General features: G+C 42.8%; 1 protein-coding gene across 5 annotated transcripts; it reads left to right on the forward strand.

The window, feature by feature from the left end:
- Nucleotides 1-4,164: 4,164 nt before the first annotated feature.
- LOC115475541 (core histone macro-H2A.1) lies at nucleotides 4,165-67,628 on the forward strand. 5 transcript variants are annotated; one of them, XM_030211329.1, is made up of 9 exons: nucleotides 4,165-4,264; nucleotides 19,255-19,455; nucleotides 25,595-25,701; nucleotides 28,449-28,649; nucleotides 29,796-29,906; nucleotides 46,067-46,166; nucleotides 58,098-58,187; nucleotides 62,110-62,284; nucleotides 66,952-67,628. In XM_030211329.1, the coding sequence occupies exons 2-9, from the start codon at nucleotides 19,284-19,286 to the stop codon at nucleotides 67,115-67,117; spliced, it is 1,122 nt and encodes a 373-aa protein (XP_030067189.1). In that variant the 5' UTR covers nucleotides 4,165-4,264; nucleotides 19,255-19,283; the 3' UTR covers nucleotides 67,118-67,628. The 5 variants fall into 5 exon arrangements, with proteins under 5 accessions (XP_030067189.1, XP_030067193.1, XP_030067191.1 ...); XM_030211333.1 differs by lacking the exon at nucleotides 46,067-46,166 and adding an exon at nucleotides 48,493-48,583; XM_030211331.1 differs by having other exon boundaries at nucleotides 29,799-29,906.
- Nucleotides 67,629-144,179: the final 76,551 nt, after the last annotated feature.

Raw genomic sequence — 144,179 nt, forward strand, 5'->3', positions numbered from 1 at the left:
AAATTTCAATCTTTTAATAAGAGGTGTTTTATGCTGACCATTTGGAAGGTTTTTCTTGCTATAGATCTGTTCAATGCCTCCTTATCAAACATATAAATGGCAAGTGATCGACTCACCTGCAAATGCGCAGTAGAGACTTCCCTCTCTGTCCCGCCCTCGCGTCAAGACGTGATGACGTCAGAGGGCGGAACAGAGAGGGAAACGGAGTCGGATGCTGCTGCCTGGAAACGAACATCGCGCACACCAACCTCCCCCCCATCCCCGCCGCTGCTCCTGCCCCCCTCCGTATCGGGCCCCCTGCACTGACCTGACAGCGCCTCTGACCTCCGTGTGGAAGCGCAGCAGCAGCACGGAGGGGGGAGGGAGTGGCGGCGAAGAGGGTTGCTGGAAATCTCGCCCGTTTTAACGGGCTTAACGGCTAGTAAGGTATATTACCAAAAGTACCCATGGGGACTTTACTAAGTGCTTCTTGTAATAAAAGTACTTTTTAAAATCATTTTGGGATTTGTGAAGAGGAGGGGAAGGTTCTATATAATATCTCCTCCACAGTGACCTTTATATATAATGACCTGTATAGCCAGCACCCTTGTTTAACCCGGAATAAGTATTCACCGTATGTAAAAACTTGTAAAACCCACGGGTTACATTCATGAAACTACACATTTAAAAACAAAGAAACAGGGGAGTTTAGGGTTTATAGTTTCTAGAAAGGGTTTCTCAGGGCGAAGGTTCATTACAAGGGAGGACAGGGGTTTTATGAAAAGGTTTTGACTATGGAAAAATTTCATAATCACCTTTTTCTCACATTTCATAAATGTTTTGCATTGTGTTATGACTTCGGAGCCCTTTTACTAAAGCTTAGCATACGCTAACAGAATTAGTGTGTGCAAAATGTTAAGAAGCTTCTTATCACCTAGCACATGCTAATTCTGTTAGCGTATGCTAAGCTTTAGTAAAAGGGTCCCTTAATAAAAATATTTAAACATAAAAGCATATAAAATAGACATTTATTCACATCAGAGATATACACTGTCTACATGAATTAGATTACTGAACAATTTGTAGAGAAATCTGAAATAGCAAACAACTGCATTAACGTAGCCTGTACCGTTTTCTTTCCTTTTGTTTCCATGATTGCTGCCACTAATGTCTTTTTTTTTCAAATATTTCTCATTAAATTATCTTAATATTACATTTGCTGGCTACATACTCAATTTGCCCTCTGAAAGTGGCATATCATCCCACTGAGGAAAAATATTTAATCGCAGATTTGAACACATTGAAATGCATTTTTGAGTTGCCGAGCAACAGGATGGGGAGGGGGTGAGCGCACTGCTGTTTCTTGAACACTGATGTGAAACTCGGGCTGTGAAACAGGCACAACATATTCCTGCATCAACCAGTGAAGGAATTGTTACTGTGAACAGAAAAGTATAACATGAAAAAATGTAGACACAGCGCTTTTTGACTCCCTCAATCTTCTAAACAACATCTCAGGTACTCTCTTTGAGGGGGGGGGGGGGGGGGGAATTCATCAAGCAGCGTTAGGGCCTTAACACACATTAAGGGAGTTAACCGGAACTAAATGATAAGAAGCCCATTTTATGTCTATGGGTTTCTTAGTATTTAGTTTGTGTTGAGGCCTTAACGCTGTTTGACAAATTCACCTCTAAGAGCCCAATGCTCAAAACTCATGCGCTGTACTTAACAGTGCTGGATAAATACCACCGGAACAGCACGGCAAAACAACTCCCTAATGCTCAATGCTAATGGTTAGCACGGTTAGCGCTGAGCATTAGGAAGTTAGGAAGGAGGATTGTAAGAGTTGTGCATTGAGCACAGCTCTTGTGTACATGCTCAGTCAAACTGAGAAAGTCAGACGGGGGGTGGGAGGAGAAAGAGCAGTCGGTTGCCTGTGTCACCACCTGCGTCAAAGGCTCTGGACATTTCCAGTGATACGTATGTATTCTGGATTGCGCTCACAGAGGGATCGGGAGTGCAAATGTAGAGAGAGAGAGAGAAGGGGGAGGGAAGGAAACAGAAGAGGGACTGAGCAGGAGAAGGAAAGGAAATGCCAAAGCATTTAATTTCAAAAAAATTGCAAAATTTTAAAGCGGCAGCTGTGTGCGCACTGAACAGCAGCAGAGAAACAGGGCAAAGGCCAGCTGTGCTGCTTCACAAACACCCTAACGCCAGCTCCAAGCTTGCAGCTGCAAGTTTGCAGCTGTGAGGGCACCCTTGTTCTGCGTGCTGTTCTTCAAGCATCGGAGAGGAATAGGAAACGTCCTCATTTGCACGCTTTTGACTACATTAGCATGCTACTTGCGCTGACCGTAGGCGAGCTCATTTCCCGTGGAAAGGGCTTTAGCAAATGCGAGTGCTAGTCCAGCGCTAATGGCCTCTACCATCCACGTTTACTTCTGAGCGTTGGATCCTAAATGTGCTTCTTTCTTAGCTCCTCCTGTCTATCCTACTCCCCTAGACAATCACAATCCCATTCAAATCTATTTCCTGCTTGGCATTTGAATTTCCTTAAAAACTTACAGTGGAATGCTGTGTGTGAGGTGAGCAAATTTAAGATGTACTCTCACTTTTGAAAGGGAGTTCTGCATAATTTTTAAAACAACTGAATTTAACATAATAAAAAACTTCTAAGTACATAAGTATAGCCATACTGGGTCAGACCAAAGGTCCATCAAGCCCAGCATCCTGTTTCCAACAGTAGTCAATCCAGGTCACAAATACCTGGCAAGATTCCAAAAAAATACAAAACATTTTATGCTGCTTATCCCAGAAATAAGCAGTGGATTTTCCCCAAATCCATTTTATTATTATTATTTATTGCATTTGTATCCCACATTTTCCCACCTCTTTGCGGGCTCAGTGTGGCTTACAATAAGATATGAATAATGGAAATACAATATGGTACAACTTGGTTATGGATTACATTGTGCACAGTTGTGCAAGACAATCGAAGTGTCATTAGGAATATAACAATGGGACATAAACAATGAAACATTGGAAGGAGACAGTGGGAAGCTTAAAGGGCAGAGTTAAGACACAATGACGTATGGTGTACATATTTCTGTGAGTAGGTGTGTGAGTGATGTGAGATTATGGGGGATGAGAGATTAGAAGTGGATGTATGGTGTATTGAAGAACAGTGAGTGTGGACTCTATGTGTTTTGGCTCTTTCCGTAGATTTTTTCAAAAAGATGGGTCTTCAGTAATAATGGTCTATGGACTTTTCCTTTTGGAAGCCGTTCAAACCTTTTTTAAACGCCTTTACCACATTTGTGTATCTAAAAGGTACAGTTCTACAAAACTGATGAAGATGTGATTACATGTGCCACAATAAAAGGAGAGTTTAATTTTAATTCCATTTCAATATATTCCATCATCTTTATAACACCATGCTTCCCAATGCAGCTTACAACAACATTTAAGATGAACCCATCAGGAAACAGGATGTCCTCACTGAAATTTGGCCATCCGTATTGTATACAGTGTATTTATTTAGTTTTTAGTGTAGAAAAATGAGCACAAAATACAGAGTATAAAATTGCTGTTTCTACCAGCTATAATAATTTTTAAGCTGTTTTAGTGATATTCAATTGTTATTTCGTGATATTTATATCTACATATGGGAAGCTTTCAAATAAATTAAAACGCTGTCCAATAAGTGGGAAAAAAAACTTTTGTCCTCCACCTTTTAAGGTACTGCCCATCCAATTGAAACAGCTTTAGACTGGTTACAGATGGACCAACAAAAAAAAAAAAAAAAAAAAAAAAAAACCCGACAATGTGCATGCAGCAGCGCATAGGTTTGCTTGCTTTGGTTTGAGTAAACGGGGATGACGGCTGCGCAGGGAAGGGGAAACTCACACTCTCCTAATTGTCTTCCTTGCTTACATAGGCTCACTTCCACTTCTGTCTATTAAACGTCCTTGGGAGTTCCTCGCGAATTACGTCCATCCCCGCGGGATCCCCGCAAACCCCGTCCTCGCGCAGCTCCCTTGTTCCAACTTGTCTCTAAGATCACACACACCCAGGCTCCACAGCAACTGCCTTCTCCGACGCAACGTCCACCACCCACCAGCACAGCAGTGCAGCGTCCTCCAACTGCTGCTCTCCTCTCTGACGTAACTTCCTGTTTCCGGCAAGGCGGGACGCATCCGAGAGGGAGAGTGAGGGAAGTTGTGTCAGAGAGGGGGACAGGGCACCGGAGAAGGAAAGCTGCTGGACTGCCGGTGGGTGACCTCAGGTATGAATTTGAGAGGGGGAGACCTGTTCGGCCGGGGAGAGTGAAAGGCAGAGGGAGACATGGCGGACCGGTCCCAGAATGCGGGTGAAGCGGGTGCTCGGTGTGTGAGGGCAGCTGAATACGTGTGGTCTCGGTGTCTCCGCGCTTCTTTCCCTTCCCTGTTTTCAGCTTTGTGATAGGCGTAGAGACAGGCAGAAGTCGGGGGCAGTCGAGTTGCAGCGGTCACTGGCTTTCTGTTGAACTGGACAGGTGTCTGTGCGCGCCTGTTTACAGGCTTGAATCAGATTGCGGCAAATGCGTTTTACCCTAGGGACAAACACCTACCAGCGCTTTCCTTTTTCGTTTTTAAACTTGTAGGCACCCACTTTCTAACTAATTGTACAGGCTGGTAATTTAATTGCCCAGCATCATAAAGTGTTGGATACTCAATAGCCGTTTTATTATCAGCTTGCAGTGTGTGCCCGAGAATAAGGTGCACATCTGTCCTCTTTATTTTACATCCGGACGATTCAAAGGGGATGAGGGAGATTGTGTTAATTGATGTAAGCCGATGATTATATGTTTGAGGAGGTTGTTGTTTTCTCTCCTTTTCCCTCTTCTCCCAAGAGGATAGAAAGCAAAAAAAGAAAATGCTGTTCAGTGCGCGAAATTTTCAGGTCCTTGGCACAAAATAAAGATCTACATTTGTAGATCGCTTGAAAGCACTTAAGTGGATTTTCAGCCCTCTAAAACCAGGGATAGACTGACAGTGGTTGCCCCCCCCCCCCCAGGCAGTAAAGGTCATTGCCTGCTGCCCCCCTCCCGCACACTAGAGCCCCCCCCCCCCCCCACACACCCCCTGAGTTAAAGTGGGCCCTCCCTGGTCCTACCTTGAAGGATCCTGGTGGTCTTGTGGCTTTTTGTGGGGGGCAGGAAAGAACTGGGGTTCTTTCCTGCCCACTATCGCTACTGTGTCCAGTGCCCAGAGTTGCCAGATTGTGAAAATTTTGCCAGCCCAATTCATGCCCAAAATTACCCCAACAATTTTGACAAAAAGAGCTCTATATGTGTGTGTGTGTGTGTGGGGGGGGTGGGGGGGGGGTTCTTCCAGTCAAGATACTATGACCTAGAGATAAGTATTTGTTTATGATAAAAGGCTTTCAACCAGACATTTAGTAAACAATCTACAAACAGTGGATGGTAAATATACAAAAGGCCACCATTCTATTTACAAATAGCCAGGAAAAAGAGCCACCAAGAGAGAAAATATAAATTTACAAACTCAGCAAAGGGCTGATGACAAACTAGGCTTGATTTCTGTTGCAAACAGGTGCTCAAAAACTACAGCACTGCTTGTTTACTATAAGATACCATAAAGAATGATGAACACAGAGCATAAATTAAATTCTTTCATTGATAGGTGACCAATGTAGATTCTTAAGAAGACGAGATGCTTTAACGTAATGTGGCAGTCTATGTATAAGGCAGGCAGCCGTGTTTTGTGCGGTTTTGTAGTTTTCTTAATACCTGCATAAATTGAATTGCAATAATCAAATAATTGCAAAGTAAGGTCCCCTTGTATCAAGCCGTGCTAGTAATGCTGACACAGCCCATTGACTTTGCTGTGTTGGTATTGCCGTGCAGCAGCCGCTAGCAAGACTTAAAAAGGGGAACTAATTTTGATACGTATTTAAGTATTGCAAGTCATAACCTAATATACTGATTTCAATAATGATAAATATTGGGAGTTTGATTCCAACCCTAGTACCTTTCTCCCTAGAACATGAAAGATCAGAAATGGCCAGATTGGTTGGTCAGATTAATTCCATTTTTTGGTAATTTTGACTTTGTTTTTGCTTTATGCTTTCTGTTAGGGATGGCACCTTTGGATTTGAATTGAGCATTTTATCATTTTACATTATTGGATTTCATGAAATAATGGAAAGTAAGCTCTACATGGGTTTTTAGCAAGATCTAGAAAACGTGTGTCTTACCAAAATCATTCCAGGAGCCAAGTTACTGGGGTACCTACAATTCAGAAAAGCAACATAAATTAAATATATAATGCTAAAAAATAACAAAAGAAGAGAAAAAAATAAGGTAAACACGCCAAACAAAATAAGCAGAATAGCAACTAGAAAATGAAGAAAACAATTTCCATAGCCTAAGTTTTCTAATTGTATTTTCACCTTGTCATTGAATAAAAAGAATTAGATTTGATTACATCGTTTAGCAAAACAGTGCTTTAAGCATAGTTGCCAAGGGCCATGTACAAATATATAACATGAATAGGGAATCTCCATGTCTGTATCTTTACTCTGGAAATTGTAGTAGGTTTTGTTGTCAAACTTGTTTCCTACTTTTGGGGTCACAGTGAATCTTGAAGTAATCCCATCAGATTCAAGAATGTAAGTAAGATTGTTGTGTGCTTGGTGCTTAGCAACAGGTAAGGAAGGAATTAGGTTTTATATCTTGGTCCCCTTCCATTGCATTGCTAAAGAGTTTGAGGAAGGAAAAGGTCAGAGTAGCAGAAGGGCAGCAGTTGGGCACCCTGGGTGATCATTGCCAATATTATCTGTCACAGATCATGAACAGAATACAGTAAAACAATTTTATATTAAAAAATTGAATTTCAATTCTTCAAGGTAACATTTACTTTTGAAGCCATGAGACTAATTTAATTTCATGAAGTACAGAACAGGTGCTGGAGGCAAAATTTATGCAGCCTTTTTAATATCCCTGAATAAACCTTTGGTGTTTGGCCTTTCCAATAAAAATGATTTTTGACCAAAGACAGTATTTTGTAATGAGCTCATATGAAGGAATTGAGATGCTGAAGCCACACTTCCGAGTACCATTGGTGGATTGTTTCACAAGTTTTTGATGAATTTGTGAGCATGTTGCAACAGAAGTCACAAAAGTGTGTGGCGCTGGTCAAACGAAAGGCACATAAAAGTCAATTCTGTAAGCTGGTGCCTAAATTTAAGCAATCAGTAAACGGCTCAGCACTGTGGGACCTCAGAAACCCAACACAGTGCCATGTTTTTTATGCAGCCTGTCACAAGCTGTATCCAGCCCCCACCAAATAGTGATCAAGAGTGATTTGTTCCAAAAAAGTAGCCCTTGATAAACTTGGGTCCCGTCAGGTTTGGGATTCTGAAAGCTAAGACAAACTTCTTGTGTTTGAGTTTTTGGCTGCTTGTTAAGTTTGATGAAGTGTTAAAACCAAAAAAAGAATTTGAGTGAGGGTCAATGTCCCTGTTTGATAGTGTTGATACACTGTATACCTTTAAATTTATAAGTATTGTGGAGGTTTTTGTAGGAATGAGGAATAATACCTGGAACCAGAAACCACAGATTAATAAACTGGAAACTTAATTGGCACCACTGATTGGCAGTTAAACACATAAGTGCAAGGTACTGTTCCATAAACAGTGCACATATACTGCTTAGCGAGCAGCTGTCGGGGGGTGGGGACATAAACATGAGCATATCATGGATGTGTCACCAAGTAACGCGCACATTGTATGACACACTTAGGTATGCCCATTTACAGCAGCCATTGACCTGACCTAAGTAGGCATGCAGTGTAGATGAAACCTCAGAGTTGTGCATTACTATGGTGTGTTTGTTAAACAAATAGAGGATTTTGTGCAGGGCTACTGCTGAAAGATCAATGTAATGTGCATGAGATACCTTAAGTGGCTGGGTTTTATTTCCATACTTCAGCATGCATATATTTGATGAAATTACAAGAAAATACTTTTAAAACAAATAGGTGGAAATATTTTTTCACTCGAAGAATTTAAGCTCTGGAACTTGCTGCTGGAGGATGTGGTAACAGCAGTTAACGTATCTGGGTTTAAAATAATGTTTGGATAAGTTCCTGGAGGAAAAGCCCATAGTCTGTTATTGAGATAGACATGGGGGAAGCCACTGCTGTCCCAGGATTGGTAGCATGGAATGCTGTTTCTAATTTGAGTTTCTGTCAAGTACTTGTGGCCTGGATTGGCCACTGTTGGAAGCAGGTTACTGAGCTAGATGGAAAATAAAAAAAAATGGACCATTAGTCTGACCCAGTAGGGCTATTCTTATTACAAAGGAGGTAGGAAAGACTTATATGCATGCTGAAGTATGGAAAAAAAAACCCAACCACTTAAGGTATCTCATGCACATTACATTGATCTCTCAGCAGTAGCCCTGCACAAAATGCGCTATTTGTTTAATAAACACACTATAGCAGTGCACAACTCTGAGGTTTCATCTACACTGCATGCCTACTTAGGTCAATGGCTGCTGTAAGTGGGCATGCCTAAGTGTGTATTTGTTATGCTATTTATTTAGCTGTTGCCTTTTTCCAAGGTGAGTTACATTTAGGTAAGTAGGTGTTTTCCTATCCCAAGAGGGAGTTTGTACCTGATTCAACAGAAAGTTAAGTGATTTGTTAAAGGTCACAAGGAGCCACAGTGGAATTTGAATTGCACACCCCTAGTTCTCAACCTGCTGCTGTAAACATTAGATGACAGCTTGACTAAGAAAGAGTAATCTAATAGTTAGAGCTAAAGAGGAAAAAAAATTGGGATGACCTGGTGACAGAGCTATACCCTGGAACATGGAAGATCTGGGTCTGGTTCCAAGATCATCTCTTCTGTTCACAAGGTCAGTTGAGACTGAGGGTGGTCTGACGTCAATGTTCGCAGCCCATATGGTGGAGGAAATCCATCATTTCACAGACGCATCACCTAGTGGCCAGACTTAAGGTTTGCATTAACTGGTTTCAAAGGAAGCCACAGTTTGTGGAGTGTCGTGGAAGACTGTCATTGCAGTGGATGGGCAGAGCTGGGGGGAGGTGGGATTAAGATGAGTGTTTTGCCAAGGGTTCTTTATTATTTCCAGGTATTACCATTGAGATTGTCCAGGTTGGTACTATATCAATTTCAGAAGGCTATTTATGGGTTTGTGTGGATAGGTAAGTGACATAGAAGTTAATGAGAAGACTGTGGAAAAGGAGGAGTGGGGGGGGGGGGAGGTTCCTTACCAAATTTTACTTTGTATTATTTGGAAGGAGGATCAGGATTAATGTGGTGCAGGCAGAGTGTTACTGGAGGTATTATGGAGTGGTAGTCATGCATAATAAGGAGGACTTGTGAGAATCTGTTCATAAAGCATTACCTTACAATGTGGGAGGAGTTGTTAGCGCAGATACATTTAAAATGTAAAATGTTTGGTAGGGTGTTCAGTTTGGAGCAGGAGTTACTGGGTTCAGATTATTATACTGCTACAAATCATTTCTATAGCGCTACCAGTCGTACGCAGCGCTTCACATTATAAGGTGGTTAGTAGATAGGCCAAGAAGGGACTAGTTAGGTTTCAACAGCTAGTGTGTGTGTGTGTGTGGGGGGGGGGGGGTTAGATTCTTTAGTGTCTTGTAGGCCCAGTATGGGTTGAATTTTGTGATACGATAGGGCTGTTCCTGATTCAGTTGATGATAAAGAGGGGATAGTATGCTGAGTGAGGATGAGGTGGTTAAGAGTTTTCCAGCATGGTGGGATATATTAGCATCGAGGAAAGGGGCAATCACACTTTCTCCGAGGACAAGCAGGCTGCTTGTTCTCACTGATGGGTGTCGTCCATGGCAGCCCCTCCAATCGGAAACTTCACTAGCAAAGGCCTTTGCTAGCTCTCGCGCGCCCATGCGCACCGCGCATGCGCGGCCGTCTTCCCGCCCGAACCGGCTCGTGTTCGTCAGTCTTCTTTTGTCCGCGCTCGGGACGGTCGTGTTTTGCCGCAGTTTCGAGTGTTCACGAAGTGCCTAGCTGTGGTAGCAGCAGCGCTTCGCAGGCTCGGAGTGCACGTGTTCCCTTATCTCGACGATTGGCTGGTGAAGAACACTTCCGAGGCAGGAGCTCTACAGTCCATGCAGATGACTATTCGACTCCTGGAGCTACTAGGGTTTGTAATAAATTACCCAAAGTCCCACCTTCTCCCAGTACAGAGACTCGAATTCATAGGAGCTCTGCTGGATTCTCGGACAGCTCGTGCCTATCTCCCAGAGACGAGGGCCAACAATCTGCTGTTCCTCGTCTCCCGGGTACGAGCGTCCCAGCAGATCACAGCTTGGCAGATGTTGAGATTGCTTGGCCACATGGCCTCCACAGTCCATGTGACTCCCATGGCTCGTCTTCACATGCGATCTGCTCAATGGACCCTAGCTTCCCAGTGGTGTCAGGCTGCAGGGGATCTAGAGGACGTGATCCACCTGTCCACGAGTTTTCTCAAATCCCTGTACTGGTGGACGATTTGGGCCAATTTGACTCTGGGACGCCCCTTCCAAATTCCTCAGCAACAAAAGGTGCTGACCACGGATGCGTCTCTCCTGGGGTGGGGAGCTCATGTCGATGGACTTCACACCCAAGGAAGCTGGTCCCTCCAGGAACGCGATCTGCAGATCAATCTTCTGGAGTTACGAGCGGTCTGGAACGCTCTGAAGGCTTTCAGAGATCGGCTGTCCCATTAAATTATCCAAATTCAGACAGACAACCAGGTTGCCATGTATTACATCAACAAGCAGGGGGGCACCGGATCTCGCCCCCTGTGTCAGGAAGCCGTCAGCATGTGGCTCTGGGCTCGCCGTTACGGCATGTGGTTCCAAGCCACATATCTGGCAGGCATAAACAACAGTCTAGCCGACAGGTTGAGCAGGATTATGTAACCTCACGAGTGGTCGCTCAATTCCGGAGTAGTGCGCCAGATCTTCCAAGTGTGGGGCACCCCCTTGGTAGATCTCTTCGCATCTCGAGCCAACCACAAGGTCCCTCAGTTCTGTTCCAGACTTCAGGCCCACGGTCGACTAGCATCGGATGCCTTCCTCCTGGATTGGGGGGAAGGTCTGCTGTATGCTTATCCTCCCATACCTCTGGTGGGGAAGACTTTGTTGAAACTCAAGCAAGACCGGGGCACCATGATTCTGATTGCTCCCTTTTGGCCGTGTCAGATCTGGTTCCCTCTTCTTCTGGAGTTGTCCTCCGAAGAACCATGGAGATTGGAGTGTTTTCCGACCCTCATCACACAGGACGAAGGGGTGCTTCTGCATCCCAACCTCCAGTCTCTGGCTCTCAGGGCCTGGATGTTGAGAGCGTAGACTTTGCCTCTTTGGGTCTGTCAGAGGGTGTCTCCCGTGTCTTGCTTGCTTCCACTAAGAGGAGTTACTTCTTTTTATGGAGGAGGTTTGCCATCTGGTGTGACAGCAAGGCCTTAGATCCTCGCTCTTGTCCTACACAGACCCTGCTTGACTACCTTCTGCACTTGTCTGAGTCTGGTCTCAAGACCAACTCTGTAAGGGTTCACCTTAGCGCAATTAGTGCACACCATTACCGTGTGGAAGGTAAGCCGATCTCAGGACAGCCTTTAGTTGTTCGCTTCATGAGAGGTTTGCTTTTGTCAAAGCCCCCCGTCAAACCTCCTACAGTGTCATGGGATCTCAATGTCGTTCTCACCCAGCTGATGAAACCTCCTTTTGAGCCACTGAACTCCTGCCATCTGAAGTACTTGACCTGGAAGGTCATTTTCTTGGTGGCAGTTACTTCAGCTTGTAGAGTCAGTGAGCTTCAGGCCCTGGTAGCCCAGGCCCCTTACACCAAATTTCATCATAACAGAGTAGTCCTCCGCACTCACCCTAAGTTCTTGCCGAAGGTAGTGTCGGAGTTCCATCTGAACCAGTCAATTGTCTTGCCAACATTTTTTCCCCGTCCTCATTCCTGCCCTGCTGAACGTCAGCTGCACACATTGGACTGCAAAAGAGCATTGGCCTTCTATCTGGAGCGGACACAGCCCAACAGACAGTCCGCCCAATTGTTTGTTTCTTTTGATCCCAACAGGAGGGGAGTGGCTGTGGGGAAACGCACCATATCCAATTGGCTAGCAGATTGCATTTCCTTCACTTACGCCCAGGCTGGGCTGGCTCTTGAGGGTCATGTCACGGCTCACAATGTCAGAGCCATGGCTGCGTCAGTGGCCCACTTGAAGTCAGCCACTATTGAAGAGATCTGCAAAGCTGCGACGTGGTCATCTGTCCACACATTCACATCTCATTACTGCCTGCAGCAGGATACCCGACGCGACAGTCGGTTCGGGCAGTCAGTTCGGGGTTTAGAATCCAACTCCACCCCCCTAGGCCCATGTTTTATTCTGTTCCAGGCTACACTCTCTGTTAGTTGGATAAGTTTTTAGGTCAATCTCAGTTATGTCCTCGCCGTTGCGAGGCCCAATTGACCATGTTTTTTGTTTTGAGTGAGCCTGGGGGCTAGGGATACCCCATCAGTGAGAACAGGCAGCCTGCTTGTCCTCGGAGAAAGCGAATGCTACATACCTGTAGAAGGTATTCTCCAAGGACAGCAGGCTGATTGTTCTCACAAACCTGCCCGCCTCCCCTTTGGAGTTGTGTCTTCCCTTGTCTTTGTCTTGCTACTTACGGGACTGACGAACATGAGCCGGTTCGGGCGGGAAGACGGCCGCGCATGCGTGGTGCGCATGGGCGCGCGAGAGCTAGCAAAGGCCTTTGCTAGTGAAGTTTCCGATTGGAGGGGCTGCCGTGGACGTCACCCATCAGTGAGAACAATCAGCCTGCTGTCCTCGGAGAATACCTTCTACAGGTATGTAGCATTCGCTTTATTTATAGGTTTCTCAGGGATGAGTGTAAAATATCTGCAAAGGTTGAGTGTATGGGAGAGAAATTTGGGAAGGATCTTTGAACAGTAGTGAATGGAAAAGGATATTTTAAAGAAGTAAGTAAAACTTCTATTTGTGCCTCCTTAACCGAGAATGCATATAAGATCTTTGTATCATAGGTATTTGACACCAGTGCAGCTTTGTAGGTAGTATCCGTTGGGGCTGGATACTTGTTGGAAGAGGCGTAGACAGATTGGCATTTTCTGGCATCTCTGGTGGGAGTGCAGTAAGGTTCAAACTTTCTGGGGGGCAGATACTTCAGAGCTGAAGGGTCTTTTACAGGTTCCACTTGTCTTGATTCCTGAATTATTGTTGTTGGGGATGGTGTCAACTCAAATGTCAAAGGGAGCAAGAAAGGTTTTGAAAATAGATTTATCTGCAGCTTGATGTGCATACTTTGCCCGGTATCGAAAGCAAGATTTTGAGCCTGATCTTCCTTATTGGAAAATAAAGTTTCAGTATATTTGGATTATAGAAAAGTTGACTGATGCTGCAGAGGAGTGGAGAATTACTTCATTGTTTTTAAAAGTTTGAAATTTGTTTCTGGTGTATTTGGTGAAAAGTTACAATAAAGACTGAAATTAAAAAAAAAAAAAAAAATCTTGTGCTGTGATTTGCTGGGTCTAGCATTTCCTCTGTTTGCTGGTTGTGGAGGTGACATTCATAGGCCCTGTGGTAAGGGGATGGTCCCAGTCATTGCTCTGTGGTAACACCTGACTGGGACAAGAGTACATATATACTGGGTTCCAGAGAGAATCATCTTCTGTGGCTCTCCTCCAACGGCTTAGTTAGGGAAGACTTTAAAAATAAGAAAAAGGACCTTTGATAGTTGTGAATGAAGACCTGTGATGCCAAAGCCCAACAATTCTCGAAACTCAAAGCAGCAGGAGAAAACGCAGACAAACATTTCAGCTAAGGAGTATTTACCAAAATATGGTGTTGCATGTTGTCCCTATCGAGATTGAGGTCTAATTACTAATAATTCATGGCAACTCTAGTTAGCACATTTTGAAAGTGAGATCCCAGCAGAGTATTGTTCTTTTTATGAGCTTTATTTTCGCTGTGCAAAGAAAAAATGGAAAATAAGGGACACTGGGCTAGATGAACTAAGCTTTCAGATCTTAAAATGTGGGAAGCGATCTGCTGTTGCCTGCTGCAGCGCCTTCACTCGGAGGTGAGAGGCACTGTGAGGGCCTGGTGGCAGACGGGGGGGGGGGGGGGTGAGTGGATGGGGGGAGCGGCGACGACCTCAACCTCGGGGGGGGGGCCCAGGACGTGGAGGATGGCGGGGAGGCCGGGGCTGTGGGAAGCTGTGCTTTCAATGTAGGGAGGAGCAGCGACGATGACCTTGGGGGGGGGGGGGGGGGGGGCGGCGGAAGGGAAAAAAAAAGCCAAGTGCTCGTCAGAGACGTCCATAAAGAACCCCTCCCCCAATAATAAAAACGTCCTTTTTGGATGTCCTTCACTCAGCTGAGAAACCTGGGAGCCAATCACAGCACGTTTAGCTCAGCTAAACGCGTTGTGATTGGCTCAAAGACTTCAAAGTCTCTTAGCTGAGTGAAGTACATCCAAAAAGGACTTTATTATTGGGGGGGGGGGGGGGCATCCGAAAAGGACGTCTTTTTGGATGGACGTCCTCAACTGCACTCCTGCTGCGATCGAGCCGCATCACAGAGGAGTATTTGGCATGCGCAGAGCAGCCAGCATAACGCTTGGCTGCTCTGCGCATGCTCGACCGGCCAACTGTTTACCGATGGAATAGAGAATGCAAGTGAGCTACAATGAGCATCTCATTTGCATTCCTTTTCCTTGATGCATGCCCGTTCCTTACCGATTCGGTAAGGGAAGGGCTTTACTGATTTTTTAGTGCATATTGGCCACTGTTCTAAAACTTCTCTGCTTTAATTTACTGGCAGAAGTCGCTGTGGGAATGTAAACCATTGATCAGAGTCAGCACTGTGCTATAGAGAACCTGATTAGCGAGTGTGAACTGCTTGACTTAACAGCGCATTAGTTTTTAAATCCACTACTGGATAATTATGTTGAAGTCAGTTAATGACTCAACCTTGTTATACAATATAATGAAACAACATTAGCTGTTGAGAATGCAGGTAGACAAGGAGTTCTCTCAGCATCTCGAAATGGAAATCACACAGTTGTAAAAAAACATATTACAGAATAAAGATGACTGAGGAAGACAATGGCAAACCACCCTACTAATAATCTGCAAAGAAACCTTCATGGAAGTGGCAGCCCCCATAAGTCATTCATGACTAGTTACTTGCATGCAGGGTATATTGCCTTTACTTAAGTATGCATTTTATTCAGATGAACATTGCCACAGTGTTATAAGGCTGCCGTTCTGTAGAATATACCAAATAACAATATAGAGCTCAGTGAGGTGCCCTTTTACTAAGCCACGGGAGGGCCTACGCGTGTGCAGTGTGTGTAAAACGGGACTACCGCCAGGCTAGAATCCCCCCCCCCCCCCCCCCCCCCGTTGGTATTTTTGGATTTGGCGCTCACTCATTCTGGCAGTAGAAATAATTTTTGTATTTTCTACTGCGTGCGGTGTTTCTGTCGGTAATCAGTAGTTGGCGCACGCTGAACGGTTACCATGAGTGTAACGCGTGAGCCCTTACCGCTAGATCAGTGGGTGGTGGTAAGGGTTCATGCAGTAAATAGGTGTACGCTAGTTTTATTTTTAGTGCATGCCCTTTCCCCGACCCATTTAAAAAGAAATGCCCTTTTTCCCAGACATGGTAAAAAAATGGCCCGCTGTGCACCAAAAAATAGTCTCCCACACTACCATAGGCCACATTTTACCGCTGCTTAGTAAAAGGACCCCTTATTGAACAGTGAACTGTGCACTTTATAAAAAATGAGGAAAAGACCTCAAATGCCCAGATGGTAATATTTCACAGCGTCTTTATTGGAGCTATGAATTTTATCATCGGTCAAAAACTTTTTTATAGTTTTAATGATTTTTACTCATTTTTAGATATATTTAGTCATGTAAAAATAAATCTTTTTCTTTCACAACTGCAATCAATATTTGCAACTTTAAAACCACTTGAACTAACTTGCACCCAGTGGTGGCCTGTCCGTTTCACATTAGGCTTCATCAGGGGTATGCTTGAGAGATGACATATATTATGGCTATCACAGTCTCTCGCAGAACGGACATTTGAAGAAGCTGTCCTGATACTTTTCTTATTGTTTCTGAACCCACTGTTGAAGCTCTTTAGCATTATTAGTTTTTGGCCATTGACCAAGTTTTAATTTTTTTCACAGTGTCCTTTTTTTTTTTTAATCCTGCCCTGTGTTTGGGAGTCTTCCACCCTGAAGACCTGCAAACATTCTGCTTTGGCTATAAGGATCCCAGTCACGATCTGGAAAATTGTGTGTTCTTTATGATTGTTGACAGCTTGACAAAATGACAAGATTGACACTACTGGGACCACTTTCATGGCTTTCTGTCTGCGGTGGTAGTGTACTAGGCTATCCAAGTCATGAGGAAAAATCCTCCATGATTGTTGACAGCTTTACAAAATGACAAGATTGAATGACATTGCTGGGACCACCTTCATGACTTTCCGTCTGCAGTGGTAGTGTACTAGGCTATCCAAGTCATGAGGAAAATGCCTCCATGATTGTTGACAGCTTGACAAAATGACAAGATTGAATGAACCTACTGGGACCACCACCTTCATGGCTTTCTGTCTGTGGTGGTAGTGTACTAGGCTATCCAAGTCATGAGGAAAATGCCTCCATCTTTTATTCAGCTATGAATGTCACATCAGGTAAATACCTCCCACCTGCGTAGAGGCCCAAGAGATCCAGGCACAGAGGAGTATTATATGGAGTTTATTCCTCAGTCTGCTTTTCTGGAGGTTCTAAATTCAGTCAAAGCTTCCCTTGCACAGGGCGTACAGTACTTTAGTGTATGCCTGCTTCTGTGCAGTCAGTGCACTTATCCCCCACATATTCTTAGCACAGTGGTATTGCTCACAACCAGTAAAGCCTTTCAGGTGAAAATGGATCTGGAGAGACCTTATGATGAATCACTGCCGACTTTCACTGGGCAGTCATCAGACCAGACCATTACTTCTTTCTCTGCACAGTGCCAGCAGTTTTCAACATTCCCATTTTGTAGAGATGCTGCCAATTTATCTCTTCTTATGGAATATGCTCCAGAAAGGCTCCCTAAGGCAGAATCTCCTTTTTTGGTTGTGAGTGAGATCATTACTTGCATAGTAGAAATGTGAATTCTGTCTTCAAACTCAGACATTATAGTATTGTCCTGTTATACAGTTCATTTCAGCATTCTACTGTATGTGTTCATTCATTATTCTGTGCCTGGTGATAGTGGTGCTGGCTAACAGGCAAAGTACTACTAAAAGGCTTTAACATGTTCTGCAGTAGCCTGTTTTTCAAATTCTAAGCAAATGGTAGGGTTTAGTGCCATTTAGAGAAAGGGCCCCAAAATCTGTGGGGACGTGAAGGAGTTAATGGATTTTCCAAACGAACTCAGGCAAACTTTTCCATCAGATTCAATCAGACTGAAATTCAGCTGATTCAAGTTTGATATATAATCACCATAAGGACTAAGTGACAAGTAAAAGGACATATGTGTAAATGACATTTTCAGTGAGTCAGCAAAACTAACATAACTGTGCAGGTAAAACTGAGAATTTAATTAGTTTGGTTATATTTAGTATATCTGTCTTCAGCCAGACAGAGTTCTATCACTGGAGTTCATTAATTTTTCACATACAGGTGTAATTGACTGGTGGGTGTTTGGTGTATTCAGACTGAAATGAGTACACTGTCAAAAAAACATGCAGGAATAATGTTTGGAAATATGTATTTTCTTGCATGTAATTTATCTTGCATAATTTTGTTGTGTGACTGGGTTTTATGGAATCTAAAGAATGCCAAACCACATAACATTTTGGAAAATACTGTAAAAAAAGAAACCATTTCTGAGGTCAACCAAATGAGATTCTGCTTTGTTTTCATCGTCCTGTTAATGCAAACAGATTTGGGGCCCTGTTTACTAAGCCGCATTGCAGGCCCGCTGGTGTTTTCAGCGCACGCTAATGCTAAAGACACCCATATATTCCTATGGATGTCTCTAGCTTTAGCGCATACTAAAAATGCTAGCACACCTTAGTAAACAGGGCCCTTGGTTTTATGTAACATTCCTTTGAGGATTCCCAAGTTTGAGAGTAACAGATACATTTTTATTGACCCTGATCAGTTAGGATTATTTCTTCAAAGAAAAATGCAATAATGTCATTGTTTTCTGTTGGTTAGTGCAACTTAGAATTAGGTGACATATTGTTTTAGGCTGCAGTGCTTTTCTGCCTTTGGACCTACCTCCACTGTTGTGAACTGGAAGAAACACAACAACTTGTACTGCAGCATTTTCTATTGCAGGTTCTCTTCTACAGAACAAGGTGCCAGGGAGTTTGCACCTAGTCTTGGACATTGCCAGGTTTCAGAGGCAGCTAAAATTGTACCTGTTTTTACATGCTTTAATTTTGAGACTGAGCTTGAAGGCAGTGCAATATGTGAAATATAGAGTAGGTTGTTTGTTGATGTTTTTTAAGCTATATAGGTAAGGGATTAAGGGTAATGCATTTGATATACCACCCTTCTGTGGTACAACCAAAAGCAGATACTTTCTCCGTCCCTCGTGGGCTCACAGTTAGTTTTTGTACCTGGGGCAGTAGAGGGTTAAGTGGCTTGCTTTTATTTTAACCCACCTAGTTAATAGGCTAGAAATGAGAAAAATAAATATTAATCCAATAAATAGAATCTTTAAAATGTAAACACACATGCCACGAAGGATGGGGAATATTCACATTTAAAGACATTCAAATACCTCAAAAGTAGACATCTCTGCCATACCAAAAGGTGACTGTATCCCTTCAGAATGACACTATTTGCTATTGTCATGCTGTTCCTGCCTTATGAGAGATCACCAGTGAGAGAGGATCCTGGTAAGGATTAGGGCAGAGCCTGTAAGAGCTTATAGTTTTTATTTGCTTGTTTTACAGTGGGTGTCAGCCTAATTTTCGGAATTGAAATTACATTTTTATTTTTATTTCTTTTAATTTTAAAATCCAATTGAAACAAAGACATTTTCATTAAAATGTGCTGTTTCGGTTCAATCAAAAGTACATCCTTATGCTAACTGCTAGTCATTCTGATTTCTTGTGAATGACATAGGAAAGGGTGACTGCTGTGTGTTGATTTGCCTTTTCTTTGCTTTGCAGTGTGCCATTCGTAACCTATAGCAGAAAAGATGTCAAGTAGAGGTGGGAAAAAGAAAATGACCAAGACCTCCCGGTCTTCAAAGGCTGGGGTTATCTTCCCAGTGGGAAGAATGCTACGTTACATTAAAAAAGGGCACCCAAAATACAGAATTGGTGTTGGTGCACCGGTGTACATGGCTGCCGTTTTGGAATACTTGACTGGTAAGTATAGAGCAGTATGAGAGTGCAGATCAACATTTTTAGCAGTAATGCATGTGACAAGCACAGAGGAATCTTATCAGTGGGTAAAGTTGGACTTGCAGTATTGCAATAAGTAGGGGAGATGGGGATGGTAGATGGGCCTCACTGGCATGTTTCTTTATTTCTCTCAAATAAGAGTGAATAAGATGTTCCTAATACAGATTTCTCTAAGTAAACACAGAGACACACACCTTGTATTGTGCTCTTAAAAAATGGTGGCAGCACTGCAAAATATATAGTCATTAATGCTGAATACCCTTGTTTGGTGGCTGTCCTGCAGGCCTAAACAACATTTATTACCCCCAATATGTGTGTGTGTATGTAATGTGTGTGTGTGTGTGTATATATATATATATATATATACTAGTAAAAAAGCCCGTTTCTGAGACGAATGAAGCGGGCGCTAGCAAGGTTTTCCTCGGAGTGTGTATGTTTGAGAGGGAGTGATATCTACACTGACTACATAGTTTGTAACCTTTAGATTGTAAGCTCTTTTGAGCAGGGACGGTCCTTCCCCATGTTAAACTTGTACAGTGCTGCGTAACCCTGGTTTCAGGACCCCCTCCCCCTCCCTCTCCCCTGCCCCCCCCTCCTCCTCCAGCCATGCATGTCCACCGGCCGTCCTCTTCCCCTTTTACTTCCTTTTCTCATCTGTCTTCCCCCCGCCCCTCCCCTTTGGTTTAACTTTTTTTTTCATTTTGATGATTTTTGTTATCCTTTTTTCATTCTTGTTAACCCTTGCCGCCTTCCCCCTTCCCCTACCCCTCCCCTCATCCTTATCGTTCTTCTCTTAGCTACAAAAAAGAGAAAAAAACTTAAATGTGTTTTAACCTGAAATGGTGCACCGTAGACAGCCATTAGGCATTGGCTGTGGGCGTTGCAGCCGCTCCTCCTCTCGCCAGTGACTTCGGTGCGCTCCTGGGTCTTCCTCCAGGGGCAGTGATATTGAGGCGAGAGGAGGAGCAGCTGCAGCGCCCACAGCCAATGCCTGATAGCTGTCTACGGTGCGCGTTTCAGGTTAAAACCCCTTTTTTTGCAGCAGCCGGTCAGCGAGGGAAGGGTGGCGAGGGGGTTGATGTTCCTCGGGGGGGGGGGGGGGGGGCCAGCGGCGATTTGACAGCGGGGTGCGTCGTGGGGTTTGCGGCGGGAGGGTCATTAGCAGGGAGGTGGTGGAGGGCGTTGTTCCCAAGTTGTTGAAGAGAGGGAGGGAGGAGGTGGAGGGCGGTGTTCCTAGGTCGGAGGTAGGTTTGCAGGTGCGTTTTGGGAAGGAGGGTGTGTGAGGATGGCTGTGGCTGGTTGTTGTGGTCCTCTGTTGACTTTGGGTGTGCGATGGTTTTTCTGGGGGGGGGGGGGGTTGTCGCGCGCGTGTGTGTGTGTGTGTGTGTGGTTTAATCTGTTGTTACCGGCAGTATTGATGGTCCTTTCCTTTCTTCGTTTGAAGAAGTTTTTGAGCCTTTGGCGGGGGGGTTTTTTTTTTTTTTACTGTGTTGGAGTTTGCTGGTGCTATTATGCTTTGATTGGGCGCTGACGCTGCTGGAATTTGGAGACGTCATCGTGTTAGCAGAGATACAGAAGCACGAATGCTTCAATGTTTTTGTCCACGCTGCCAGCTTCAGAACGTTGGAGGTGGTTTTTTTTATATATGGGAATTACTCATTGGGTAGCTTTGCCCAGAAGAGTTATTCATCTATAAATGCTTACATCCTCAACCTCTCTCTCTCTACCGCAACTGTCCCTGACACCTTCAAGTATGCTGTTGTCACACCTCTCCTCAAAAAACCTTCACTTGACCCTACCTGTCCCTCCAACTACCGCCCCATCTCCCTCCTACCCTTCCTCTCCAAAATACTTGAACGCGCCGTTCACAGCCGTTGCCTTGATTTTCTCGCCTCTCATACCATCCTCGATCCGCTTCAATCTGGCTTTCGCCCACTTTACTCAACAGAAACAGCATTATCCAAAGTCTGTAATGACCTGTTCCTCGCCAAATCCAAAGGTCATTACTCCATCCTCATTCTCCTCGACCTATCCGCTGCTTTTGACACTGTCAATCACAACTTACTTCTTGACACACTGTCCTCTTTTGGGTTCCAGGGCTCTGTCCTCTCCTGGTTCTCCTCTTATCTCTCCCATCGTACCTTCAGAGTACACTCTCATGGTTCTTCCTCCACCCCTATCCCGCTCTCTGTTGGAGTCCCCCAGGGTTCTGTCCTTGGACCCCTTCTTTTCTCTATCTACACCTCTTCCCTGGGCTCCCTGATCTCGTCTCATGGTTTCCAGTATCATCTTTATGCTGATGACACCCAGCTTTATCTCTCTACACCTGACATCACTGCGGAAACCCAGGCCAAAGTATCGGCCTGCTTATCCGACATTGCTACCTGGATGTCCAACCGCCACCTAAAACTGAACATGGCCAAGACCGAACTTCTTGTCTTCCCACCCAAACCCACTTCTCCTCTACCTCCTCTCTCTATTTGGGTTGATAACACCCTCATCATCCCCGTCTCATCTGCCCACAACCTCGGTGTCATCTTCGACTCCTCCCTCTCCTTCTCTGCGCATATCCAGCAGACAGCCAAGACCTGTCGCTTCTTCCTCTATAACATTAGCAAAATCCGCCCTTTCCTCTCTGAGCACACCACCCGAACTCTCATCCACTCTCTCGTTACCTCTCGCCTTGACTACTGCAACCTACTCCTCACTGGTCTCCCACTTAGCCACCTATCCCCCCTTCAGTCCGTTCAGAACTCTGCTGCACGTCTTATCTTCCGCCTGAACCGATACACTCGTATCACCCCTCTCCTCAAGTCACTTCATTGGCTTCCGATCAGGTACCGCATTCAATTCAAGCTTCTGCTACTAACCTACAAATGTACTCGATCTGCAGCCCCTCCTTACCTCTCAACCCTCATCTCCCCTTACGTTCCTACCCGTAACCTCCGCTCTCAAGACAAATCCCTCCTTTCAGTACCCTTCTCCACCACCGCCAACTCCAGGCTCCGCCCTTTCTACCTCGCCTCAACCCACGCGTGGAACAAACTCCCCGAGCCCATACGCCAGGCCCCCTCCCTGCCCATCTTCAAATCTCTGCTTAAAGCCCACCTCTTCAATGTCGCCTTCGGCACCTAACCTCTACACCTCTACCCAGGAAATCTAGACTGCCCAACTTGACATTTCGTTCTTTAGATTGTAAGCTCCTTTGAGCAGGGACCGTCCTTCTTTGTTTATTTTGTACAGCGCTGCGTAACCCTAGTAGCGCTCTAGAAATGTTAAGTAGTAGTAGTAATATACACTTGTAGATGGCTTTTTATACATGTGCAAACCTTGTAACATGACCTAAATTATTCTACAGAATCTCTGTTCATGGCACATACCTTGACTAAGCATTTTCAGTGAAAAAAAAAAAAGCTGTAAATGTGTTTTTTATTCCAAACCTTTACACACACACTATACGTAATTTTTAATGGCTTGTTCCAGATGGCTTAACTCATATCTGCTACAAACTGCAGATCTGACAGCCTGAGAGTTGACTTGCCAGTTGTATAAACTGTTCCTGATCTGACTCAGAGGAGAAATAATTAAACTCTTCAGGTTTTTAATTAAATGAAAATTGCCTCATAAAATCATTGAGCAAATGTTTGATGCTGTAGAAATAAAAGTCATTCAAGAAAGAGACGGGCAAAAACTCTTTATCCAGGTAGCCACACTGGTCCAAAGTTTCATTCTCTTCATTTTCTAAAATGATAAAAGCATGGCGCCTGCATCTTTTTCAGGCATGAGGCACATGACTGCATCAGACAATAAGAAGTTAACAAACTAAGGGACCCTTTTACTAAAGGGCATTTATCCCCTTAATGCGCAGTTAACACATGGAAACAGCATTAAGTGATTTTGCAGTCATTTGCCTGTTTCTGTGCATTAAATTGCATGTTACAACGTTTTCAGAGTTACTCCCTCAGGAGGCGTAGAAGCGTTAGCCGACTACCACGTTACACTTATCGCACGCAAACTTCGGATTCTATATATGGCGCTCAAAATTGCATGCGCGGATTTTAAGCGTGTACAGTTATGATTAGTGAGCCAATGCCAATATTTAGGAGCTAATAATTATTGGCATTAGCAACAGTTTGGATTTACATGTACATCTTGCTAAGCGCTATTCTGTAAAGATGCTTATGTAAATCTTTTAGCATGCAGCTGAACAGGGGGCGTGGCCATGGGAGGAGCATCAGTGGGTCTGGACGTTCACTAAAAATGTGTGCACTGTTATAGAATTGGGGGACCTGTTTCTAATTTACACACAAGGATTTACACCAGCTTTGAGTTGGTTTGAATTCTCCAACACAGATCCTCATTGCTACACGCTATTCTATAAAGGGTGCCCAACTCGCAGCGCCATTTATAGATTTTTGCTCGGCACTCCTTTTTTTCAGCACCCAAATTTGGGCACCATTTACAGAATCTAGTCGTAACTGGCTAATTAAGAGTTAATGTAGGACCATTTACCGCATCTTAGATAGGAGGTGGTAATTGGTCTTATATTAGCTCTCAGTAGGTACTAGGAATGTTTGAATATTAAAACATGACCTGCAGTAAAAATAGTGGGAATGTCCCCAAATGATGCTGTATAAAACTTTGCAGCTACCGCATGACACATTTACATGCATTTACTACTACTACTACTTAACATTTCTAATGCACTACTAGACATACGCAGCGCTGTACACTTGAACATGAAGAGACAGTCCCTGCTCGACAGAGCTTACAATCTAATTAGCAAGCCTTTAATAAAATACCCAGTAAATTTTGAACATCCCAACATGGATGTTCCTTTTCTGATCTAGATGTTGTGTGCAAATTGGAGCTTCACATGTGCTGTAGACCTGGAGCGCTGTTAACAGTAACTGAGAGGAAAGTAAACAGGTCATAACTGATGAACATCTTGAAACCCCAAATGAAGGGGCCCTTTTATTAAAGTGTGCTGAAATCTGGGCTTCACACGTTCTAAAGCGGGACTTTCTCGCGTGCTCAGCCCAGATTTTTTAAATTTCAGGTTATGCACTAATGTTGCATTAGCACATGCTGTCTGTAAAAAAAGTTAACGTGGGAGCTCCTGCATTAACTCTGCATTAGCCGGTTAGTGTGCAGTAGTGCGAACGTGCTAGCTAGTTAATACTTCAATGCCAAAATAATATTTGGAAAAATAGCTAAGGCACAATGTAGTGCATGCAAACAGGAAAAACACTGGGAAATGCTTCAACTTGCTAAGCAAGTTAGGCCTAACATCTTTTAGTAGGAGGGTCCCTAAAAATTGTGTACTGTAATTCTATTAGAACGTCATTGTAATCAAGTAACAGTACTGTATATTAGAGAATGACACGGGGACAAAGTTTGGCCCCGTCCCCGTGGGTTCTGTCTCCATCCCCGCTCCATCCCCACAGGTTCTGTCCCATCCCCATCCCCATCCCCATGGACTCTGTCCTTATCTACTGAAGCCTTGAGCACATGCAACTGTTGTGTATAAATTGCAAATAGAAAGCAATAATAACAATGAGCAGCTATAACCCTCCTTCCCACCACCACCCTCTACCCTTTCAACTAGAAAATGACACGGGGACAAAGTTTGTCCCCGTCCCTGTAGGCTCTGTTCTCATCCCCACCCCGCCCCCATGGGATCTGTCCCCGCCCCATCCTCGTGAGCTCTGTCCCCGTCCCTGCGGTTCCCCGTCCCCGTGTCATTCTCTACTATATATGCGCTGATAAAATATTTCTCCATATTTGAGTTTATATTTATACATTTTCTTTAACTGCATTACTTCGACCAAGAAAAGACTTCTTGATATTATTTCAATTCATCTATTGCCGTTTATATACTGCTCTTATCCAGAGCAGAGCACAAACATAACACAACTAATAAAACCACATCAATCACAAACATACATATAAAAAAAATACAACCAGACTCATCCCAGTGCTCTGTTCTCGTTATACTGAGATCAAATCCTAGCCTGCAACAAAAAATGCTGTTTTAACTGTTTCATAAACAGAACCAAGTTCTCCTACCTCCTGAGGTAACTGGTAATATTATTATTCCTAGCGGAAATTCTGGAATTGGCTGGGAATGCAGCAAGGGACAACAAGAAAAGTCGAGTCACTCCTAGACACATTCTGTTGGCTGTAGCCAATGATGAAGAGTTAAATCAGGTAAGAATTCAGGGCCTGAGTTTGTAAGAGAGTAAAGTGTATTTATTCAAGGTTCCAAGGGTGTAGCTTTATTTAGCCAAACGGTCATATTGCCAGCCAGAAATACAATAAAGTGAAATGTTTGTTTAACCAGCAAGCTGTACTGGTTTAAGCATGTTTATTTAGATTCCATACAAAGATGCCTAAAATCCAAGTTTTATGTTTTCAGTAGATTGTCTTTGAAAAGCAAGACGAAGGTGATGCCTGTTTTATTTTACTGAAGATTTTTTTTTTTTAACTAAGCTAATGTAGCGTTTTCAGCACAATAGTAGAGCAGACCCGCTGCTGTCAACTGCATTAAAATGGGAGTAGCCTGACGCGGGACTGGACCGGGTCTGGGTATGACGGGTGGGAGGAGGGGTGGCTGGCCATCACAGCACAAGCATACTTCATCATTAAAGGTTGCTCTTTTAATATGTTTGTCAGCCATTCATTGGTTCTCTTGGCTGCTTCCACTCTGAGCTTTGTGTATGTGTCATAGTTACTTTAGAATGTTAAACACCCAGCCCCCCTGGATTCTATAAATGGCACACAAATTTATGCATGCAAAATTGGGTGCTATCATGAGATGCATGTTAGCATCAATAATTGGATGCTAACAATCAATTATTGGCATCAAGGGCCGGATTCTATATAAGGTGCCTAAAAAATCTGCACGGTAAACATTTCCGTATTCTGTAAGCGGCACCTAGATTTAGGCGCGGTATATAGAATACAAGTAGTTGATATCCCAGCACCTAAAACAACACGCTTCCATTTACACCAATGAAAATATGGCTGCAAGTAGATTTACGTGCACCGGGCCATATTCTGTAAGTACGCTTGTAAATTGTGGAACACCCACAAAACGCCCATTTCCCCCAGAATCCACTTAGTGGGTTGTGCGTGTAAATTCTAATTAATGTCAATTAGTGCTCATTATTGCTTAAGTGTTATCAATGCTAATTAGCTTATTAAGCCAATTAAGTTACGCACATGGTTATGGAATATGCCTAGATTTTGGTGCGGAACACTAGGCGCGAGATATAGAATCTGGAGGTAATTGACACCATTTTGGATTTGTGTGCACATCTTGCTAAGCACTAGTGTATAAAGATTCATGCGTAAATTTTATAGGGTTGTGGGCAAAAGGGGGCATTCATTAAATGATGTGCGCAGAATTACTGAATACCGGGGATCTGCACCTAAGTGGCAGGCCAGGATTTACACCAACAGGGGCATTTTCGAAAGAGAAGGACACCCATCTTTCGACACAAATCAGGAGATGGGCGTCCTCTCAGGGTCGCCAAAATCGGCATAATCGAAGCCGATTTTGGGCGTCTCCAAATGCAGTCCGTCGCGAGGAAAACCAAAGTTCCTGGGGGCGTGTCGGAAGCGAAGCGATAATGGAAAAAAGAAGGGCGTCCCTGACTAGCATTTGGTTGACTTGGTCCATTTTTTTTCACGACTAAGCCTCAAAAAGATGCCCACACTGACCAGATGACCACCGGAAGGAAACGGGGAAGACCTCCCCTTACTCCCCCTAGTGGTCACCAACCCCCTCCCACCTTAAAAACAAAATATTCAGGTTTTTTTTTGCCAGCCTCTATGCCAGCCTCAAATATCATACCCAGCTCCATGACAGCAGTATGCAGGTCCTTGGAGCAGTTTTAGTGGGTGCAGTGCACTTCAGGCAGCGGACCCAGGCCCATCCCTCCCCTACGTGTTACACTTGTGGTGGTAAATGTGAGCCCTTCAAAGCCCACCAGAAACCCACTGTACCCACATGTAGGTGCCCCCCTTCACCCCTTAGGGCTATGGTAGTAGTGTACAGTTGTGGGGAGTGGGGTTTGGGGGGCTCAGCACCGAAGGTAAGGGAGCTATGCGCCTGGTAGCAATTTGTGAAGTCCACTGCCGTGCCCCCTAGGGTGCCTGGTTGGTGTCCTGGCACATCAGGGGGACCAGTGCACTACGAGTGCTGGCTCCTCCCACGACCAAATGCCTTGGATTTGGTCATTTTTGAGATGGGCGTCCTCGGTTTCCATTATCGCCGAAAACCGGAGACGACCATCTCTAAGGACGACCATCTTTAAGGTCGACCTAAATGTTGAGATTTGGGCGTCCGTGACCGTATTATCGAAACAGAAGATGGACGTCCATCTTGTTTCGATAATAGCGGTTTCCCCACCCCTTCGCCGGGACGTCCTTAGAGGTGGTCGTCCCCGTTCGATTATGCCCCTCCAGCTAAACACCATTATATTCCTATAAGCCTCTTGGCATTTACTGCCAGCAGATTTCTACCGCGAGCTAAAAATGCTACCTCAGCTTACTAAAAGACCCCCCTTAAGCAGCCAAGTGCTGACTGCACTCCCAGAACACTCCCAACATAGCCAGCTTTGACTTAAGCACTACCCGCAAATTTCAGCAGCACTTAGGAGTCCTTTTACTAAGGTGCGCTGAAAAATGACATGCAGTAGTGTAGATGCGTGTTTTGGGTGCGTGCAGAATTATTTTTCAGCGCACCTACAAAAAATGCCTTCTTTAAAATTTTTGCCGAAAATGGACGTGCAGCAAAGTGAATATGGCCGGTCGGTGGCCAGCTAAATCGCTTTGAATATCGGCCAGTAAGCTGTCAGTTTTGTCTACATCCTTAGTACATTTTTAAAATAAATATAATGTTATTTGATAGGATAATTCTTTAGCTTACTGTCTACAATTTTTATATATAGCTGCTAAAGGGTGTCACTATAGCCAGTGGTGGCGTATTACCAAATGTTCACCCAGAGCTGTTGGCGAAGAAACGAGGATCCAAGAGCAAACTGGAAACCATCATCAAAAATACTCCAGCCAAAAAAGCAAAAAAATCATCCTCACCTAAGAAAGCAGCGTCAACAAAAGCAGGCGGCAAGAAAGGAATAAGGAAGTCTAAGGTAGGCAATGTTTCCAAACACAACGAGGAGTACAGGAGCCAGATTGCTTACAAACTGCACATGTTACCAGATCTAAACACCATTTATCTGAAGGACAGGCGGGATAATTTTATTACAGGGTAGCTATTTCATAGGCATCCAGAACCAGCCCTAACAATGCCCATTCGCAAAAAAGATGTAAATTTTGTGCATGTATTGTAAACATGTATGTTTGTTATAAAATGTGCAGCAAGGCAATGTTAGTACATATCCAAATACATACAAAAGGGATACTCATTCAAGGGTCTGACTTACAAAATTATTTAGGAACGATAGGAGGAAAAAGCCTCAAGAAGCTCCCAGCGTTGTTGAACAGCGGGAGCAGGACTGCTTCATCATCGGCTCGCATTATAGAGATAATGAAGCAGTCCTTCTCCTGCTGCTCAACAACGCTGGGAGCTTCTTGAGGCTTTTTCCTCCTATCATTCCTAAATAATTTTGTAAGTCAGACCCTTGAATGAGTATCCCTTTTGTATGTATTTGGATAGATTGACTATTTTGCAGGGATCTCCCCCTTATGTTTTGATTTAATGTTAGCGCATAGCCATGAATTGAAAACAAAAATGGAAAATTGGCCATTTTATGGCTGCAGTAAAAATGGTCTTAGCGCACGTGAAAAACCTACCTAATGGTGCACTAAGGCCACTTTTTATTGCAGCTTAGTAAAAAGACCTAAGAGAGGGAGGCAGAGGACAAGAGTACTAATTGGGAACTATTGGATAATTATGTCAGGGATGTAATTCAGGAATGAGGGTACCATCTGTCTGAATACTTATTTTGCTATTGTATTGATCCGTTTTGGTGGTATTGTTAAAAATGAATAAAGCAATTTGAACTCAAAAAAATTATTAGTCGCTGAGCAATTCAGGTTTCATTGTGATTCTTTTGAATTAAATTCATTTTCCAAGATGACACCGTTGGGGGGGGGGGGGGGGGGGGGAAGTAGCTGGGGAATGCCCCTGCCCCCTTCAGAGAGGCTAATACATTAGCCAGTGAGTTCTTCATTTTTGGGCTGAGTGTTTTCACAATGCCTTACGAGATTGTGATTTGCATGCTTGAGAGATGTATGTGTCACATGATCTTGAATCAGCAGTTTGTTTTTGTCAGAAGAAGCAAGGTGAAGTCAGCAAAGCAGCAAGTGCAGACAGTACAACAGAGGGCAGTCCAGGAGATGGATTTACCGTCCTGTCCACAAAAAGTCTCTTTCTTGGACAGAAGGTAAGATTGCACATTTCAGATCACTCACTTGCTATCATGATCAAAGATAAGGAGCTAATGAAGAGTAGTTATGGAAGGGTGTAATATGCATGCAGTCAAGTGTTTAGAAGTTTTAATAGATAAGCTTTCAACAAATGTGTTCAGTGATGATCTTTAGAGTTGTTTCTCACTACTGTATCAGCCAGCTAGTAAATTAATAGTAAAGAGAATAAGGCAAACCTAAATTCACATTGCATGAGAGGTGCTGATGTTGGCATCACAAAACACCATTAAATGCCATATTTTTGTAGATAGTTTTCACATCTGCCCATAAATACACTATCATTATTGGTTATTAGCAGTTTTCTGGCCTGCTGTCTGGGTAAAGATCAAACAATTAACTGACTGAGTAAATCCCAGTCAGAGAGGCATCTGATGCACTTCAGGAATAGGAATGAAATCCTGCTGAATGATTTTGCTTGTGTCTTGCCCACTGAATTCATCATCTTGTGGGCTGTGAAAGACCGATATGGGGCTCATTTTCAAAGCACTTAGGCTTACAAAATTCCATAGGTTTCTATGTAACTTTGTAAGTCTAAGCGCTTTGAAAAATGCCTCTATGTCAACTAGACAGAAGCGCTAGCTTTTCCCTTCTGAAATCAGAAATTAATGGAATAAAGCTTAATCTCTGTTGATATTTTTTACTGAAGATAAAATTGACTTAGAGGGATTCCCTATTCATACAAACAGAAGTGTGATTTAAGAACTTCATCTCATTTACTTAAAAAAAAATATTAATTATGTTTGGCAAAAGATGGAGAACATAGTTAAGTGCATAGTGTTAAAGATTAACAAGCAAAACTAAGGGGGTCTTTTACTAAGCTGCGGTAGCGTTTTTAGAAATCAACTGGTGATAAACACCAAGAAGCCCGTTATATTCCTATGGATGTCTCAGCGTTTACCGCCAGCTGATTTCCACCATAATCTAAAAACTCTACCACAGCTTAGTAAAAAAACTCCCTAAATAAATAAAACATGACACGTTTTAATTGGACTAACAATACATTTCTTGACTAGGCTTCGGGTTACAATGCTCGCTTAGGTGAGAACAGAGTACTACGACATTATTTGGGCTATAATCTGCTAGATCTTAGTATGAAAACTGAGGGTTGTTTGGTTTTTTTTTTAATGAATGACAGTTCCATCTTCCCTATAAGGGAAAAACACTGTGATTTTATTTTTTGCTAAAACCTTTGAATGCTGCTTTTAATTTTTGCGATCTTCTATTGGGATGTTTCTGAAAATATTTCTCTGAAATTTTTTTTCCATTTTGGTTTAAATCCAAATGAATTAATACTTAACAGGACATGTCTGTTGAAGAAACAGGATATAAATCCACTGATGCAGTCTCTGTTCTCTCTTCCTGATATGCCCACGTGAGTTGGGTGAATAAAGTGGAGTATCTCAGTGTCACTACCAGTCCAAACCTCTGTGGATTTTAGACACGCACAGTTCAGAAGCTCAGAACTGGCAGCCGCAGCATGTTCCTCCATATTGATCAAGGTCTGAATCAGAAAAGATCTGGATTCACCTTGTCCCTGTTTTCTGACTTTAAGCTGCGCTACTTTTCCTATAGAAGACCTTTGTGAAGCGGACAGAGAACAGATATTATTCAGAGCCATGCTAATTCAATACTGCGCTGTTCTGAATCCTTTTTGATGTTGAACTAATTGATCTCATCTTTTAAACCTGGAATGCTTCATTTTTGCATCAGAGCTAATTCGGAGCATTTCAAACATGATTTAACGTTTTTACAACTGAAGCCTTTCCAGCTTATTTTAAAAAATATTTTCAGAAACATAAACCAGAAGCCCTTTTTTTTTAGCAGCCAAATTACCTTGATTTTCAAGTGCTTGCTAAACATATATTTCCCTTTCTTGGCAAGAAAATGCATTCCAGAAGAGTACTGTATGAGACAGTTGGGTTACAAAGAAGGGCCTTGCAGTTGCCATGGCTGTTGCTAAGCTACTTGATTTTGAGGGCAAAGGGTCTGGCAGACGCTGGGGTAATTGTTTTTGCTAATGATTCTACATTTAAGCATCTCAGGATTACTTACTTCTTTTATTTTGCACATTTTTACCATTCAATCTATACCATAAGCAAGCTGAATGCTCTCATCAGTTATGGAGGAAAGACTTCAGATTCCCTTCTTTCACCCTGGTTGTGCTTTCCTTGGTAGCAGACTGCTTCCTATCCTGTGCAGACCATCATCTGCTCTATTAGGAATAGGTGCAGAATCATCATAAGTCAGAAAACCTCCATTTAGAGCAATTACCATTAACCACTCTTATTTATTACTTCTTATGCTGTAGGGAAATACACTTATCTGGGCTGTAGCATACTCAATTGGGAACGCTCAACAGAGAGCCCCTGTTTCTCCAGTGCTTCTTCAGGAGCCGTGCCCTCGGCTATTAGGGATGTCCTGAAAACGTGACTGCTTTGGGTTCCCAGAGGACAAGAGTTGTCCATCCTTGACATAATAAGTATGTCAGTGAGTGTTTTAAAGTTGCACTATGTACCCCCAGGGATTGTAGCAGCCTGGTTTCATCGGTACTGAAGTCCCTTTTTTTCTTTTTCACATTTTTTATTTATGCAGTTTTATAATACAGGTACTGAAATATCTTAACGCATCCCGGCGTGTGTTATTGCTATGAAATGTGGCACTTAAAAAATAATCATAAATAATAAAAGGTTAACACTTGCTCATAAGCTACTTAAAAGAAATCATATTGATTATATCCCACATTCCATATCCACTAATTCAGTCTGATCAGAGCTCAGCAAGGCAATTTATAAAACTTACAGTACCTCTGCTTCCCATATTACAGTCTCATATTTAGGAAGAAAAACAATATCCAGGTACAGCCCATTGAGTTTTACATAAAATACCTTTCCCTGAAATATTTTTAAAATAGCCATAGGGCCCTGTTTACTAAGTCACGCTGTAGACGCGCTAACTTTTTAGTGCACGCTAACGATAGAATCTCCCAGATTCTATAAATGGCATGCAAAATTGCGCACTATTCTGAGATGCATGCGTAACTAAATTGGCAACGAGCCAATCAGTACCAGTAATTGGGTGCTAACAATCAGTTATTGGCATTAATGAGCTATGATTTAAATTTGTATGCTCACATTGGTAAACCCTATTCTATAAAGATCGCACACAAATCTTATAAAGTGCAACTCTGAAGGGGTGTGGCCATGGGATGGGCGGGTAAGGGGCATTCATTAAAGATGCATGCATACTACCAGGATTTACACCAGGTTTCCATTGGAGTAAATAATCACGCCCACAGCTTGGCACGGAAATCAGCTGTAAGCGCTATACTGTAAATGGCACTCAACTCTGAGCACTGTTTATAGAACATTTCGGCACCGAATTTTCAGCACCACATACTGAATTCAGCCCAGTGTGTATAACACACAAACCATTCTCTCATCATCTTTGCTAATAGACATTATAGACATAACAGTAGCTAATGATATAACCTTGAGTGACTGAGTTAATACCTTTGGTTTTATGTGAGAATAAATCCAAATAAAAAAACAAAATCCTGCTGTGGAGCAAAATGAGGAGTTACAAAGTACCTGAATGCCTGGAAATGATGGAGCCAATTTTTTTTTTTAATCTATACTTTTTCCAATAATATCAAGTATACATCCTCCATAACTTGAATAGATCAGAAACCCAATTCAAAATCATAAAAAGTGAAAATGATCAAATATTTAGTCCACAATATAGAGGAGGGTCAAATCAAAATATTTAACAATTAGAGGAAATCAAAATAAGAGCATCATGAATTAAGCAATTATCTACAGCCAGGACATGCTGGCTCTGAGTCCACTAACACACCAACCCCCTCTCTAGCCACAATAAATTAAAGCGGTTGTCTAGGCTCCAAAAAAAAAATGAAAACTCTAACTGATACACAAGACAACATTTATCAGGATGGGGCCAATGTTAAGCCTCTGGTGGTTGGCAGTTTTTAAAACGGTGACTGCCAGGGGATAAAAAAGCATCAGCTATTCAGGACAGTTATCTGGATACTGACCGGCACTAAATATCCAGAAATCAGAACTGACCAGATTCAGACCACTAACTGGATAAAGTTAGGACATCACCACTATCTGTTCCAGCTCCTCCCATAGACCAGCTCAACACTGTCTGGGTAGCGCTGAGGTGATCAGAGGGAAAATTCTACTGGCTGCAATTTATTCAGAGAGCTGCACCTGCTAACCAGATAAATGCCTTTGAATATCAGCCTGCACATCTTCATGATGTTTCAAGATGCACATTAATGGGTGTAACAATTGTCCGTGAAGGGAATTTTTAAAGTTCTGAAAGGTTCCTGCGAGAAATGAAAATAAGATCTGTGGCATTCCTGTAATACTAGCAAACCAATGTTTTGCTGCTGTTAGAAAATAAAACGGAAGTATAGAGTTCCTCTTCATAACAAAGCCTAATTACTTGTACATCATGGTGACCCCACAGCCCGTCAGGTTTTTAGGATATCTCTGGTGAATATACCTGATGTTGGCATACATCGCAGACTCAGTTAATGTGAATTTATCTCAATCACATTCATTGCGGGTATCTTGAAAACCCAACTTGCTGTAGGGTCACCAAGACGGGTTTGGAAGACCTCTTATACACATTGGGCCTGATTTGTGAAAAGATTTTTTCCCAGAATACTTTTAATAAATAAGTCATATATTGAGACAAATGCAATAAACTTACAGTAATTTTTTTGTTTGTTTTTTGCATGTAAGTTGGCAAAAATTTAAATGTGCAGTAAAAGACTATTAACATGGAATAAAGTTTACTAACTGCATACTAACAGAAACCCTCAGTAGCACAAGGCCAGTATTAACAGGGACACTAGCACACAATGTGTAAAATCTACATACTATAGCTTGAAATTCTTTATATTAACCATCCCAAAATGAAAAGTGAACCCCCATGGACCACAAGTTACTCAATCCCTAACTACATCCTTTCTCCCTGAGCAGTCTTGTACAACCTCTTCTCTAAGCAGCTTTATTCAGGTCCCTCTTCCCAAGTAGGTTCTACCATAACTCCCTCACTCTTCTGGAATTAGGTCCTACCATTATAAGGTTCTGACTCTTTATGGACAGGAGGGGCTTCAAAGTCCCCTTTACACACTCCTGCAGTTGCTGAATGATGTTTGTAGAAGGTGCATGGTGAATTAACTCCACCTTGCGTCTTGCAGTGATATGCTCTTGAAGAGCCCTGGAATGGGGTTTGAAAGAGTCTTGGGGGTCTGATGGCTGTGTGAAAATGGGGGATACTGCTGGAGTGAGCTGTTATGGTGCCCTTCAGACAGGGCTGGAAACACTCATCTTGTGATCTACAGGGTTTGATGAGAGAGGAAATCATGTGTACCATCATTCTGGGGCAGTTAGCAGAGGATTTGGCCATGGCTAAAAAGCTTTAGGTCTTAGTCTCACAGCAAAAAGTTTAGCACCTAGCCCAAGGCAAACATTACATTTCCTCCATGTCCCTCCAGACCGGTCAAGACGCGTGGGTTATGTCCTCCTACCAGCAGAGGGAGACTGAGAAACACTGAGCTTTTGAATACTGTATATATAACCTGTGCAGTACATCCACTAGCCAGTATTTTCTCAGTCTCAGCAGAGGTAGAAGGACAGCCTGTGCAGTCTTCAATAGTCTGGTGAGGTAGTTTGACTATTCAGTTAAGGGGATTTTACTCTTCTTGCCAATTTATTGGTTTTTGACTATTCCCTGTACGTGTGTTGAAAAAAAAAAAAAGTGCTTCGGGGCCCTGGGTCTGGTGGGGCCCAGTTTTTCCCCCTGTGCTGCTCTCTATGGAGATTCTGGCAGCTTTGTGCCTTGGCTGCTTTTCTAATATTGTAGCCTTGAGTGCCTCCCACTTCTCAGCTGCCAATTTGTGTTGATGTCTCTTTAAGAGCTATCTGGGCCTGTATCTGACTAGGAACGGACGGCAGGTTCGATTCCTGTTTATAGCGAGAGAGCAGTGCGAGTGATTGTTGTGGGAAAGCGGTGAGTGAAAATTTTTGGCGCCGCTTCGCACAGCGTGTGGTGAGCTTCAGTGTTATGGCAGGCAAACTCTTCCGGTGTCGCGCGTGTTCGCGCCGAGGAGTAGAATCTCCGGGAGGACAGTGCCGGCTGTGCGGCGAACCGAAGCAGGCCTCGTTGATGGCGGCGCCCCCGGTGTTAATTGCGGAGGTTCCAGCTAATTCGGGGGTGTCGGGGGCAGCGGGAGCTCCAGCAGGGACGGTGTCAGCGAGTTTAGTTTTGGCGGGAACGCCCGCCATTTTGGATTCCGCGCGTCCCGCGGAATCAGCTGTTTTTGGCCCTGCTGCCCCTGGATCGGCTCCAAAAGTGGTACCGGAGGGTCCAGGAGGCGTTGCTTTTCCTCCAGAGTTTGTTTGGACCCTCTATCAAGCCTGGAAGTCAGGACCCCCGCCTTTAGGGGAGGGGTCTAGTTCAGCACTGGCTAAGAGGCCTCGGTTTGAGTGGGACGAGGAGGAGGGATTCTCTCCTGGAGGGTCCGAAGGGGCTCTTAGTGAAATAGGAGATTCTGAGGGGTTTGAGGGCTCTCAGGATCCGGATTTGGTGGTGCCTGGAGAGGATCCTTCTGTAGTGAGGATTTTTCATAGGGAGGAGCTTGCGGAACTCATTGAGCAGGTCTCTTCCACCCTTAAGTTTGAACAGCCAGAGGCGGCTTTGGGGGAGGCTAGACAGGTGGATCCCTTGGTTAAGGGTATTCAGCGGCAGGCTAGGTCCTTTCCCATGAATAAGGATCTCCGGGATATGGTGTTTCAAGAGTGGCATTCGCCGGACTCTCCCTGTAAAGTTTCTAAAGCGATGACAAGACTTTATCAGCTTCCACAGGAAGATAGAGATTCCTTTAAGGCACCCACAGTTGATGCTGTGGTGACAGCAGTTACAAAAGCCACGGCTATTCCGGTAGACGGTAGGACCGCCCTCCGTGATCCTCAGGATAGGAGGCTTGAGTCCTTTCTCAAGCGGAGTTTCGATTTGTCGGCCCTGGCTCTGCAGGCCTCAGTTTGTGGGGGGCTGGTTGCGCGGGCGTGTTTCCGTTGGGCCGAGAAGCTTCTTGATGATTCGGTGGAGGTTGGGACCTCAGGGGTGCAGGAGTTAGCCAAATTGGAGATGGGATCGTCCTTTTTGTCTGATGCGCTTTATGATTTGCTCCGTGCCTCGGCCAAGAATATGGCTCTGCTGGTGGGGGCACGTAAGGCCCTTTGGTTGCGAGGTTGGGTCGCGGACGCAGCCTCTAAAGCTAAGTTGTGTTCACTTCCCTTTAAGGGGTCCATGCTTTTTGGTGAGGATTTGGATAAGTTGGTGCGCGGTCTCAGCGATGCCAAGGCCCCTCGCCTTCCGGATTTTCGTCCCAAGGCGGCTACCAGGGGTACTTCCTCCCGAGGTCGGTTTAAGGAGGCTCGTCAGTATAGGCCCGGGAGGACTAGTGGGTCCTATAGAGGTCAGTTTTTCCAGCGCACCCAGTCCTTTCATGGGAATCGGCGCGGAGGACGGGATTTCTCCGCGGGAGGACAGGTTTCAGGGTGTAATTCGCAATGAAGGTGTACAGGCTCTGGTTCGGGTAGGGGCTCGGCTGAGTCTGTTTTACCAGAACTGGGCCCAAATCACATCGGATCAGTGGGTTCTCGAGGTGGTGCGAGACGGATATGCACTGGAGTTCGACAGCTTGCCTCCCGAAAGGTTCCTGGAGTCCCCTTGTCATTCGAGGCTCAAGCGAGAAGCAGTGCGGGACACTTTGGCTCGCCTGATCAGCCTGGGGACGGTGGTACCTGTGCCCGCCGCTCAGCACCGCTTGGGCTGCTATTCGATCTATTTTGTGATCCCAAAGAAGGAGGATGCCTTTCGGCCTATCCTAGATCTGAAGACAGTCAATGCAGCTCTCAGGGTTCCCTCTTTTCGCATGGAACGTTGAGGTCGGTCATTGTCGCGGTGCAGGAAGGGGAGTTTCTCACGTCTTTGGATTTGACGGAGGCTTATCTGCACATCCCCATTCGGGCCGCTCCTCGAACATTTTCCAAGATCATGGTTGTAGTGGCGGCGGCCTTGTGGAAGCAGGGTATTCTGGTGCACCCGTACCTGGACGATTGGTTGATTCGGGCCAAGTCCCAGTCGGAGAGCGAGGTGGCTACTGCTCGAGTGGTTCAGTTTCTTCAGTCTCTGGGCTGGGTAGTGAACTTCGGCAAGAGTCACCTGGTGCTGTCACTGGAGTATCTGGGGGTTCTTTTCGATACCAGGAACGGTCGAGTCTTCCTGCCGGGCCCCCGGATTCGCAAGTTGCAGGGTCAGATTCGTCTATTTCTGGCGGAATCGGCTCCGACGGCCCGGGAGTATCTGCAAGTCCTGGGGTTGATGGCGGCCACCATAGAGGTAGTTCCGTGGGCCCGGGCGCACATGCGGCAGTTGCAGTCAGCTCTTCTCAGTTGGTGGTCACCTCTGTCTCAGGAGTTGGACATGCGCCTTCAGCTGTCGGTAATACCGCGCCTTAGTCTCCGGTGGTGGCTAGACCCATGCAATCTGGAAAAGGGAATGCCGTTGGAGGCCCCGCAGTGGGTGGTCCTCGTCACAGACGTCAGTCTCCAGGGCTGGGGAGCTCATTGTCTCGGTCAGGTAGCTCAAGGTCGCTGGTCTCGGGTAGAAGCTCAGTGGTCCATCAATCGTTTGGAAACTCGGGCCATTCGGTTAGCGCTTCAGGCGTTTCAGAGTCTTCTGTTGCGGAAAGCAGTCTGGGTGTTCTGCGACAACGCCATCGCCGTGGCTTATGTCAACCGTCAGGGGGGCACAAAGAGTCAGGCGGTCGCGGAGGAGGCGGCGCTGTTGTGCCAATGGGCGGAGGTTCATCTTCTAGCGCTCTCGCGGCACATGTGGCTGGAGTAGACAACGTGGAGGCAGATTACCTAAGCAGGCATTCTCTAGACCCCGAAGAGTGGTCTCTTCATCGGTCGGTGTTCAATCGCATTGTGTCGGTCTGGGGAATTCCCGTGATGGATCTCATGGCAACGGCCCGCAATGCTCAGGTTCAGAGGTTTTTCAGTCGACGGAGGGATCCTCGAGCGGAAGGTATAGATGCGCTCCTGATGCCTTGGCCTCAGGAGTTGCTGTATGTGTTTCCTCCATGGCCGTTAGTCGGTCGCGTGGTTCAGCGCATCACTCGGCACCCAGAACAAGTGATTTTGATAGCCCCGAATTGGCCGCGTCGGCCGTGGTACGGGGATCTGGTTCGGCTGGCAGTAGCGGATCCTCTGCTGTTGTCAGATTCAGTGGTGGTGTGTCAGGGACCGATAGTTATGCCAGATCCGGATCGGTTCTCGCTTACGGCCTGGCTCTTGAGAGGCACAGGTTAAGGAAGAAAGGTTTTTCGTCCAGAGTTATCGATACGATGTTGAGTTCGCGTAGGCAGTCCACTTCGTTGGCGTATGTCCGGGTCTGGAGAGTCTTTGAGCATTGGTGCTCAGGTAGACAGGTTCTTCCCTTTCGAGCGTCGGTGACGGATGTCTTGGAGTTTTTGCAGGATGGTATGGACAGGGCTCTGGCCTTGTCTTCCTTGAAGGTACAGGTGGGCGGCTTTGTCGTGTTTTCATGGGAAGATCCAGGGGAAGTCGTTAGCTTCTAGTCCTGATGTTGTTCATTTTTTGAAGGGTGTTAAGTTACTGCGACCGCCCCGGCGGCGGATGGTGCCTCCGTGGGATTTGAATCTCGTTCTGGATGCTTTGGTGAGGCCGTCGTTTGAGCCCTTGGTTTCTGTTTCGGATAAGGATCTTTCCCTAAAGACGGTGTTCTTGGTGGCTATTACTTCAGCTCGGAGGGTGTCGGAACTTCAGGCTTTGTCTTGTAGAGAACCCTTTTTGTCTTTTTCCAAGGAAAAGGTTTCGTTGCGCCTTGTGCTGTCCTTTTTGCCCAAGGTGGTTTCAGAGTTCCATGTGAATCAAGTTATTTCCTTGCCAGTTTTGGGTGACTTTGCGGGGGATGCGGAGCAGCGTCGACTGGTCAAGTTAGATGTGCGAAGAGTCTTGCGCTGTTATATTTCCAGAACTCGGCACTATAGACTTTCTGATCGTTTGTTCGTTCTTCATGGTGGTGCAAGAAAGGGCGCAGCAGCTTCCAAAGCTACGATAGCTAGATGGTTAAAGGAGTCAATTGCTTCTGCGTATTTGCTGAAGGGCCGCGTGGTCCCTAAGGAGTTTTCGGCTCATTCTACCAGGGGAATGGCGACCTCCTGGGCGGAGAGTAGTATGATTCCTCCGTTAGATATTTGTCGAGCGGCGGTTTGGTTGTCATTGCATTCCTTTGTTAAACATTACAGGATTGATGTGCATGCCAAGGAAGAGGCAGGCTTTGGGGCTGCAGTGTTGACCTCTGGCCTTCGTGGATCCTGCCCTTAGGATTTTTACTGCTTTGGTACGTCCCACGCGTCTTGACCGGTCTGGAGGGTCGTGGAGGAAGGTGAAATTAGATCTTACCTGCTAATTTTCTTTCCTCTAGTCCCTCCAGACCGGTCAAGGCCCGCCCAGTCTGTACTTTAGGCCAGGATGTCTGCTTGGTCTGTTTTGTCTGTTGTTCTCTCTTGGCAGCTGTTGAGTGTGGTTTCTATGGTTTCAGACTTTTGTTGGTATGAGTCTGGTCAGGTGTGACCGTGTTTGATAGTCCATCTGTGGAAGCACACACAATAAAGGGACACAGTGAAAGATATGAAGAAAGTGTCCAGTTGGCAGTGACCACGTACAGGGTTGTTCGTTGTAGTTGGTGTTTTTGTTTTTGTTTTCTCTGCTTTGTCAGGGTTATACTGGCTAGTGGATGTACTGCACAGGTTATATATACGGTATTCAAAAGCTCAGTGTTTCTCAGTCTCCCTCTGCTGGTAGGAGGACATAACCCACGCGTCTTGACCGGTCTGGAGGGTCTAGAGGAAAGAAAATTAGCAGGTAAGATCTAATTTCACCTTTGTGCATTTAACAAGTGCACAATTGGTAGCATGTGAATATGAGCATATCATGCTACTTCCCATACACCAACACAATCTCAGTTACATGCACATTCATACTAATGGCCTTTGACCCTAGTTTATCATGGAATTCTAATCCACTGCATTTTAATTTTAACTCATGTTATTTTATGCATTTTCTAGCACAGCTTGAAAAAACTATCCTACAAACAAACTCACCAATCTCTTATAAAGAGGATTCACTCTATCCATGTTAGTATCTTATATTGTTGACCTTCGATTTAAATAGTATGTTTATTTGGGATTTGATATACCGCTTTTGCTAATAAAAGCTCAAAGCGGTAAACAATAATACTATTACATAAAAGAAATTAGGAACAGCAAAGAATTCCATTAGTAGTTGTCTACAGTAAATTAAAGGCACAAACAGTATCATTCAGGAGTGAGCCAGGTGGTAGGCCAATAACATTTAAATTTTGGCCATTAGAAGAAATCTCCCCTTTCTATGAGAGATCTTCCATCTATCGGACTAAAGGCCATCAATATATTTTCCATAGACACGAGAGTCAGCCTTTTACCCCCTAAATCAGGAACAAGCTAATTGCATGCATAGATTTATAGAATTCTAGCAATTATGCGGTGCTAGCTGAGCACTTGGCATAGTTCTGTAAATGACACATGCAGTTCACTTAGCATGTAAATTTAAGGGGACAGGTCCACATTTACACGTGTAACTTACAGAATACTCTGTTACATGCTAAATTGCCTGCTGTTGATATGGCGTAAGTGGGTGTGCCAAAATGTAGGTACATTGATGCTAATTTTAGCTAGTATTATCTAATGGAATCTTGGCGCCCCGATTCTGTGTTAGAATTCGCATTCAGCATGCAGCATCGAAGGTTCCTAAGTTGTGACACCCAGGTATAAAATTGCTTCTATAGTATTAATTTAATCATTTAGGCTCAATTCATCCTGGAAGACTATAGCCAACTGAATGTGTAATACAATTAAAATATTATTTTGTATTTTTTAAGTCTTTCTATATTATATCATATAATTGAATTGACATAGAATGTTTATATTTTATGATATATTTATGGTGATTAAACCTCACTTTCGGTTAAACAGCCCGTTAAAACAATGGGGGGAGTACCTTCCTTATCTGATAAGCTTGACTCAAACATTTTATTCAAAGACCTTTATTTGTCAGAAAATACCAAATAAGCAAATCTGATTTGCCAATTTGGGCTTTTCTGGAGCATGAAGTCCTCAGAAGCACCTGCCTTCTGTAATTTATATTTTCTGTGCACAAAAAGGATTCCGTCAGGTACACAAGTCTGGTGACATCATTGCTTGTCGCCAGGATGGAACAGCTCTTCCAGAGCTCAGAAATGAATGCATCTTTCTGAGCATGCATGGCCTTTCCTGCACACAGCAGTATTCCAGGTACCTTCCACTTTGCCAAATGGATGTGAAAATAAAACTGTCCCATCTTTGTAAGGTTTCTTAACATCTGTCTGATGTTTCTAGTCATCTCCTTCTTTAAAAAGAAAAGTTTTTATATGTATGTATGTGTGTGTGTGTTCTTATTTCTTTTTCTTTTTTTTTTTCAACTATGTTAGTTATCAAATATGTCCCAAACAAAATTTTATTTGCTGCATTTGTATCCCACATTTTCCCACCATTGTCCAGATCCAGAATTTGTATACCCACTCCAAATGCTTTATTTGTCTTGGCTCCAACCATAAGCAGGACGATTGGAAGCACTGTGGACATATGTCCCCATTAGCCCGAAAAGACCACCTGAACCTTCTATGTTTATTTCTCATTTGCTATACCACCTTATGTGATACAACATTAAAGCAGTTTATAAGATTCTAAACAAAGAATTATGCAGAAATACAGTGGGAAATTGAAAGTGCTACTCCATGAACCATATATAAATCAGACTCAGACACACAAATAGTTGAATTAAATCATTCAAAAGCAGAGGCTTCTGCTTTCTTAAAAATAGAAGAGAGTAATATCTGCACAGAGACTGGGTGACTGCACTATCCAGCTCCATGTACGATGACTTGACAAAACTAGTTGCAAAAGAGCAGCACCAGACTTCCTTGAATTTGATGTGAGGTTCATTGGAGATTCCTTGACCAAAGCCCAGTTGCCTTCTGTCACTCATATAGGCCTGAGGTGAAAACACAAGTACATCAGCACTGATGTCTTACAAAGGTTATCCTCTAACCACAGGTCTGTGCATTCATCTCCAATGGAATCAACTCCATCACTTAGGCTGTGTAGCCAGGACACAACAAAGTGTCATCTGTTGTCAGTGCAATCACTACCATGACCGTACAGCACACAGATTATGAGCAGACCAATTCACTGCAAGATTTCTTTCATACTGATAGTGCATATCCCGTACAGGTGGCCACCTGCTGTTCCCAGTTCAGGCACAAGTCTCTCTTGTGGACGGTTGATAGTCCAGCCTCATGGCTTCAACTCTGGTCATAGTATATCATGTTACAATAGTTATAATGGTGATGAATCCTGTTCATTCGTTTTGCTGTCTTTACTATAACAATTTCCTTTATTTATGCAAAAGATGTTCAGTGAATTCATCAAGTGCTACTGTAAGTACCTTCCAAATATTCAATACCAGCTACCCAGCACAAACTCCTCTCAGTCCACATGCATTACTCCTACCCAGAGGGACATGTTCTTCACAAGATTCAGTAGTCTTCTATGTACTTCGGATTCCAAGCCATAAGGGATCCTCTTGCCATGCCATAGACTTGGCCCCTCCTCTTCACTTATCCCCCATACCTCTCATAGCAAAGATCCTGCACAAGTTCTAGCAGATGTCCAGCATGATGATTCTTATTGTGCCCTATTGGCCTGGTAAAAACTGATTACCTCATCTCTGCAGGCTTTATGTATTTACATCGAAGATCGTACAAAGCAAGGGCTCCCTTCTTCATCCTGACTTCAAGTCTATAACCCTGACAGCTTGGAAACTGAAGCTCATTTAATGACACCTCTGGGACTTCCACTGCCCATTCAAGATAGCATGGTTGCTGTAAGGAAACCATCAACCAGGCATGTCTGCTTCTTCAAGTGGAAGCGGTTCTCCATCTGGTGTTACATTAACTGTCCATGACCCCATTTAGTGTCTTCCCAATGCCATGATTCACTACCTGTACCTGCAGACAGTCTCCATCAAGCTACATATTGGTACACTCTCAGCCTATGATTTCACTATTGATAGTCTTATGGCTTCACAATATCCTATTATTTCTCAGTTTATGAAGGGCCTTCTGCAAGTCAAGTCACAAGTGCAGAAACCTCCTGTACTTTGGAACCTCAACTTCATCTTTACATCTCTTACGAAGCTGCCTTTAAGCTGATGACATTGACTTCACTAAAACATGTTACCCGAAAAGTGTTTTTCTAATAGCAGTTACCTCAGTTAGAAGGATAAGTGAACTTCAAGCCTTGATCAGCTATGAATCATATACTAAGATCTCTCACAACAAAGTAGTTTTTTGTTCTCAACCTGAGTTCTTACTGAAGACGGTAACACAGTTTTATCTGAATTTGGAAATAGGGCTTCCTACATTTTGCTTTTAATCCTGATAAAAAAAAAATTACACACAAGAAGTTCCTCTGCATTCAGGACTGTAAAAAGGCTCTCGCTTATTACTTCACTGACTCCATCAGAAAGCCTGTGCAGCTGTTCTTCTCCTTTGTCCCTAACAGTTGGTATCCAGTAGTCAAGTGAACTTTGGTGAATTGATTAGCATCCGTCATCTGATTGTTATGCTCAATCTAATACTCCACCAAACAGAAAATCTCATCAAATCAGATCCACTGCCGCTATCATGACTTTCCCAATATCTGCTTCACTACATACCTTATGCAAAGCAGCAGCTTGATCCTGGCTTCATATCTTCATCCTTCATTCAGTTAAGCTGTGTTGACCAACCTGTATTTGTAACTTTAGCAACTCATACCTTTCTTTTTAATGAACCACTCCTGAAAAAGTTGCACATTATGGCTAATAATGAGTAGCCCTGTCCTTGCAAATCACCCACTTGTGTGCCTGATTCGGTCCTCCTTGTTGACAGGAAAAGGTGTTGCTTCTGTAGACAGCAGGATTGGTCAAGCACACTATCCCTCCCATCTCCCAAAGAGTTGCATTCTTTCTTGATCTATGAAATTAACGTAGGTACTCAGGAGACTCCTGCATGTGGGAAGGGTCATTCATGCCGATAACTTTACTCGGTTCCGAGCTCTGGGAGAGCTGTTCATCGTGGCAGTGTGCATTGTCATCACCCACTCATGTGCCTGATCATTCCTGATGTCTATGGAAAATACTTTTTACAGGTGAGAAACAATGCTTTCAATTCAGTCTTCACCAAATTACAGGACATTCTTTGAGACCTGTTTTAAAGAGCATAACCAAGAAAAAAATGGGGGAAATCCTTGAGAAAACAGAGGCCATATTTTTTATGTTTGACATATTGATTATTGTTAAAACTGCTTCCTACTCATGTAATTTCTTGAGATATGGTAGTGAACTTATGTCATGCAAAACAGGCATTCGCCAAATTGAACAGCACAATAATAGCAGAAGCGTGGACCTCAAAGCAGGACTGAATATTGGGAGGCTGCGAGTTCACCCTATAATTACAACTCTAATCATAGAAAATGTGTTTGAAAATATAGTTCACTCAGTTAAAAATATGGGCATCTTGAAGATTTTGTAATAATTTTGTAAGATTCTGTTAATGTGCTGCTTCTGGTTTACGCTTTGCTTCTTAAAAACAAAATAGATTTGAATGGCAAGCTGGGACTAATTTTAACAAGAAAAAACACTGCCTTTACAGTGTTGCCCTATGTCCTTTGTGTTTGAATTAGAACTTTGCTTCTTTCTTTTCTTTTATAATATTTTTTTGCACTGATAACCCTTTTCTTTAGACCTGCATTTTTGTTTCAAATGTTTTTTTTGCGGCATGCTGTCTGTGTTGCAAAAGCCTGTGTGCTTTTCTGCAGCTTCTCTGTAATTTCCCAGCTGTCCTGTTATTTCCCACCTCATGGTTTTCTTTTCAGCTGAACCTTATTCACAGTGAAATCAGTAATTTAGCCGGCTTTGAGGTGGAGGCAGTTATCAATCCTACCAATGCTGACATTGACCTTAAAGATGATCTAGGTAAATGGAGGGGAAATGGGGGCTTTAAATAGCTAATGGTCAGAGGAGAATTATGGAAACCAGAATATTACACGATCAGCTTTTGTGATAAGTAGGTAATTAGATTCTGACATTCCTATGAATTAGGATATTTTGCAGACTCTTTCAGTAATATTGATAAAAAGTAACTCTGCCCTTTCATCTTCTTATATGCCAGGCTCCTGGATAACATTAAAATAATTTGATTATTTCCCACAAAATATATTTCATACTCTGCTGGAAATTTAAGAAACGCAGAGTCTAATGATAACTAGCACACATATAAAGTTTTTTTCACAAGATATCATTCAGGAAGCATTATTAAATCAAATTCATATCCAAGGTATCCTGGTGCCTGCAATGAAATAGTTTAGAGACAATTTTTAAGAGTCTTTTTTATGCCTATAACAATCATTTTGAAAACAGATCTCTGAAAGATGTTTGTTTTTAATGATTTTTGATTGGACTGCCTTCAACGCCACTGGCCAGGTCTTGTATCCATTCTGTCTGTAATGCTCATATACTGACCATTAGTTTCATGGAGGGGGGTTCCTAATGTGGGCTTTTCAAGGTTGTTCCTTCAGGTTATAAGAAAAACAGTTTCTCCATTCAGCAGATTGAGGCAAGTGTACCATAAAACCCTTGGAGGCTTTAACGTGTTGAAATTTCTGTCTTTTGTCTAGCATTTCTTATGTTTAAATTCCATTACAAATTAATTGCATCTCTGCTAGATTTCATTTAACTGCTAAGCAAATATAGTGGAAATAAAGAAACAGAAATCTGGTGTTATGAGTGGTAAGATTGCAGGATTTGTTGAGTTAACAAAATTATTAAAAATACTTTTTAAAGCATAAATGTTTATAATAACAGTGAACATACCCACTCCAAGCATTTCCTATTCCTTGGTATCCAAATGGACTAAGAATGCTCATCTTTTACCTGAGTACTTACCACTAACACTGTAGGATTAACTGCAAGGAAATAGCCTGCCCATCAATCATTCTATATAACTTCCAAAACATATTCATGAAAAATGCAAGAATTATAGCCAAAGCTGAAAGCACTTATTTTCTTTGGCTAGTATATCTGAATGTGTTCAACTGTAGCAGGCCAAACACATAGCTGTGTTAAATTTCTGTCCTCTAGCATTAAGTACTGGGCATCCTTTACCTTTCACATGGAAGTATTTGAAACCCTGTCGAAGCTTTTCTGGATTGGTGGTTTGCCAATGCCGCCGCTGCTCTCTTTAGTCTCTGAGCTCCACTGAACTAGTAAGAATACACATCACGCAGGAAAGAAACTAATTAACATATTCAGGACCCTGTTTACTAAGCTGCATTATGAGCGTGTTACATTAACCATGTACGCGCGTTAACTGTGTATGCATCTACAGTATCCCTATAGGCGTCTTAGTAAACAGGGCCCTCAGCTTGTTACTTGAAATATCTCTGTGCTGAAGGCTGATGCATTCAATGCTGTTTAGCTTTCCATTGAAGAATAGTAATAACTGTCACCTTTGGCTGGTATTCTTACTGTAAATTAAAATATTGGGACACCAGTGACAGAAAAAACATGAGCCAACTTTCTGCTACCAGGTTTTTATCCTAAAAAATCTTCCAAAGGACTTTGTATTTTTCTTGGTCTTGTCTTAGTAGTTCCCCATAAATACTACTACTGTTTATCATTTCTATAGCGCTACTAGACGTATGCACCAAGTGAATTATTCTCAAAAGTATGACAATCCTTTAGAAAATGTTTACAACCATGTAATAAGTGGTAGCTGGTAAATAAAAACACAACTTCATATGCAAATACTCTTTTTCTATATGGACCTACATCGATCTATTGGCCATCCTGTATAAAGAAGTTAATTTGAGGAATGCCAGAGCATTCAGTAGTAAGATGTGGAAATTTTATTACTGCTAACAAAATGGAGAAACTGGTTATTTTCTTTGACCTAGATTGCTTGTTAGTATCTTTCCCTATGGTATGCCTGTTTCACATGTTTAAGCATAACATCATTTGGAGGGGGGTAACTAACTTCAAAATACTACAAGCGTGATTTCTTACATCTGTCATTCACCATTTTTTATTTAAACATGTAGTGTTCAGACCTGCAATTCCTCCCCCCACCCCAAAAAAATATATATATATATATTATACATACAAATCATGGATTATGCTTTTGGCTCACATCCCTGAGCCAGCAAGGTAGGAGAATAATAAATTTAGTATGCTAATAAATGTGGGGCATATGGCTCAATCTTCTTCCAACGTGGTTGATATGCATTTGTTTACCTGTTTGTAGTTGCAAGTTGTACAGGCTGACATTGCCACAATTGACAGTGATGCTGTCGTTCACCCGACAAACTCTGACTTCTACGGCGGTGGTGAAGTAGGTAATGGAAAGTTCAGTGCTGCCAAGTTGTGTGTGTGTGTGCCTTGGCAATCGGAAGCAAAAGCTTGTTTTGGTTTTTTTTTGTCCAGCTAATGCAGCCCTACATTCCTTCTTTGTTTCCAGCAGTCCTAAACCTGTTGCAAAAAAAAAAATCCTAAAGAGAGAGAACCTGAAACATCATAATAAATGCTGATGTTCATCTATGTAGGCTAAGTTCTGATGCCAAGGGATAGCTATCCTTAGCAGTAAGTCACAGGTCAGAACTGATATCATCAGCCATGAGATGATTGGACAAGGAGGAATTAATCTATCCTCTTTCCTTTAAAAGTTATCCCTTCAAACAAAACTAAAGTGATGTGTAGAAAAGCTTGATTGCTGTTGTCTATGTATTTCTCTTCTGTAAACCAATAAAAAAAAATCTTTGTTTCCTGTTTATGTGAAATCTTTCATAAATGCTAGTAAGAGTTTTTACAAGCTGTTTTCTCCGATTTGTGTCTTAATGGTGCTGAAAAAAGGATCCATTGCGCTTGCTTAAGAAAAAAAAAAGTCAACTACCTCAAAGTTCTTGTTCTTGCTGTTGACATGGATTATGTAGATTAGAAGAGAGAGCGGTTTGAGAGGATAAGCTAACCTAATGGTTCTGTGACACCACCTCATGGCACCATGTGTCCAGATCTGTGTCCAGATCTTCCACTCTCCAAGTCAGCTCGAGCTGGGGATGCCACAATAGCAGTATTCAGCCACCATGAATTTAGTGCTATAGGGTTCTAGTATAAGCCCCTTCTCAGTCTCTGAGTGGTTTACAATACAAGACTGATTCCAAGATAACACATACAATTACAAGAAACAAAAGTATTAACTGCTGCCATGTGTGTCTCTTGACACTGTGCAGAATCTTTCAGTGTCTAATTCAAACCAGTTTGAGCTACTATAGCTGTAGTTCCTAGCAGAGTCAGTTCAGTTGTAATGAGTCAGAGCTTATACTCAACAGACTGCTCTGTAGTTTCAACTCTTCATGGATATCAAATCTATGTTGTATTATAGACTTTTTATATATCGTCATTCACAGGACATCATAGCAACGGTTTACAAATTTCAAATATAAAAAGAAAAGCATAGGAAGCACGATAAAAAAAATAAAACAACAAGGGGGGGAAATTTCAGAGGTCAAAAACATAGCAGCCATCACTAGGGAGATCCATTGCACCTAGGCATGGGCTCACATGTCACATAACACAGTTTCTTCCCAAAAGCTTGAGTGAAATTTGTGTCTTGAGACCACCCTTGAATCTTGAGGATTCTAGACAGAGATATCAGGGACTAAATACCAAATTAAAGGAGCTAGGCAATAAACATTGGGAAGCATAATTGAATGCTCCAGTACACTTCTGAGGCCTTTTCCTCCGTTGATTTGCTTAATAATTAAAGGCAGTCTGCATCAGAAGGGGGTACAAATAGCAGTTTGTCATATCATTCAATGTATAGTGTGCGCTGGAAGCTAGAGAACCAGTCTATCAAAAGGATCCTGGGTGTCCAGTTTGAAGGTTCTATGAGGAAGCATCTCCACTTTAGACTTAATTCTATCTATAGCAAGTTAAAACAATGTATATATATATATAAATAGATAGATAGATAGATAGCAAAAGTATACTCCAACGTTAAAGTTATGGGGGCCGATATTCAGACCGCGGGAGTTAGCCCACTGCTAAACCCAGATATTCAATGCCAGGCCGTTTCCAATGACCAGAATTGAATATCCGCTTTATTGTTGACAGGATAGAAGGTAACCAGCTAAGTCAATATTTAGATGTAGCCGGTTATCTTCTAACTGATCAAAGATATCCCACATACTCGCGTGGCCAAATATAACCACTAAAGTGGGCTGCTTTGAAATGGCGGATAGCCAGTTATGTCGGCCCAATATAACGGCTATCTGCTTGCCGCTAACTGGTGCTATTCAGTGGGAGATACCCCACTGAATATTGCCAGATAACCAGTTATGGGGCATTTAATCAGCCAGGTGCTAGTTTCTGGCTGCTTAAAATTTTTGAATATCAGGGATGGGGATAGTGTTTTAAGAAACATAAACACACACAGATGTTTATTAGGGCAATTTTGTATTCAAAATCTGAATAACAGTTGTAGCGTGGAACGGCATTTCAGAAAGGTTGGCCATCTCACATATATTTTAGAACAAGATACATCCTGTTCAAGTGGACATCCATGTGCTGGAAACATCCAGCATGAATATCTATGTTACAAACTGAAATGTCTAAATTATGGGAGGGAACAAGGGTCATGGCCATCTATGTGGCAGCATAGGAACATCCGTCTTATTAAAACTGCACACAGATGTCCACGTTAGAGCAAAAGGGGTAGCCGAATTGTTAGAGCAGTGGGTTGCAAATCAGAAGACCCAGGTTCAAATCCCAATTCAGCTGTTCGTGTGTGTGGGACTTTTTTTTTTTTTTTTAATTGTGAGTCCTCCATGAACAGAAGAATACCTACTGTATCTGAATGTATACTGCTTTGCCCTCAGGCTTGCAGATGTCTTATATGTTCAGGTACAGTAGGTATTTTTCTGTCCCTGAAGGGCAAACAAAACTAAAAAAATAAAAAAAGGGAATTGGGTTCCTTGTTTTAGTCCCACTGCACCAACCAGCACGGCTACTCCTCATGTTTGCATGCTGCTTTGTTAAGAATGTCCATAATACCTGAGCCTGGTATCCCATGCTGGTTTCATATTCAGGGGAGAGGAAGGAGGACAGTAACCACTGGGGGGGGATTAAGGAGGTGTCATGACTTAATCCTTCCAGTGGACAGCTGCTCAATGAGAGCACCTTTCTGTAACCTGAAGGTCACAATTACCAGGTCTAAATACAGACATCCATCTTTTCAAACATGGACATCCCTTCCCCTTCTGTAATGGATGTTCCTAATTTAGGCCACCCAACCTTACCATTGGATGCACTCTGCAGCATTAGGCATCTATATCCTGTCTTTGTAAAATTGGGATTTGACAGACCATGCACATGTGGACTTTAAATTCAGTTTTCAGATGTCCAAAACAAGAATAGAGCTCATAAAATAACACCAAATTATCATTAAAGCAGTTAGTATGATAGATCCCAGCATACATAAATAATGTGTTGTATATCACAGAACTATACCTAGGGCTCCTTTTTACAAAGCGGCACTACCCATTAGTGTGCGCTGAATGCGAAGAAGCCCATGGAATTGAATGGGCAGCTTCGCATTCAGTGCACGCTAATCTGTAGCGCCACTTTGGTAAAAGGAGCAGCCCCTACTTGTCATGGTTTTTTGTAATGGTACAGTAAAGCATAACCAGACAATTCCCTCTGCTAAAGCTTTGTACACTATAGCAGCATTCTACGTAAGTATCATTCTTGAATATTTCTTCATTCGCAAGTGAGTGAGCAGCTTACTGCGTGTGTGTCTCTTCCCCTGGCAAGAGGATGCTTCTTTAAGCTGATCTTTAGAAAATTAATTTTAAAAATGTTAGTATTGTTGTCGAGTTACTTAAGTTCCCTCCGTCATATGGCTGCACTCTTCTCAACAGCAACATGTTTTCATTCTCTCACAAAAATCCATTTCCATGAAGGATCATGACATCTCTCTTTCACTCATAAAGCTTTTTTAGTGCTAGCCGATCTGCACAGTATTTCTCTTCCCTCACTGAGTTTTCGTTAGCGGGGACTGCTGGAACAATGACGGCAAGTGTACAAATGCTAGCTTTCAATTATTAACATTTTCCTACAGCATCTGTAATGCCTTCTAACAAAGAAATATGCTATGGATTGATCTTTAAATAAATTCTGCCACTAACTTTCTGCATAGGTTGCCTTTGGACCATGATCTTTATACCTGCTTTTTAGGTGTGTATATGTTCATTCCCATATAATTTACCATGGTTTTATGATAGTGAGCAAAATATATGGTCGACTACAGGTGTTTGCATAATGTAAGACTGTTTGTATGGAGAATGTAGCAAAAAAAAAATTCAGTTGAATCCACTGATTTCCATTTTAAATATTGCAAAAACAAGGTGTTAGATTTAAAACTATATTCTATCAGCAAGCAAGTAACGATAGGGCTGCAGCTAGCTGGCAATGAATTATTCACCCTTCATTGGTTCTTCACCATTATTCAAGTTTGCAGGAACTAAAGCTATTTTTTTTAGTAAGAAATTAAAGCCAAGATTTGAATTTTAAATTATAGCAATTTCATTGTATAATACAGACTGTTAAGAGTTTTTAGCAGTCGTTATGAAGCAGAGGTTGCAGTGACCGCCCTGTGCCATGACTCCACTGAAGATAAGGAGGTAAGAGCAGCTTACCATTGTAATCTGCGGAATCTGATCACCAAGTTCATCGGATCCTCAGAGAGGTGTTGTTTATATATGCTTCAAATCTAAATATTGGGAATACAGGAAAATAAGACCATCATCAATATATAAATTCAGTTTCTCAGACTTCTGTAAAGCCAGTAACCCATAATTCTAAACATTGCGCCTAAATCTATGCGGCAGTGCACACATAAATTTATTTGAATACTAACAGTAAGCACATAACATAGCTCAGTACTATACTATAAATGGCACGGACAACTCGTATAGTGCTTAAATGGAAGGGGTCGTTCACAGTGGAGGAGCACAGAGTTATGCTGTAAAGCAGGGCTTCTCAACCTGTTCTTCAGGGCACACCCACTCAGGTTTTCAGAATATCCACAAAGCGTATACGTGAGAGAGATTTCCATACCAAGGAGGCAGTGCATTGCAAATCTAACACCCGCATATGCCATTCTGGATATCCTGAAAACCTGAGGGCTGGGTTGAGAAACACTGCTCTAAAGTGCCAATTTAGCCTGAAACTGGCATGGCGTAAGTGGGCCCACCAAAATTTATGATGCCACTTTATGCTAGTATTCAATAATGGAATCTTGGTGCCCAGATGCTATTATTGAATCAACACCCAGCATCTAGATGCCAAAATTGTGGTGTCCAGTTAAAGAATTGCCCCTGTAGAGGTCTTAAAAATATAATATTAAAACAATAAACATAGCAACATAATGGCAGTTAAAGGCCAAATGACCCATCCAGTCTGTCCGTCTGCAGCATCCACTCTCATCCTTTCCCTAGTTCATACATACAAGATGAAATAAAATTATTTAATTGAACATGTACATTCCTCACTTTTGATAAAAGAGATGGTACTGTTCTGCTGGATTGAGTTACCTATCAACCATGTACAGTAATATAAACCCTGTTTACTATAGTGTTGCAAACATTCAGTTTCTAGGTAATGTACAAATACCTGCAAATCCCGCCACATAGGTTAATTATATATAACTAACTTTTGCTTTAATTGTGATCAACTTTTGAAAATAGTTATGTAAGACTACAGTATTTAGCCTATATTCAGCCATCAGTACCAGAATTAAAGTGAAGTATGTAAGCAATAGGCAAGTACTGTAAATTTAAAATAATTGAAGCCAATCTAGACTAATCTTATTTAACAAACCAGTTTAGGTTTAACTAGATTCTTCAGTGAATGTAGTCAGTTTTTTAAAAATCATCCACCTTCCTTTGCGATATTCCAGTGGACACCAGTATTACAAGGAGTGATGACAGTCTCTGGTGAGGCCAAATTGTAGTCAAAGTTCCATAATAAGTCACTAGTCTTACTCTTTGCCATTATGTCCTTTAGAAAACTTGATTTTAAAGCTGCAGTACTAGCTAAATTACAGTCTAAAATAAAAGATACACACTCTTTTCAAATAGTGATGTGGGGGAGTAGCCTAGTGGTTAGTGCAGTAGACTTTGATCCTGGGGAACTGGGTTAAATTCCCACTGCAATTCCTTGTGACCCTGGGCAAGTCACTCAACCCTCCATTGCCCCTGGTACAAATAAGTACCTATATATACAATATAAATCGCTTTGAAAGTAGTTGAAAGTACCACAAAAAGGTGGTATATTTAGTCCTCTTTCCCTTTCCCTATCTGAGATTCTACATGGATTGTTGCTGGTGGAGGAGTAGCCTAGTGGTTAGTGCAGCAGACTTTGATCCCAGGGAGCTGGGTTCAATTCCCACTGCAGCTCCTTGTGACTCTGGGCAAGTCACTTAACCCTCCATTGCCTCAGGTACAAATAAGTACCCATATATACTATGTATACCACTTTGAATGTAGTTGCAAAAACCACAGAAAGGCAGTATGTCAAGTCCCATTCCCTAGTGAAATTTGATATATAATGCAGTTCTTATTTAGAATTGCTATTCACGTGTCTCAGAAGGATGAATGTTGAAGTCATCACTCTGATTTGAACCTTTAGATCAGGACTTCTCAACTGAGCCCTTGGGGCACATCAAGTCCCATCGAGTTTTCAGGATATCTACAATGAATATGCATGAGTTAGATTGGCATACCAAGGAAGATGTGCATGCCAATCTATCTCATACATATTCACTGTGGAAAACCTGATGGGACTTGGTGAACCCCAAGGACTGAGTTGAGAAGGCCTGCTGTGGACTATAGGCAGGTCACTATAGATGGTCACTTCAGATATGGGAGTTCCATTCTGTTGCTGCACAGTTGTGTGTCAGTGTAGTGGAATCCTTACAACAAGAATGGGCATGAAAACAGGTGAACCCCAATCTGCTTAGATTCAAATTCAAGAATAAACAAATAGAAGAAGCTCTCAAGAATTTTAAGACACATATCACTTTTAAAAGAAAAGCTGACAGAATGAGAATATTTCTAGTTCTGTTTTAACTGGTGATAGAATTATCTTTAAAAATGTTTTTCTAGTACCTCTGCTTTATAGTTTAAATTTCCAAAGCGGGACTCCATTATTCTCCTATCAGTAAAAATAAATTGAGCTCATCAAGGGCACTGGTCCTGTTGGGCTGCCAGTTTGATAGGCACGTTTCTAAATGTTGTCAAATGAGATCTTTAGTTCTGTAACTGCATTCTTCTCACTGACGTTTCTTTTTTTTTTTTTTTTTTTTTGCATATTGAACACATATCCAATGTGGGAAATTCTGATTTGATACTGAAATTGCAAAGTAAGATCTAAAGTTAATTCAGGCTGCCCATGGGGAAAACTAGTTCTCAGCTCCCTACTCATACTGTACAATTCACATCTTTCCTATGCAGAAGAAATCTGATGTCTTCTAGAGGAGAATATGCCGTCTAGACATTCTCCTTTTTATGTACGTCCCCTTGTGGTTAAATTTATCGTAGCTACCATTCTACTTGTGTGGAAATGAACAAAGCACATACTTGAAGAATCTGGTCCCTTGTGTCCTTATGTTTATCAGCTGTGGAAAATGTGACACCAGATAGGCTTACAAACTCTGCCTGAATTGTGAACTCATCAGACAATACAGGGTTGAATTTTATAACAGGACACATATGGAAAAGTCCAAAAAGTCACCTTTAAAAAAAAAAAAAGTTACATAGGTGCCTAGATGCCTTTATATAATAAGCTCCCAGATCCATCCTCAATAGCACACAAATACTGATGCACAAATTGCACATGCTCAAAAGATGTAAATATGTTCATATACTCTATATGTGTGCATATATATTTTATAAAATACGTGCATACATTACACCTCCCAGAATCTGCCCCCCAAAATGCCTGTGCACAGATGGCCTAAAAGTAGACACAGACTTTCCATCTGTGTACTTTTTATGCTCATATTTATTTATCCAGATTTTTATTCTGCATAATCCTACATTCTTGGCGGATTACAAAAATCATATAAACAATCATTAAAACAACAGAACAAAATCTGTAAAGATTATTTGATAATAGTGATTGATTCAAGGTAGCCCTGTATCAGCCCTTCAACCCTATTTCCCTTAGAGCCTCCTGCTTTGCCAAATGTTTTAAAAATAAAAATGTTTTTAACTGTTTTCTGAATGAAAGTAATGTATCGATTTTATGGATTTTGAAGTGGTAAAGTATTCCATAATTTAGGCCCCGCAATTTGAAAAGTAGTAGCATGAAGACCTAAGAAACTCACCAATCGAAAATTTGGAACATCCAATAAGTACTTGATCTCAGACCTTAAAGAACAAGTTGGTTTATAAATTTTAAAAGTAAAAACAAGCAGAGATGGACATGCATTATTCAGTGCTTTGAAAATCAATGTAAGTACCTTGAATTCAATCCTATAAACAGTTGGCAGGCAGTGCAACAATGTTAATGTAGATGTAATATGTTCCTTACTTGATTTTCTTGTTAACAATTGTGCCACTGAATTTTGAGCAACCTGGAGATCTCGTAGCGTATAGTCAGGCAACCCAAACAATAAAACATTGCAATAATCAAAAAATACCTTGAAAAATAGCCTGAAAATTCTCTAAAGAGAGTAAATACTATAACCTACACAGTAATCTTAATTTATAAAAAAAAGCAGTCTTAATTACATATCCAATGTGACTCTTCATAGACAATGTGATATCCAACCATACCCCAAAATAACTTTTTTTTTTTTTTTTCAAAATCAAAGTGGTACATCCATCTACCTGAAAATCTAAAGGACAATTTGTCCATCCCATTCTTGACAAAAACAAAACTTGTGTTTTTCTAACATTCAGTTGAAGCCTACTGACTGTCATCCAGTTTTGAATCATTTTAATTGCCAGAGAAGATTCAATAGAGTTTTCAACCTTAAAAAATTGTAAATTGTCTGCATAAAGTTTATAATGCAGACCAAGACAGGCCAAAAGTTTACAAATAGGTGTTATCTATAAATTGAACAATACTGGAGACAAGGCCAAGCCTTGTGGAACTCCTGAGGAAATAGCTTTCCAATCAGAGATATCAACTTGTTTTCACTTGAAACTCTCTGTTCTCAAGAAAGGATTGGAATGAACTCAAAACTGATTTGTCCAAACCAAAGTTTTCCAACCTCTTAAGTAATGCTGGAATCAAGCAGCTTGATGGTCAAATTGTATCAAAAGTTGCCAAGACATCCAATGTAACCATTCATTTGTATAAAAGCCCTTTCTGCATGTAAAACAGGCTTTACATGTATGTGGAAAAAAGTTTTATAAAATTACTCCCTCACAATGCCAACATTAAACTAAGTGTACAACTCAGCCAACTGTTTGAGCAATTTTTTATACCTTACTTTAAAAAAAAAGCTATGAATAGGATGCTTTGTAGACTGAAATCTTTATTGGGTCAATCAAAAAAACTTGACTTTTGGTCTTCATAGATCCCATATTTAGATGATGCCCACGTTTTTCTTTTAGAAATTCTACCAAGTCTAGTGACCACAGAAATGCATCATATTTTACCATTATACTCCTACCAAGAAAGCAATAGTATATTAAGAAAGATGCTGCAATATAGAAAAAAACTTAGAAGAAGCATTACCAAATGAAAAGATCTTACTTTGCAGTTGTAAATAAAACAAATGGTGATAAAAATGAATAAAGTGTTTTGAAAACTCATATACAGAAGTATAATCTTGTCCTGTAGGGAATGCGTTAGAGAAGAAAGGCGGCAAGGAATTTACAGATGCCGTTACTGAGCTTCGAAAAAAGAATGGACCATTAGATGTAGCAGGAGGTAAGGCTTTGAAGACTTTCAACTTTTCCTTTATCTAGAAATCATAAAGGGCCTCGCTTATTAAACTGCGCTAGCGGTTCCTGCACGTCAATGAAGCTCTGTTCTGTGGAAATGAGTGTCAACATAGTTTTTATTTGGCATTTTAAGGTACTCATTTTCAAAGTCCATAGACTTACAAAGTTACATAGTAACATGCTTTGAAAATGAGCCTCATAATGGCTACAGAAGTTGATTGCAGTCTAACTTGGAATCCTTTGATCATTAGTATTGTAGGGGATGGTGATAAATGGTTGGGATCAATCATGCTACACTGCACAAGTCCTCTTGCTTGCTTCATGGCCATTTTTCGAGGGAACCTATTAAGAAGGTGGTAAGGGTTCTTGCGCTGACCCGGCAGTAACCGGGTAAGCCCAGGCGCTAAAAAAATTAGAAATGCCGTGCGATCAGAGTAGGCAGTACCGCCTGGTTCCTCTGGTAGCCCTGCAGTAGGGCCGAATCGCTTTGTGCCAAACCCACAGTAACCCTGCCGCGGCTTGGTAAAAGGGGCCCTTAATCCTCCATTGTCCCAGGTACAAAAACTGACTATCAGGCTTATTTTCAAAAGAGAAGGGTGCCCATCTTTCGACACAAATCGGGAGATGGGCGTCCTCACAGGGTCGCCCAAATCGGCATAATCAAAAGCCGATTTTGGGTGTCCTCAACTGCTTTCCGTAGTGGGGCGACCAAAGTTCACAGGGGCGTGTCAGAGGCGTAGTGAAGGCGGGACTGGGGCGTGTGTAACACATGGGCGTCCTCGACCGATAATGGAAAAAAGAAGGGCATCCCTGACAAACACTTGGACGACTTTACCTGGTCCTTTTTTTCTTATGCCACAAAAATGTGCCCTAAATGACCAGATGACCACCGGAGGGAATTGAGGATGACCTCCCCTTACTCCCCCAGTGGTCACTAACCCCTCCCACCCTCAAAAATATTTTTTCCAGCCTCTATGCCAGCCTCAAATATCATACCCAGCACCTTGACAGCAATATGCAGGTCCCTGGAACAGTTTTAGTGGGTACAGTGCACTTCAGGCAGGCGGACCCAGGCCCACCCCCCCCCCCCCTACCTGTTACACTTGTGGTAAATGTGAGCCCTTCAAAACCCACCAGAAACCCACTGTACCCACATGTAGGTGCCCCCCTTCACCCCTAAGGGCTATGGTAGTTGTGTACAGTTGTGGGGGGTGGGTTTTGGGGGGCTCAGCACACAAGGTAAGGGAGCTACGCACCTGGGAGCAATTTCTGAAGTCCACTGCAGTGCCCCCTAGGGTGCCTAGTTGGTGTCTTGGCATGTCAGGGGGACCAGTGCACTATGAATGCTGGCTCCTCCTATGACCAAATGGCTTGGATTTGGTCGTTTCTGAGATGGGCGTCCTCGGTTTCCATTATCGGCGAAAATCAGGGACAACCATCTCTAAGGACGACCATCTCTAAGGTCGACCTAAATTTCGCGATTTGGGCGTCCCGATCGTATTATCGAAACGAAAGATGGATGCCCATCTTGTTTCGATAATATGGGTTTCCCCGCCCCTTCGCCGGGACGTCCTACGAGGACGTCCTCAGGAAAACTTGGGCGCCCCTTTCGATTATGCCCCTCTAAGAGTCCAGTAGAACAAGGAAAATTTCTTTATGTAAACCACTTTATGTATCACAGAGAGGCAGTATATCAAAAATTAACATAATAGTCCATGAGCCTGATTAATTGAGGTCTTTTTTTATTTTCTTACACATAGAGTAGGAGAAAAGCTTAAATGAATCAAGCTCCTGTGTGAATAATCCAGTCCTTGTGACACACTTAATATCCACAATGAATATTTATGAGATAAATCTTCATGTGCAGTCTCTATTGTATGCAAATCTATCTCATGAATATTTGTTGTGAATATCCTGAAAACCTGACTGGCTAGGTGTGTCCCGAGGACAGAGTTGAGAAGCCTAGTTTAAGGCCATTTCTCAGCTTAGGGTATTGAAATATTAAGATCATCCAACTAATGCGCTAATTATCATCACTCCTTTCTCTTTTCCATAAATAATCAATACTTTGTCATGTAGATCAGAAGAGTATTGTTCCTAATACAGATGGCCTACTAAACTATAATAAAAAGAAAAATATAAGTTATTGTCATCAAGATCAGTCTTTTTTTAATTGTATTTCATAGTAGATCAATGTCAATAGCCCAATTCATTCCTGCTGGTCTTAATCCCACAATGGTAATGACAGACTTGAAAATAATTCTCTCATTTCGAATGAACAGCAGCTGATATGCTGCTCCTCTTAAACTGTATCCCTTCCCTAAATCCCTAAGCATTGTTTTATTTTTCTTTTGGCTACTCTCTTTCTTTAGAACTGTTTTTTGTTGATCCCAGTATTTTGATTTTTGTAAACTGCCTTTGTCGTTTGCTTCGAAAGGCAGTCTAGCAAATAATTAAACTAAACTAAACTCTAGACATAACCATAAAGAATGTGGTGTAAAGTTGTGGTCTTGCACCTGATCAGAGGTTCCCATGCTTGTCCTGGAGGCATACTGAACCGGTTGGGTTTTCAGAATATCTTTAATGAGTATTTGCATTTGCATACGCGTGCCCAACTTGCGCCAAATTGGAGTTACCGCTCAATTACCGTGTGGCCCTTATGGTAATTTCAATTTTGGCGCACGTCAGATAAATGCAGATAACTACATCAAGTGGCATTTGACACGCATAGACCATTGCTGCCTGGTTACCACGTGAGACCTTACCTCTAGGTCTCAGACCCAAAATGGATGCACAGCAATTTTCATGTCCATTTTCGGCAAAAAAAAAAGGCCTTTTTTGTAGGTGTGCTAAAAAATAATTCTGCTTGCGTCCAAAACACACATCTACAGTACTGCAGGCCATTTTTTCAGCGCACTTTAGTGTTTCTTTTAAGTCTGGTTTTGGTGTTTAAATATATTACCTGAACATTCAGCCCTGGCCACTATCTGGATATCATCGCAGATTGTTCAGGTACGCTGCCGTTCAGTGCCATCGTCTGGATAACTGTGACACATCTGGATATTTTCAAGCTCCTCCCAGGCTCCAACTCCAGACGGTTCCAATTCTACCTGGATAGCGCCAGGACAGTCTGTAATGATTTTCAGAGGTCAGGTAGTAGGGATTATCTTTGGTAAACCCCTCCCCCACCTCCACCCCTGGTGGAGTTTTTCAAGTGATCCAGATTATACAGTTTCTTGTGATCTGCCTTATAGCCTGGCCTGTATAAAATACACATGTAAATTGACATGAACTCCTGAGCTGCTCTAAATGGTCAACAGTCACATTATAGCTATAATTTCTTAAGCTTTTCAGGGATAATTTTACTAATTAGGGGTCCTTTCAGTAAAGTGCGGTATATTTTTGCACAAAGTGCGGTAAGATTTTGCACTTACTGAGCTTTGACAGCAAGTAGTAACGAGGTAAAGGCAAGGGCTATCCCCCGGATTCTATATAGCGAACCTAGTTAAAGGGACCCATGATTTGCTATTTCTTTAACCAGACATCTAGGTCTACAAAGCTCTCTTCTGCTGTACTGAAACTTATCCTGTAACTTTCATTCACTGAAGAAGTTAGAAAATTGTGTTTTGCTTAAAGTTGGACATCAGCAAAAAAATAATAATGCAGTTAACTGCAAGTAAACTACAGATAGAAATCCTACAAACTAATACAGAGTTGTGTGGTCATGCCTTCTGCTAGCACTTTTTGGAATATAACACAATGCTTCAGTTAGGATTTCAGAACTGTCTAGATGTTATGCTTAATGTCATAGCAATCAGGATTTCACATAGCATACATAGTTCTGGAGTACATCTTAAAGCTCAGCAAAATCCAAGTAATTATGTTCACTTTCTGCTGTTTCTAATTAGCTGCTCTCAGCGCAGGTCATGGGTTGCCTGCTAAGTTTGTGATCCATTGTAATAGCCCTGGCTGGGGCTCAGACAAGTGTGAGGAACTGCTGGAAAAGACAGTGAAGAACTGCTTGGCTTTGGCAGATGAGAAGAAGCTGAAGTCTATTGCATTTCCTTCAATTGGAAGTGGCAGGTAAGGACTGCTTTGAAACCTGTTGTCTAAGGTTATGCGAGGCACATTTAATAATGCAATACAGATCCCACTTGTTCATTCAGTGCAAATCCTTTTAGCTACCTGGTGCACCACCCTTCTGTCAGGACTTTGGCCTTCGCACATGGGAAAAACCCGAGGAACGCTAAGATCACTTTTTACTGCAGCTTAGCACAACAATGTTTAGCCAGCTAGTGCTGAGATTCATCGCTATCCAGTTCAGTTTTGGTCCACTGACTATATTTTGGTCACTTCGATTTAGGCTTGTTTTTTGTTTCTGGGAGATTATATAAGTACTGTGCTTTTTACAGTCTACAGGGAAATAATATTAAGATTTAGGTCCACTTTATTTGATACACCGCCAATACACTGAAAATCTAAGTGGTTTACAATGTACATGAAAAAGGGGGGTGTTAAGCAAAGTAATTAAAAAAAAACAACATTTATCAATCGACAATTTACAGTAGACTTAAGACTAAATACAGGGACGAAGGAAGAAATTCAATTCCAAAAGGGAGGATAAACAGGGAAGGGGGGTTCAAAAACCATGGGGAAAAACAGACTTGCCAACTGAGGCCGTGATTTGTCCTGAGATGGTATTAGTGATGATTAAGTGTGAGAAATTGCTAATGGTGGGTCGAGTCGGGAAAGGTGAGAGAAAAATAAAAAGGTTTAAGTTGAGATTAGAATTTTTGAAATGAACTTTCAAGTCTTGGTTAAAGGGGAAGCCCTTTCCGTAGAGTGAGGGTAACCACACCGAAGTAAGTTGATCTAGTAGAATCACAAACAACTGTTCTGAAGGAAGGTATAGATAAGAGGTGTTGTTGTGAGGAATAAAGTACTCTAATAGTGAGATGTGGAATGAAAAATACAGCTAGGAAGAAGGGAGAACCAGAAGACTGGATGTGGTGACTCATGACAAGGGTTTTATAGGGAATTCTGTAGGAAATAGCCAGTTGTTCAGCAGTGAATTGTGGTGTGGCATGATTATATTTCCGGAGACCATAAAGAAGTTTGATAGCTGTATTTTGTATGAACTACAATCTATGTAATTGAGAACTTGGAAGACTAATAAGCAGCGAGTTGCAGTAATCCAGTTTTGGAATAACCAATTTCAACGTCAAGTTTGACAATTTGTAAATAAGTTGGTTCCATTTTGAACATTGAGAATGTAAGTTTTGTCATGACAGTGCTGCAATCATTAAAAAGAAAAACAGCAGAATAATGTTTACATTTTGTCATCAAGTAAAAAGTAAATTGAAAACTGGGAAATAATTGCACCAAACACAGTTCAGGCACATTTGATCTCCTGTCCAGACATCTGTTATGCAGATATCCCCTGCTGAACTCATAAACAGCTTCATTCCCAGTTATGATCCAAGAATGGGATTACAAGTGGAACAGTGCCGAGGAAGTAAATTGTGTTGTAATTTGAGGGAAATTAGTTAGCTTGACTGTATGAATCCAAGTCTTTTTATTATATGATTTGTATTTCAAACAGTAACTTATTATTTCTCTCACTTTTATATGACATTCTTTATTATTTTGTTATAAAATATAACATTGTGTTTTCGTACAATCAGTGAAATTATTTTATTTTTTATTTTTTTTTTCAATCATTTGTCCCTGATTGATTTCCATGGAAATTTTTTTTTCCCTTACAGGCAGTTTAAGTTTCCTACTTTTGACCATTTTTTTTTATCTCTAATGATATCTGGTCACAGGACTTTAGCCCTACATATTGTACCGGCTCTCAGTCTAGGCCAAGAAGGAACCGTCCTCAACGTAAGGCTCAGTCCTTACTCTTTTCAGGTCTTGTAAGTGGTTTGGGGCATGTTAAATCGGGAACTGTGCTGACTGAAGCATGGACTAGGGTTTTTAACTTCTTGCCTTGTAGAACTGACATTTTGGTCAGAGGATGCTCAGCTCTTTTTTCCCCTGGTTCCAGGTGTTGATGGACACAGTAGAGCAAATACGTATATCTGGAAGGAATAATGAAGATTAAGCATATTGTAATGAAACTGCTAATGAATGAAAAGGTGCGGATCGAAAAACCAACATACATAAATATCTCCCATTTCCTTTCTGTCCTCCAAGATATACGTTTTCAAATCTTTATTTTTATTATTATTATTTATTGCACTTGTATCCCACATTTTCCCACCTATTTGCAGGCTCAATGTGGCTTACAAAGATCTGTTATGGCATCGCCATAACAGGGAAAAGAATACAATTGTTGTTACAAAGAGATAAAAGAAAGCAAGAGGATCTGGTCATGCAGCTATACAGTGAGATATTCTGAAGAAAGGAGTGTAGGAGTTGTGTTCTAGTAATTATGGGTTTTCGTGGTTGGCTTTATTAAAGAGATAGGTTTTCAGAGCTTTTTGGAAGCTATTTAGTTCATTGATCGTTTTCAAGTGAGTTGGTAGTGCATTCCACATCTGCGTACTCATATAGGAAAAGCTGGTCGCGTGTGTTAGTTTGTATTTGACCCCTTTACAGCTGGGGAAGTGTAGGTTGAGAAAAGTGTGAGAAGATCGTTTAGCATTTCTGGGTGGTAAGTCCACGAGGTCTAGCATGTAGGTCGGGGCATCTCCATAGATGATTTTGTGAACAATCGTGCATATCTTGAACGTGGTACGTTCTTTCAGTGGGAGCCAGTGTAATTTCTTCCTTAGGGGTTTTGCACTTTCATATTTTGTTTTTCCAGATATGAGTCTGGCTGCGGTATTCTTTGGTTCTCGAATCAGTTTCGCAAAGTGATCATGAACAATTGGCACATTTTGGAAACACTATTAAAGATCTTTTGTAATCAAACAGGTCAAAGCCAGGTGGAGAGGAGGCGATATGGAGAATATGTTGCTTAGGGAAGACCAACGCTTTATCTTTAAATTGAATATGGTCACCCCTTATGGGCTCAATGCAGAGTTAGACCTTTTGCCTTTTTAATAATATATTTATATATTCTTTATAATTATTTATAATACATTATACAAGCAGACTAAAAAATACGTAAAAACTATACACAATAATAACACACTGAAAACAATCACACACAAAGTTTACCATGAATCCCTCATTATATCAAGTCTGTCCCGATTTACTTCAAGAGGGAGACTATTGACCATTTTAGTAGCTATTATCTGTATAGACTATCCAGTCTACATCTTTTTGAATGTGTGGTCTATAAAATACTGAGTGGAGTAGAATGGGGACACATTAATCACTTGTTTACTCTTTCCAAAAATACATAGACTAGGGGGCACACGATGACACTACTAAGTAGTACATTTAAAACAAATTGGAGAAGATATTTCTTCACTCACTCTGTAATTAAACTCAAATTTGTTTCCAGAGAATGTGGTAAAAGTAGTTAGCTTGGCAGGGTTTAAAAAAGGTTTGGACACATTCCTAAAAGAAACATCCATAAGCCGTTATTAAGATGAACTTATCCACTGCTTATTTCTAGGATGAGCAGCATAAAATCTTTTTATTTGGGATCTTATACAAACTACAATAGGAAGTACATAGAGAGATCAAATATTATAATATCTTAATACAAAAAGGTCTGTCTTAAAAAAGAAGACAACAATTCAAAGTAATTCTTACTGACAATTAAAAAAATATTTATTCCAAAAAGTTAGAAAAAACATTCAGCCTCTATAAGGCTTACTTGTTTTCAACAGCATCCTATTCATAACAGTATTAATGCCTTGTATTAATGTGGTCCCCCTCAAACTTATGCACTAAGGGGCCTTTTTGCTAAGCCACGGTAGCACTAGCATGTGGCTACTGTTTGCTAAAAATCACTGCTGCAGGATGTGCTCACGGTAGTACGCTGCTCAGCGCACGCTAATCCCATGCTGAAAAATATTTTTTCTTTTTCAGCACAGGAGGTGTGCTCAAGGGTGGAGAGTACACATGCCCTGCACTAATCAGGTAAAGTGGGCACATTGCCACACACTGCCCGATTACCGTGGAAGTAACACGGGAGCCTTTACCGCCATGTAAATAGGTAGCGGTAAGGGCTCCCGCAGTAATGGCCGCACACTAATTGGGAAATGCATGTGGAGATTAATGGGGGCTATAGCAGATGCAGCCATTTTACTGCCATGCTAAAAGTAGCTGCAACATGCAGTAAATCCATGCGCTGACAGCAACGACGATCCTTTTTTAGCGCAGCTTAATAAAAGGAACCCTAAGTGATTTTGGTACATGATGTTATAGAATAGTACACTCATAAACACCAGTTTTTGGTGGTAGTCATGCGCATAAACTTTATTCATAACGTAGGGACCCAGTACATTTGAGGTCTCATCGAAGACTTGGAGATGCAATTATCTCCTTTTTCTGGCCGGCCCTTCCTCCTCCTATTCACCCAGGTTCTTTCTAGCTTTCGCCATTGCTATGGCTGCCTATCTGACTACTTCTAGATCATCATGGCATCTAAAAATTACAGGACCCTGTTTCCAGAAAGTCTCGTCACATTCTGAATCTGTGCCCATACCCTTGTGAATATAGGTGAATATGGACAGACAAAGTGAATCCATAGGGTTAACATTGCATTTTTGTCACATCCTATTGCATTATATTCTGTCCTGTTTGGTGTTTCTTTGTTTTTAATATTTCGTATTGTTTTGCCTCTACAGAAATGGCTTCCCAAAGCAGACCGCCGCACAACTGATTCTGAAAGCGATCTCTGGCTATTTTGTGTCAACGATGTCATCTTCAATCAAGACCGTTTATTTTGTGCTTTTTGACAGTGAAAGTATAGGGATCTATGTGCAGGAAATGGCTAAGCTTGATGCAAACTAAACCTAGAAGCCCTGCATTTTCCCTTCTCCTGCTTCACCAAACAAAGCCCTTAACTCCTTATTGTGAGGCAGCACTATTATTTCAGAATTTACTCATTTTTGGAAGAGGGGTTTCTTTTGACTTTTTAAAATGTTTTTCGTTGGCACTGGTAGTTGACATTACTGCTCAGATGCACTGTATTCCAGGCATTGTCTGACCTTAGTGTAAATTTAGGAAGATTTTATAGTTTTATTTTAATGACCTATGGAATGATACGAAACCTAGTCTGGGAAGTATGTTGTCTTTTATATATATGGAAGGGAAACAAAAGACCTATTTTGTAACTGTGTTGTGGTGCTTTTATCGTGCATCGAGTAGTGTTTCCTTTTTGATTCTTGAGAAACAGACGCTACAAAACTCGATTTGTGTTTACTTCTTGTCTTAACAATGAATTACACAAGAAAATTGTTGTCCTTAATTATATTTGCAGATTGGAATATGTGTTAATTGATTTAGTAAAATGTTGAACTGATCTCAGTGGCGTGTTTGAGTTACTGCTGCTATACATGAGGGTTAAGGGTCATTGTAGATTTTGAAGAAACAAGGATATATTCTTCAACGTTAGCCCTACGAATCTCAACTCAGCCTCAGCACTCGGTGAAAGAAGTGGGCATCTGTTTACACCAGTCTCCCACGCAGTTTGGCATCATCTTAACCTATGTGAGCAGCAGCACCCTACATTTTTAAAAGCTAATTTTAAATGGGGTTTCCCTAATCTAAGTAATAAAACTTTTCAGCAGATTTACATTTGTAATGTTACAAATGTTATGTATTTGACTTCAAAACTTCTCATACTTTAACCCAAAAACGTACAAAATGATGGCAGATACCATCATATGGCCTATTCAGTCTGTCTATCCATACCAGTTACTAACCTCTAATACTCCTTCATCTCCTTTAGAGAATCTCTGTGCTGTCCCACTCTTTCTTGAATTCAGATACAGTCCTTGTCTCCACCACCTCCACTGAGAGGCCATTCCACACATCCATAACCCTTTATGTATAGAAGTATTTTCTTAGATTACTCCTATCTTTCACCCTCATCCTATGCCCCCTCATTCCAGAACTTCCTGTGAATTTAAAGATACTCACCTGCTGTACATGGAATAGTTTAATGGTTAGTGCAGTGGGATGAGAACATGGGGTACTAAATTCGATTCCCACTGTGGCTCCTTGTAATTCTGGGCAAGTCACTTAACCCTCCATTGCTCCAGGTACAAAAGATTGTGAGCCCATGAGGGACAGAAAAAAAGTACCTGCATATAGTAAATTGCTTTGTTTGTACCACAGAAAGCCAGTATATCAAATCTACGACCCATTATGTCACCTCTCCTGCCTTTCTTTCAAAATATGTATATTGAGATCTTTGGCCCCATATGCTTTAACAATGAAGACCATTGACCATGGAAGGTTGTTTGTGAAGTGTCGCAAGGGGCTCTCCCCTCTCTCCCACATTATTTAATATCTTGATGCAACCTTTGGTGCAATGCCTTGAGAGTTCTAAAGTACAGTCTTTTATTTATGCAGACTATATTACTGTTTTACTACCTTTCTCCCTTGGAAATGTGGATCATGAATTCAGTCTTTCTCAATGTCTGTCTATAACTGAAACATGGGCTCTCATGTAAATTAAAACTGAATACAGAAAAAACTAAATTTTTGTGGGTGGGTCCGTTAACCATCTTTAAGAATAGTCCTGTTGTAGAGATTGGTTTTTTCTAAGTTTAAATTAGACTGCATTTCCAGAATTCTAGCTGTTCAGGTTGATAGCCAATTGTCTTTAAGCACTCAGGTCAATAAAATAGTTTAAAAAAAAATGCCTTTTCATTACTTAAGGAATTAAGGGTTATCCAGAAGTATTTTGACTTAGCTGTATTTCAGCTACTGGTTCAATCTTTTGTACTTTACAACTTGATTATTGTGATTTCAATTTACATTGGCTGTTCAAAGGTTCTGAAAGCTAAATTGCAAAGGATGCAGAATGTGAGGGTAATATCACTCCTGTCTTGCTGAATTTACACTGGTTGCCTATAGAGACCAGATTACAGTTTAAGGTATCTGTTTTGGTTTTTAAGGCATTCCATGGGGAGATCTTGGCATATCCGATTGATTTCTTTTCTTTTTTGAATGGAGGTAATCTTAGGATTACAAGAAATCAATATCTGTTAAGCCTCCCTTCTACTCAGAAAATTAAAGCAGTGCGAACATTAAAGACCTCGGTCATATCAGGTGGTATCATATTGGAATCTTTTACCTGTCTTCCTTAGACAAAATCCAACTATTTACAGTTTAGAAAGTTGCTGAAGATGATTTTGTTTGAAAGTTGTTTATGAGCCTAAATCAATTATCTTCTTTCATTGATTTAAGTGGGCTTGTTTTGGGGTTAAATTAATTATTGTAAATTTCTGGAGAATTCCCTGGATCACTTATTGTTACCCGCATTGAACTTGGGGGTCCTTTTACTAAGGTGCGCTGAAAAATGGCCTGCGGTAGTGTAGACGAGTGTTTTGGGTGCACACAGAATTATGTTTTAGCACACCTACAAAAAATATCTTTTTTTCCTGAAAATGGGCGTGCGGCAAAATGAAAATTGCTGCGCGTCCATTTTGGGTATGAGACCTTACCGCAAGCCATTGACTTATCGGTAAGGTCTCACATGGTAATCGGGCGGTAATGGTCTACACGCGTCAAGTGCCACTTGATGCATGTAGCTGCCGTGCACCAGAAAATAAAAAATATCTTTCAGATGCACGTAGCGGACGTGCAGCAAAATTGAAATTACCACAAGAGCCATGCGGTAACTGGGTGGTAACTCCAATTTGGCACACATGGGGCATGCATAGGCGCCAATATTGCTTAGTAAAGTGGCCCCTTGATGTTTTTTGCAGGCTATAAGATTGTAATGTTTATTAGAGATGTTCTATACTGCCCTTCAGAGTATTAAAGTGGATTACAACCTACTCAATAATAGCTGCCTTCTGGATTAAATCCACCCAGTTTATATCTCTAGAATTCTACACAGTACTCTAAAGGAAATGTCATCAAGATTTATACAGAGGCACTTTTATTGTGTTCTCCTTGCCATCATTTTCTACCTGTTTGGCCACCTTAAAATCATCAGATATGATCTTCCCTAAATCCCCCCTTCTTTTGTGCACAAGAGTATTCTACACCTATACTGTACCACTCCCTGGGGTTTTTGCAGTCCAAATGCATGATCCTGCTTTTGTAGCATTAAATCTTAGCTTCCAATTTCTAGAGCATTCTTCAAGCTTCACTAGATCCCTCTTTATATATACCAACTGGGGTGTCTAATGCAGATTTTGGTATCATCCACATAGAGGAAAACCTTACCAGACCTCACCTTCCACAATATTGCTTACAAAAAACCTTAAAAGAATTGGACCAAGAACCCATCCCTGCAGCATGCCATTGATAATATCCCTTTCCTCAGAGTGAACTTGTTAAATTCCACTCAACTGGTATCTAACACAATTACTTCAGGTCCCGTATTGCGGGTGCTCAGTTTATTAGTTGCTTATGCAGAACTGTGTCAAAGGCTTTACTGAATTCTAAGTACATCACTTCTAGAGCTGTTTCTCAGTCCAACTGTCTGGTCATCCAGTCAAAGAAATTAATTGGATCTCTGACATGGCCTACCTGTTGTAAAACCATGCTGATTTGGGTCCTGCAGTCCATCAAATTCCAGAAACCACACTATCCTCAGTTCTAGAAGCATTTAGTTTAATTTATTCACCACAGAGAACAGGCTAACCAGCCAGTAGTTCCCAACCTCCTCCTTTTTTCTGCTTTTGAGAAGAAGGGCCATATCAGCCCTTCTGTTCTCCAGGATAACTCCCAACTCAAAGCATTGAAAAGGTCTGACAGTGGAGCCACCAGAATTTCCCCAAGTTTCTTCAATACTCTCAATTGTATCCTACCTGGCCCCATTGCTTTGTCTGCTTTTAATTTAGTTGGCTCCTCATGAAGACACTCTTCTGAAAATCATTCAAGGTCTACAGAGCAGTTTAAAAAAATCTGTTTTATCAAAGTGGATCAAAAATCTGATAAACCAGCTTCAAATGAAGCCAGTATCACCAAGCAGGTCCTACATTGGTTTGTTAGGGTGACCATTCTAGTCTTTTTTTTTTTTTTTAATAATTCCATGCTATACTTTAGCAATGTTAGTGAGATTACTTTTCATAGCATATGCATAGCTATGGCAAAACTTTTAGATTTTTGCACACTTGGAGACCAATGGTAGACTCTACCTAAATTGCAAAATCATGGAAATTTGCTATTTCTGGTCCTATGCCACAAATTGGTAGTTTTGCTGGCTGTACTATGGATCAACTGTTTGCATGATTCTGTGATCATATGTTCCTGTGTTGACTGACTGTCCCACCATCAGCTGTTCCACTTTTTTGCTTTGGCAGGGTTGTCCCTGCAATGGGAGAATTTGATCCTATGAGGTACTGCAGTCATAATGAGTATTTGTTCTTATGCAAGTGTATGGTTGGATGGCTGATCTTTCTTATCCATATATGGAGTTCCTTTTGCTTCTTTTAATTGTTTTTATAAATGTAAACTGCATGAACTTGTCTGCAAAGTAAGAGGTATAGTAAATAAATGATAAACAAATATGAAAGTTAAGCAACTCAAAATGTTTCTGAAAATCCTTCATTCCCTATCATCAAGCCGATCAATCCATAGACTGGTGGGTTGTGTCCATCTACCAGCAGATGGAGATAGAGAGCAATCTTTTGCCTCCCTATATGTGGTCATGTGCTGCCGGAAATTCCCCTGTATCTAGCAGGTGTATGGTCGCACAGCAGCAGCTCTGGCTAGGTCTCCAAGCCTAATTGTTTAGGTTTTGTTGAGTACCTGGGGTTGTGGGCTCTTCGTGAGCAAGTGCAAACCTGGTGGTGCCAGGTCCCTCCTTTTCTCCCCCTCCCGCTGGCTCCATTTAAAAAAAAAAAAAAAAAAGAACAGAAAAGTAGACGTCCTTGAGAGAAAGACGTCCTTGGGTGCAGCTACTCACTGGAACTCCAAATCGTTGCAGCTCAGAGCGAGAAGCAGGTAACTTTACCTTTTCCTAGCGGGCAGGGGGTTCCCCGAACGGTCTCCACGTGGCTATGGTGTCGGATGGCAAGGGCGCGAAAAGACGCTCCCCGGACTGTGTGCTGTGAAGGAGAGGACCTGGGGGTAGATAAGAGGAAAGTGGAAGAGGAAAGAAGGGAGGCGGTTCACGAGCAGACATAGGCAGAACAGAGCCTTGCCTCCATTCCATCCCCAGAGGGCGAGAGAAGTAGTAATGCCCCCTAGAAAAGGGTGGAGGAAAAAGGACTACATTACCCAGCATCCCCCGAGAGAGAGCAGAGAAAGGTTCGTGACCCCTGTAAAATGGAGGAGAGGAAGAGACTACATTTCCCAGCAACCTCGGGGCAAAGCCTGGTACAGAGATTACCTTCCCCAGCAGGAACAGGGGGAGAACTCTAACAAGGAAAGGGTGGTGCCCCTGCAGGGTAATCAAGGGAAAGAGGAACAGCTGCAAAGTGGGTGGGACGGGGAGCCCATGGAGTATCAAGAAGCTGGACAGAGAGAAAGAGAAGAGAGCGAGGAAGAACCTATGGACCTCTCAGCCTGGGCTCACTCATTAGGTAACAAAATAAGGGACCAGGTAACTTCACGGTATGGTAACTGGGCTAAGAGAGGAAAAAGGAAAGGTCATGTGGGAGGATGGGTCAGTGCTTAGAGAGAGTGACCCAGATGGGTGGGGCCTTTTCATTTTCCAGAGCTCAGGCTGTGAATGAACTTTGAGTTTAAAGAGTTCTGGTTGAAGAGGGATGAGAGATTTTCTCGGAGTGGGCTGAGCCCAGCAGGAAGAAGGTGGAGTGTGAACTGTGGCTAAAAAGCCTAAAAGAAGCTGAAGGGGTTTGAGCTGTGTGCTGAAGCCTTAAGAACTGTGTTTGTTTGTTTTTTTGGAACTGCTTGCAGTGTTTTGCCCCCTCCCAAGGGAGAGGGGGGGAGAAAGAAGACCCAGGGCTATAAAACTGTCTAAAAGGAGCCCAGCTGGGTGCTGGAAGCCTGGGAGTTAAAAGTTGTTTGTTTTTTTTCTTGCTGTGTTTGTACCCCTGAGAGGAGCAACAGGGGGAATTGTGAGGTTTTTTGTTGATTCAAGTATTGTGTCTTTTTGCACTGCTGGACTGTTGGATCCCAAGCAAAATAAAGAAATCAACTTCAAATCAAACTTAACAAGGGCACAAGTTTGCTTTGAAGTTGATTTCTTTGAGCCCTGCCCTGTGGACTGCAGTGAACCAGGAGGTTGGGCAGCCAGGGTGAAGGGGAGATCCCGAGGACCCTCAGGCGGAGGGGAGGATCATTTTCACAGTGCGCGCGTCTAGCGGGGAAGCGGGGGGTTCAAAGGCAGAGACGCCTTTCTTGGGTGCCTTTTCGAAATCTTGAGAGTTCCCCAGGTTTTCCTCCAGTGCGGCGGGTTTTCCCGCCTTAGGCGCCCATCCCCCGCTGGCCGCCCTCCCGGTTGTGGCCAGCCGTGCTGCTCGGTCGGCTCCTTCTTGGGCCGCCCTTGAGGTGGGAGACGTTAATGGTATGGTCGTCCTTGACTCGGGCGATGGTATAAAGTTGGCGAAATTAAAGCGCCATTCTTCCCGCGTGGCTCCTTCGCGGAGTGACGCGGCGGACGCCATTGTAGATGCGCAGCGCGCCTCCCCCCGCTTTTGGGAGCGCAGGTTGAGAGTGCCTGTAGGGCCGTGGCCCAGGCTGCAGAAGTGCACAGACGGGGGGGGTTTCTCCCCTGAGTTTATTTTACTGCTGCATCAGCCTTTCCTTATGCAAAACGCTGCCCCTGCTCCCCTGTCTGATAAGGGTGATGAGGCTTCCATGATCAAGCGCCCTCGGGTGGATCTCCAGGCCCTAGGGGACTCGGTCTCCTCTGATGTGGATGAGGGCAGCGTATCTGAGTTCTCCCAAAGGTCCTTAGGGGATTCTGTGGAGGAGACCGATCCCCTCTCGGATGGAGCGGATGACCCCTCTGCAGCGCGGTTTTTTCGCTCAGAGGATTTGCCCATTTGCATTCTGAAAATTTCCTCTCCGGAGGAAGGCCCTCTCTCAGCCTCAGCTGGCTCTGCCGTTATGCTGGGAACTAAGCGCCTGCCCAGAACCTTCCACGTTCATGAAGCCATGCAGACTTTAATTTCGGCTGAATGGGATGCCCCTGAAGCGAGCCTTAAGGTAGCCAGAGCCATGTCCCGTCTGTACCCCTCTGCCTGAGGGTGAACGGGAGGCCTTTCTCTGGCCTACAGTAGACTCTTTAATCACTGCGGTGACTAAGAAGACAGCTCTGCCGGTGGAAGGTGGCACTGCCCTGAAGGACGCTCAGGACAGGAGATTGGAGGCGTCCATAAGGTCGGCCTTTGAGGCGGCCGCCCTGAGTTTGCAAGCCTCGGTTTGCGGCTCCTATGTGGCCAGGGCATGCCTGACCATTTTGCACGGGCTTCCCCCTCGGATTCTTCCTTGAGGGCGGACTGGCTGGCCCTGGAGTCGGGCCTGGCCTGCTTGGCGGACTTGCTGTATGATGTCTTGAGAGTCTCGGCTAAAGGTATGGCTCAGACAGTTTCTGCCCGGCGGTGGCTGTGGCTTAACCACTGGTTGGCTGACCATGCCTCAAAATCTCGCCTAGCCAAGTTGCCTTTTAAAGGCAAGCTGCTCTTTGGGGACGAGCTGGACAAGATAGTGACCGAGCTCGACACATCTAAGGGCAAGAGGTTTCCGGAGGTCAAGACTCGGGCCGGCAGTGCTCGCCCTGGTCCCTCCAAGTGCTGATTTCAGGAAGCCCGTCAGTATCGCCCGGGCAAGTCGGCCTCCTCTTCCTCCTCTTCTTTCAAGTGGAACTTCTCCCCCAAGCAGCATTCCTTTCGCAGGGACCGCCATCCCAGAGGTTCTTCCTCTGGCCCTCCCCCAGGGTCTCGTACCCAATGATGGGGCCCTGGTCCATGCCCCAGAGCAGATCGGAGGATAGCTATCCTCGTTTCTGGGCAAGTGGACCAGGGTAACTTCAGACGCTTGGGTTCTGGAAGTCATCAGAGACGGCTACAAGCTAGAGTTCTGCCAGCCCCTAAGAGACGGGTTCGTAAACTCTCCCTGCAAGTCTCCAGTCAAAGTGGCGGCAGTACAGCAGACTTTGGACAACCTGCTCCGCCTGGGCGCGGTGGTCCCAGTGCCAGTAGATCAACTTGGCAAGGGACGTTATTCCATTTACTTCGTGGTGCCAAAGAAGGGAGGTGCTGTGAGGCCTATCCTCGACCTCAAAGGAGTCAATCGGGCCTTAAACATACGGCACTTCTGGATGGAGACTCTCCGCTCTGTAATAGCTGCGGTGAAAAAGGGAGAATTCCTGGCATCCCTGGACATCAAGGAAGCTTACCTACATATTCCCATTTGGCCGCCTCATTAGCACTTTCTGCGCTTTGCAGTCCTGGGCCGACACTTCCAGTTCAGAGCCCTCCCGTTCGGGTTGGCTACGGCTCCGTGGACCTTCTCCAAAGTAATGGTGGTCATCGCAGCTTACCTCCACAAGGAGGGAGTGCAAGTCCATCCCTATCTGGACGACTGGCTGATCCGAGCCCCTTCCTATGCGGAGTGCGGGAGAGCTACAGACAGGGTCATTGCTCTTCTGAGCTCCCTGGGATGGATCATCAACTGGGAGAAAAGCCAGCTGCGCCCGACTCAGTCCCTGGAGTATCTGGGCGTTCAATTCGACACCCAAGTGGGCAGAGTGTTCCTGCCGGACAACCGGAGTGTCAAGCTTCGGACCCAGGTGGACCAGTTCCTAGCCTCCTCTACTCTTCTGGCTTGGGACTATGTGCAGCTGTTGGGCTCCATGACGGCCACGATGGAGGTAGTGCCCTGGGCCAGGGCTCATATGAGACCACTACAGCACTGTCTTCTGCGGCAGTGGACTCCAGTCTCGGAGGATTACGCTGTACGCCTTCCTTTGGATCCAGCGGTGCGAAAGGCGCTGAGTTGGTGGCTGAGGCCAGGAAAGCTGTCCGCAGGAATGCCTCTTACGACCCCGGAGTGGGTTGTCGTCACGACGGACGCCTGCTTGATGGGCTGGGGAGCCCACTGCCTGGGATGGACAGCGCAGGGACTCTGGTCTCCTGCAGAGATGAAATGGTCCATCAACCTCCTGGAACTCCGAGCCATTCGGTTGGCGCTTCTAGAGTTTCTCCCGGTACTGGTGCTGAGGCCTGTGCGGGTCCTGTCGGACAATGCCACGGCTGTGGCCTATGTCAATCGCCAGGGAGGTACCAGGAGCGCCCCTCTAGCCAAGGAGGCCATGAAGCTATGCCTGTGGGCGGAAGCGAATCTGGAACAGCTGTCGGCGGCCCACGTTGCGGGAGTCATGAATGTCAAGGCGGACTTTCTCAGTCGCCATACCTTGGATCCCAGAGAGTGGCAACTGTCTGCTCAGGCATTCTTGGACATCACGAAGCGCTGGGGCCGGCCGAGCCTGGATCTGATGGCGTCCTTGGCCAATTGCCAAGTGCCGCGTTTTTTCAGCAGAGGACGGGACCCTCGATCTCTGGGAGTCGATGCTCTTCTCCAGCAGTGGCCAGCACAGGAGCTTCTCTACGTGTTCCCGCCCTGGCCCATGATGGGCAGGGTGCTAGGCCGGGTGGCAAAGCATCCAGGCCGGGTGATCCTGGTGGGTCCGGATTGGCCTAGACGTCCCTGGTATGCGGACTTAATCAGACTCTCGGTGGACGGCCCTCTGCGGCTGCCAGCAGGGCGGAGCCTCTTGCATCAGGGTCCCGTGGTGATGGAGGATCCCTCCCCCTTTGGTCTTACGGCCTTGCTCTTGAGTGGAAGCGGCTGAGGAAGAAGGGCTTTTCAGACAAGGTCATCGCCACTATGCTGAGAGCGAGGAAGCGCTCTACTTCTACCACTTATGCCAGGGTTTGGCATACCTTTGCGTCATGGTGCGAGGCAGGCTCTGTATCGCCCTTCACTGCTCCAATATCTTCAGTGTTGGCGTTCCTACAAGAGGGGCTGGAGAAAGGCCTGTCGCTCAGTTCACTGAAAGTCCAGGTGGTGGCTCTAGCTTGCTTCAGGAGCCGTCTGAAGGGTGCTTCCCTGGCTTTGCAGCCAGATGTGGTGCGCTTTCTCAAAGGAGTTAATCACCTGCGCCCTCCTCTGCACTCGATAGTGCCTACATGGAATCTCAATCTGGTGCTACGGGCCTTGCAGAAGCTGCCATTCGAGTCCTTGCCAAGGGCATCGCTGAAGGACCTGACGTTGACGGTCTTCCTGGTGGTTATCACCTCAGCCAGAAGAGTTTCCGAGCTCCAGGCGCTCTCGTGTAGAGAGCCGTTCCTGCGATTCACTGAGGCAGGAGTGTCGATTAGCCCAGTGCCTTCCTTCCTGCCCAAGATTGTTTCTCGATTCCATGTGAATCAGCAGCTTTGCCTATCCTCCTTTCGTAGGGGGATTACCCAGAGGAGTACCCTGCGCGCAAATACCTGGATGTTAGACGGGTATCATCAGATACTTGGAAGTGACCAATGATTTTCGGAAGTCGGATCACCTGTTCGTGCTGTTCGCAGGCCCTCGTAAGGGCCTGCTGCATCTAAAGATTCTGCCTATTCAGCTGAAAGTTACACTCTACTAGAGCACAAGCAGGCCTCGATGGCGGAGTCCAGATCTGTCTCCTTGGAAGAGATTTGCAGAGCAGCTACTTGGTCATCGGCTCATACCTTCTCACGACATTACCACTTGGATGTGGCTGCTCGGGCCGATGCCCAGTTTGGGGCTTCAGTGTTGCGTTCAGGGATTTCCATGTCCCGCCCTGGGTGAGTACTGCTTCGGTACATCCCAGCAGTCTATGGATTGATCGGCTTGATGATAGGGAAGGTAAAATTATGTATCATACCTGATAATTTTCTTTCCCTTAATCATAGCTGATCAATCCATAGCCCCTCCCAGATATCTGTATTGTTTGTGTTCTGGTTATATTTCAGGTTCAAGTTCAGTCTTCAGCTCGTGTTCACGAGGACTTTGTGTTCAAGTTCTTCCAATTGAAGTTTCTTCGAGTTGAGACGATTTTGTGTTACAGTGAGCTGCTGCTTCTTCGCCCCCCCGTTTCGGCGGTGGCTGGATTAATAACTAAATTATGCCGGCGCTCCCTCCCACTTCGTGCGGCTGTAGGGTAGCTTTGTATCTCTCCCGCTTTGGCAGTGTTAGGGTAAGCCAGCTCCTCCCGCTGTTGCGGTAGCAGGATAAGCCAGTTCCCCCCTGCGTCGGCGGGTGTGGTTTCCCGCCCACCGCCCCGGCGGTGGTGCGCTGGAATATTTCCCCTCCCCGCTTCGGCGGTGGTGAGCTGGGCAGAGTGTCCCTTTGGTGGGTGTAATTCTCTAAAGTGCTGAGTCCTGCGGATGGAGCTTTGATATCGACATATTGGGGAATTTCCGGCAGCACATGACCACATATAGGGAGCCAAAAGATTGCTCTCTATCTCCACCTGCTGGTAGATGGACACAACCCACCAATCTATGGATTGATCGGCTATGATTAAGGGAAAGAAAATTATCAGGTATGATACATAATTTTACCTTGTGCCTGTACTTTCATCTTTGTCTTCCATTTGAAGGTTTGACCTACTACCTATTTGGGGATTGAAACGTGGTTTACCTTCAAAATGATTGTGCTTTTCATTGTTAATGTCAGCTTTTGTTTTTCCCTTTCCAATATGATGACCATCTCCATTGATCTATAATCACCTGGCTCTTTCTTCCCCCTTCTTCTACTTCTTTTCCTTCCTCTCCACAGTAATGGCTGCAGCAGGGACCCTGTTTTCATCCACAAAGAAATTCTTTTCTTTCTCACTTCTATCCTTGTTTTTCGCTGATCTTCCTGTTGGCTTTCTAATTAAAATATTTTATTTATAAAGGAAAGGGACAAATTAACTCACTCTGTATGGCTTGTTTAAGCTGAAAGTGGCAGGCTGTAAAACTATGTATTAAATTATCATAAGGAAAACATTGGAAATCTGTTTGAAAATTGCCCTCCCTATGTTTATGTTTATTAAGTTCTTGGATATACCCCTTGATTCTGTATAGCACAAGTCAATTGTGCACACAAATCCAGTCATTCTGGATTTGCATGCGTAACTTAATTACTTGTGCCAATAATTGGTAGTTACCCAATTATTAACACTAATTGACATTAGAAATTAAGGGGAAGACCTTTCTAAGTATAACGTTATCCAAATGTTGGTAGGAAAACCTAACAGAAAAGCCAGTTGACAGGGAGGAGCTGCCAAGAGAAAGCAGTTGCAAGCGGAAGAGGTGATGTTGCATACAAGAACAGCTGTCTTACTGAGGAACCTGGGAAGGCCAATAAGAAAAGGGAAATAGGGAGAGAATTCTGTAGAGATGGTGCTATACATAAAATGCAGAGTGCTTATTGGACTCAAAGGAAAGAAAAGTGGCATAGTGAGACGATGCTCATTAGTGGGGCGCAGTGCTTGTGTGGGGGTATACAGGAGCATTAAAGAGGACAAATAAGGTAGGGTCATTGAATGGCGTACCTTATGGGCTCTGTATTAGGTGGTGGATTGGAAATATTTATTTTCTATCTGTCTCATAGGGTTTTGCTTGTTTGAACTATTGTTTAATAGAAGAGACAGTACATTTCACTTGGCATCTCACATTTAATGTTATTTCTTTGATATTCTGCCCTCAGAAATAGAAGGCTCTGTTCCTACAACAGAGAATAAAATAAAATGCTATTGCTATGTTCAGAAATCCTGTTCAGAAATCCATATTACTTTTTCTCGTTGCATTTTGGGACATGCATTGTTATATGAATTCCACTAGGTGTCAGTATAATATTGACTAAAATACCGTACAGTTGCTAAGAGACGAATTACCTTACTAAAAAATATATAGAGTTCCATATTTCCTGCTGTGATTTATGAAAGCAGTTATAGAGGTCATAAAAATGAAATGGAAAACATATTTTGCCTCTTCAGTTATTTACGAGAATGTATTTCATTTTCAAAAGATAGACACGGGATCTGCTTTTCTGTCCAAATTTAGGCATATTGTATTTTATAATACACCGTAATACATTTTATTATTAAGATGCTAACTTTATCAAAATGTATTCTTTTTGGAGGGGGGTTACATATGTAGTAATTCCAGCCTATTTAGGAATATGGAAGGCATTCCATATTTTTGGAGATAAATCAGCCTCCAGAGAGAAAATTATTGTTGTTTCAGTCAGTCTGGGCAAGTATATTATGATAGACACACATATATATGAATCAAATCAACACATTTCATACTGATGAATGTGTTCTTTTCTCCATAGGTCTTGTTTTATTTGGTTCAGGAAACAGGCCATCAGTAGGCAAAATCCTTATCGAAGAATTGCCTGCAGAGTGGCAGAATGGTGTGACTGCAGAAGGCTGCCGCTGAGACATTTGGCTGTACTTTGTTTCTTTTACAAATGGTGCTCTGTGTCTAACTTATCATGAAATTTAGCGAGGGATTTATTAAGGTGCGGGAAAAGTTGGGCTTTTACCACATCTTAATATTCTACATGAGTAACTATGGACCACGTCTTTAAAGGGACCTAGCATAGTTTGCCCCCTACCACTAATGCCTCATCACATACCCCATCCTAAAGACTTTACCAATCACTAAAAGCCCCCCAACTCTCCCCTTGGCCTCTTCTGGGCCTACGTTCAGGGGTGTGCTGGTAAATTGTTAACAGGGGGCTCTCTCTCGCTAGCAAAGTAAAAGAGAATTCAGGAGGGGCCCAAGCCCACATTTTGGGATCCATTTGTTAAAGTAGCCATGGAGAACCGGCTCCCAAAATTCTTAAAAACTTAACAAACGGCTCTTGAGAGCCTGTGAGAGCCTGCTCCAGCACACCACTGCCTACGTTGCAAAATCCATGGGGTTTAATGGGGTCAGGACAGGAGCAATTCCCAACTGCTCACCAAGACATTGAACAGAACAAAGCATAGAGGAGGTAACCTGCATGGAGTGAAAGTTACAACCCTAATTACCTGTGTAAGAAAAACACTGATGGATTAAGAGAGCATAATGCATAAACGGTGGCAGTTATGAAAGCCAAATGTGTACCCAACTTCTCCACCCTCACCAAAAATAAACTTTCCCACGCCTGAGTTCTATGTAAGACCTTCGCCCACAAAGGTGTTACAATAGTTTCTCAACCCAGACATGGCAGACGATCTCTTCCCACCAAGAGATACTGAGAAGAACTCCTACAGCTTTTGCATGAGTTCTGTCTACAACTCCACCAGGGGCGTAGCCAGACCTCGCCAGGAGGGGGGGCCAGAGCCCAAGGTGGGGGGCACTGTTTAGCCACCCCCCCCCCCGAGCTGCCGCCACATCGGACCCCCCTGCTGGCCTGCCCACGATCCCTTTCCCCCGCCGTCGCCGCCCGCCCCGTCGCCGCAAATGATACCTTTTTTGAAGAGAGACTTCCTTCCGCGCTCGAATAGCGCCTTTCTTCAATGAAGTTCCGGCGATCAGCTGTTTCGACACCGGCGTCGAAACAGCTGATCGCCGGAACTTCGTTGAAGAAAGGCGCTATTCGAGCGCGGAAGGAAGTCTCTCTTCAAAAAAGGTATCATTTGCGGCGACGGGGCAGGCGGCGACGGCGGGGGAGAGTTGGTGGCGGGAGGGGGGTTGAAGGGGATCGTGGGGCAGGGGGCCAGGGCCAAATCTACGGGGGCCCGGGCCCCCTCAGGCTCCACGTAGCTACACCACTGCTCCAAACAGGGTAATCTAAAATGAGAAATTGGAGGCTTGCTTTTTAATTATATTCTCCGTAAACCTACATTACCCAAGCTGCAAAGGAAACGACATACGACCACCTAAACTTCCGGAAATCACTAAAAACTAACCTGTTCAAAAAGGCATACTCCATCGGTCCAACTTTAATGCCTGATCCCTGCAACACAACAAAACTAAAGTACGTAATGGACAAAACCCAACGATTCCCTAATGCCATATGAACTCTATCTTACCACAACATCACTTTGTATTTTTTCTCACCGGAGTCTGCAAACGCCTCTCCGGAACTATGTAAGCCACATTGAGCCTACAAATAGGTGGGGAAATGTGGAATACAAATGTAACAAAAATAAAATAAAAATGTTATTTTGGCTTGTTGGAGATAGATCTGCTCTTTTGACCAAGATGTGAAAAAGAGGCAAAAGGGCTCCCATAGGAGGTAATTTGATGAGGTCATTTTTGCATGTTATGTAGCCACATATTCACACAAATGGCCTCTTGTAAACTACTGACTGGTGTAATGTAAGCAGCTTTGATATGATGACACTTATGTTACTGTGAGTTATGTTCAGGACGGAGTCTGGGTGAAATTCACAAGTAAACACAGAGATTATAAAATACACTAATTTAGAACCTTCCAGAGATTTTACTGAATTGGGCAGGAATAAATCTTAATGAAGATATCAAAGAGTCTAAGGGGTTTTGTCTATGTTTCATTTTTTAAAACATCATTTCAGCGAGCTAATAGAATCCTATCACTGAAATCACTTTTAGTTACACCAGAGCTTTGGTTCTTTCCATCAGGTAATCCACCTCACTGCTTCTCAGTCACAACTATTTAACAACTTTTAAATTGACTTGCATAGGTCCTCTAGAGAGGAAAAGAAACATCCAAGTATGGAAATGCATAGTTTCCTGAGTATTTTACAAAAGGCTCACTGAACACCAAGCTTTTTGTAAAATACATATAAGGGCACAGGAAATAGATGTGTGGTTTGCAGCATGTCCAGCGGAAATAGCTGTTTTATAAAAAGACATGCTTAAAAAAATTAGCATAATTTGGGGGTTGGAATATGTAAGTGTAGGAACATGTACACATTAGTCAAAATTTTGAAAGCTATCCCCCAGATTCTATATAGTGTGCTTAGATTTAGGTGCAGATTCTATAACACCGCGTATAACTTAAGTGGCTTAACAAGCTAATGAGCACTGATATCAGTACGTAAGCAATAATGAGCACTAATTGGCACTGCTTAAAATTTTGGTGCAGAACTCGCTAAGCATATTCCTTAATAATGTGCGCAGGCAAAAAGGGGCATGGTTATGGGTGAGGAAAGGGGCATTTTGTGGGTGTTCTGAAATTTAGGTGCCTAGTTATAGAATATGGCCTATTGTGCCTAAATCTACATGTCGCCATGTTTTACTTGGTATAAATGGATGCGCACAGATTTAGGTGCTGAAATATCAACTAAGCATATTCTATTATCGGCACCTAAATCTAGGTGCTGATTATAGAATACGCTTAGTCGGCACTGATTTCAGTGCTGATTTTTTAGGTGTTATATATAGAATCTCCTCCTATGGGTGTAAATTTTGGCAGTTGCGTGCATAAATGCTGAATTTTACAAACCTGGATGTCCAGGCCAGTTAAGAAGGCATGCAGAAAACTCTATGTCTGGATTTCAACATAGTTGTCCCCTCAATCACTGGCAAATTCCAAGAAAAAATGAACAGTTAGCTAGCAGCTGCATGTGCCTTGGAGCAGGTATAAATGTCAACATCTAGATTTCTTATAATATGGGTGTACTGCCTTTGAAAAATTGGAAATACATATTATTATTATTATTATTAAAACTTATAACAAGCTATATCCATTGATCACAGCAAGTTGCAACAGAACATGCATAACCAAATAAAAACAAACATTACATAAAATAAATGAATAAAACATAAAAACAATTAAAAATCATAATCTCATTACATTACTATAATCTACTAATTATTGCATTATTGTATGGAATGTGCTTCATACTTTGCAGGCCTGCTCAAACCATACCCAGAACTCACCCCTTGGAAAATTGTGCCTGCTGTAGACATACACATCAGTAGAGGCTTGTCTAAAATTACTACTTAGACATATTGGGCCATTTACACTTGTAAACCTGCTATTTACATGGTCAACTGCTATACAAGCCTTCTGTTTATTGCACATCATGTCTTTCACTCAAAGTGGTGTAAGCAGATCATTTGTCTTGTGAGTACATTGCTCTGGGAGTTGAGCCTAAATGGCCTGGAGCTTTATCTCAGATATCCTAGCTAGCATCCTCTTGCTTTTCTTTTCAGTTTATTTTGTAAGAGCACAGTGTAAAATCACATTAGCTGCTTTACTAATCTCAAGATCTGGAGGTCCCATCAGCATTTAGAGCCTATTCAGTGCATTAAAGTATTTAACTCAGATTATACCTGATATGAATTTGGAATCCAGTTTAACCCAACCAATGAGATCCCTTGGCAGACACTAGGTAGCATCCCCTCCTGTTGGCTAACCTGCAAAAAATATGAGCTGAAACCCAGAAATGCTTACTCTTACATACTCAATTTCCTGAAGCACCCGCGAGACAGGAGAAGTCTGCAATGTAGTCCAGTCCTGAGGATGTACTTTGCTGTATTTCGTAGTCTGACATCCTACAGAGGACATCTTTGTTTGGAGCTGTCGGTCAGAATGATTTGTTTATCTGACAGGACCTTTGGAATTCAGTCACGCTTAGGGTGCAATTTTTTTGTGCAGGTCATGTGCTGATGTCAGTGAGCAGGACCTGCAAAAATTTAAAGTGGGATCACTTACCGCCTCCTGTTTAGGAGGTGCTAAATGCTCCCGCATTATCAGCATTATCCAGTTAATATGCACTAATCAGCACAAACTTGCTGGGTAGCATTAGAATGTCCACTCCCTGCCCTTAATGCCCCCTCTCAAAAATATATATTTTTTAAAATGGTTAATATGTTTAGCGCACAACAGACAAAATATCACAAACGCTTTAATACATTTTGCTGTAGCCTGGTTTCCCATGCTAACGCTGCATTAAGGGACTCAGGGCCAGATGCACTAAACTTAACGAGCCCTTAACAAGCCATTAACAAGCAAGTAGTAAACCCTGGCATGCACTAAACACTTTTTTCAGACGACGGTAGCAGCTAACGAAAACGGAATGCAGATGAGCAAATCGTGTAGAAACCCTATTGTAATGAGATGCACTAACCTTTTCCGATTGCCTTAACGCTGGAAAATGGTGGAAAACCTAATGAGAGGTCTGTACCTCTCGTTGGGGCTGCGCAGGATTGGAAAAATTATTAAAATGTAAAAAAAATATCAGGGGGGGGGGGTAAAACAGCCAAGTGCTCGTCATGGACGGCCATTATGGCCGTTCTACACCTGAAAAACTGCCCAAGTGCTCATCACTTTATTGATAAATGTTCAATAAAGACTTCATACAACTTTAAAAAAGTGGAAAAAAATCCAAGTGCTCGTCCTTTTTTTTTTAACAAAACTATTAGGATTTGAACCCGCCACCTCTGGATTACAAGACCGCTGCTCTATAGTAATTCCCTATAGTAAAAGGGTCCCTTTATGTCTAGACAGGATTTCTACTCTGAATTCACAAAGATGCTTCTCTCTTAATTGAAATGTGCACAATGCATAGTGGAAGGGCCTATGTGTTTTGGTTTATACAGAAGTAACACATATTAAACAGGTAAATCTACTATAGGGAGTGCCACCTTTTGGCCACTTGCAGATGCATGGAAGACAAAACAAGGTTTATAACATGTGGATTATGCCTCCCAGGCAAAGTCAAAGTAGAAAAGTTAGCATTTTCTTTCACGTGCTTGCACTTGCTCATTGTCAATGGCTAATGGAGCTGTCAATGACTGTTGACAAATATATTAACAGTGAAGTTGTATTAAGTGAAAGTTATTGAAGAATAATCCAGCCCTACACTCTGTTCCTGTCTCAGGTAAGTAGAATGTGCTAGCACGCACCAAAACAATTTCTATCAGGGTTCTGAGAATCTCCTAAAGGTGGAAATTCACACATAGGACCACAGTAGTGTCTAATGAGAAGCTGGAGGGCTTTGATTATCCTCCACAGCTTGTCTCTGTGCAGCTTGATTGACAGCTAATTATGTTGGGTGCCATTTTTTGGCAGTGGGATTTAGTCTCCTTGATAGAAGGCAAATCAATTTACACACCTACAGCAGCTGAGGCATATTCTGGTTCAGTTTAATATATTCTCCTAAGCCTTAGAGGTCAGTTCAAGGTAGAAAAAAAATCACATTTCCTGAGTAAACCAGGATGATATAAATGCATGGAAGGGCTGGAATTTTCTCTGGGTAAACTGGAAGATATTAATACAAATTCATTCTTAAACTTAAAACAGTCGTGTCAGTTGGAGAAGATTCACATTTGTGAAAATCCAGCAGTTAAAAGCACCATTTATGACCAGGTGATATGCATATATTTTTTTAGATTTATCTCATATCTCTCCAGCAGGGATGCCCTGAAGGCTGTATGAGGGGTGCGGCTGCACAGGCAAAGAAAGATGGGTTCAAAAAATGCTCTCTATCCATTGTCTACCCTGAGGTAGTTGTGGTGCAGTGTGTGCACAGGGCATGATTCCAGCTTGGGCCACTCCTGCTTTCCAGTAGTAGGTTCATGTAGGTATTTCCCTGTCCCTGGAAAATTTACAACCTAACTTTGTACCTGAGATAATGGAGGGTGAAGTGATTTGACAAAAGTCATAAGAAGCACAAATAGGATTTGAGCCTTAGTCTACCTGTACAGCAACCTGCTCTTCTACCCCTCAGGCTATTCCTCCTTTTCTATTCTAGATTAGTAGCACAATGGTAAGAAAACCAAGGTGATAACTAGTAAAGCCAGGTTCAAATCTCAGTGCTGCTCCTTTTGATCTTGTGCAAGCCACTTAGGGCTCCTTTTACTAATGGTCATTTCTGGTGCTACAAACATTTATTTTTGTAGCAGTGCCGCGTGCTGCCCGGTTACCGCTAGGTTAATGCGGGAGCCCTTACTGCCACCTCAATGGTTGGCAGTAAGGGCTACCCTCAGAAATAGCCACACGGAAAGTGCTTTACTTGCCGCATGGCCATTTCCTGCAGGAAGTTGAGACTTCCCTTTTACCAGCTGTGGTAAAAGGAGGCCTCGGCATGCGTGTAAAACATGCGCCGATTCCAGTGCCGGCCCCCTTTTGCAATAGCTTGGCAAAAGGGAAGTCTCGACTTCCTGCAGGAAATGGCCATGTGGCAAGTAAAGCGCTTGGCACGTGGCCATTTCGGGGGGGGGAGGGGGAGCCCGCGTTAACCTGTCGGTAACTGGGCATTATGCAGCATTGCCTGATTACTGCCGGGTACACTCCGGCACTACAAAAATAAATACAGTTTTGTAGCACCAGAAATGATGGTTATCTGGTGGATAATGGCTAATATCAAAGCACCTTTATGGAGCCTCATTCTGGGAACAGATCACACTGAAAATGTGATTTATTTATTAAGATGCCCTTTTGGACTTTGTAATGTGGGGCAAACTTCACATATATTAAAAAAATCAGATTGAACATCATAATAAGAAAATTCTGAAAGAATGAACTACTGGTATTACACTGTAAATGTTAGGTCCCACATTTAAGAATGTAAGAATAGCATACCATTCTTATGTTCTTTTGAGATGTTTCTATGTCTAATGCTGGAATAAATTACACCTTCTGTAAGATGTAGTAATATTAGGAAAACTTTCTTTGGCATGAACAACACTGGAGTTTTGCATTAAATACTGCTGAATCGTATAAGTTCAAGTTCAATTTTATTTGATATAGCACTATCTGTACATAAGATATCTAAGCAGTTTGCAATTCAATGATAATGGGAGTGAAGGTATATAAAAATCAAACAATGATCAAGGCAAAAATTAAACCAACACATAATAGACAAAGCAAACAAAAACAGTTTAAAAAGGGAGATACATGGAGAGAACCACAATAGGAGAGAGTAGTATTACAATTGCCAAAAGGGGTTATAAGAAGAGGGGTATGGAGAGCAAAAGAGCAGGACAAAAGTAGGAAGAACAGGACTGCAATATACAGGGAAGAGGGTTGGGAAGAGGGCTGCGTTCGGCACCTAACCCTTACCGTTCAGTGAATCCAGACTGCCCCAATTTGACTGCCCCTATCGGACCGACCGTTCACTTGTCTATTAGATTGTAAGCTCTTTGAGCAGGAACTGTCTCTCTTTGTTAAATTGTACAGCGCTGCGTAACCCTAGTAGCGCTCTAGAAATGTTAAGTAGTAGTAGTAGTAGTAGTTTGTGGGAACACCTGAGAGAATAAATGTGCTTTAAGGCAGCCCTTAAATTTTACAATTGAAGTTTCGGTCTTAAGAGAAGTAGGGAGAGCATTCCACATAGTGGATGCAACAACGCTGAAGCAGGTGTTACATAGAGAGTCAAGCCATGTGTGACAGAAGTAAGGAACCATAAGAGTTTTTGAGAAGCACGAAGACTGCATTGAAAGGAATAAGACACAAGAAGGAAGACCAGAATTCAAGATCTGATGGACAGTGGTAAAATATTTAAAAGGAATCCAAAAGGAAATAGGAAGCCAGTGCTCTGAGATACATAAAGGTGTTACATGGTCATATTTTTTTTCTCATGTAGTAGTTTAATAGCAGTGTTCTGGACTAATTGGAGGTGCCAGATTTGAGAAATTGGTAAGCCATGGTATAAGTAGTTACAGTAGTCTAATTTAGTGATGACAACTGCTCATTAATGCTGAGCTGGTAAGGGCACTGAATAGTGCCAAAATGTCACATCCCTTCACATTATAATCATTGTACAAACAGAGTTTTTAACCATTGAAAAAATTATTAGTAAAATATATGTTTTCAAGAATATTTTTTTGCAAACAAAAAAAAATCAAAAGTAGTCACATACAAAAAACTTTTCATAATATATTGAAAAATAGTCAAAAATACTTCCCTTCAAAACATCAAAAATAATAGCTGGATTCAGAACAAATGATTTCTTGTTCCGGTCTCCAACATGGATCATGTTTTGCAGCAGCTTCATCAGGGAGAAATTCCAAATAACTCCTTGAATTAAATACCTCAAGAATAAATATTCATAACTATATCAAAGTTCATGCACCCAGTGAACATGATTAGCAGTTCAGCTGGGTGTTTCCAAATGATCACTTGGCATAATGCTCAACAGTCTATATGTTCCACAAGGTTGAATAGTGATGATAAGTATGTAGAGGTATCAATGGTGAATTTCCTTGTATTGGTTAACTCAGACTTTACTCAGTAATGCCTCAAGGAAGATCTCAGTGCTGTGGTGCTCACAAAATCTATACTGTCCTAGATGTAAGGCACTGACCTTACAAAGATGATTTGGCATATGGAGAAGGATGAGCTTTTCAAGAATTTTGGAAATAAAAGGCACATTTGAGATTGGTCTATAGTGGATGCAGAGGAATCAACATTAAACAAGAAATTGCTTTGAGAGTGTTGCAATATCTGAAATAAGTTCCAGCCATAGGATAGAAGTCTTTAACAAAAAGGAGTTTGCAAAGACCTCAGGGGAAAAAGGTGACAGGGAGGGGAAAACTTTTTCTTGTATGGATATCAGATTTGCAGCACTACAGAAGAACTTCTTAGAAGGGTTATCACTGATCTTAATGAGGAAAGAGGAATATGCCTTTTCAGCCTGCTTTACACTGTGTTGATATTCAGTATGTCACTCTTTACAAAGCAGGTGCACCTCCCAGGTCAGGTCTTAGGTTTCTGCCATTTCCTTTCAAACTTTTGTGCCTGCTGTTTGAGCAGCTGATGTGAGCATATGATGAGTTTGTTTGTTTGTTTATTTGTGTATTTAAAAAATCTTATTTCCTGTTCATCTACAATTCTAGACAGCTTACAAATAAAACACACATAATCAAATAAAACATAAATAATCAAATATATTATCAATCAAATAAAACATACATATTCAAATACATGAAAAAAGCATAATAAGAATAGTAAACAAATAACCAAACATCTGTGATCCAGCATAACCAAAAACATTCAAACATGACCTCAAGTACTCAATTAGTCATCTTTGGATGACTCCTATTCAGGTACAATGTTCAGTGCATTGTTTTAATGGTGAAAATTATTGTTTTGCATTAATTTCTTGTAGAGTGAAACTATAGATGATTTTGTATCATACAGTCTTTCATGAGTTTCAGTGCCTTACTCATTGTGAAAGTGAATATTGAGCAAAATTATGTATCAAGCTATAAAGTCCAATGCACTTTAACCTACTGACTTTTACCCCTCCCCCCCAAAACACAAATACACACACACAACACCATGATGCATGACCCTTCATTTCACAAATCGAAAACTGGTGAAACCTTTTGGCTGAAATGTTATAGTAGCAAAACTCAAACCTGCATTTGATGAAAGGGGAAGCGTATCAAAGGCATTCGCCAGAGGAAAAGTCTGCTGTTATTCTAGTGCATCTCGTCAGCCTTGAAAAGTGTCCATTGTGAAGCTCTTACTTGATGGTTAACTAAACAGGTCATAACATGAATATAATTACAAGCAGACAATAAACCCAAGCACCCTGGAGGATAAATGCATATTCTTTTCAGAACACCAGGTTTAGGTGGGCTTTTATATTATTTCAGCTGTAAACTGTACTTTACCTCCTGCCAGCTGTGTAAAAGTGCTACTTAAACACTTTTTTAAACATCAATCAATGTAAAAAAATATATATATTGTACCACACAAAGAGATTTTAGTACCATAGTGAATAGATATTATTTATAGTGAATGTGTATTTATTTGAAATACATATTTTATTCATTCTGAAATTAATCAGCTGTAATTGTGCACTGTAGCTGCCGTAAACCATTGAGGATCTAATTGCCACAAAAGAAATTGATCCAAGGTGGGCCAATATTTCAAATTTTCCATTTGGATGTGCAATGGCTGAGTCGTCTTCAACATCTGTATCCTATCGGCCAAAGTAAATCTGTTCAACTTATGTATGAGATGTTTTGCAGGGGTTCTCATCATCTGCTATTCAAAGTTGCACTGAGATAACATGGGTGAATGAGGTCAGAGCCCATTAAAAAAAGCTTTATTTTTAAAATAATATTTAGCACTCTTTTGACAGTTTGGGTCATGGTATATCACATAATTTTTCTAAATAAAGTAGGACAATGTCAGGTCTGTCTAAATTAGCTGCTTTTATCTCATAGAACAGCGAGTCCCAATTTGTGGTCATGGACACAGAGAAGAGAAAAAATAAGTTATTTCACTCTGTTATAATCTATGTAAGCAAAATACTGAGGCTGGTGCAGAGGCAGGATCACCTGTGGCTGCAGGGAGGCAGTAGCAGCATCATTTGCTGTCGGGATCAGAAAAACAGCAGATGTGGGGTGGGATTGAAGGTGGCTGTCCAGCTTATAATCGAAAGTAATCGCCGGCTATTTCCCGACACTAATCGGGATATGGCTGGCGATTTCGCAAAAGCGGCGAAAAGCGTATAATCGAAAGCTACATTTGATAGCTTCGCCACTTTCCCTTCGCCTCGCCGGCGAAAGTTCAAAGGGGCGTGTTGGCGGCAAAGCGAAGGCGGGACATGGGTAGGCTTGGGCGTGGCTACCAGATGGCCGGCTTTCGCGGATAATGGAAAAATAAAACCCAACGATAAGCAGTGTTTCGCCGGGTTTACTTGGTCCTTTTATTTTCACGACCAAGCCTCAAAAAGGTGCCCCAACTGACCAGATGACCACCGGAGGGAATGGGGGATGACCTCCCCTTAATCCCCCAGTGGTCGCCAACCCTCTCCCACACTAAAATTATTAAAATACAAACCTTTTTTGCCAGCCTTAAATGTCATACCCAGCACCCTGACAGCAGTATGCAGGTCCCTGGAACAGTTGTTGTTGGTTGCAGTGGACTGCAGAAAGGCAGAGCCAGGCCCATCCCCCTCCCCCACCTGTTCCACTTGTGGTAGGTAATGTTGAGCCCTCCCAAACCCCCCCAAAACCCACTGTACCCACATGTAGGTGCCCCCCTTCAGCCCTTAGGGCTAGGGTAATGGTGCGCACTTGTGGGCAGTGGGTTTTGGGGGGGATTTGGGGGACTCAGCACACAAGGGAAGGGTGCTATGCACCTGGAAGCTAATTTGCTTGTTTATAAAAGATGTTTGAAGTGCCCCCTAGGGTGCCCGGTTGGTGTCCTGGCATGTGAGGGGGACCATTGCACTACAAATGCAGGCTCCTCCCACGGCCAAATGCCTTGGATTTCGCTGGGTTTGAGATCGCCGGCAGTTTTTTCCATTATCGCGGAAAAACAAAACTGGCGATCTCAAACCCGGCGAAATCCAGGGCATTTCGCCGGGCCACACCGTATTATCGAAAAAAAAGATGGCCGGCCATCTTTTTTGAAAATACGGTTCCGGCCAGCTGTTGCGCCGCCGCCAAAATAGATCGCCGGCGACGTTCAATTATTCCCCTCTGTGTGTGCCAGAAGCATGGAACCAGCAGTGGCATCAGTTAAGGAGGGGTGGAGATATTAATGCTGGGGGCTAGCTGGATGAAGAGAAAGCAGTAAACTGCTAGGGCAGTCCAGGAGGAGGGGAAGAGATGAGCTGCTGGAGATTGGCTGGGCAAGGGAAGAAAGAGGAGACTAATTGGGAAAGCAAGAGAAAGAGAGAATTGTGAGGGCTGGCTGGAGAGTGAAAAAGAGACTGGTGGGCACTGTGTGGGGGAAAAGAGATTAAGACTGAGAAAGAGAGAGAGACTAGAGGCAACTGGCTGTGGAGGCGAGGGAGAGAGAAAGAGTGGTGGAGTGGCGGACTCAGGAAGGGAAAGGAAGCGTGGAATTTTGCTACTATTTCTGATTCCAGAATCTTGCTACTCTTTGGGATTCCAGAATGTTACTACTTTCTGAAATTTCAGATTCTTGCTACTCTTTGGGATTATAGAATCTTGCTACTCTTTGGGATTCCAGAATGTTACTACTCTCTGGGATTACAGAATCTTGCTACTCTAGGATTCTGGAATCTTGCTACTCTTTGGGATTCCAGAATGTTACTACTTTCTGGGATTCTGGACTCTACTCTTTGGGATTCTGTCAGGTACTTGTGACCTGGATTGGCCACTGTTGGAAACAGGATACTGGGTTAGATGGACCATTGGCCTAACCCAGTATGGCTATTCTTATGTTCTTTTCTCAGATAACTTAGATTGTAAATGCAAAGTGGTTAGACGGTTTCCTAAAGGACAAGTCCATAAACCGCTACTAAATGGACTTGGGAAAAATCCACAATTCCGGGAATAACATGTATAGAATGTTTGTACGTTTGGGAAGCTTGCCAGGTGCCCTTGGCCTTGATTGGCTGCTGTCGTGGACAGGATGCTGGGCTCGATGGACCCTTGGTCTTTTCCCAGTGTGGCATTACTTATGTACTTATGTACCTGGGCAGAGATTGGACAGGACATGGGTGGGGCTTCCACTTACACATGAAGGGGTTGATATTCAAAGTGAAATGACCTGTCAGAAACAGTTCCTGGCCAGTTAAATCTCTTGTTCAGGGCTAACATCATATTCAGCTAACATCATATTCAGTTAGTGCCACTGAAAATGCCCAATCAGGACTGGATATTTTGGGGCATTCTGGGGTGAAGTCAGTACTTGCATGGTAAGTGCCAACATTCAGCACTTAATTGGACAAGGAAACTGCATATATAGGACCAAATAAATAGGATTGCACTTAATTGGCTATGTTTTTGCCAGCTCCGTAAAACCAGAAATTCACTGCTAGAGCCAGGGGATCAGTAAAACCTTGATCACCACCAGCTGAATATCAGACCCGAAAAGTACAGAAAACTGTAAGTTATGCCCATCCTTACTGCATTCACGCAGCCACAGTTACACCAGGTCTACGGCTGGTATAACTGCGGGCACATGAATGTAAACTGTGCCAATACTGGGTTATGCTAGTATTCTACAATGGATTCTGGGTACCTAGATGCTATTAAAGGACAGGGCTTCCAATGCACATCCTCAAAGCGACTATATGCCCAATTGTACACTTGTCCCAGGTACACATGAGTTTGTAGGTGGAGCATGGGCAGAGTTACGATTTACATGTGACCATTTACACTTATTTCTAAGTAGACATGCATGTCTGCAGCTTCATTTGAGCCATAGCTTTTACATCTTTCTTACGGCTATTTGATAAAACACACATAAGCGTCTATGTGTCTTTATAAAATAGGCTAAAATTAGGGATCTGCTTGGCTACCTGTGACAAAATTACCTTCTGTGCTATTTCTTTTTTATTATTACTTTAATTTTATAACACTTTAATAATTTACATTCAAAGAGAAAACTTATAAATGATAATAGCAAAATCAGCAATCAAATTAGGAAAAGCTTACAAGAGCGAGAAACAAAGAAAAATACCCTCAAACTTAGTCCACAGTTCACCAGGCCAAGATACAAGGAAATATTTATGGAAATTGCATATAATTAACCAAAGACCAAATAATGAGGCAGAGAATTCAGCAGGCGCAGCCAGTCTAAACAGCAAGTAACTAACAAGTAGGTTCATTCAAGGAAATATCTCTTTCACCATTCTTAACAGTTTTTTAGGGTCAAAGAAAACATAGTTAACTACATTTAGAGACACCAAACATCTACAGGAATATTTTACAACAAAAGAACCTCCCGAGGAGAGAACCCTAGGCCTTAACGCCAAGAATTCCTCTTTTCTTTTCTGTATCTCTAGCTAAATCAGGAAAATTTTGAATTTCAGAGCCCAAAAAACTGCATTCATATGCAGAAATACTGCCAAGGGGGTCATTTTACAAAAGCGTGCTGAAAAATGGCTTGCGGTAGTGTAGGCACGGGTTTTCGGCGTGCATAGATCCATTTTTCAGCACGCCTGCAAAAAATGTCTCTTTTTTGCCGAAAATGGATGTGCAGCAAAATCAAAATTACCGCGTGTCCATTTTGTGTCTGAGACCTTACCGCCAGCTATAGACCTAGTGGTAAAAAAATTGGGGCGGTAATGACCTACGTGCGTCAGATGCCACTTGGCATATGTCCGTTATGCATGCCAGAAAATAAAAAATATTTTTCAGATGCGCGTAGCGAATGCACACCAAAATTGAAATTACCACAAGGGCCACATGGTAACTGAGCTGTAACTCCAATTTGGCGCATGTAGGCCCCCCGTAGGCACCTACGTGGCTTAGTAAAAGGGGTCTAGAAGACTAGTGCTATTTCACTGATACCAGGTTAGCTGATGTTGCAGGCTATGACATCAGCGAACAAAGCAGGGGATCCCTCTACGACAAAGAATCACAGCAGACAAAAGTAGAGGCTGACCAAAGACAAATCACCACTGGAGATATGATCCAACAGTCTTTATTGAAACAAATAAGGAAAGGACCCTACACGATCCATGTTTTGGCACATGTAAGAGCCTACATCAGGGGCCAAGTAATGGAGGTGCAGGTATTTCGCTCTGCACATATACAAAGAGCAGAGTGTCAATGTATCTAAGCACTGAACGCTAGTGAACCAACACTGGCAAAGACTGTAAAAACAAAACTCGCAAAAGCCTCTGTCCAGAGTTTATTACTTCGCCCCTGATGTAGGCGCTTACATGCGCCGAAACACTGACCATGTTGGGTCCTTTCCTTATTTGCTTCAATAAAGACTGTTGGATCATATCTCCAGTGGTGATTCATCTTTGGTCAGCCTCTACTTTTGTCTGCTGCAGACTATGACAGTACATATTTAAAATAAATCCTACATTTTGTGATGTTTTATCATGAAATTTTCATGCAATACCTGATGCTTGTTTAAATATTTTTCATTTCTGCTCACTCTAAAGGAAATTGTAACAGTAGAGCTTCTTCACCTGGCCTACCTCTATTCACCTCTAGCTTTCTGTGTTAAGCTATCTTAGAATGTAAGGAGACAAAGTTGTGATATACAACACAAAAAGAAGTGTTCTGGTTTTCAATTGTAGATCTACCAATGCCCTGTGTCTGTTGTTACGGCTTTGATGTTGGCTTGGGTGCATTCATTGACTGGTTGGAAGAACAATACGCTCTGCAGGGGGCTGTGTCAAAAAGGATCTCATTGCAGACCCTGGTTTCGAACTGAGCATTTAAAGCAGCACTGTTGAATTGGTAGCATGATATCAGATTCAGCTGATATTATAGGTATTTAGGAAAAATATCATTTGTTGTCATGTAGGGCTTGACACCTGACCAACACAATAACCCGTATTTTTGCCTCGTTTGCTTGAATACTTCAAAGATGACACTAGATGGACATTTTCATTTTGCAATTCTAAACCCGCACAATGATTTCACATGTGAAAGCATGAAGGACTGCCAGATGAACCCTCTGGAACTGGCTCCATAATAAATGGCGGCAAATTTCAAAGACCAAAATGACAAAAAGATGCAATTAGAGGATTAGTGAAAATGTAGAATGTCGGATGAATGACTAATCCTGAAGTGTGTTGCTGCCGTTCACTTCTATAGCATGCCAGGATCTTGGGCAGTAAATTAGAACCACTAGGATATAAGATTTTCTGACATTAGTCCAGATGACAAATACAAAAATTAAATGCACTAAAAGTCAAAAATAAACAGTCTTTAAATCTTCTTATGTATAATAATATAATATAACAAGTGCTTATTAAACAAGTGAATGAGTTCTATTCTAATTTTGGTCTTTCATATAGTTGTACAGCTTCTATGACAAATACACGTATTAACAAAGTTGCATATTAAAAAGTAAATTTTCAAAGCAATCTGTGCAGTCAAAGGGGTAAATATTCAGCAGGCAGTGGTCAGAATATTTTTGGCAGAGCCATGTTCAGGCACCAGCATTGAATATACAGGTTTGTGCAGCCGTCTATCTCTTATCAACTGAAACCTGGTGTAAATCCTGATGCGTAAGTTAGGCATGGATCCCCCAAAATTCTAGAATACTGCGTGCATCTTTAGTGAACACCTCTGACCCTTCTGTGGCCATGCCCCCTTTTTATTTGCACACTAAGAGATTTGCATGTGCATCTTTATATAGAATAGTACTTAGCAAGATGCATGCGTAAAACCAAATTGTTGCCAATTAATGCCAATAATTGATTGTTAGTGCCCAATTATTAGCATTAATTGACTCATTAACCAATTTGGTTGCATGCACATCTCAAAATAGCATGCAATTTTGCACATAGAAATTTAAGTGCTATTTATAGAATTCCCCTGCACATGCTGAATATCGACACTTAACCACCTAAGTGCCAACTCCGCCCCTGGACCAGCCACAAAATTAATGGCTATGGCTTTAGTGGTCAGTGCTAATATTCAGCAGTACTAACTGGTTAAGTGCCACTGAATCACTGTTCCCTCCACCTACACTCCTGCCAGTGGGTGGTGCAGTTTCACTATCATGTTTTCTATAGTGTGGGACAGGCAAGCTCTACAGGACTCTAGAGAGCTTGCCTCTCCCTAGTGATTGAAAACACAATATTGAAGCGCCACCCCCTACTGGCAGCAATGCAGTTGGAGGGCTCCTGCTCAGCTTAGAGGAAATAGTGCACTGAAAATCGCCAGATAGCCCCACATAAGCGATTTCACCAGCCAGGAGCCTCTCCTGCCCAGTTAAATTGCTTTGAATATCAACCCAAAAAAGCTTTTTGACCACATTAATAGGTTGTCAAAGAACTGATCTCCTTAAGTGCGACTCAAATTTTGCATCTTCTTAGCACAACATGTACTTCTGACCACATTGAAAACAGACATTCCTGTTTGCCTTAATTTTCATTGTAAATGCATGGTTAAACTAAACTCAGTTAACTATGTATTTATGACCCAAGTCATCTTTCCAGTTTTTGATTCTAAGCTTAATTCTCCTCCTTCTCAGCTAGTCATTCCATCTTTATATATATATATAGTGGAATTATAAAAGGTTCAAAAAAGAGCAACCAAAATGATAAAGAGGATGGAATTTCTACCATATGAGGAAAGACTAAAGAGATTAGGGCACTTCAGTTTGGAAAAGAGACAGATGAGGGGGTATATGATTGAGGTCTATAAAATTCTGAGTGCTGCAGAATGGGTAAAAGTGAATCGATTTTTCTCTCTTTCAAAAAGTACCAAGACCAGGGGACACTCAATAAAATTACATGGAAATCCTTTTAAAACAAACAGGAGGAAATATTTTTTTCACTCAAAGAATAGTTAAGCCCTGGAACTGATTGTCGGAGGATGTGGTAACAGTAGTTAGTGTATCTGGGTTTAAAAAAGGTTTGGACAAGTTTCTGGAAGAAAAGTCCATAGTCTATTATTGAGGTGGACATGGGGGAAGCCACTACTTGCCTCGAGATTGGTAGAATGGAATCTTGATACTATTTGTGTTTCTGCCAGGTACTTGTGACCTGGATTGGCCACTGTTTGGAAAACAGAATACTGGGCTAGATAGACCATTGGTCTGACCCAGTATGGCTACTCTTATGTTCTTAACTGTATCAACTCCTTAATATACTATATAGTATTGCTATTGTGAGTTCACTCCTTTCTTCTTTTTCCTTACAAAGTTTGAATGGTGCCTTGAATCCATTCTAAATTGTGGACTGATATGATAGAGACTTGATGTGTTTTCCTTTATTTAGAATCAATATTTGATGTTTTTTACTTTTGAATATGTACTTTTTTTTTTTAGTTCTCAATCATTTCTGTATCAAGAATTATTTTCTTGGGTGGGTAATTTAAAAATTACTTAAAAGAAAAAGAAAAGAGGCATTCCTTCAGGCGTGTGTAGGTTGGGGGGAGTATGAATTATAAGAACATTAGAGTAGCCGTGGAGGGGCATAATTGAATGAAAACGTCTATCTCCATGGCCGTTTATCTCCAAGAACGGGTCCATGAAGGGGCAGACCGAACCGTATTTTTGAAAAAAATAGACGTCCATGTTTTATTCGACAATTTGTGAGCTGGGCGTTTTTGTTTTTCAGTGATAATGGAAAATGAAAGCGCCCAGCTCAAAAACAAATAAATCCAAGGCATTTGTTCATGGGAGGGGCCAGGATTCGTAGTGCACTGGTCCCCCTCACATGCCAGGACACCAACCAGGCACCCTAGGGGGCACTTTTACAAAAACAAAAAAAAAGGTAAAAGAGCTCCCAGGTGCATAGCACCCTTCCCTTGTGTGTTGAGCCCCCCAAATCCCCCTCAAAACCCACTGCCCACAAGTCTACACCATTATTATAGCCCTAAGGGGTGAAGGGGGGCACCTACATGTGGGTACAGTGGGTTTGGGGGGTTGGACGACTAATAAGCATTAAGCAGCACAATTGTAACAGGTAGGGGGGATGGGCCTGGGTCCACCTGCCTGAAGTCCACTGCACCCCCTAACAACTGCTCCAGGGACCTGCATACTGCTGCCAGGGAGGTGGGTATGACATTTGAGGGTAAAAATAAAAAGTTGTGAAACATCATTTTTTGTGGTGGGAGGGGGTTAGTGACCACTGGGGGAGTCAGGGGAGGTCATCCCCGATTCCCTCTGGGGGTAATCTGGTCATTTAGGGCACTTTTTGGGGCCTTATTCGTGAAAAACAGGGTCCAGGAAAAGTGCCCTAAATTCCCCCATGTCTATCTCTACATGCATGCTTTGCCATCCATGTTTTTATCGTTAAATAAAGCACCTGTAAGCATCTATATAAATTTTGCACCAATGGTAGATTTCAAAAGCAAAGAAAGTGTATACTTTTGCTGTAAAAATTGGTGCCAGGTCTGTGAGTAAAAGGACATATGCAGGCTTATTTTCAAAAGAGAAGGACGCCCATCTTTCAACACAAATCGGGAGATAGGCGTCCTTCTCCCAGGGTCGCCCAAATCGGCATAATCGAAAGCCGATTTTGGGCGTCCCCAACTGCTTTCCGTTGCGGGGATGCCGGGGGCATGTCAGAAGCGTAGTGAAGGCGGGACTTGGGCGTGCCTAACACATGGGCGTCCTCAACCCATAATGGGAAAAAAAGGTGTCCCTGGCCAGCATTTGGACGATTTTACCTGGTCCAGTTTTTCTTACAACCAAGGCACAAAAATGTGCCCGAACTGACCAGATGACCACTGGAAGGAATCGGGATGACCTCCCCTTACTCCCCCAGTGGTCACTCACCCCCTCCTACCCTCAAAAAAGAACTTTAAAAATCTTTTGTGCCAGCCTCTATGCCAGCCTCAAATGTCATACTCAGGTCAATTGCAGCATTATGCAGGTCCCTGGAGCAGTTTTAGTGAGTGCATGCTAATTTCTAGTGCCTTTGTAAATAGGGCCCTAATTAGTCTTTATCAATTTGCATATCAAATCTCTTTGCTTCCTTAATGTATTTTGTGGACTCTTCTAATTATATAGACAAGAAAATGTGAAATATTGGTAAGATTACATCAATTATCTTCTTTAATTATATCAGTTTGGCTTGCTCACTGTGATTTAACCAGGCAGAAAATCATTTTGAATAGCGACCCATAGCGACCCGTAAACTGTAGATGAGGCCATAGTAAGTGAAATGATCTGTCCATGCTCACAGAGAACATCAGTGGCAAAAGTGGAATTTGAACCCTGGGGTCAGTCTGCTGCTGTAACTGTTAGACACACCTCCAATCTGTGTTGCATTCCTTCAAGAGAGGGAACAAGACAACGCTGAAACAAATTTTAAAGAACTACACAAATATTTTATGTATCATAAGGTGCGTTGTTGTAAGAGTAGCCTTCATCTGAGACCTCAAGAGATAATGTTGATGCTCTTCCTGTGTATAAGTACATAAGTTTTGCCATAGTGGGACAGACCAAAGGTCCATCAAGCCCAGCATCCTGTTTCCAACAGTGGCCAAACCAGGTCACAAATATCTGGCAAGATCCAAAAAAAGTACAAAACATTTTATGCTGCTTATCCCAGAAATAAGCAGTGGATTTTCCCCAAGTCCATTTAATAATGGTCTATGGACTTTTCCTTTAGGAAGCTGTCCAAACCTTTTTTAAACTCCACTAAGTTAACTGCCTTTACCACATTCTCTGTCAACGAATTCCAGAGTTTAATTATTTTTTATTTTTGTTACATTTGTACCCCGCGCTTTCCCACTCATGGCAGGCTCAATGCGGCTTACATATTGTATACAGGTACTTATTTGTACCTGGGGCAATGGAGGGTTAAGTGACTTGCCCAGAGTCACAAGGAGCTGCCTGTGCCTGTAGTGGGAATTGAACTCAGTTCCTCAGTTCCCCAGGACCAAAGTCCACCACCCCAACCACTAGGCCACTCCACACGTTGAGTGAAGAAACGTTTTCTCCGATTCATTTTAAATTTACTACATTGTAGTTTCATCGCATGCCCCCTAGTCCTAGTATTTTTGGAAAGCATAAACAGACGCTTCACATCTACCCGTTCAACTCCACTCATTATTTTATAGACCTTTATCATATCTCCCGTCAGCCGCCTTTTCTCCAAGCTGAAGAGCTCTAGACGTTTCAGCCTTTCCTCATAGCTCTAGTATACTGGGCCAGTGGAAGGATACTGAATACCCTAGGTGAAACTTCAGCCTTATAACCTCCATCAATTATAGTAACCTTTACCCCTCCCCGCCCCCCCCCCCCCCCCCCCCCCCCAAGACATAATGCTTTTAAACTTTGGTGTATGTGTGTGTATGTCTATTACACCCACACAAATGAGTGCAATTTCCAAAAGTCATTTACCAAATTCAAGGGCCCTTTTACAAAGCTGCAGGAGGGCTAACACATGGGTAGCACATTCCAAATGAACTACCGCAGGCGTAGTACATGCATCCAGCAGTAATTCCGTGTTTGACGTGCACTGAATATTTTTCTGTTTTCTACCGCGGGGGCATTTCTGGTGGTAATCGGCAGCATGGCCATGTTGGCGCATGCTCCATGGTTACCATGCAGGTAGCGTGTGAGCCCTTACTGTTAAGTCCATTGCTGGCGGTAAAGGCTATAAATAGGCACGCGCTAGTTTTCATTTTTCTGCATGACCATAAAAAATGGCCTTTCACCCAGCCACGGTAAAAAAAAATAGCCCAGTGTGCACCCAAAAGATACTCCCACACTACCACAGGACACTTTTTACCGCAGCTATGTAAAAGGACCCCTCAATAGGCTATTCAAAAATTCTTCACCTTTCCAGAGGTAACAGTACACAATGATGGTTCTTTGAGTTTGTGGACCTGTCAGGATCTGTTTTGCTTTGAATTCAGCTGCTCTTTGTTGCCGTCCTTGAAGCTGCTGCCTTAGGCAACCACCTACTTTTGCCTGATGGTTAGGACAACCCTTCAAGTATAGCACCTTTTTATGACTCCAGCATTGAGAAGGCCAGTTAATTTCAGGATCCCTTTATAAAGCATTTCTAACATGATTCCCCTGCTCCGTTTTCGTAAACATTTGAAAGTTCACTTGTTTGTGAATGCTTTTTGATAACTTGTAGTTGGGGGTATGTGATGCCTTTTGATATGGTAATTCTGATTTACTGTATTTTATATAGATTGTTGCTTTTGTTTGTAATGACTTTTCTTAATATGTATGTTTGATTGTTAGCCACCTAGAACTGTGGATTGTGTGGATTATAATTCTTTTTAATTAATAAAAAATTTAAAAACAATTATGACAAATATGTCCCCATATTGCTTTGTTACATAATTAAAAGGTCTTCAAACAATCCATTCTACCATACTGTTTTATATGTTTGGTTTTTTTCATGATAGCCAAGAAAATAATTATCATGGAGGAGAGGAAGGAGAGAAAATGAATTAGGATCCACCTTGAACATGCCATTTGTGCATGTTTAATGGAGGCTGGGCATTACAATTTCTTACCCCTTTGTCTATGTTCACTGTAAGAGAAAACCTGTCTAGACTGAGTGGCTACTACAATAATCCCAGCGATATCCAGTAAACTCATTCTGAAACCTGAGAGCTAAAGTTATCAAGGGGCTCAAGGATTAAGTTGATTGATTTAACAATGGACTTCGGTTTCTGTCATGATCTATGCATTTCTCAACACAGAAAATCTACATACTGTATTGCAGGCTGGTTCAGGGATACATTCAGTAATGTCCTGTCTGATGCAGCATAAGAACAGAAAATCCCAGCCACATTGCTAAAGTGAGAGGACAAATGGCCAAGGCTTCAAGAAGATACTGTGCAGCTAATCGGCTATTAGTCACGGAAAGGCATCATCAATCAAAGCACTTGAAATGTCAAATGCATTCAGATTACTTACATAATTCCTTTTCTTATTTATTTATTGGGATTTATTAACCATCCTTCTGAAGAGATTTACCCAAAAAGAAATTCATGAAGGTGAGTTCAATTGCTCCAGTGAGATTCTTCCTCTGTCTTGCACACGTGGACAAAGTTTTCTTTCAGTCCATGACTTGCCCCAGAAGTATTTTGCCATAGACCAAAGGAAAAAAAAAAGTTAAAACTTTAGAAAATAGGTCCTATAGAGGAAAGTCTATGTAAAATAGTAAATAATGGAAGATACAGACTTGTACGTCCATCCTGTCTGCCCAACCAGACGGCCAGAGTTGTGTCTGTTGCTCTGTGCAGTTTACACTTTTCTGTGCCTTTGTTTTGGGTTGTACCTGTCACTTCCTACAGTTACTCCCCTCTGTGCCTTTGTTTAGGGTTGTATCTGTCGCTCCATGCTGGTTACACCTCTCTATGCCTTTGTATAGGGTTGTACCTGTCCAGTGCAGGTTTGTTTAGGGTTGTACCTGTCGCTCCATGCAGGTTAGTCCCATTTATGCCTTTGTTTAGGGTAGTACCTGTCACTCCCTATAGGTTACACCCCTCTATGCCTTTGTTTAGGGTTCTACCTTTCACTCTGTGCAGGTTATGGTGTTCGTTTTTGAAGCACACAGATGTCTCAAAATGGCCAAAACCATCCATCTGCCAAAAATGTCTTACACCACAATTTTTAAAATGCAAAATTAGAACCTTTTCACTGCAGTGTGTTTTTGGGCAGGACTAGGGCAAAGATTGGACATCTTTCAGCGATAATGGAACAAGAAAAAGCATCCAAGGCAAAAAAGAAGGATGTTCTTATCTAGACCTCTTTCAGTCATGTCTAAATTAGAAAAAGGTGCTCTGACTGACCAACTGACCATTGGAGGGGTTAAGGCTTGACCCCTCCTTAATCCCCCAGTGGATGCTGTCCCCTATAAAAAGCAGTGCAATTTTTCTAGCAAAAAGGGTGCTGGTACTCAAATGCCGGGCCACCCTTCAGGGGTGGGGTGATCACTGAGGGACTCACCCCACAATAACCAGGCCCCCTGCAACCAGTCACAGAATCTATGACAAGGCAGAATTGGTGTCTTGAGCCTGAGCTCTTTCATTAAAACTTGTGGTCCATGGGTCAATTTTAGCAGACACTGGAAAAGGTGCCGGTACTCAGTACCCCCAAGTACCCCCTCAAAAAAAGCCCTGATAAAAAGTGAAACTGAAAGGGGATACTAGGCTGTATGACAGATGCAGGTATTATGGGCATACCCAAGAGAACAGCAAGTAGGTTTCCAGGAGTAGCCTAATGATCAGGTCAGTGGACAATGAACAAAAAAGTGATCCAGGTTCAAATCCCACACTACCTAGTACATTTGTGGTGGAAATCGTGAACCCTCCAAAACCACAAGATTACCTACTGTACTTGAATACAGGAGACACCTGCAGGGTGGAAGATGATTGTAATGATGTACAGTTAGGTATAGTAGATTTTATTCTGTTCCTGGAGGGTTCATAATACAAAATAAAGGAGTTATAGTGGGAATTGTATAGGGGTGCCATTGTTTAAAGTCCACTACACTATGCTGCCCCTCTGATCTGCAGGGACATCCGTGTGGCCAATTCTTTCAAAATGATGCCAGACAGACGTTCTTGTGCCTGATTATTTTGGTGTTCATAAACTGGATGTTTCAGTTTGGAAAATGGCTCTTCTTTGTAGACATCTTCTGTGTAAAAACATCCCATCTTTATGCCATTTTCAAAAGGGAAACCAATACATTTTTCCTGTTTAAAAATGGCTCTAAGGTTTTTTTGGATGCAATGAGCAAAATGTCCCAATTCGTACTTGGACAAAATTATCTAAAATGCCCTTATTTAAGGTTGTAAATGCCATTTTAAGCCTTATTTAAAGTGTGAAGGATATTTAACCTTCCATCATGTTGGAGGAGTAGCCTAGTGGTTAGTGCAGTGGACTTTGCTCCTGGGGAACTGAGTTCAATTCCCACTGCACCCCCCTGTGACTCTGGACAAGTCACTTAATCCTCCATTGCCCCTGGTACAAAATAAGTACCTGAATGTATGTAAACAGCTTTGAATATAGTTGCAAAAACCTCAGAAGGGCAGTATATCAAGTCCCATTTCCCTTTCTTTATAGAGATCGACTGTATTTACTCCACATACTTTCAAATTCCTTCACTGTTTTTGTCCCAACCATCTCCAGTGGGAGGGTATTCCAGGCATCCACCGCCCTGTCTGTGTGATCTGATGAACTTAACCCTCCTTTATCCAGGAGAAAAAAATTAGGGTTCCTGTTATCCTAACCGGCTATGTGTTATAGCAGCTTCTCAGCTTCTCATCTTGACTCAGTAGGTTTATGTTCAAACTGCCATACTATAATGAGTGCATAAATGTTAGGTTGTTATTATCACATTATTAAAAACAATGGTTCATTTGCAACCCCTCTTTTGACTCATATGGAGGGGGGAGATTCATCAAGGTGTGGTAAAAGATCACCCTTTACCGCACCTTGATTCCCTGCAAGATTCAGCAACCTACGAGATCCCGGTACCTCAGGTAAATTGTAATTAATGCCAATTAGTGTCAATAATTGTTTAAGTGGCAATTATCGGCACTTATTGGATTGTTAAGTAATTAAGGGACCCTTTTACTAAGCTACAGCAAAAAGTGGCCTGTGGCAGTGCAAGCAAGTCTATTCGGTGCGCACTGGGCCAGTTTTTGCCGCGTCCTGGAAAAAAGGCCTTTTTAAGGGACCGGAAAACGGACGTGTGGCAAAATAAAAACCAGCACATATCCATTTTCGGTCTGAGACCTTACTACCATCCATTGACTTAGGGGTAAGTGTTACGTTCCTCACCTGGTTCCAGGCCTGTGCGGCCGATTCGTCGGCGAGGCGCGGTCTGGCAGAGATAGCCGGCTATCTTGGTGGTGTTTCTCCAGGATAGGTCGGCCATCTTGGGATGGGCATCTCAGCTTGTGGCGGCCATCTTGGGGTTGGCCAGCTGCTGGAAGGAAGCCCATATTTGGACGTTGGGCTTCTCTGCTGATGGGGGCAGCCATCTTGGATCAGCTGCACTTGTTTGAGATTGATTCCTACACTATTTAAAGCCCTGCCTCCAGTCCTTCATTGCTTCAGCCTCAATTGTGTTTGAGATCGACGCCGGTGCTCCTTGTCTTCAGATCCAGTGTTCCAGTGTTCCAGTGTTCCAGACCTCGGCTTGTTTCCCGGACCTCGCTTGTTTTGCTGCCTGCCTTCATCTTGGACTGTTTTTGCCTACTCTGTGCCCTACGGATTTCCTGGCTCTTGGACTGTGTCTGTTCTGCTTGCTTGCCTGGTCAGCGGTTGTGCAACTCCCCGGTTCCAGAAGTCCTGGTGGCCGCCTGCACCTGAGGGCTCAACTCTCAGGGAACGGTGGTCGTCTCCCAGGTGAAGCTTGGGGTTTTCTGGCTGCCTGACCGAGTGCAGTGTCACTCCATCTTCGCCGTGCTCAGTTGGGGCACAGGGGCTCACAGTTACCAGATCCTAACAGTAAGGTCTCACATGCTACCCGGGTGGTAGGCATGCAGCTCACGTCCACTGCTGTTTACCTTCGGGTAAGAGCCACGCGGTAGAAAATAGAAAATATTTCCTATGTGTGTTTTCGGGTGCATGCCAGATTCAGTGCCCCTAAGTAGCGTGCGCCACTTAAATCCAGAATACGAATGGATTTGCGTGTGCCACTTAATTCGCACTTTATAGAATTCGGGTGTTAATGGATAAAAGAGCCCCTTTGTTAAGTTCAAAATGTGTTTCTGACAAAATTGTTTCTTTGATGCAATAATAATTGAAATTTCTCTTACATTCGCCTGCTGTAGAATCTTTATGCCACAATGCGTTTCATCTATATCTGAACGGCAGAGTTCATTCAGACTCAGACCTTCAAAAACACGGTTGCAAAGCTATCAATTTTGCTATACTGTCTTGTTATTGGTTTAGTGTTTGTTTTTATTTATTTTGTTTTATGTATTGTCTATGTTTATTTTATTCCGTGTTATTTTGCACTTGTATGTTTTGTTGAAAGCCGTTGAGAATGGCAGATCATGTGGCATATAAAACTTTAAATAAATAAAGATCTTATGTTAGATTGTTACATGGGACATTCAATAGGGATATTAGCTTAAATAGTTGAATTGATATTAATGCTGAAATTGATACAATAACAGAGGAATAAAGCTACCTGTAATATTAACAGCCTTTGATTTAACTGGACATGTTCCATTCAGTATTTGTGAATTCCGCTAAAAGAAAAGAAACTTTATCCAGTGTAAAATGCATTTTTATAGGGAACATTATAGAAGAAAACCTTTTAGCACATTGAAAACTATTTCACAAGAAAAAGAATTAACTTTCTGCTGACTAAATATGCCTTGCTCTTTAAGCTGTGGGTATATGCTGTATGTGTGACTTTAAGCTGTTATATTTATCCTTTAGCAAGCCTTACCAGCCCACAGCCTTAAGATTTACTCTTTTTATCCATAGTTGTGTCTAAGGAGCAATAAAAATGTTTAAATTAAGACAATGAAAATGAAGGTTAAAATGGGCAACAGAGACCCAATTAGGGAGCCTTAGGAAGCATCCAGACTGCACATCTCTCTTAACCGCCAGCTGCTGTCTATTCCCACGGTACGGTCTACGTTCCTTTGCTCACTCCAATCTCTTTCTCAACATTGATACATTTCTTTTCTTTTCTTTACATTGATGCATTTCTATCACGTTCTCTCTTGTTTATCTGCACCAGAAAATTCTACCCAGGAATGTAAGGCTCAGAAATCTGCAGAAATATTCAGGCTAAGCCAAAGATTCTCAGATGTAATTGTATACCACATTAGTGAGTGCAATGATAAAATGATACATTTTGTAGGAATTTGAATTTTATTAAATAAATAAGTAGATTAACTTGGTGGGAATGGGTTTTGCCCCTTTGGTCGCACACATCAGGTGTAGCTTACACAAATGCTAAATTTTCTAACTGTGCAAACAATCACGCTTTTCTGAACCATATTAATTTTCATTAACACATTTCCAGGGTGGGTAACTGCAGCTCATTGAGTTGTCTTGTACAGGATCTTTCACCATTTTTGCACAAGCATTTTACTGTCTATGGGGCTCTTTTATTAAAGGGTGTTAAGCCCTAATGTGTGCTATAGAGGGGATTCTATATATAGTGCCTAAAAATTCCATGTGGAAAATATTTCTGCCTACGCATATTCTATAAACTGTGCCTAGATTTAGGCACAGTATATAGAATACGCTTAGGCAGCAATCGTAGTGCCTTAATATACGGTATCCATGTACACCAACGAAAACATTGTGTAAATCCTGGCACGTAGACTTAGGCACAGATGGCCATATTCTATAACTATGCACATAAATTCCAGAATGCCCATTTCCCTGCCCATAACCACATCCCTTTTGATCTGTGCACGTTAGAAGTTAGGCGCAGTGCATTCCAGAATACGCTTAGTGAGTTGTGTGCATAAATTGTAATTATGGCCAACTAGTGCTCATTATTGCCTGTTAAGTGCTGTTATCAATTCTAATTAGGTTGATAAGTCAATAAAGTTACACACGCTGTTATAGCATCCACTTGTATTTTGGCATGGATCTCTAGGCGCACTATATAGAATTTGGGCATTAGCGCATGAAAAACAGGCTACTGCAAAACACATTAAAGCATATTGTGATATTCTGTCTGTTAGCGCACACTAAGCATGTGTTAACTATTTTTCAAACTATTTTTTAGAGGGGTGTTGTCTTGGGTGTAGAATGGAGTGGAGGATGGTTAGTGCAGTGGCCTGAGAACCAGGGGAACTGGGTTCAATTCCCACTGCAGCTCCTTTATGACTCTGGGCAACTTAACCCTCCATGATCCCAGGTACAAAATAAGTACCTATATATAATATGTAAACCACTTTAATTGTACCACAGAACAGCAGCTTATCAGGTCCCATCTCCTTTCCCTTAATAAGTGTGGAAGTATTAATCAGCCAGTGCATTCCCATTAGAACATGCTAACACAGGAGTACTTAGAGCCTTCTAAATAAGAAGCAATAAGCACATTAAGGGGTCCCTTCACTAAGGTGCACTGAAAAATGGCTTGCGGTAGTGTAGGCGTGGGTTTTGGGCGCACGTCAATCCATTTTTCAGCGCACTTGTAAAAAAGGCCTTTTTTAAACTTTTTGCCAAAAATGGATGTGCAGCAAAATCAAAATTGCCGTGCATCCATTTTGGGTCTGAGACCTTACTGACAGCCATTGACCTAGCGGTAAAGACTCACATGGTAACCGGGCGGTAATGATCTACGCGCGTCAAGTGCCACTTGGAGTGCATCAGATCCGTGTGTCTGAAAATAAAAATTATACATCGGATGCATGCCAAAAATGAAATGACCGCAAGAGCCACGTGGTAGCCATGCGGTAACTCCATTTTGGCGCACATTGGGCACGCATAGATGCTTAAGCGCAGCTTAGTAAAAGGGCCCCTAATATTTCATAAGTACCACACACAAATAGAAAATTTAGTGTCGGACCAGCGAAATAAAGATAATGAAAAAACCCTAAATACTGCCATGTAGAATCTGGGCTTAGCACACAGCAGCCTCTTGCGTTAAGATGTGCTGAACCCAAATTCTAATGCCCTTTAGTAAAAGGGCCTCTGTATAACATAAACTTGTGATCTCATGAATTCAAATCAATTCTTGTGTGCTGCTAATATCCCCTTTCCAGGGTTCAGTGTGGTTTACAATGTAGGTGAGACAAAAGCACATAGCATTAGTGTGAGGTATGAGAAAATTAGATATCATTGATGTAATGTTTGAGATCAAAAATATTATAAGAAAGGATAGTGGGTGGTACTAGGAGGTAGAAGTCATAATGGATTATTATGAAGCCATCTTTGGGAAGAGAAAGGTTTTTATTCAATAAATGGAAATGACCACTAAGGGAGGAAGCCTTGTTCTAGTGATTCTAGCAGTGCACTAGGAATCATTAGAAGTATAATCCTTCTCTCTGACCAGACCTGTGTGTGGGCCAGGGGCAAGCTTTTTGGAACCTATTTACTAAAGCTTAGTATGCATGCAAAGCTTATTTAACATGCAGAAAGAATAGTATGCTTGGAGCCACAGCCTCAGCATGCATAAAAATCCAGCATAAGACATTACTGGGTATGCACCAAGAGACTAGAACCAGCTACTGCTTGAACAGGGACTTTTGACTTGTAAGTTTTCAGTTATAGAAGACCACCCCTAATGGAGCTGTGTTTTTTACATTGTGTTTGGTTGTTGTTGCATTATTGTCTAATGTTTTATGTATTTTATAATTATGTATGTTTTTGTACTCCTTTTTGAGCAACATCTAAATAATAATAATCATCCCAATTATGCATGCCTTCTTCACAGGGCTGGGAGCCACTGGTCTAAAATACATTCAGGGGTCCATCTACAAAGTGGCAGGATGCACTATCACTTGCTTAATCCATGCTAAAAAGGCACTACCACAGGACACGTTCAGGTGTCCAGTGGTAGTGCTGGGATCGGCGTGCACCAATCTCATGCTGGAGGTGTGTTTTTGGAGGCAGAGAGTAGGCATGCCCTGCACTAATTGAGTAGTGCAGGTAAATTGCCGCATGTTGCCTGATTAACAAGGGATTAGTGCGGGAGCCCTTACCGCCTAGTAAATAGGTGGCGGTAAGGGCTTGTGTGCTGATGGCCATGCGCTAATTAGGAAATTAGTGTATGGCAATTAAGAGGAAAATAGAAATTGAGGCCATTTTACTGCCCGCTAAAAGTGGCCTCAGCACATAGGAAGCCCACGTGCTAAAAACAGCACAGGCCACTTTTTAGCGCTGCTTAGTCATGACTTTTCCTCCAAGACAAAGCTATTGATAGTAGAAGGAGGAAAACACATTGAACAGATGTCAATATGACCTGTTTAATTTTTAGATTTGCTCACACCTTTTTCAGTAGTAGCTCAGGGTGAGTTACTTGCAGGTACACTGGATATTTCTCTGTCCCAGGAGGGTTCACAATCTAAATTTGTACCTGAGGCAATGGAGGGTTAAGTGACTTGCTCAAGATCACAATGAGCAGCAGTGGGATTTGAACTGGCCACCTCTGGATTGCAAGACTGATGCTCTAACCACTAGGCCACTCCTCCATTATTATAATAATACAATAATCATTTATTTTGCTCGCTTTTGAAAATAAAGCCCTGTACAGATACAAAGGTCTAATTTTAAACCAAATGAAGGCCTCGTCTATCATTGTGTAAACATTTCAAATAACATATCCACATCACCAGACGGTTCATAAATATTTCAAAGAGTTTGCAAGCATGGATCATAGAATTGTTTCAAACTCTAAACAAACATGTCCAAATGCAGTACATAATTCACAAATGTGGGCAGATCACAAATTATAATGGGTACAATATTCAGCTGGCCATGTACAGACACCAGTTAATTTTGTTTAATATTTAGCCTGAATAATATTGCAATGAATATAGGGTCTAACCCTAATCGATCAAGTTATACATTTAACATTAGGACTGATTTTTAGCTGACAAGAGTTAATTAGGTAACGTTGGCAGGCCAAAACTGATTATCTGAGCTTTTAATGTTTAACTGTACCCCAGCTATGTCTCTTGGGCCATAACGTTTTGTCCAAATAAAGAGGTCCTTTTACAAAGCCACAATGGAAATGGGCATAGCAAATAGTAGTGTGCTGTACTACTGTCTGCCAGAACAGAACGAACAGACAGATGAAGAAATGTTTACAGAAATTAAGAAAACTGGAAAATTGGGCAAAGTATAATAGTGGATGATTTCAATTACCCCAATACTGACTGGATAAATGTTACATTAGAGAGTGCCAGGGAGGTAAAGTTCCTAGACATAATAAATGGCTGTTTCTTGGAGCAATTGGTTCAGGAACCGACAAGAGGGGGCGCTATTTTAGATCTAGTCCTTAGTGGAATGCAAGGCATAGTATGAGAAGTAACAGTGTTGGGATCATAACATGATCAAATTTGAGCTCACATCTGGAGTGAAGTCATAAAGGAAATCTACTGTAGCAGCATTTAATTCTCAAAAGAGCACCTATGATAAAATGAGGAAAATGGTTAAAAAGAAGCTGAAAGAATCAGCTGCAAAGGTTAGGACTTTAAATCAGGCATGGACATTGTTTAAAAATGCCATCTTGAAAGCCCAGAACAAATGTATTCCACATATTTACAAAGGTGGAAAGAAGAGCAATGACAACCGGCATGGTTAGAAGGTGAAGTGAAAGAGGCTATTAGAGCCAAAGGAACATCTTTCAAAAAATGAAAAAAAGGACCAAAATGAAGAAAATAATAAGCACTGGCAAGTTATATGCAAAGCATTGATTAAAAAAGGCTAAAACAGAATACAAAGAGAAACTTGCTGCAGAGGCAAAAACTCAAAGTAACAACTTTTTCAGGTACATCAGAAGCAGAAAGCCTGTTAGGGAATCCGTGGGACCGTTAGATCATGAAGTAGCAAAAGGGACATTCAGGGAGGACAAGTCCATAGCATAGAGACTGAATGAATTCTTTGCCTCAGTCTTTACAGAAGAAGATGTAAGACATATACCTGTACCAGAAATGGAAGACGTGTTGAGTCAAATCGACAAATTAAATAGAAAATCTCCTGGACCTAATGGCATGCAGCCAAGGGTACTGAAATAAACATAAAATTGCTGATCTGCTGTTAGTGATCTGTAACCTGAAGATTGTAAGGTGGCTGATGTCAGTAGCATACCAAGGACAGGACGGTAGGGATGGTCTGCCCTGCCCTGGGTGCAGGCAGCAAGGGGATGTATGGAGCAGTCGCATAGCTGTCAGCTCTGCCGGTTCCCTGCTCCCTCTGACATTACAGGGGAATGGCGGAGCTGACAGCTGCACAACTGCTCAGTGCACCCCCAGGTGGTGAGGATGATGTGCTTCGGGGGGAGGAGGGTGATGCACTGGGGGTGTAGCAGCAACCTGCCCTGGGTGGCAGCCACCCTAAGTTTGCCACTGGCAGATGTAATGCCAATTTTTAAAAAGGGTTCCTGGGGTGATCTAGAAAATTACAGACTGGTAAGCCTGACTTCAGGGCCAGGCAAATTATTAGTAGAAACTATTAAAGAGAATAAGATTACGGAACACATAGACAAACATGGCTTAATGGGACAGCATCAGCATAGATTCAGCCAAGGAAAGTCTTGCCTCACCAATTTGCTTCATTTCTTTGAAGGTGTGAATAAACATATTGATAAAGGTGGACCATTAGATGTAGTATATCTAGATTTTCAGAAAGCTTCTGACAAAGTTCCGCAAGAGAGATGCATGAGAAAATTAAAGAGTCATGGAGCAGGAGGCAATGTTCTGTTGTGAATTAGGAACTGGTTCTTGGACAGAAAACAGTCAGTAGGGTTAAATGGGCATTTTTTTCAATGGAGGAGGGTGGAGTTCCGCAGGGATCTGTACTGGGACATGCTATTAAACATATCTATAAATGATCTGGAAATTGGAACTACGAGTGAGGTGATTACATTTGCAGATGACCCAAACTATTCAAAGTTATTAAAACACATGTGGACAGTGAAAATTTACAGGAAGACCTTAGGAAATTGGAAGACTGGGCATTCAAATGGCAGATGAAATTTAGGGTGATGAACATTGGGAAGAATAATCCAAAAGTACTCAGACAAGAAGTTGGTCAACATTGACCTTCTCAATTCAGTTTTATTTTTGTGCCTTCTTAACGATGCTCTGTCAATAGTGGATTATCCACAGCTGAACCACATTGCTTCTAGAACATCAACCACTACAATCTGATGTCCCAGTCGTTTGTGCTGTAACATGCGGATTCTCATCCAAGATACTCTCTGTCTCATTTGGTTCCTCTGTAATCACTCCACAAAAATTGTTACCAGTGGGAGATTTTACCAGAAGCAAAAAAATGAAATGTGCATCAGCCAGCTTGGAGGTAAATCTATAAAGTACACCTTAACACTGACGCTCTAATTACATGCGTAAATGTTCAGGATACTGGAATATACGTGCCTATTTAAGCACATACACACATATATGCTGGATATGTGCCTATGAGCTATTTTGCACACATTTTACAGATGGATGTGCATAAGGGCAAGCTATGGGTGGAGCATGGGCGGAATAATATACATTGCCAGATTATGTAAATGGCGTCTAGAACCTAGATGTGACCGATTAATGTGCCTAGCACTACTCTATGTAACATACCTAAGGATAGGCATGGTGTATAGAATAGTGCATAGGGTCAGGGAATGTGCCTACATTTAGGCATACATGGCCATGTACGCCACTGAAAACCTGCGGTAAATACCCATGCCTAAATCATGTAGGTGTGTTCTCCTGAATTCTATAATAATGTGCATAAATTTGAGTAATGCCCCTGCCACACCCACATTCCTCCCATGGCTGTGCCCCCTATTCAGCTACACAAATTGGAATTTATGCACCCCTCTTTTTAGAATACGCCTAAGAAGAAGCACACGTCATTCCCAATTATTGTCACTGTCATACCGGGGTACAAATTATATCGTAGTGATAGGGTGAATCGGATTGGTGGAGGGGTAGCATTGTATATTAACGAGAGCCTTGAATCAAATAGATTGAAAATTCTGCAGGAAACAAAACACTCCTTGGAATCACTGTGGATTGAAATTCCATGTGCAAAGGGGAAAAGGATAGTGATAGGAGTGTACTACCGTCCGCCTGGCCAGGATGAACAGACGGATGCGGAAATGTTAAAGGAAATCAGGGACGCAAACAAACTGGGCAACACAATAATAATGGGGGATTTCAATTACCCGCATATAGACTGGGTTAATGTAACATCTGTACACGCAAGGGACATAAGATTTCTTGATGAAATCAAGGACAGCTTCATGGAACAGCTAGTTCAGGAGCCGACAAGAGAAGGAAAAATACTAGACTTAGTCCTTAGTGGTGCTCATGATCTAGTGCAGGGGGTAACGGTACGAGGGCCGCTTGATAACAGTGATCATAATATGATCGGTTTTGATATTGGCATTGAAGGAAGTGAAACTAGGAAATCAAGTACGCTAGCGTTTAACTATAGAAAAGGTGATTACGACAAAATGAGAAAAATGGTGAAAAAAAGACTGAAAGGAGCAGCTCGCAGAGTAAAAAACTTGCGTCAGGCGTGGATGCTGTTTAAAAACACCATCCTGGAGGTTCAGGACAAATATATTCCACGTATTAGAAAAAAGGGAAAAAAGACTAAACGTCAGCCGGCGTGGCTAAACAGTAAGATAAAGGAAGTCATTAGAGCCAAAAAACAATCCTTCAGAAAGTGGAGAAGAGAACCATCTGAAAGTAACAGGATAGATCATAAGGAATGCCAAGCCAAATGCAAAGCGGAGATAAGGAGGGCAAAAAAGGACTTTGAGAAGAAATTAGCGTTGGAAGCAAAAATACATAGTAAAAATTTTTTTAGATAAATTAAAAGCAGGAAACCGGCCAAAGAGTCGGTTGGGCCGCTGGACGAAAATGGTGTTAAAGGGGCGATCAGGGAGGACAAAGCCGTAGCGGAGAAATTAAATGAATTCTTTGCTTCGGTCTTCACCGAGGAGGATTTGGGGGGGACACCGGTGCCGGAAAGAATATTTGAAGCGGGGGAGTCGGAGAAACTAAACGAATTCTCTGTAACCTTGGAGGATGTAATGGGTCAGTTCAGCAAGCTGAAGAGTAGTAAATCACCGGGACCTGATGGTATTCATCCCAGAGTATTAATAGAACTAAAAAATGAACTTGCGGAGCTACTGTTAGAAATATGCAATCTGTCCCTAAATCGAGTGTAGTACCGGAAGACTGGAGGGTAGCCAATGTTACTCCGATTTTTAAGAAGGGTTCCAGAGGAGATCCGGGAAATTATAGACCGGTGAGTCTGACGTCGGTGCCGGGCAAGATGGTGGAGGCTATTATTAAGAATAAAATTGCAGAGCATATACAAAAACATGGACTGATGAGACAAAGTCAGCACGGATTTAGTGAAGGGAAGTCTTGCCTCACCAATCTAATGCATTTTTTTGAGGGGGTAAGCAAACATGTGGACAATGGGGAGCCGGTTGATATTGTATATCTGGATTTTCAGAAGGCGTTTGACAAAGTGCCGCACGAAAGACTCCTGAAGAAATTGCAGAGTCATGGAATCGGAGGTAGGGTATTATTATGGATTAAGAACTGGTTGAAAGATAGGAAGCAGAGAGTAGGATTGCGTGGCCAGTATTCTCAGTGGAGGAGGGTAGTTAGTGGGGTCCCGCAGGGGTCTGTGCTGGGTCCGTTGCTTTTTAATGTATTTATAAATGACCTAGAGATGGGAATAACTAGTGAGGTAATTAAATTCGCCGATGACACAAAATTATTCAGGGTCGTCAAGTCGCAGGAGGAATGTGAACGATTACAGGAGGACCTTGCGAGACTGGGAGAATGGGCGTGCAAGTGGCAGATGAAGTTCAATGTTGACAAGTGCAAAGTGATGCATGTGGGTAAGAGGAACCCGAATTATAGCTACGTCTTGCAAGGTTCCGCGTTAGGAGTTACGGATCAAGAAAGGGATCTGGGTGTCGTCGTTGATGATACGCTGAAACCTTCTGCTCAGTGTGCTGCTGCGGCTAGGAAAGCGAATAGAATGTTGGGTGTTATTAGGAAGGGTATGGAGTCCAGGTGTGCGGATGTTATAATGCCGTTGTATCGCTCCATGGTGCGACCGCACCTGGAGTATTGTGTTCAGTACTGGTCTCCGTATCTCAAAAAAGATATAGTAGAATTGGAAAAGGTACAGCGAAGGGCGACGAAAATGATAGTGGGGATGGGACGACTTTCCTATGAAGAGAGGCTGAGAAGGCTAGGGCTTTTTAGCTTGGAGAAGAGACGGCTGAGGGGAGATATGATAGAAGTGTATAAAATAATGAGTGGAATGGATCGGGTGGATGTGAAGCGACTGTTCACGCTATCCAAAAATACTAGGACTAGAGGGCATGAGTTGAAGCTACAGTGTGGTCAATTTAAAACGAATCGGAGAAAATGTTTCTTCACCCAACGTGTAATTAGACTCTGGAATTCGTTGCCGGAGAACTTGGTACGGGCGGTTAGCTTGACGGAGTTTAAAAGGGGTTAGATAGATTCCTAAAGGACAAGTCCATAGACCGCTATTAAATGGACTTGGAAAAATTCCGCATTTTTAGGTATAACTTGTCTGGAATGTTTTTACGTTTGGGGAGCGTGCCAGGTGCCCTTGACCTGGATTGGCCACTGTCGGTGACAGGATGCTGGGCTAGATGGACCTTTGGTCTTTCCCAGTATGGCACTACTTATGTACTTATGTACTTATGTACTCAGTTACGCTAGGTTCAGGCTTATAATATAAGCCTAAGTCATTTACAAGTAAAGTAATTCAATAATAAACTAATTTAAAAAGGGAGGGGAGTCAATTAAAAAAAACACAAAGACAATAAAAGGCAAGACATTGATATAAGAGGACAACAGGAAGGGGAAACATTGCAAAATGTAATGGAGGGAAGTCATGAGAAAATAAAGCAAGAGGAAGGTAAAAGATTTCATCCTTTGGGCAGTTGCAAGCCAACCCGAGAAAAGTACAGAGCAGAGAAGCTAAGCCAACTGATAAAAAGCAAAAATAGCAGGAGAGGAGAGCAGCTTGGAAAGCTGAAAAGAAGTGAAATGCTTTAAGCGAGGGTTTAAAATTTGCTCTGAGATGTCTCTAGTATTCTATAAAGGAAAGTGGCAGCAATTTCCCTTCCTAGAATATGCACCTATCAGGCACCCCTGGGAACTTATATATAGATGCAGTATTTTAGAGTTGCTCCCCTTGAGTTCAAGGCTCTTTCTTTGCTGACAGGAATGTGTCTTCTTTGTTCAGTCCAGGGGGGGGGTCACTTTAAATTTTGTTTCAGGAAAATTAGGGTCACATGCAACTAAGATACTGTCCCGTCCCTTATCTTCTCACCATCTGCAAATGGTTCTCGTCCTTTGACATTTTCATGTGCAACCTTATAAAATGTCTTCGTGGTTTGCCTATTTATGCTGCTGGCTTTAAAGAAATTACTCTGCCAAGTTGATCTTTGTGGCTTCAGTAACCTGGGGTCAAGTTTTACGTGTTCTGTCCCACATAAAAATCTGCTGTTATACATATGGATGAAACCAGTGCTGGAATGGTTTCTCTCAATACTAAATTATCAAAATTCTGCCTGGGATTCATTATCTTTAGACTGTCTGCCATGTTATCCCTATGGCCAAATTTTGTGCACAGTGGTTGAAATTCCACATCACTCCTTCCTTTCTGCTCCACTCTTCTTCTCCATCCAGTGCTATGAAGCTCTGTAACTCTCTGGGGCCCTTTTACTAAGCTGTGTAAGGCTCTACGCATTCCCAACGTGCGCCAAAACGAAGTTACTGCCTGACTAACACGTGGCACTTGCAGTAATTTCATTTTTGGCGCGCATCTGTTACGCGCGTCCAAAAATAATTTTTGGACGCATGTATCGGACACGCGCCAAGTGCCATTTGGCACACATAGGTCATTACCACCCGGTTACCGCATGAGACTTTACTGCTAGGTCAATGGCTGGCGGTAAGGTCGCAGGCCCAAAATGGATGGGCGGAAATTTTGATTTTGCCGCACGGCCATTTTTGGCAAAAAATTTAAAAAGGCCTTTTTTACAAGTGTGCTGATAAATGATTCTGCGTGTGCCCAAAACCCGCACCTACACTACCGCAAGCCATTTTTCAGCGCACCTTAGTAAAGGGACCCCTCTGTTTCCTTAGCCAATCCCCTTAATTTGCAATTCCAGTGGACTACCCACTAAATTTTAGAACTAGTTCTGCCCATTGCACTCTGCATCCCTTCATTTAAAAAAAAAAAAAAAACATTTTCTTCTCTTTACACCTTTAAACGTACAATGCCGCAAACTGTCTATGCTACATTTTCAGATCTCATTAGTATCAAAAATTCAAACTGTAATCTAGTCGGCTTTAATAAATGTTCTGCTTAGAAACATTTCCTGTTTAAACATCACGCTAATAAGCATCCATCAGCTGTGTCAAGTACACAGACGCTAAATTCATATGTCAAACAAAATGTAAGAGGTCACACATTTTCCTTTACTAACTAAAAGTGTAATTCATAAATATTATTGCTACTAAACTCTCCATCTACAGCGTTTGTTTAGAAATATGCACATGCAGGATAAATTGTGATTAAGTTGAATGTGGATATTACTTCCCGTTTTAAGGGTGAACAACAGCATAAATTATATTTTATTACTGCGGGACCTCAATAAATACATGCTGTAGAGAACGTTAGGAAAAACAAAATGTTATAAACCATGTTTTCCCTGTTCTTTCACCAGCTCAGAGAGATTGCATACACTTTCTGTAGCTCTAGTAACTGGGAAGGGGCAAAAGAGGTGGTTCTGGTGAACAGAACAATTACATTATGGTTTATATTTTGGCATTTTAAAAGTCCAAAATGATTCTACCAGATGGACCACTTCTCCCACATTAGTCCTGTGCATTCTTTTGATTTTATTTTCAGTTACTTCAAGCTTTTTATCTATTTTAATTTTCTTGTGCAATCCACTTATGCCTAACTGAATCAAAATATTCACTGATGATCTCTGAGGCCTCAACTATGCAAAATTTCTGTGTCTCCTAATGTGCCAAATATCGGGGTCAATATTCAGTGCAATTTAACCAGGCAGGAGAGGTTTATACCTGGTTAAATAGCAATGACCAGCTTCACATATGAAATTCAGGGGCTGATGCTCAAAGCCCAATGTGGCCTTACCGCTCGCTAAAAAGGAATTACTGCAGCAGCCCAGCGATAGTTCCCACCCCCAATATGAGTCATATCCGGTGCTACAAAAATATATTAATTTTTGTAGCACCGATGTGACCTGGCTTGGCCACTGTTTGGAAAACAGGATACTGGGCTAGATGGACCATTGGTCTGACCCAGTATGGCTACTCTTATGTTCTTATGTTCTTAGCATGCAGTGCTGCTCACTGCCCAGTTACCACGGGTTAGCACAGGAGCCCTTACCGTGCTTCACCTGCCTCGTGGCCATTTCCTGAAACAAAGGGGGCCTCAGAGCACATCAACAACACACACCAATGCCAGAGCAGGCCCCCTTTTAACACAGCTTGGTAAAAGAGGCCCAAAGATGCATTTAGGTCTGCGGTTGAAGTTACCAATTTTGAAATAGTGAGCAATGCTCAAAGGAAATCACATGCAAATGAGCTGCAATCAATTTCAGCAAGCAGCTCGGTAGGGAAAGCGCCTAGCGTACAACAGTCACTCGCTAAGCGTCGATGCTATGCACATGCTCAAGGAAAAAAAGCTACAACTGCATGTGTGTGTGCCGTGGACATACCTCCACAACATGCTTCAGCCTTCCATGACAACTTTCACACCTCAGGGGATTTATTATTTCTATATGCATGTATGAAAGTCATATGTAGCTTTCTTTTCCCCAGCTGCGTGTATTGCGAACACACCTCCACAATGTGCTTCTGCCTTTTTTTTGTTTCATGACACCTTTCTCACATGCTGCGGGACACATGCACATGGCATATTTAACACACATGTGCAAATACTATTAAAATATGACAGCAGACTGTTCCACCGAGAAGTTGCCATCATGCTACGACAGCTCTAGACCTCCTGAAAAATTTTGCACGTTAAAGGTAAGTGTTCCTTTCTGTGCATCACTCACAAACAGCTGTGCATTGCTCAGAATGCTCATTTTAACACTAATCAGCTTGTTGTAATACATTTGCATAGGATTATCGTTGGCTGCTATCGCGAATGGTAAGATCAATGCAGAACCCCTTTGTGCATTACTCGCTGAATAACATGAATGCTAAATTGGCTAGAACCAGTCTAAATTGGATGTAGCTATCACAGTAAGCTTTGTGCATCGGCCTCTCAGTGGCATTTAACCAGATAATGCTACTAAATATTTCGTGTGATCACTGTGGCTCTATCTGACCAGTGCTGGGGTGCTCTGGGGCTGGAGTCAGGGTGGACCCAGAATAAACTCAGCGCCATGTCTCATCCCCATCCCCCAATACAGACTTTATCTCAGGGGGTGCTGAGTCCCATTACAGCTTCAGGCCTGGCAGGAGGGAGGGAAGGGGGAAGAGGCAGTACTGCTCTCTTGCCCCACAAATTCTGCTGTTCTTAGCTGATACCTAGTCCAGCTAGTTGTCAAGCCAGCCCTGCTTCAGAGAAGTTCTTGCGATCAGCTGAATCTCCAAGACATTCACACTAGACCAAAAAAGAAGAAAGAAATGCTAAATAGATGTACAAAATCTGAATTTGCCAGGAATCCTCAAAAGAGTAGAATAATTTGGCATTTCTTTCTGCCTACAGTTTCCCATTGGTCAAGTCATAGTTTTGCACACCCACATGAATAGATTTATTAATTTTTGAAAAACTACTTTTAAAAAACCCTTTATTGAATATAACCAACAACAGATACACTAGAGGTCATGTTTAGCTGATGAAATATCTCACATTTCTTTTATGGACTTTATTGATATAAATAATTGTCCATAGACACAGGTCTTCTTAAACAACTAGCAGCAGAACAGAGCTGAAGCAAACACTGAGAAATCAAAGGCAAGAATGAATACCAGGCATTCCCAACTTATCTATGTTTCTTTTGTAGAAGGGAGACTGCCAAATTGCTGGAGCCTGGTTTCCTTAAATAGGCTCATAAAATCAAGTCAAAATAGCTAACTTTATTAACAGCAGCACTGAAACAGCAGGATAATTCAAAAGTTGGATAAGCCCTATTTTTCATAGGGGCTAAATGTGAAAAATGGCATGTCCAGGTCCAGGCATTCATATTTCTGTGGTATTTTACAAAAGGCTCTGCTGAACATGGAGCTTTTTGTCAAAACAGTGGAAGGACACATTCATTTACCAGTGGGAACAGCGACTTTGTAAAAATAAAAATAAAAAAAAAGACCAGCATCAGTTGCCAGCTTCCATATATAAGTTCCAGTGTGGACATGGCAATTTCACAACTTCCATGTGTAAGTGCCAACTCTTATACATATAGGGCTAGATTCTATATATGGTGTCAAAAAATCTGCACTTAAAGTTAGGCCCAATATATAGAATAGTGCTTATGCCCAGTGGCGTACCAAGGGGGGGGCAGTGGGGGCGGTCCACCCTGGGTGCACGCCGCTGGGGGGTGCCGCGCGTCTGTCGGTAACTTTCGTTCCCTGTTCCCTCTGCCCCGGAACGGGTTACTTCCTGTTCCGTGGCAGAGGGAGCAGGGAACGAGCGAAGCCGACAGGCGCGCGGCTCCCCCTCCCCCCCCCCCAGCAGGTAAAGATGCATCCGGGGGGTGTCGTTTCGCCTGGGGGAGTTCGTGTCCGTCATTTCGCCGCTGGGGGGTGCTGTGCATCTGTCGACAGTGCTCGTTCCCTGCTCCCTCTGCCACGGAACAGGAAGTAACCCGTTCCGGGGCAGAGGGAGCAGAGAACGAGCGTTGCTGACAGACGCGCGGCACCCCCCCCCCCCCCCCAGCAGGTAAAAAGATGCACCCAGGGGGGTGTCCGTCATTTCGCCAGGGGGGGGTCGCGCTGCACCCGGGGGGGCGCATCGGCAATCCGCCCTGGGTGTCAGCCACCCTAGGAACGCCACTGCTTATGCCTGGGAATTGCCTCTAACTTTAGGTGTGGCAATTTGCACCAACTGAAATGTGGTTTAAATTTGCTCACACCTCAAGGTGACTTACATTCAGATACTCTGGGGGCCAAATGCATCAACCAAACGTTAAAAAATCTAAAACGTTAAAGTCCTTAACGAATTTTAAAAAACGAAGAATGCATCAAAAAAACAAGTCGCACATGTTTGGTGCGGTACTGTAAAGTAGAATGCATCAAACTGGTGTAATCCCCGTCGTTAATCAGCCCCTAAAGCATGCGCAAAGCAGCCAAGCGTTATGCTGGCTGCTCTGCGCATGCCACAAACATCAAAACAACCAAAAAAAGAAAACACAAACATGTTGCATGGATCGGGAGGGGGCAAAGGCGCTTGTCAGGAGCGTCCTTCACGGACGGCCTTGCCCCGCCCCACCTCGCCCCGCCCGAGTTCGCCGCTGCTCCCCGCTTCCTCCCGCTTCCCCCTGCATCAAAAGAAAAATCAAAAGGCAGCCCCGCCCCCTCCCTTCCTCTCTTCCTCTCTTTCCCAGCTCCGCCTCCCGCCATCCTCCGCCCCCATGCCCCGCCCCCACTGACCCCCTGAGGTCGTCGCCCCCGCTCCCTCCTTCCACCAGGCCCCCCTTCTTCTTACCGGGCCCGCGCAGCGCCTCTCACCTCTGTGTGAAGGCACTGCACGGTCAGAAAGAACAGCTGATGCCTCTTCGCCCAGTCTTCGCGTCTCTCCTTTCCTCTTGGTCCCGCCCTTGTCTGATGTAAGTAACCTACGTCAGACGGGGGCGGGCCCAAGAGGAAAAGAGAGACATCAGCTGTTCTTTCTACTCATGCAGCGCCTTCACACAGAGGTGAGAGGCGCTGCGCGGGCCCGGTAAGAAGGAGGGGGGCCCGGTGGAGGGGGGAGCGGCGGCGACGACCTCAGGGGGGCGTCAGGGGCGGGGCACGGGGGCGGAGGACCAGTGTTTTAACCGCTAGGCTACTCCTCCACTCCATATGTGTTCCTACATTAGGCGCTTATCACCGTTATTCTATAACAATGCACATTAATTTTAGGAACACAGTGTTATACCCATGACCCTCCCATTTCCGCACCCTCTTTTTCAGATCATGCATAAATGACAATTTAATCTAATTAGTGCCAATAATTGCTTGTTAAAAAGCCAATTCTTGGTGCTAAGTAGCTCATTATTCAATTAAATTGCACATGCAAATTGGGCACGTGCCCAAATTTGTGTGCACAATTTTTGGCAACTTTTAAAGAATAGGGGGGTGGGGAGAGGAAGCAATTCTAGAACTGAGCACCTCAAGTGACGTACATCGAAGCTGCACGCTGAGCCCCAATTCTACAAAGACATCTGTGTGCCAAGATGCTGTTATAGAATACTGACATTAAGTTGGCAGAAACGTGCCCACTTATGCCAGGTCTATGCACAATACTCATGCAAATGGTGCTTAACACTAGGGGGCCCTTTTACTGAGCTGCGTGCACCCAAGAAGCTCCAAACCGGAGTTACCACCTGGTTACCGCATGGCTCTTGTGGTAATTTCATTTTTGGCATGTGGTTGAAAAATAATTTTTATTTTCGGACGCGCACCAAGTGGCATTTGACGCATGTTGGTCATTACCGCCCGATTACTACATGAGACTTTATCGCTAGGTCAATGGCTTACAGTAAGGTCGCAGACCCAAAATGGACTTGCGGCAATTTTGATGGTCCATTTTCAGCAAAAAGTTTTAAAAGGCCCTTTTTAAAGGCACGCTAAAAAATGTATTGGCGTGCGCCCAAAACCTGTGTCTACACTATGCAAGCCATTTCTCAGCACACCTTAGTAAAAGGATTCCTAGGTGCACTGTTATAGGTGTAGGGGAATGGGGTAGATATTCAAAGAAGTTTAAACAGGCAGGACAGGCTTCTTCCCACTTAAACTCCAATGTGCAGGCTGGCAGGGGATATTCAGCAGCACTTAACCAATTTAAATTTTGACTTTTTCAGCAGTATTTTCATTAAGAATGTGCTACATTCAGTTAGCGAATTTGAGATACTCTGAATCTATTGTCATGTTTATTGTTTTTAGTTGTTATAATCCTGTCTTTGTTTTGTAAACCATCCTGAGCCAGTGGTTGTCATGGCATATAAACTACTTATCAAACAGGAGAGAGGGAATCCAAAACAAGAAACCAAGCTAAGTGAAAAAAAAATCACAGTGGGCCTCCAAGGATAGGTTGACATTAAAAACATCAAATAACATACAAGTGTGAACATTCACATTTATTTTGTTTTTAATTTTATAAGTTTTATATCTCTGAAAATGTTAGAATTCTGCTATATTGGTTTCTTAATACACTCCTGATGCAGGCGTTTTGCCGAAACACTGCCTGTGGCCGGTCCTTTATTAAACTTTAAGGCCTAAGTACTCCCCCAGCTTCTTTCTTCACCAATAATATCGCTCTCCAGGTTCCATCTTGCCCAGTTCTCTCTCACTCCAACTTAGCTTCAGATTCCATCTTCTCCACCCTGATTTAACTTCATCCCTTCCTTCTCCCCAACTTTCTCTGCCCCCTAGTTCTTCTCCCCATATCCCCCAACCTCTCTGTATTCTTTCTCTCCTTGCCTCCATATTACTGTGTTTTTCCTCTTGGTTACTGTGGCATAAGGATGAAACAAGCAGCTGCACACAGTGCATTGTCTATAGGTGGTCCGTTCTTTTGGAATAAACCGCCTGGTAGCATTCGCATTCTAACATCGATGTGTAATCAATAGAAATCAAACAAAATAAAACATGGAAAAGAAAATAAGATGATACCTTTTTTATTGGACATAACTTAATACATTTCTTGATTAGCTTTCAAAGGTTGCCCTTCTTCGTCAGATCGGAAATAAGCAAGTGTTGGTAGATGACAGTATATATAAGTGAAACATCAAAGCATTTCAGTGACAGTCTAACAGGATGGGGGTGGATAGGTGAGAGAAGGGTGACAAACAGAGCAATACAACTTTATGGTTTATAATGGGCTAGAAAACCCAGATCTTTGTTAAGTCCTGTCTGGTGGGTGTCAAAATATTTAATCATTCTGACTTCAAAGGTCTTAAGTTCCTGTATTGGGTTTTTTTTTTAATCATTTTACTTCCTGTATTGTTTTAAAGTTACCTTTCAGGATTCTTACTATGAAATCACTGGTACAGTGTTCTGGTTTTGTAAAGTGCTGCCCCATGGGAGTGGAATCCTGGCTGGCACTGGCATTTTTCATGTGATGTCTATGTAAATTAAATCTTGTCTTTAGCATCTGGCTTGTTTCTCCAATATAGCATCCTTCGTCACATTTTTTTTACACTGAATGATCTATACCACATTGGAAGATGAGCATGTAAAGGATTCCTTTATGTTGAATATTTTTCCTTTGTGAATGACTGTGGGGTCCTGTGAAATGTTTTGGCATAACATCGATGTGTGAATTTAGAAGAAGACTAAAACTGCAGTTCGTTGTGCAGACACATACTTGAGATGATAACGGTTGCAGAACTGCTATTTTTTTATTGTCATTTGTTATGTATCTTTGTACAATTTTAGGGTCCTGTTTACTAAGCCACGCTATAGGAGCGCTAGTGTTTTTAGCTTGCGCTAAAAATTAGCTTGAGTTAATGCTAGAGACCATGGGCATAGCCAGACCTCACAGTGGGAGGGGGCCAGAGCCCAAGGTGGGGGCACATTTTGGTCTGTTGCCCCACCGCTGCACACCCCCCCCCCCCACCACCACCACCACCTTGCTACTCCCCACCCACTGCCGCACCAAATACCTTGGCTGGTGGGGGTCCCCGCTTCTATCACTGAAATTAAGCATGCTAAGTTTCACTAAAAGGAGCATGCTGGACATGAGGGGAAGACAGAGCAGGGCAGGCAATGCGGCACTCCCGGAGACTGGCACTGGACAAGGCTTTAGCTGGCAGGGGTTGGAGACCCCTGCCAGCAAAACCAGGGGAAATTTTGGGGGGGCCAGGCCCCCATGGCCCCAAGTAGCTACCCCACTGCTAGAGACACCCATAGAAATAAATGAGTGTCTCTAGCGTTAGCATGTACTAAAAACACTAGCGCGCCTACAGCGTCGCTTAGGAAACACTGCCTTTAATTATGTATGCTTTTTTTGTTACCCGTTCAGGTAATATTTATTTATTATTTATTAGGATTTATTTACCGCCTTTTTGAAGGAATTCACTCAAGGCGGTGTACAGTAAGAATAAATCAAATATGAGCAATAGGCAATTAGAGCTGTAAAAATATTCGAACAACAATACAAAGTATGGCATGGTATACTACTTGCAATGACAACACAATATGTACTAGAACATTATAATTGGTAGTGAGGGGTAAGGCAAAGTTGTAACATATAGATGAGTAAGAGAGTAGGAAGAATTAGAAAGTAAGGTGATTGATTTGAAGAAAGTTGCACGTGAGATCAGAGAGATGGTTAAATATTATCTCAGCTAGGGTAAGAGTGGATAAACATGTCCCGCTACAGTATGTGCAGCCCGAGTCAATCCTTGTGTGTGTGAGTGAGACTAACAAGTTAGTTACTTCTTCCATTAAAGGCTTGGTTGAAGAGCCAAGCTTTCACCTGCTTCCTGAAGTAGAGGTAGTCTTGTGTTAAGAGGAGCCTTTCAGGCAATGCATTCCAGAGTGTGGGGGCTAAATAGGCAGGTTCTAAATGTAATAAATAAATAAATAACTGCCATTAGTCAGTATTCTACAAAATGTATGCACAAAATCCATAGCACACAACTGCGGGGGGAGGGGCGTGGACCTGAGAAGGACATGAGCAGCACAGAGGCACTCTTAGGTGTGCAGGGTCCAGAATGTCAGCAGTTACATGCCTAACTGCTTACAGCTAGACACGAGTATTTACACTGACCATTGAGCTAGCAAAAGTGCTTGCACATAAAATCAGGCGCCTGTGGACTTAGGCCAGAATTCAATAATGGCGATTGCACGCACAATTGCTGATATAGAATTCACACTTAACATACATCATCCCGACATCTAACTTTAGGTGACCTATAGGTAGTAATGTACCTATGCTGGGCCCATCTGTTCGTGGCTCAGGACCACCCAGCAGTAGCGCCTCATTTTCCTCTCTTCCTCGCCTCCTCCAGTAGCCCGGCATCGGCCCCTCTCTGAATCCCCCCATCCCTCCCCGGTGTACCTCAGAAGCATCCTGACAGCTGGAGAGATTCATTTTCACTGCCTGCGCCGGCCCCGCGGGCTTCCCTCTACCACATCCCACCAGTAAGGAAACAGGAAGTGATGTCAGCAAAGGTGGAATGTGGCAGAGGGAAGCATACGGGGGCTAGCACAGGCAGCAAAGATGAATTGATCCAGCCATCAGGATGCCTCTGAGGTACACCAGGGAGGGACAGGGAGAATTCAGAGAGGAGGCAGATTCTGGTCTTTGAGGTGGGGGGGCTGGGAAGGACAGAGAAAATGCTGAACTAAGGGGGGGGGTTTGGAAGAGCCCACCCAAGTTAACTGTGGGACCACCCAAAATAGTAGGTCTGGCTATGCCACTGCTATAGAGAATTACCCCATAGCATATAAATGCAAGAGGGCGCTCACATGAGTGAAGCATGGAGGGGCATGAGTGGAGCTGTCACATTCTCCCCAAATTTACAGAATACTGGAAGTACTGCGTGCCCTGGCCACATTTCCTTGATCACAGTTACACCAGGTCTAGGACTGATGTAACTACAGGCATGTAAATGTAAGGCATGCCAATGCTAGGTTACATAGAAACATGACAGCAGATAAAGGCAATATGACCCAACCAGTCTGCCCATCCTCTGTAACCCCTAATTCTTCCTGTTCCTAAGCGATCCCACATGCTTATCCCATGCCTTTTTAAATTCTGGAACAGTCCTCAACTCCAGCACCTCCACCGGGAGGCCATTCTACGCCTCCACCACCCTTTCTGTGAAATAATACTTCCTTTGGTTACGCTAGTAATGTGTAACAGAATCTGGATACCCCACTATCAATATGGAATGAGCTCCATGCACCATACAGCACTGGCGCCTAAAAGGGGACGCTCACTTAAAGAATTGCCCCAATAGTTTTAGCTGTTAGGTGGAATATGGCTTTCACCCAAGGGATCTCTAGCTGAGTAACCCAACTAGGCTTCTTTGAAAATTGCCCTTCAAATGTTTAGTTAGCTTGCATGTTTTTATGACTTCTCTGTGATGAAGATAAAAGGATCTCAAAAGAAAAGTTGGAGGCTACAAGCACATGCTTTAAACATTCTGCAATAACATTTGTGACCTTTCTTAGATCAGAATGACTCATTCATCTTGCCTTGCTCTTGTTGATACTTCAGTTCTTATGCTGTGCTCTACAAAAGAGTAAGTATTCATCACTTCTTTTATGCTAACATTTTTCTGTATTCATGTGTCTGTGTTTCTGCACGTCTACCTTGCAGTGTTATCTGCCATTCCTATTACTGACTGCTGCCACACGGTTTTCATTGAAACATAAACTATTTCATTGGAGAAAGCTATGGCCTCTTAAAATGCATTTTTTGCCTCCTAAACCAAAGATCCAGTGCAATTGCTTAGATGAATAATACTGGTAAAAGAAAACCAGACCCTGTTTACTAAAGTGTGTTAAAGTTCTACAGTTACAGTAAATGCTTTTTTAAAAAAAAATCTGTTCCTTAAACAAATATATCTTCCTTATCACATGACTATATAATGCAACAAACTTAGGGGTCCTTTTACTAAGCCGTGTCAGCATCTACACGCGCCCAACGCACGCCAAAATGGAGTTACCGCCCGACTACTGCATGGCACTTGCAGTAATTTCATTTTTGGCACGAGTCCGATACACTCGTCTGAAAAATATTTTTTATTTTCGGGCACATATAACGGACGTGCACCAAGTGGCATTTGACATGCATAGGTCATTACCACCCAGATTCTTTACTGCTAGGTCTATGGCTGACAATAAGGTCTCAGACCCAAAATAGACACGTGGCAATTTTGATTTTGCCGCACATCCATTTTAGGCAAAAAAAGAGCCCTCTTTTACAGGCGCACTAAAAAATGCATCGGCACGCGCCCAAAACCCGCGCCTACACTACCGCAAGACATTTTTCAGCACACCTTTGTAAAAGGATCCCTTAGAGACCATCTGTCCTTATATAGCAGCCTGACTCCTAGTGGTAGCACAGCATGATTACTGCGAGACATCGACTGTGCCATTTTGAACCTGGTGCCAGCAGGGACAGAAGTGACTGGAATCACTTCTATACAGCAATCCCTGTCCCACCGATGATTACTATTAAAGGGCACCATTTTGATCTCTGGACAATCAGTGATAACTTAAAGGTGCCATTTTGAGCCCAGTGCAGACAGGGACAGGAGCAACAGGGCAGGACTACCGCCGGCAACCACATTGGGCCAGCAGCAGTCCCGAAAGAGCGAGTGGTAAGCCCACATTGGGCTTTCTGCCAGTCTGTAAAAGGGCCCCCACAGTTAGGAGTATAAATCCTGTGAATATTGGACCCTATGTATCCTCTTATTAATGAGCTGCTGCTTTTCCCAGATGTAACTCTTTAGCATTCAGTATTTGACAACAGTTAACTAAACTGTCTTTCAATATAGCCTGCATAACTTTCCAGAGGCAATTTTTCAAACATTGCTCTGAACTATGGTATTATAGGTCTTCCTAAAATTATTACATGGATTTGGACAAAAAAATGCAGTTACTAAGAACACCCTTTGTTCGTTATTTATATTCTTTAAAATGCAGCACAGATCCATCAAACTGTTCATGCTTTTTTTTTGTTCCCTTTTCAAAAACAGAATCCTCTACTTTTTTAGCAACTGGTTAGATACAGAATGTAAGATGCAATTTCATAACTTCCTTGTTTCATTTCTCAAGCCAGTGGGGTTGAAAACAACTTTTCCCGGAGGTATTTCTCTTGGGGGCCCCTTTTCCAAAGGCGCACCAGCGTTTATAGTGTGCACTAAATGCTAAGACGCCATAGGAATATAATGAGCATCTTAGCATTTAGTGCACACTAATTTTTAGTGCATGCTAAAAACGCTAGCGTGCCTTTGTAAAAGACCCCCTTAATTTGCGCTTCACCCACATTTTTGCTGGCAATTCAAAAAGGGAGGTCTAAATGATCAACCAACCAACCAGTGAGTCAAGGCATAAACATTTCCAACTTTTCTTTATGCAAAAAAGAGGGAGGATAAAGACCTCATAGAAACTTGTGGCAAAATCCACACTTTTTGGCAGTACAATATGCTCACAGTTAAAAACACTAATCGTTGGTCAAAAAACATCCACTCCAAAACTTCTTGTAAACAAAACTTCAATCAAACAAAAATAAAGCAAAAATCGTAAAGAGTGCAATTAACTAATTATTGACATTTCTTCCATAAGATATAGGCTAAGAGGGGCATAATCGAACAGCGCCGGCCAAATAGATGGCCAGCCATCTTCGGGGCCTGCTCCGCAAGGGAGCGGAGACAACCATATTTTTGAAATACGGTTGGGGCCGGCTAAATCGATCGCTGGGTTTATATGAGATGGCCGGCTTCGTTTTTCAGCCATAATGGAAACTGGGCCCGGCCATCTCAAACCCAACAAAATGCAAGGCATTTGGTCGTGGGAGGAGCCAGCATTTGCAGTGCACTGGCCCCCCTCACATGCCAGGACACCAACCGGGTACCCTAGGGGGCACTTCTAGAAATTAAAAAAAAATAAAAATAGCTCCCAGGTACATAGCTCCCTTATCTTGGGTACTGAGCCCCCCAAATCCCCACCAAACCCCACTCCCCACAACTCTACACCATTACCATAGCCCTAAGGGGTGAAGGGAGCACCTATATGTGGGTACAGTGGGTTTTGGGGGGTTTTGGAGGGCTCAACATTAACCAACACAAGTGGAACAGGTAGGGGGATGGGCCTGGGTCCACCTGCCTGAAGTGCACTAAATACTGCTCCAAGGACCTGCATACTGCTGTCAGGGAGCTGGGTATGACATTTCAGGCTGGCAAACAGGCTGGCAAAAAACTTTTTTAAAAACTTTTTTTGAATGGGAGGGGGTTGGTGACTACTAGGGGAGTAAGGGGAGGTCATCCCCGTTTCCCTCTGGTGGTCATCTGGTCAATTGGGGCACTTTTTTGTGACTTGGACCTAAAAATAAATGGACCAAGTGCAGCCGGCGAAATGCTCGTCTGAATCGGCCATCTTTTTTCCATTATGGGGTGAAGCCGGCTATCTCGTAACCACGCCCCCGTCCCATCCCCGCCCCCGCCTTCTGTACCCTCCTTGAAGGCTGGCCAGCTCCACGACGAAAAGCAGTTGGGACCGGCTAAAATCGGCTTTCGATTATACCGATTTGGCCGGGAACAGGAGATCGCCGGCCATCTCCCGATTTATAGTAACATAGAAGATGATGGCAGAAAAAGACCTTCATGGTCCATCCAGTCTGCCCAACAAGATAAACTTATATGTGCTGTGTACCTTACCTTGATTTGTATCTGTCATTTTCAGGGCACAGACCGTATAAGTCTGCCCAGCACTATCCCCGCCTCCCAACCACCAACCCCGCCTCCCACCATCGGCTATGCCACCTAATCTCAGCTAAGATTTGTGTCGGAAGATGGCCGGTGATCTCTTTCGAAAATAAGCTCATAAGTCACCTATCACTAATAACATGCACTAGTTGGCATTTTTGTGCAAGCAGTGAACTCTGCAAAATTGAGCATCTTTTAGTCTATGGACCTCTGCATCTTGCCAATTACAAAACCCTGAAGATTTGGCTGTAACTAAACACAATGAATCCTTTCCATTCTGTAGTTATTACTGTTCTAAAACCGTAGCAGCAGTTCAAAAGTGTGGTCAGAAAGAAGAAAAGTGAGTTTGGTAGTCACAGTACAATCCCTAGAGACCAGTTCTAGTCTAAACCATAAAATCATCTTTTAAACCTAACACAGAGCATTTTCCTGTCTATGTGCCAAAAATTAGGCATGGTAGCTTATTGCTTCTTTCTCCCCCATCATGCACACAACCTCTCTGCAAAGTCAATATAAGCCATCTGGACTTAAACCAAACTATTTAATAACCTAGGTAAACTAAAAATTTGCAATTCATATCTCTAACTAGAATGTTGCATATAATTTGGTAAATCCAATTGTAAGAATCATTAGGCCCTACTCCATTAGACAAAAGGGGTGTACGATAAGAGGAGATTATGATTGATATAATTCTTCCTCAGGGGGAGGATCCCACTAGTCCCTCATTGCATAGCCTTATTGCATTCTAAGATGTTCAAGGGTTTTTTAAATACTAAAATAGAATGGCAGCATTTCTTCAAAAAAACTTTTCCCCCAACATTTCCAATACATTTTTGCAATCTATTAACCTACTAGAAATTGCAGAGTACCTTACATCTTCAAGATGTTCAATATCGATTGGTGTATTTAAACATAGGCGTCTTTAAAAGTCGGCCATGTTTGATAACTAGCTTTCTAGCAAGATTGACACACACACAGCCTAATAGTGAGTGAGACAAGAAAGGTCTATCAAGTTATATTTATGGTGAAGGTTATAGATGATTTATGGTATAGTTTTACTTTTAGATTACAGAAGATCTATTAGCCCCTGAGGTATTTTGGTGAAACAATGGCCACCATCAGGCTATGGGCTGTGCTCTGACTTTGAATTGTATCCAATATTGAAACCTTGAGGGAGTGAAGATATTGAAAGATAAGTTTTTGCATAAACTTGAAAGTATCAGATTTTTTTGGTGAGACAATCTGGTTTTGGAAATTTATTTTATGCCAGTGATTAAACACACTGAGTGTTGTTATAAGCACAGATTCTGTATAGGTTGCCCAAATTTGGCTGTGGATCCCAGATCCACAGGTAAACTAATTAGATGCTAACAATCAATTATTGGTGTTAATTGGAACTTAATTGGTAGTAATTAGGAGTCATACACGGATCTGTCCTACAGCCTTTTCTATAAAATATGCACTTAAATTTCATAATGCACAACTCAAAAAGGGTATGGCCATGGGAGGGGCTTAGGCAGGACAGGGGTGTTCCCAGAAATTAGGCGCGATGTTATAAAATACCTGGATTTTTGCGCCTAACTGTTATTAGTTGGGCATGAAAATTGACAAATAGCTTTTGCCATCTAACACTACTACATTTTAGTGGGAAGACCGCACAGGTACCTAGATTATTGAAGGGGGTTTGTGTTGGGTATTACGTATGATTGTCATGTGAGTTGATTGTTTGTGCTGTTATCTCTGGTTTGGAAGATTTGTCTGTTCTTTCCTATCATTTAATGGAGTTCCTAAATTAAATTAATTTGTGTTTTATTGTATAATTTGCTCTGTGAACTGTTCTGACTTGTTTAGCAATAAGTGACAGTATAACAAAATAAACAATAAGTATATAGATTATGAAATGCTATAATTAATGCATGTACATTAAGAAACTTGGTTGAGATACTTACATCAGTTCTAGGGCTGCAATGTTAGCACTATCTATGCCACTTATGCTAATATTTCATAACGACACTTAGGTTTTTATGAGTCTTTTCAAAAGGTAAGGGCCTACCCTGAGGAAGAACATAGAGAGGCTAAGTCCAGGGAAGGATCGAGCAAGACAGGAACCAGAGAGGATCAGGAACCAAATGTAGAATAGGAAAAAACTGTGGAACAGGAATCAGGCATCAGACAGAAATCAAAGCAGGATTCAAGGTTGAAGTAAGTAGAAAAGAACTTGCAGAGAAATAGGTCAAGGAGTTAGAGTGACAATGGACATAGGACAGACCCACCAAAAAGTGTTGAACAAGAAAAGGTGTGTTGGCTTGATTGGGTTTGTTCGTTCTCCATCTTCAACTGCAAGCATTCATCATATACAGACTCCTGAGGCAGGCATTGTTTGCCGAAACACGGTGCCGTGTCTAGTCTTACTTACCATTAAAGAACATTTTTTTACTCTCCATCTCCTTGGTTTTTTGGACATGTCTTGTTGATCACACTACTTCCTTGCTCCTGCTTTTCTTATGTGCTGCCATTGATAAGACACGCCCCTTGTTGGTCCAATGGGCTCCTCTGGGAGCAGGGTTTACTGTCTGGCACTCGTGGAACTCAGGTTGCAGTTAAGCAGCCTTTGTGGCTCAGCTGCAAGTCTCCAAGACCTAGCCCACAGGGCCGAAGATTCAATTTTCATTTTGCTTACAGCCTATCGGATTCATACGCAACTTTTTTAAAATGGAGACAGTAGATTCTCCTATTTGCCCAAAATGTAAAATAGAAGTTGTACTCTTCTTTTGTATTCTTTTGCAATCCTCTTTACCATGTACGTATACACCTTAATGTAATGCCTTTTGTACTCAGTTACTCGGAAATGGCAACCGCCATTACTGCAAATGTAAGCCACATTGAGCCTGCAAATCTGTGGGAAAATGTGGGATACAAATGCTATAAATAAATAAATAAATAAATTCCTAGCAAACATTTACATGGAATTGTACTCAAGCGGATGCCTATTTTCAAGCTTCAATTAGTTGCCCCGCCCCCATGAGAGAGAGAGTGTAATAGTGGCAGATGTCCCAAGAAGCATTCCCTCACTGATGTAGCAGGTTAGCCACCCTAAGGCAGGTGGCGCTAAACCTGCCATGTCAGAGGCTGCAGTAGAGCCAATGCAAGCATAGGGATGTTAGGCTGTCTGGTCAAGAGGGCGTGAGCAGGAAATAAAAGCCCTCTGGTAGAACAGAACAGAACAGGTAGGCCCTGGGAGGAGAAAAGATGTCCTGCAGTAAAGGTCTCCCCTGATACCAGAACCTGACTAAGGTAGGCCTAGCTTTAACTAGCTTTACAAGAACCCTGTTTTGTAACCAAATAAGTAATTACCCGAAAGCCCTCCCCATGTATCACTAGCTAACAAGGCAACCAACTCAAATGACACTAAAATTCTTTCGTGCATTGTCTTTGATGAGCTTTAAAATGTCACCCTTGTGATGTGTAAATTTGTCCTACATTACTGTGTTCTAATATACCCAGTTGTTGGCTCTCAAGAGTGACCTAAAGGAGAGGATGTGCTGTATTTGTTTAAGAATTAATTATATGTGTCAGTCAAGCTCTCCAACTTCTAAGGTGTGAAGGTGAAATGTCAAAGTTGTGTAAAGGTCAGGCTAGAAAAGAGCACTGAAGAATATTATTTAAGGAGACTGATCGATTGATGAAGGGTCAGTTTACTCCAGAGTTATTTGAAACTATTAACCAGTAAAACAAAGAAAGCTGTAGAAAAGCACAATATGGAGAGCTGCTTTTCACTCTGATCTGAGATCCTTTCGAAGCACTGATCTGAAAGAAGAGCTCACTCTTTTTCAGGTTTGGTCCTGGATGCCTCTTCCCATAATAAGCTCCTCTTCTTTTCTATAAGCATCAGCAAATCTGCTGTACAACATAAAATCTTTGCATTTTTAATGTAAAACTCGTTAGCTTAGTTGCCTTAGATGTTTGCATTTCAAGCTGATATAGAAAAAGATGGAAAACTTCACAAAAGCTACTTCACACCTAAAAATGGCAAATCGTTTGCCTAAATTTAGGCGTACTTTATCAAATATGCCAGGTGTATTTTTTCGCCGCTGATTTTTTTAGGCATGATTTATAGAATCTAGTCCTATATGTGTATTGGCAGAACATAGGTACATACACACCAGCTTTATGTATGGCTTCCTATACTGCCTTTCTGTGTTTTTTTTGTAACTACATTTAAGGTGGGTTATATAGCATATTGGGAGCCCTTTTACTAAGCCACGTAAGCACCTACGCACGCCCAACGCACGTCAATTTTGAGTTACCGCCTGGCTACTGCATGGCCCTTGTGGTAATTTCATTTTTGACGTGCGTCCGCTAGGCGCACCAGAAAATATTTGTATTTTCTGGCACGCAGGTGGTAATCAGGTAATAATCGTCATTCTATGTGCATAGACCATTACCGCCTGGTTACCACGTGAGACCTTACCGCTAGGTCAATCACTGGTGGTAAGGTCTCAGACCCAAAATGGAGGTATGGCAATTTTCATTTTGCCGCACGTCCATTTTTGGCAAAAATTTTAAAAAGGCATTTTTTTACAGGTGCACTGAAAAATGATTCAGCACGCGCCAAAATACGTGTCTACACTACCGCAGGCCATTTTTCAGCGCCTTTGTAAAAGGGCCCCACAGGTGCTTATTTGTACCTGGGGCAATAGAGGGTTAAGGTGATTTGCCTGAGTCAAAAAGAGCTGCAGTGGGAATTGAACTGAGTTCACCAGGAGCAAAGTCCACTGCACTAACCACTAGGCTACTCCTCCACTCCAGCTAATTCCCACAGTTGCTGGTGAACCCGGAAATTCAATGCCATGGCCACCAATATTGAATTTCTGACTTTTTGGGGGGGGCACTGCAAACATAGCCAGTTAAGCCAAAATTCATCGGCTAACTGGCTAAGTTATAGTGGCCAAAGATAGAACTGCTATTTACACAGGTCTATCTGGCTGCTAAAAATAACCGGTCAACATCAGCTGTAACAAGTTATGTGACATACCCGTTGACTGGGCTAGTCGCTGACTGGGATATTCAGCGGGAGTTATCTCCCACATATCAGTGAATAGCTGGCTTGAAGTTATTTAACTAGCCAGGTGCCGTTCCTGGCTGGTTAAATACTTTTCAATATCGGCCAGATAATGAATCGCCCTCCAACCCCGTAATTCTAAGTCACCAAAATTTGTGTGTGCAAATTTGCAGATGCAATTTAGTTGCATAATGAGCCAATTAGTGACAATAATTGGCTTTTTAACAAGCAATAGAACGAGAGGACATGAAATGAGATTGAAGGGGGGCAGACTCAAAAAAGATGTCAGGAAGTATTTTTTCACAGAGAGAGTGGTGGATGCTTGGAATGCCCTCCCACGGGAGGTGGTGGAGATGAAAACGGTAACGGAATTCAAACATGCGTGGGATATACATAAAGGAATCCTGTGCAGAAGGAATGGATCCTCAGGAGCTTAGCCGAAATTGGGTGGCGGAGCAGGTGGGGGGAAGAGGGGTTGGTGGTTGGGAGGCGAGGATAGTGGTGGGCAGACTTATACGGTCTGTGCCAGAGCCGGTGGTGGGAGGCGGGGCTGGTGGTTGGGAGGAGGGGATAGTGCTGGGCAGACTTATACAGTCTGTGCCCTGAAAAAGACAGGTACAAATCAAGGTAAGGTATAAACATATGAGTTTATCTTGTTGGGCAGACTGGATGGACCGTGCAGGTCTTTTTCTGCCGTCATCTACTATGTTACTGTGTTATTCATAAATTTAGGCATCTGATCTGCACTTAAATTTTATGCACATCCTGGAAAAGTGGGTATGGAAATGGAAGGTGCATGGGCGTTTTGTGTCAGAGCGTGGGCGTGGATTCTAGTTTTATGCATAATTATAGTATAAGGGGGTCCTACGCGTAAATTTAGGTGGAGGCATTTGCACCATGTTTTCATTGGTGCAAATGGAAGCACCTAAATTTAAAAGTGAGCCCTGCGCTTAAGTGCTATTCTGTAAACTGTTTCTAACTTTAGGCACGGCTTATAAAATAGCATTTAAGCGGGGTTTTTTCCACTACGATGTTTTAGGCGCAGTTTATAAAATTCACTCTCAAATGTCTATTGAATGCAACATTGGCAAGACTTAGGTCCTTGGCTTTCCAGACTGTGTTCAATCTGTAGTTCAATATGTAGCAGACAGTTATTAAATAATCCAGTCTGCAACTGGAACAATTCCAAACATCAATAACCCTGTTGGTCCTTCTGGTACCTATTTCTTTTGTAGGGAAGGAAACAGTTTAAAAAATTCTACGCTGAAGGGAAAATGATTTAATAAATGATCTCAGAGGAGGACATTCTTGAAAGCAACGTGTGGTGGCCATCTTTCAAGTCATTCTAATATCGTAATGAAAGCAGTTTCAAGAGTGCTTAGGATTACCTAAGAGAAAAATAATACATTAATGAATAATCTAATGATGTTAAGGATACAGATGATAAAAGTTGTAGAGGTTGGTTTTGTGATCAAACATTGACTTGTGCTCCACATTTCTTTACAAATCCTGAGACATTACTATATGCCTTTAATTACATCATAATGGCAGGAACAGGTGATCTGCATAGGAGCTGTTGGCACACCTAAAGCTAAGGAAGCTTGGGAGCAGGAAGATCTCCTTTCCTATTATCTCTGTAATCCAGAGGTTATGCTGATTCAGACCAAAAAAAATATACAAAAGCTGAACAGATTTCTTAGAAGCTGTTTTAAATTGTAAGAGCTGAAACTAAGTGCTCAGCCCCCATGAACAGGTATCTTATAACCAAGGGAAGAAGCTTTCTGATTAAAAGGAATTCTAAAATTAATAAAATATGACTTGAAAAAAGCTTTACAGTTCAGTCTTTTGATTTATATTTAACCCGTTTGTGTCTGCAGGTTCTGCTTTCATACTGCTAGTTCTAATTCATTTTGACTTACAGAAAAAATCTGGGATCTCCAGACAAAGGGTTGATGCATCCTGTTAATAATATTAATATAGGGAGTCAATATTCAAAGGGTCCTCTTTACTAAGGCGCGTTAGCATTTTTAACGTGCCTACAATTAGTGCGAGCTAACCATGTAGGCGCCTATAGGGATATTGTAGGCACGTACACGGTTAATGCACATACATGGTTAATGCGTGTTAAAGACGCTAATGTGCCTATAACGCTCCTTAGTAAACAGGGCCTAAAGTGATTTAATGGCCAAGAGAGGCTCCTGGCCATTTAAATTGTTTATGCAGGGCTACCGGGGATATTCTGTAAGTTTCACATCTTAGTCTGTGACCTGCCCACGGGCTGCCCACGCCCTGCGCACATGCACGCGCTTTGCTAAAGCACTTATAGGGGGATGATCACAAGCAAAAGCTGGCACTAGAGGCTGTTAGTGCCATACTAGCACCTGCGTTTGCTAATGGCCCATGATCAGAGTCCCCGAGTGCGTGAAACAACGCGCTCGTGGGCTCTGAACACAACTAGCATGCAAATGCATGCAAAACAGGGCTCTTACCGCAAATAGCATGCAAATGCATGCTAAACCTATTCATCCCCAATGATCAGCGACCAGCGCGCCGAAGATTGAGTCGCTGGCTGCGGCAAACCCTACGCCAGCTCCAAGCTGGCGTTAGGGTTTGCAGACCATTGGGGAGGAATGGTGAGCCCTGTCCAGGATGCATTTGCATGCTAGCAGGCCCCCATTCCCCCCAACAAAGCAAACCCCTTCAGGAACTGATGACCCCCCCCCCAAGCAAAAGGGGACTGGAGCTCCAGCGGACCTCCGGTCCCACCAATGACCCCCCCAGGTTCAAGGAGGGCTAGAGGTCCGGTGGGTCACCAGCCTCCCCCCCCCAACTCCCCTCAGCATTTCTAAAAGGTCCCTGGTGGCCCAGTGGGCGACCGACCCACCCCCAGCAACAGGGGACTGGAGGTCCACTGGACCTCCAGTCCCTCTGACACCCCCCCCCCGACACAGTTCAGGGAGGGCTGGAGTTCCGGTGGGTCTCTAGCCCCCCCCCCAGCCCCCTAGCATTAGCAAGGGGTCCCTGGTGGTACCAGTCTCAATCCCCTACCCTCACCACCCCCTACCTTGAGTTGGGGGAGGGAGGTAGCCTGCCTCCCTCCTCTTCCTTCGACGCCACCTGCAAAATGGCGGCGCCCAGCCCTGCCCAGTGTATCCTCAATGGGTGGTGGTAAGTGCTTCCGCCAGAGGCGTAGCCACAGGTGGGCCTGGACGGGCCCAGGCCCACCCATTTTCCCTCCAGGCCCGCCCATCCACAACCTTTGTGCGCTGTCGCTGCCCTTTTGTCCTGCGGAGGCAGCGTTCAGCGTTTCCTTCCTGCCCTGTCTTCTCCCCAGGCTCCACTGCATCGTCCCTGCAAGTGGAATCATTTTCCTTTTCGGCCGTCGCGCTGCGTTGCCATACACACAGGCAGCTTCACTCCTCCCCCGCCGCGTCCATTCTGGCCCTCTCTGATGCACTTCCTGTTAGGGCCGGATGAACGCGGTGGGGGAGGAGCGAAGCTGCCTGTGTGTATGGCAGCGCAGCGCGACGGCCGAAAAGGAAAACGATTCCACTTGCAGGGACGATGCAGCAGAGCCTGCGGAGAAGACAGGGCAGCAGGAAGGAAACGCTGAACGCTGCCTCCGCGGGACAAAAGGGTTGCGACAGCGCGGGAAGGATGTGGATTCGCGGGCCTGGGGGGAAAGTGGCTGAGCTGCTGGGACATAGGAGGGAGAGGAGGAAGGGACTTGAGGGAAGGAAGAGAGAGCTACTGGGACATGGGAGGGAGAGGAAGAAGGGACTGGAGGGAAGGGAGAGAGCTACTGGACATGGGAGGGAGAGGAGGAAGGGGCTGGAGGGAAGGGAGAAGCTGCTGGGACATGGGAGGGGAGAGGAAGAAGGGATGGAGGGAAGGGAGAGAGCTACTGGACATGGGAGGGAGAGGAGGAAGGGGCTGGAGAGCTGCTGGACAAGGGAGGAAGAGGAAGAAGGGACTAGAGGGAAGGAAGAGAGCTGCTGGACATGGGATGGAGAGGAGGAGGGGATTGGATGAAGGGAGAGAGCTGCTGGACAAGGGAGAAAGGAAGAAGGGACTGGAGGGGAGAGAGCTGCTGGACATGGGAGGATAGGGAGAGAAAGGGAGATGGATGAAAGGATGCAGAGAGAAAGGGGAGAGACTGGAAGGATGTGGAGAGAGAGGGGATGTGAACAGAAAAGGGTAGAGAGATAGAGAGACACTGGATAGAAGGAGAGGGGAGATAGAGACACTAGATGGAAGGATCAGGAGAGAGGGTAGATGGGTGGAAGGATGCGGAGAGAAAGAGGGAAGACACTGGATGGAAGGGTAGGGAGAAAAAGGAGACACTGGATGCAAAAGAAAGAGGGGAGACACTGGAAGGATGGGGAGAGAAAGAGGGGAGCTGCTGGATGGAAAGAGGGAGAGGACAGAGTAGGGAAAGACTGGAGAATAAGAGGAAGGGGCATGTGGAGAACAAGGGTGAGGAAAAGATGAAAAGCCATAGGTGATGAACGGACAGGAAACCCTGGCAAGAGAAAGACGAAGGAATGCAGAATCTAGAGACTGGGAGCAACACAATGAGAAAAGTAAATGGCCATACAACAAAGGTAAAGAAAATAATTTTATTTTTAATTTAGGATAAAGTAATATGGTACCTGTGTTAATAAAGGTTCAGGACCAATACTTCCTTCCTTAGGTCAGGAGAGGATACCATAACAGCATTATACTGACCCGAGGCAGGAGGTTTTGGCCTCTGAAAGCTCATTGAAAAGGGTGTTAGGCTATGAAATAAATTATTTTCTGAAACCTGATGCACTGAAAAGCAGCACTTTACCCTGTGTGACAAATGCGTCTGATAACTGTGACTAAATTTTGCTGGGGAAGGGGGGTAGAGAGACAATTTTGTGCCCACCCACTTTAGGTCAGGCCCATCCAAAATTGGCAGTCTGGCTACGCCACTGGCTTCCGCCAAAATGGCTGCACAGTGAGTGGTTCACTTATCGCACGGCCGTTTCTTTTTGAGAAAAAATAAATAGCCTTTTAGCTGCTGCAGTAAAAGGGAGCCTCAGCATGTGTCAAAACCATGCACTGATACTTCAGCTTAGTAAAAGTACCCTTCTAGAATAATGCCTCAGGGGTCTTTTTACCAAGCTGCAGTAGCGGCAGGGGCCGTATTACTGCGTGCCAGGGCCCTATTCACCACAGTGAGTAAACAAAAACAAAATGGCCATGCCGTAAGAAAATTCTTACAGTGGGGCCATGAAACGAAGAGCCCTTACCGCCACCACATGATTTCTTGTGAGGGATGCATTAGGCTGAAGGCTTTGAGTTTCTTCAGATCAAATTTAAACACTACACAGATACGAAAGTCTGCATCCATTGTTTCTTATTTCCATATGTGGGCCGGGTGCTGGAGTATGTGCAGCCTGCCTATGTTATGTCCAGCACACAAAACATTTCAGTTTCAGCATTCATCAAAATCAAACTCCCTTTGGTCAATGTAATATCAGCCCAAATACAATGTACGCCATTCTACAGTCTAATCTATTTTTTCAAGTGAAACTAATAGGACCTGTAACCACTAATGGGCTAGAGCTGTGATGTATTTATTATCTTATGATTTGATAGACAGGGTGGAATATTGCTCTTTCAAACTGGTAACTGGCCTGCTGCAAGTTCAAAGGTATTTATGTTTAGACTGACTGAAGATCTACCAGAATACTTGCCAAACCAGCCACTTTTGCACAGCTCATGTGATCACAGCTAGTCCTGATATGAAAATGTTTTTAATAATGAGAAAGCCCCTAAGCTCTGTAGAAATGAACAGACGCTTTCTCACCTCTTACCAAGTCAGCAACCTAAACCAGATCTCTTTCTTTGCTTATTGGAAATGTCGCTCTTTATAGGAACTTTCCATGCCACTCCACCTGCGTTAAACATCTGGGTCTCATCATCTTTTTTTTCTATCAGCCAATGACTCTGTTGTGAATTCTGGATATTAAATTCACCTATGTAGAACTGAATAGGCTCAATCAATTCTTATGTTTAATAGTTGGGCTAAAAGGTAAATGAGAGAAGCTACATGATAGATTTTGAAACAGTAAATATCAAACTCATTTGATGAATGAAATACAGGCTCATTTTTGAAACAGAAAAACATGCAAAACAGTGGCACAAAGTGGCAGATGGACTTCTTGCCAAAACATCCAAATCGCTATTTTCAGAACCCATTTTGATAATAGGTTGTGAGCAATTTCTCCAAATGGGATAGTTTTGCATATACCGTGACAGGAATGAACCTCTCACTAAGCCAGGGCATGAGGAGTATGATCTCAATCTCTCAAATGTAC

This window comes from Microcaecilia unicolor, chromosome 8, assembly GCF_901765095.1.
Source record: "Microcaecilia unicolor chromosome 8, aMicUni1.1, whole genome shotgun sequence".
Taxonomy (NCBI): Eukaryota; Metazoa; Chordata; class Amphibia; order Gymnophiona; family Siphonopidae; genus Microcaecilia; species Microcaecilia unicolor.

What these genes read in the sequence shown, in the direction of transcription:
- LOC115475541 (XM_030211329.1), top strand. Translation starts at nt 19,284, where the DNA reads ATGTCAAGTAGAGGTGGGAAAAAGAAAATGACCAAGACCTCCCGGTCT. An exon ending in ATGATGAAGAGTTAAATCAG is followed by an intron (nt 25,702 to 28,448) that starts GTAAGAATTCAG and finishes TTTTATATATAG; the next exon opens with CTGCTAAAGGGTGTCACTAT. An exon ending in AAGGAATAAGGAAGTCTAAG is followed by an intron (nt 28,650 to 29,795) that starts GTAGGCAATGTT and finishes TGTTTTTGTCAG; the next exon opens with AAGAAGCAAGGTGAAGTCAG.